Below are 144179 nucleotides of genomic sequence, written 5' to 3'. Positions count from 1 at the left end.
TTGAGCCATTTGGATGTAATAGAAACTTAAAACTAACCTGTTGTCAAAGAAGTTCTCCCGAGAGAGGAATAGTTGGACAGTGCTGCAGAAACAGACAATGGCTACATGATACATTAAAATCTCCAGAGGTTCCTATTAAAAGGAGGTATTTATTGCCATTTCTGGGTCAGTGCTTTTTCAGTTCTCTAAGGGCAAAAAAAACAAGAAAAGATGCTAAATAATCTTCTCCTCAATTGTGGGCCTACTGTGTTTGTCATTTTTAATACACCTACACTGTGAGCAGAACACAAGATGATTGGATTTAAAGAAAAATGACCTGGGAGTCTCCATATATGAATGTCTTCAGGCCATGTGCTATACAGTATAGCACATGCTATATAGTATACATGTTTGGAATGTAATCAGACACAAGATTTGTGTATCTTGTGTTTCTGAACTGGTTCAAAATACTCAGCTTGACTACTTTGTGTTTCACTTCAGTGATCAGACAGCGACAGGGAACCAAGCCACATGATCTCACAGGCTTCCTGATTTCCTTATCATGCCCATCCCCTCATTCACTTCAGAAGCCTCTCTCTCCCTCCCTCCCTCACCCCTGTCCCATTCATTTGTTTAGAGTGGCCAAGCACACAATTAGCCTCTGCTTTGGATGGGGTACAAGAACCTGCCATATAAGCCTCATTTGGTTTGCAAATGTCCAATTTCTTTCTGATTTTCGTGGCTAAAACAAATGGTGTCTCTTTGTTTATGGCAGAGGAGGGGGTTGGGGTGGAGAGAGGAGTGGGGAGGGAAAAGTGGCTGTTGTAGCTGCGTCCTGGTCATCCTGCCTGTAGAGGAGAGAAGAGGCTCTCCCAGATAATGACTGAACAAGCAGCTTTGTGTGGGACGACAAATGAAGTGATCCCACTGTCATCCTACTTAACACAAGAAGAGCTTTGAATGGTGTGTCTGTGAGTCTTTCTGTGTGTGTGTGTGTATGTGTCTGTGTGTGATCTTATATGCAAACATTTGTGTTTTTTGGGCTGTATGCTATTTGAATGTGTGTATATGCACATTTGGTTAGTTGGTTAGTGTCTGTGCGTGTGTGTGTGTGTGGTTGTGCTTGTCTATGTCTGTCAGGAAAGGGTGTTAAAGAGTGTATTCATGGTCATGAGGTGGTGTGTGTGTCAACAGCAGATGATTTGCGTGAGGGTCCCCTGGAGCCTTTTTGTTTTGTTTTGACTCTTCTGTTTTTAATGGACAACCAAGGACATCATTTGAATACCATCCTGCCTGCGTCCCACTTTCTCTGAATTTGGACTCAGGGTGGTGGTGGTGGGGTTACTGGTGAGTAGAATTCAAGTCCTGCTGTGCCAAATCCAGTCTTCTTATGCAAAATTTAGGCCGAGGCTCTGCCTAAAGAAGTGAAAGGGATTTAAAATTTTTATAAAAGTGGTTAGAGGGCAAAGTTATTCAGCTGATGTAGATCTGAATGTGACTAGAGGAGCTCAGTTCCCTTTTCAATATTTGTCAAGATCAGCTGAAAGCACATGCAGGAGACAAATACTCTAATCTGTACTGTCAACATGAAGTGTTGCCAGTGAAGACAAAAACAAGCTGAAGTTTATTTATTTTATGTTATTTGTGTTGCTATTTCAGCTGACATGTCCTTGAGCCAAGCTCATGAAGTACATATTTAGTCTTTATTGTTTTCTTATGCTCAAATGTATCAAATAAAACCTTTTTACTTTAAATCTTAATTCAGGGCATGCACGCACAAACAAGACTTGTGATGTTGTGACTTGATTTGAAGCTCATTCTAGGACAATGTGCAACCTGTGCAAGTTCAATGAGGAAATCTGACACTATAATTACGCGTACAAATTCAGGAACATGTTCTTGGTTTTTATAGAGAAGAAGAAGAAAGAGAAGCATTGATATTGGGACATTTTAACAAGATTATGTCATTTTTTTTAGTCAAAATAAGTTTTTTGTGTGTTTTGCAGTTTGTACATCAGAGATTTCAAACTCATTTTCATAACATAATTGAACTTTACACTGCAGGCGGGCATAATGGTTCTTATCTCTTATTTATTTATTTATTTCTCACATGGTCATACAAAAGGTAAACAAGACTTTACAAATGGTAAAACTGCTTTTCTTCCATTTTCCATGTCTTTTAAGTTATGTCTCATATTTGTCAGGTGCAAACATCTAGCTAAGCAGAGTGTCAGCCCTCACTGACAGAAATAACAGGAAAGTGAGATTAGTAAATGGCATATTTAACCAGTGTTTTTTTAAAGTAAGCTGTGATTCATTTATTTATTTAAACAAAATAAGCTGAGGCCTGATAATATACTGTTTGTGGTTTAGAGACATAATAAACCAGTTGATGTTCCTTCAGGTAATTCATCAAGACCAAAGATTTTATCAGTCCTGCTTTGCTGTGTCTTTACACATGTCCAGTCAATTTGTGGAAAAACTTAAGAGACAACAGTAATGTCAGAGTTGCAACTTCTGCAAAGCTAGTTCTATGTGTGCAAGTCCACAGCAACCTGTGCTGCACAACCGGTTTCATCTCCTTTGCTGCGGATCATCAAATGATCAATTTCAAACACCCCCCCCCCCCATCCACGTCTCCACGTCACTCTATCTGTGTCTTTTTGAATGACACATTGTGCAACAAAGGTTCATCAGTCCCAGTTTAAAGTATGTAAGAAAAGACCTGTAATTATTTATTCTTCCACTATGCTTTTTTAAAAGGATCCTCACATAATTCCAATTTCTTTTCAAAGATCCCTTATGTCTGTTTATTCGTTGCATCATGAACGGTAGCATTATTCCTATACGTTCTTACAAGTTCTAAATTACTTTTGTGACAGTTTCATGAGCTTAACTTGAACATCTTCTGTGCTCATGTGTGTAACAGTGAAACCTTTAAAGCAGAGGTGTCCAGCTCCGGTCCTCGAGGGCCAGAATCCTGCAGGTTTTCTATGTATCCCTGCTCAGACACACCTGATTCAAATGAATTAGTAGTAGAGCTTAATCAGTTGTGCATGTCATTGGCTGTTTGATCCATTTAGTGGAAGCTAGATGTGTTGGAACAGGAATACATGGGAAACCTGCAGGACAGCGGCCCTCGAGGACCGACTTTGGACACCCCTGCTTTAAAGCATCATTCCTATCCAGTCATCTATGCTTGTATTTTGACACACAACAAACTTTTCACCCCGTGGAAGTATGCATGTTGTTAAACTTAAGAAGCTGTGAACGCACTGCAACCTTTTAGGCATTTACTGCCCTGCCTACAGGTATGAAACCCTTACTACTAAATTTCCACCAAATGTAAATCACCACTGTCACTTGTTCCCAGCATCCCATACTCAGCTCTGCTCTTCAGATGACATCAGCCTGACAATCTCTGGTTTCAAGTCTTGAGAGAGTGATACTGTGATGTCTGACTGAAAACTGAGGCATCACAAAAGTTGATGACGATAACATGTGTGGCGATGAATGAAGGCCAGAAGAGCTCTCTAGTGTCAGATTATTCCCAATAAATATTTTCTGTGGATTTAAAAAAATAATTATTGTCACCAGTGAAAGTGTGCAAAACATTTCACCAGCAATTGGAAGACACTAAGTGATTGTTCACATGACAACTGACAAAACTATCAAACAGTACCATGTATCCAGCTCGTGTTAACCTCCTGTGGTGAAGCCAACTGTCTATGGTGAAGCGAAAACACCCAATGACAAAATGCTTTGAAATTGTCCCGTAGAGGCTTGTACAGTGACATGTATTCAACAAAAATAGATTAAAATAAAATTAAAGGGCATCCATGTAGAAAAAAATTACTAGCTGTACAAAGTGAACTTATAAAAATGCTTTTCCATCAATGGCAGAGAAGATTTGGCAAGTTTTTCATGAACCTATTCCACATACTCTGAAGCTCATCCCACATTTTCCATGCTGATGTGGTACCATTCAAAAGGGCAATAAACAGACTTTGGCACTAGAAAAAGATTTAATGCCAAAAGTAACTGTTAAATCATATACATAATTCACTAAACACAAATTTGCTTACTTAATGTAGTAAGTTAACATTTATTATACAGATGGGCCAAATTGTCTGAATGAAAAGAGGCAGTAAGGAAACACCTGTGTGCTATATCCAGCTGAAATCGACAGAAACTTGTTCTGCCGACTGTCATCGAGGTATTTCAAAGTTGCTTTTTATATCGTGCTTCTCGTTCTTTTGGTCAAACATGCACAGACCCTGAACTATTAAGATCATACTTTTGCAGTTTTGTTTGCATTGTCTATACAACCAGAACTTGAAATTTCTGTTTTTCCCTCATTTTTTCTTTTTTGGTTCAAAATCCAGTTCTTCTAAAAGCTAAAATCTGAAGGAATCAGTGTTTGATTATGGGTTATATCTAAAATGACCTTATTTTCATGTAAAAGAACAAAAGCTCTTGGAGACCAAATAATAGTGTTTGATTAGATGATGAAAGACATTTAATTGATTAAGATTTCATTTCTAAGCGTATTCTAAATTCAGACTTTGCGAGTGTTAATTTTACAGAGACCAAGAAATCAAAAGTTCTTGTGGAAAAGCAAATTTACTTTTGAATTAATTACAGTAAAATGATCGCCTATTGATGGCTAATTCAACAGGAAGTTATTTTAGCACATTATACATTTGATTTAATTCTAATTTAATTGTAAGTATGTGGATTTTCATTGCAGTCACCAAGAATCCTTTTGCTTTGTAGTTCAAGAGTTTCCTGGATTCAAGCAATGTGAAACAGGTTTTTTGGCACGTTGAAGCTGCAGTATGGTGTTCATTCCCAGTGTGCTGAGATCTTGTATAATTTACGACTTCACATTAAACAGCCTAGCACCAGGCAGCCTATCATGTAAACAGATCAGGGCTTTTACAGGCCACTTGCCGGCTGTTTAAACAGACGAAAGGAAAAGGAGAGAAGGAGGGAAATTAAAAACCTAAATGAAAAACATGTGCGACTGAGTGTGTATGTGTGTGTGTGTCTGCTTGAGGGAAGGGTTCACAGGAAGACAATGTGGAAGTTACACAGTGTGGGGCAAAAATGCATGCACTGAAACTTGCAAACACATATACACACACATACTGACAATAACACATGGGCTCAGATACACATTCACAATAAACTAAAAGTGCCACAAAACCTCCGGTTTTATTAAGTCCAGCTGTGAGCAGAGTCATATCAAAGGCAACATCAGGAGCAGAGCTGTGATGCTGCAGAGTGGATCAGGTACAGATGGGTTTCAGCCTGTCAGACAGACCTGCTCACTTCTGCTGGTTTATCTGGCTTTGTTACCTTATACATTACTCTTGTCTCTGAACTGATCTTTTCTCTTCTACTATGTCACTTTCTTTTAATTTATGTTTTTCCAGTTGTAGTTTACTTAAATGGGAACAACAGGGGTGATAAACAAAAGCAATGAGCCAGTTCAGACTCAGCATGTGTTGTGTACCTTGGCTTTGGGCCACTAGGACGTCCGTATGCGTCTCTGATCACAAAGATAACAAACCAAACTGGGACTAGATATTGTCATGAGAGAATAGAGTCTACAACTGTGTGGATCATGTGGATGTTTCTTTGAGAGGTTTCAGTGGTTTCTTTGTGAGTCCTAACATGTGTAGTGGCAGTCAGGGCCATGATCTACTGCAGATGGTTGAGCAAAAAGGCAGTGTGATCAAGACCCACATAAACATAAATGCATTCACAAGTTCAAAGAGGTGTGTGTGGAAAGTGTGGTTTATGTGCTCTATCACAATAGGTGAAATACAACTCACCAGTTTCAATGTTGAAAAATTATATTCAAGACATTGTGTATTTGTACAATGATTAGCTCAAACCATGCCTGGTCACACTGACAGTACTCTAGCAGTTTTTAGGATTCAGTAAAAGTAATCTCAGATCAAGACAAGACATGTTACACCATTAGATTTTTTATTTAATTAAAATAATTTAAAATGCAGAAATAGCCTGTGAGACACTAAACTGAACTTTGTGTTGTCACCTCCATTAACATTTTGGTTGCTGTGTCAAAAACACCTGAATCATTCAGATGTATTTTGACACAATGTCAAGAAGGAGAAGAGACCATGTGCTTCTCAGACTATACAAGCCTCCCTTAGTAAGTTAAATGTTGAAGTTCTTGACAGCACAACAAAAAAAAAAAAAAAAAAAAAATTCCAGTATGGCTTGTCATGATGGGTTGATAGAAGAAAACCTCTTCTCTCCGAAAAGAACACAACGACTCAGCTTAGATTTTTAAAGTTGCATCTGAAAAAAACCACAAGACTTTTGGAATATTTTCCTTTGGATCAACAATGCAGAAGTGAAGATGTTTGACTATAATACACAGCGAGACGTTTGGGGAAGACTAAACAAATACCTCATACCGACTGGAAAGCAAGGTGGAGAAGGGACTTTGCAAACATTGAGTCGTCGATGAACTGCTCTGTAAACCAACAAAAACAAGAGTCACATGTGTTGCCGTATGTACAATAGTTAAATGTTGGCTGACATCGGTTCATGTAATATCCAAAACACTGCAAAGAGGTCTGAAAAAAACTTAAGGGGTTTTAAGGGACAAGCTAAAGTCCAGACCTTACCAGATCTATGCATTGACAAATACCAGCAAACCTCAATGAACTGAAGCAACTATTTAAAGAAAATTAGGAAAAAAGTCTTTCCAAAACCTGAGAGGCTGGCAACATGTTCGAAAACTATTTCAAGCATCTGCTTAGTTTTTACACACTGGTTCCGCATTTCTGTTTATCATTCATTCATTAATTTTCTGAATTGTCTGTCAGTCATTTTCTTGACTGCTTAGGCGAATCACTGACTGATCACGGGAAGCTGGAAACTATCCCAGCAATTATTGGGCAAAAGGGAGGGTACACTCTGGACAGATAGTTCACCGCAGGGCCAACACAGAGAGACAAACTAATGTATAATATTGAAAAGTTTTGTTAAATGTTTAGTCTTTATTCTGAAGTTGAACTTACCTTATTACAAAACTTGGTGATAAACAGATTTTTTTTATATAACTATTTGTTATGGTGGCAGTGGAGATGTGGACCCAAACGCAGAGATGATGGAAGCAGGGATGTAGGTTCCTGAAGGTTTATTCCCAAAAACCACTCAAGGGACTAATTAGGTAAGGCAACAAAATGATCCAGCAACCAAGGAATCAAACTGAAGGGTATAAATACACAGAACAAAACAAGTTAACAAATTGACTAAATCAACCCAGGTGAACTAAATCAATAGAGAATCTAAGAAGCTAAACAAGAACCAAGGGAACTAAACAGGAAATACTACAAAATAAAACAGGAAACCTGAACCAAGGAAAGAAACACAACCACCACATCATAACACGATTACCAATATGTAAAAGCTTAGAAAACAAAGACAGTGTACTTTCTTATTTCCACACAGCTCATTTGTAAAAAAAAAAATTTTTAAAATAAAAAACATATATATATATATATATATATATATATATATATATGTATATATATATATATATATATATATATATATATATATATATATATATATATATATATATATATATATATATATATATATATATGTATATATATATATATATATATATATATATATATATATATATATATATATATATATATATATATATATATATATATGTTTTTTATTTTTAAAAAAATTTTTTTTACAAATGAGCTGTGTGGAAATAAGAAAGTACACTGTCTTTGTTTTCTAAGCTTTTACATATTGGTAATCGTGTTATGTTCATGTCACATTGTTCACTCGGTTCTGTGTTTACATTGAAGTAGACGTGCTTTGAATGAGAGGAAAGGTGGAGGAAAAAAAACTATTGCGGCTGTAATGTTACAAACTGGAGCAGAGTTGAGTGATGACAGTAGTACTACTTAACAGTCATTTACTACACCAGACTATGAAGGTCAGATGCTGCAAACTAAGTGTATGGCTGGTCAGTATTTTGACTTTTTGAAGATTATTTCTAGATTAAAGATAAGATAATATTGCTAAGTGGCATGGACCAGTCCTAATGCTGGGAAAAACATTAAAAAACATAACTTGTTAAGATGAGGTTGAACTTGATAAGGTACAAAAATAGACCAGAACTGAAGGGTACAGAAATGTCTCTCAAAAGAGTACACCCCCAGCGACAAGCATTTGTACCTTTTTAGGTACAAGCTGGTACCTCTATTTTTGAGTGTGCAGAGGATGGCGCAAAGTTCACCTCCAAGTTCTGAAGCCAGTTTCAGACAATGGGAAACACTGTGATAGTGGAGATTATGACAATATACCGTACATGAATTTAAACAATGAACTCTTCCACTTCCTTTTTTCCTCCCGATTGCACATCAGCTATGCTGATCATCACCACCCCAACGATTCTAATGGTGCTTTTACGTTTTCTGAAAATAATTAATGGAACTATTTACAGGCTATAGATAGTTCAGAGCAAAGCTTCAAGGTCATGAGAGTATTAGGTATCAAAGATGTCAATTTGCCATATTCAAGAATATAATGGAGTGTTTAGATAAATAATAACTGTTGTAATGGGACAGTACAAGACTTACCTTTTTGTCAGTCAACTATTATGTTTTTCATGGTGTTATTTAATTATGTTTGTTTTACGTGTAATGATCCATAAAGATGGTTTTATCATATTTTGCGTTTAAAATAGCTATAACTTACTCCCTGAATTTAAAACCTGTTGCACCATTAGTGTTGTTATTGTTTACTTCCTATTGTCATATTCACACAGGTTATTTCACATATTCATATATCAGAAACATTTACACGTCAACACATTGAGGTGGAAGAAAGTTGACCAAAAGTGACTGTTTACTGTCTCATTTTGTATTCACAGAGCCCTACTTACAGTAGCTTCATGTTGTTTATTAGTCTGCTTCACCTAATAGTAGCAACTCCTTTGAGGAGAGGTTAAAGTCGTAAATCTGATGGGAAGAGCCTATAATGACAGTGTCATGTCTAATCAAGTTAAATGTTGATGTTAAAGCTTGGTTCCGAGGTTCTTCTCGTCTTGAGTAGTCTTCTGGCTGCTTTGTAGGGGTTTGCACATATATGTTCGCACAATGATATCCAAGTGTAGTATCTCATGATTTTAGCCGCTATGGATGTTCAAAGTCTAAAGCAGACAGTCAAACCTGATACCAGTGAGGTGTTTCGATCTGTCTTTTTGATCTGTGTGTTTGATCTATCTATTCTTTTTGAAGTACTCTCTACTAGTTTTCCTCTACATTTTAACAAGGATAAAACAGAAAGCAGAATTGTAGCTGCCAAGTCATTCAGCCGCAAAAAAAAGTCTTTTATGTCGACTGCAGCATGAAAGATAAATTTGATCTACTTCTGCAGCTTCTGAATTTGAGGCAATATTGCAAGTTTAAATGTATTCTCTTTGTTGCTGTGCGCATGTTGAGTGTGTGTCTGCATTTTCATGTGTATACTCTTGCATGCATATTTTATTCATAATCTCAGTTGCACTTGCCCACTACATTTGGTTGTGTTGGTTGTAAGGTTACACTTGTGGGTGTGTGTCAGGAAGGACGTGTCAGGTGTGTTTTCTTACAAGGAATTATCAGTCAGTTGTCTGTGGATGTAAGTTATTCATGGTTGGTCCTTTGTGTGAAAAAAAGGAACAAAGATGCCTGTCTAGATACATCAACAACCAGTTTGTTTAACAGCCATGCAAACAGGCTTGGGGGAAGTACCCACCACGAGTGATAATCAAAGGCTTGTTATGGTCATGGGAATGCAAATAGGAGTTTGTGTGTGTGCGTGTGTGTGTGTGTGTGCTGCAAGTGTGCGATAAAGGTGTGTGTAATTTTTCATCAGTAGACACGTGTTTCTATAGATAGTTTGACGTTGAAATCTTGTTGAATAATTTGCACACAATTTGTATGACAATGATTTCTGTGTGTAAAGAAATGCAAATTGAAGATTGTGTGTGCATTGATGTGTGTGTGTTTGTATGTGCACAATGTTTTTGACTGCTACACGCACGCTCCCTTCAGCTGCTGAGCTAATCCAAGAGACAGGCTTAGACACTGAGACTCTTGCGACCCTTTAAGCAAGCACTAATACCGTTAAACCACAACTGAGCTCTTACACACACTGAGAGAGCAGATAAAGATAGAAGCCATGTGTGATCTCTCTCTGTCACAAACACACATACACATAAATGCGCAAACAAACAAATGCAAGTATACCTTATAAACTTCTGATCAAACTTTTGTGTGATTGGCAAACCAGCTGATTTTCAAATTGTGCACATTAACAAAGTTTTTGTCAAAGACCCATCAGGTGGTACAAAAAAGACAAAGAGGGTTTTAAATCTAATGATCGCAGGTCTGCTTATGTGTCCTTGAGCAATATAGGAAATCCCCACAGGTTTCACCAGAGTCTTTAGAGCTTGACTTTTTACAAAGAATAAGTAGTAACTCCAATTCAACTTATTACTCACATTCAATGTAGTTTGCTAAACATCAACACCAAGATAAATGAAAATCTTACTCTTTATCCAAGCTAAAATGCCATTCATGTTTAATGCTAACTAAAATGCTTTCATCCCCAATGAAGTTTTAATCCTTTGTTGGTGAAATTAAAACACAATTCTTCCTGCCTTATTCCAGCCCTTTATTGTGATCTCTAATAATATATTTCTAAATGCAAAAGTAAGATGTGGAAATATCAGGTGATGAAAGAGTGAGTGAAAGATAAAGTGATGAAAGGATACAGTGGTAAAAAGGGTGAGGGGGTGAGGGAGGAAAAGACATTCTGATGGGAGACTAAGAAGATTTACCGTAACTGAGTTATTCAACACTGATGTTAAAGAGGCTTATGATTCAACAATGCACCCAGTAAGACACAGACCAACACAACTGTATGAGGTGCACTGTCTGTCATCATCTGACTCTCCGCCTGTGGGCATGAACAACTTTGTGTTTGTGTGTGTTTGTGCATATGCCTCTCTTTGCCCCAGACTCATGAAATAAGTCCAGAGGCCAGTTCTTAGTTCAGTCTGTCCACACAAGTTCTATTATGAAAGCTTGGCTGAGACTAATGGGGATAGATACACACACACGCGCGCACACACACACACACACACACACACATAACTTTTATACTTTGCTTTTTAGGGATAGTTATTTTCAATAACTATCCCTAAAATCCCTATTTTCTTATTCAATAATAGGCTACCCATCTAGGTAAGTTTTGATAGCCTTTATCATCTCCTTAATTTTTCACATAAACAAAACAATGCTGCATTTTTGAGAAGGAAAAGAAAAAAGGGTTTTTGGTGCTTGAAGGTAAAAAAGAAAATAGGTGTGTAAAGTCCTCTCAAACTCAAACAGGAGAAAACAATGAAAAATCAAATAAAAAAAATAACTTGAAGCTGAGTGGAGTTCAGGATTAGGAGAATGTTTTTTGTTTTTTTTTTACCCTGAAATCTCCTACAAACATGAACTGCCAAATTAATTTGTATTAACAAGAAATTCTCATCAGCTGTAAAATTGTTTCCTTAACTTATAAAATACATGAGCTGACTATGCCTTACTAGTACTTTGATTCATTTGAATATAAATGGTTATAGTTATATGTCTGAATTCATTTGTGCACTTTCAAGAAGGGGGTCATGTTACGTCACATTTCCTCCAGTTTTTCACCAGTACTGCCAGTTATTGAGCAACATGTGCCATATATGGTTTCTACTATGCGTGAAAAACGTGAATAAATATATTAGTAATGGAAAACTAAGTCTTAAGGCAAAAAGTTTGAGAAAATGTGCACAGTCGGCGGGTAAAAGATGGTTTACGTAAATGTGTGTACAAATTAAAACTTGGACAGAACCTTGGTTCATGTCAATCTACTGCATAGTTATTGCTTTTCATCTACATTTCCTAAAAAGTTTATAATATCTGCTAAGTACACTACCTCTATAAGCATTACCCGTATAAGGATTATCAGATTTACTAGGGATCCATACAAATGTTTTCTGTCACTAAAATATTAAAATTGGGCACTGATAAAACACTGTTTAGTCAGCGAACTGTGTGCATAGAATCTAAACAGTGCAATGACTCTGATTTACTGAATATACAGAAATAGATATGTGAGTGGTTGTTTTCCTTATTTGGCTTTGTGTTGACACTGTGATCCACTGGCGACCTGTGAATCCTGAACTGGATTAAGTGGTTATGGAAAATAGATGAATGGATGCAGAAAGAGAGAGCGATCAGGGGTCACAATTAAATAAATGTAAATTTGCTTTAGTCATCCTATCCACTGACTGCTGAATAAAGAAGAGGAATAAAATACCACATAATATGACATAACATCAGAAAGAAATAACAGGTGGTGCCAAACAAATCCAGACAGACCAGTGGCTTCCACTTTGCTTACAGTGTACTTGACCTTTTGTGAGCCTTCCTGACTTCTTTACAGCCTCACAGATCAATGCTAAATCTATTAGTAGAGATTAGCATTACGGTAATGTGTAATGTCTATCCCCGTGTCTGTGGGGATCTCAGGTGTAAATACACACTTGTCCTAATGCCAGTTTTGGCATTAGACCAGCCATGGTCAGAGATAAAAGCCATTATAAAACCAAGGTAGGTCTAAGGTCAGCACTTGTGGGCCATTTATAAGACTCTGAGGTCACATTGCAAAGGCAGCAGATGGAAAGGTTCAAGGAGGGGAACATGACTGGTCAGAGGAGATGATTGCAAGAAAACATATATTTATATTTCACTAATCAGTTCAGACTTGTGACATACGCTCATTATGCTCTAAGTGGTCTTCTTCACACACAAACAGAATGTTGAGGATATGAAGAAGAAATCAAACCAATCAAAGAGGAAATCTCTTTCCAAATATCAGTTAACCTTTCATGTGAATGATTCAAAGGTGAACAATAAAGAAAAGACAAGGGAGGGAATAAGAGGATGAAGGGAAGGGTTGAGGAATTTCTGTATTTTTTGAATGGAAGACCATAAACTGTTTTTTTTTTTTTTTGTTTGTTTTTGTTAGTTTGTTTGTTTGTTTTTAACTAGTTAACTGACAGCACAGTTGCTTTTACAGTAACAGCTACAGAAAAGGCTTGGAGAGGAAAAAGAGGGTTTCTTAGAAGTTTATATATATCCAAAACATATCCTAAGAGTATTTTGGTGAGTTAATCCAAATGGGAAATTGGTCATTAAATTTAATTGGTCGTGTATTTATTTAAGCTTTGTAATTTTTGAATTTTTGAAACAATGCCTGCAACAATATTTACATTTTATTGGATTCAAATCAGTCCATGTAATCAGGTCTACATGCTGAGACTCATCTAAAAAAGACCAATAGGATTTCAACAATCTAATATTTTAACCAGCATTTTTGCTGCATTTGATTTGTACTCAGAGGTCAAAAGTCAGAAGTGGGAATTCAAGTTCAGACCATTTATGTTGACAAAGTCAGAAAACTTAGAAAACCAACATGGACGCTGCGAGAATCCCCTTTGTTTTGCTTGAGACTTCAGAGGCTAACATGTTAGCAACAGTTCCCACTGTTGGCAGAGAGACCATCCATCACTTCTATTTGTTTTGGACAAATACAGTTCACATTGTAAACGTAATCTATTTCCAGAAGTTACAAAGCAAATTTACAAAGCATTACCTTTTACTTTAATTTGTGTATGATAAAACAAGTACATTAAACATAAATGCATGTTTCCTATTAGTTCAAAATATTTAACAAATTGCATCTTCTCAACAACTTTACATTTAAACATTCATGCTTGATTAAACACTTACACTTAATAATCAGTCTACAAGCTTATTTATGTTCCGAGGTTTTCTGTATTAAATAGTCTTAATTAAAACGTACTTGTAGTTTTAGGTCTGCTTGCTGTAATTAAAAAATGGTGCAGAGCCAGTAAGATAGAACTATGGACAGGACTGATAGAAGATTAGCAGTGCGACTTTAAATGCTTAACATTAGTTACATTTGCATGGACAAATATTTAATCAATCCAGCTGAAATCAGTCTGATCAGAAATTCCAGCTAGCATGTTTACATGGATGTTAGGTGATCTATTCAGCTGTATCTATGGGCAAATTTAATAGAATCATAACACTTTTCACATGCACAATGCCTACCAGTTTGGAAGAAGAAAAGTTTTCTTTTTTAAATATATATCCTACTTTTGGCTGTCCGTATGCTCAACAATCCTTAACTCTTTCAGTTTGTAACAGAAATCTTGTCAGTCAGCCCTTTTTTTGTTTTGTTGGCAACATTTTTCAAGTTTTTCCTGAAACTCACACATCACATAACCCTCACATGGGTCAAGCTTTAGTGGAAACAATCAGAATGAGTGTATGCATGGTTAGTTTTTCCTGCTGATCAGATCATAAAATTGTTGACACCTCCCCACCAGATAGAATTGAAAATGCTTTCCAATCAAGTCTGATCAGATTGACTGACATGTCTACATGACACATTTTTATTCTGAATGGATGTTTGATCTCATCAAGGAGGTGCTTCATGTGCTTTTTCACACGATGTTATCAACATGTCATTAATGAACACATAGCATCGTGGTGTGTCTGCTGTTACTGATCAGTTCCTGATGACTATTTTTTTCTTTTTGCTTTTCTTTATTTCCTCTTTTGCTGACAGTTAAGTGTAAATATCCATTTCAAGGTTGTTGAGGTAGAAAAGCATCAGATGCTAGCGACAACAAATACAATCATTGTTCTTGCTGGCTGGAGGCAAATAGCAGTTAAATGGTGTGTTGAAGCAGTTTGGTTCTGTTCCCAGACTCAGTTCACAACTAAAAGCATAGCACAGGTTCAATATGTGAAAATAAGCATGAGGAACAAGTCTCTTGTACAGTGTAAAGACATGGCAGTGTGTTGAATGATGCATTTAAACAGCCCAGTAATGCTTCACAGTAAATTCAAGTTGAAAAGGTTCCTCTGTAATTCATTCATTCATTCTTTCTCTATATTCCTTTTTTCTAAATTAGGGTCACAGGGAAGCTGGAGCTTATATGCAGGTAAAAAATACACTGCACTGACACTTTTCTTTCGGTTATTACCAACTTAATTATCATGATGATCATGCAACATTGTCTTTTGAGAGATTGAAATGATTTACGTCTTGGTACTTTATTTCTCTTAAGCTACATTTAGGGATACAGAGCCGTAATCTTTTTGAGGCCAAAGTCTGAGTGATATTTATCTGAATGTATCCCTTTTATTTTCCACTATTGTTTTCCTCCACTTTGACTGTCTCTTTGGTTACATAAACATAAACCACCATGTTAGGTTCAGTCTTTAAACATGATGGTTGGGATTTGTGAAAGAAACAAAAAGAGAAAAAACAACATCCAGTTTGGATATTACCAAATCTGCAAAGTTGTGCTTGGTAGCATAAAGACATATATAATTTTTGCCCATACACAAACATATTATTTTGTTTATATTTCACATTTTATCATAAAAGGTGAGTTTAAAAAAATCATAAACAGTGTTATTTAACATTACAAAAACATATTTTATTACGGTTTTATTTAAAAAACAAATGTTATACTTTCATTACAGTGTTGCAAAATGTTTAGCAAATAATGCCGTCCTGATGGCAGAAGAGCCAGATAGATGAGAATCATTTTAGTTGATTCAATTGTGAAACTTGACAGTTGTGTTTTATGAATACTTGAAAGATTGTCGCTTGGTCATCAATCTTATCTTTTTCTATTGTAAAGTGGCATGTAATATAAGACAATGATCTCATGCTCCTTTCCACCCATGTGATATTCTAAGTTGATATATGACTTTGCATGGTAATGCATTAGTATGGATGGATGAATGAATATATTGATTGTTTGATTGAAATCTATGAAAAGCAAAAGGACCATGCACATCACATTGATGACTCTAAATACTATTTTCTCTGAATTCTGGAGCTCCTGAGACAGCTGCTAAAACATTGAACTTAATGTTTTCTTTTGCCTGTGAGGGTTGATGTTATGTGTGAAAATAGGCAGAAAAATCAACTAATCTTTTGACATTTTGGCTTTCACGAGAATTTTATCACAATCATGGCTCAGAGTTTTAGAAGCAAGTCTGTGCCGATCATAGAGATGAGTGATGAAACTTCATAGAAAAAATGAAAACGGAGTGAATGTAATTGTGAACTTGACATATTTTAAAACTTTATTTATTTGTGCTTTTCATATGTTCCTGTATTTGTTTGTGGGAGTGTAAAACTACTGCATTTGCAGTTTGTTGAGGAACATTTTCCATGTCTAGAACAAAGCAGCACAATGGCAGAGAGGATGGCAGCAAACTCAGCTGACGTACTAAGCAGGGCTATGTTTGTGTGTGTGTTTTAAACACCCCTGGGAGAATTAGGACCTTATAAAAGCCAGACAGATTACAGTCCCAGACAGGCTGTGTGTTAGCTTGACAATATGGGGAGGAAATTTGTTGAATTTCAGAACAAGAAAACGCTAAATGTAATCAGCATTAAGAAGAGGTGCCCAGTTGTCATGGTTACATATGGGTCTGCCACACACTACTGAAGTATTTGACAGAATAAAATTAATAGTTATATTGCTTGAACTTATTTCTGTAGGAGAGTGCAATTATTCACTCCACCAACTAACTTAAAAAAAGAGAGTTAATACTATAATACCTGTAGTGTAATTGTTCTTATTAAACGTTTGTGATTTGCTGTTGTGCGTGAGAGGTTATGTGGGATGCCGCACAAGTTAGTTCAGCGTGAGCTGTGGCTGAAACAGCAGCTCTTGTTCTGAAAAGCCTGTCAATAAAGCAACCCAAAGAGATCCAAGTGGGCTGGTTACTTACCTGTGAGTATGGGGCATTACAATACCAAGAGCAGGGGATTTTGGGAGGTCACCACCCTCACATTTAGTTGTCTATTGCTCATTCCACAGAAGCTCAAACTTTTAAACTACACCTTGCTGTAATGGTGACCAATCAGGCTTTCCGATGGTGTGTACTGCAATATAAATTAGTATTGAGGAAAAATAATCTACCAAACAAATGTCCTTATTTTTATGCTAAGTTTATCCCTGTGTATTACTGAGAAGCAGCATTTTGACAAACCAGCCGGAAAACTTTTCTGTCGTGACATCTGACTATATAACTCAACATGGCTTCACCTAAGCTGTACTATTGTCTAGACTGTCTTCCCAACTTATTCAAAGCACTATTGGAAAAATGTCTCTGTCTTGAGGTTGTCTGATCATGTGGTTTAAATGAGTTATTTCTTAAACGTTTAATTACAACAACAATTGTGGTTTAAAAATAACAAATACTGATCTGAGAGAGCAGAATAGTTTCCCCATGTAAATGAAGTCAAACTGCTGACTGCAACACTTTCTTAATGAGAGAGGGAAATGACTAAACCGATTAGATCAGAAGGAGAGGATAGCTGTGATATTATGTGAAGTTGTGTTTGGTGAAGAAAAAAACATGTGTGTCTTATTAAACACAGAAGCAAAGCTGCAAATCAAGAATATTCCAACTGAGACATATTAGCTTGTGTAAAACTAATCATATGTACTTTGTAAAACATCACCGAATGCATGTTATTTTAGGTTTATGTGTGTGGGTGTGTGTGCATGTGTGTGCGTGTAAAAGAGTATATGTTTCCTGGTTGTGGGTGGGCCCATTAGCCCACAACCTCTCGTAGCTTATGGGTCAGTGGTTTAGGAAAAAATGTTCCGAACCACAATCATACACACACACACACTCACACTAACCACAACACACATGACCACACAATCTTGCCAAACTATATATGCAGACACACACAGGGGCGGAAAAAAGAAATCCTGATAGTGTGACACACATCATAACAAACATTACTCACATAAACCAAACGCCCTGGTGTGGCGAGCATGTGTGTGTAGGTGTATGTGTGTTATTGAAGTTTTACGATGAAACATGAAGACCGAACTTAATTCAAACCATATGACGGCTCCAGCGTTTGATCTCAATGAGCTTTCTGAGACACCGAAAGACTCACGGTGTGTGTGGTCACACGTTTTCTTCACACATGTGATGGGTTAATGGTCTCACACACACACACACACACACACACACACACACACACACACACACACACACACACACACGGGAGACAAAAAAAGAAAAAAATTCAAGTGAAGTATGCTTGAACAAAGTGTTGCCAGTCCAGTAACATTAGCCTGCAGTTCTGTTGGTCACATAGAAACATAAAATGGACTCAAATAAATCTACTGAGGTTTTGGCATCTTTTAGCAATCAGAAGTATGAGTTGGAAAATGTTTTACCAAAATTTACCACATTGAAGTTTGAGCTGCTAAAAGGTTTAATGAAAAAAAATAAACAGATGCCGCAAAGTTAAGACAAAGTTAAGTTAACAGTATGATTTTAAAATCATGAAACAAATGAATACCATTCAAATGGTTCACGAAATCCGATTTTGGTTTTTAAAGTAGTTTGAATGGTTTCATTTCATCATTACCTTGTTCAGAAGTTTGGAAGCTTAATAAATTTGCTATATAGAAATGCAATATGAAAGAACAAACTTGACAATAAAATCATATATAGGGTAAATAAATGTGCAAGTAACTTTTGTTAATGAAACGCCTTTTTGCCACATAGTGATGCATTCAGAATGTGTGACTTTGCATGTCTTAAAAGAAATGTGATTTGATTATGACGTGGGATATAAACAGGCAGGAGGAGCACATACATACAATTGCTACAAGAATCTTTCACTTCTCAGTTTTTGTCATCAAACCAGCAGCTAATTATGTAGAATGAAGTATTCCAACCCTAATTACTGTGTAACCAAATATCTTGAAGTGACTAAATTAAATGAAAAATACGCTATTTATCCCTGAGGGACGTTATAATGTTTTAGTGGTTTTGTTTTTAATAAAACAACAATAATAATTAATTAGAAGAAGATATTGCTTTGATCCGGAGACCAATGTCTGCAGGCCAGAATTATCTCCAGTATCTTTCTGTCTTGCACTGTAGGTTTCTGAAGAGCTGAACTGAAGCTCATTGGGCGGTTGCCACTGTCGCCATATTGGCAGCGTCACATGGGCCGTCGCTCACAGAAAACAGAAAAATGGGCAAAGAGGTAGAACTAAGAGGGGGCCTGTGAACGTGGGAGTGGATGACTTCTGTCAGACTCCAGCGTGCCTTCAGCTAAGAGCTAACCGAGCTAACCCAGAGCTAACAGGAGCTAGCAGCTAATAAACCGCAGTTGTTCTACACTTTGCCTTCTTGCAGCCGAATACCAGGTACCTGTCAACAGGGCCATTTCTAGCTTTGTGGGGGCCGTAGGCAAGATGCTGTTTGGGTTCCTCAAGTTTGTCAAACTGTGATGAAGCAATCCCTAACCCTTTAGATGGTCTACTAAGATGCCACCATCTATTGCACTTCTTGAGCAAAACAGGCTGCAGATAAAAGTAAAGATCTTTAAGTTGAACCACTCAGCAAGTTAAACTGTTTAAAAAACATTATAATACAAGGGAAAGAATTGTCTATATATCAAGAAATAGAAAATATTAAGTCTTTAAAAAAATTGTTTAATTTGAATAAGAAAAACCAACAGACCGACACTTAAAGCAGTGTTTCTCAATTCCAGTCCGCGGGCCCCCCTGCCCTGCATGTTCCTCCTCCAAAGTACCTGAGTCAGATTATTGAACTTCCTTTTCAAGTTCTTAGTAGCCTGTTACCAAGCCCTTTACTTCATTTAGGTGTGTTAAGGTAAGGTTGCTTATAAAACATGCAGGGCGGGGGGTCCTGAGGACCGGAATTGACTTAAAGTAATGCTAAATTACCTTAGTCTTACACTCATCAGCATAACACATAATAAAAACACACATTATTCAGAGTAACAGTTACTGTTTATCATCCTCAAAATCTCTGCTTTCTGGCTTTTTTCTTTGCAAAGTCATCAATGATGTCCTCATAAAATGTCTTTATAATGGTATTTAACAGACATAAGGTAACAACAATATAAAATGTTTACATTTATTATTTTATCAATATAGCAATACAGTTGTACAAAGTCTGAAAATAAAGTATTGTATCAAAATTGTACAAATCAAAAGTTAACAATGGAATGTGAACAAAAACAGAAAGAAAAAAAAGAAATCAATATAAAACACTGAAACGCTAAAAGCAAAACATCACTCGTGAATTGGCAGTGTCGGGATCTGGTCACAAATCACCGACCATCAGGTCACAAGACAAGCAGCTCTACCACCTAAAAGAAAAAAAAAGAGCCATTGCTTACTATTACAGTTTATTTTATTTAGGCCAATGTTTATTTTTAAGCTTATAAGGGGAGTCAAACACACAGGATGGCTACAAGTAAAAACAGACATTTTAATTCTCCTCAGAAGCGGCTGAAGAGGCAGCTTTGTGGCCCCCTGGTGGCTCGGGGGCACTGGCATTTGCCTAGGTCACCTATAGCCTGTCAATCAAATGGACACGCCTCTAATCATGCTGAATTTCCAGAATAAATTACTTCTAAATGGATTAGTTATTGAAAAAAAAATGGGGGTGAATTGCAATTTTTGGTACTTCCACACAGGCTTTACTTCTATCTGCCGGAGGTTGCTGCTTGGTTTCCCCTCCTCGGTTCTGACAGGTTGCAGCATTCAAACAGGGTTTTAAGTATCTGACTAGTTCAACATTGGGTCTGTTGATAAAGAATCCATGGGGTACATGGTAACTTGTCTCATGGGCCGCTACTCAAGAAAGAAAGTTTTCTGCTGACTGGATGAATATTCAGGCATAGTAACAAGTGAAAGATTTGAGCTGTGCCAGTGTTGGTCTGTCAGGGTCGCTGATCTACCAACTTTTATGGATCTGTCAGACCAAAAACTAAATTGTGTCGTTCCACTGGGAAAATACCCAGTATGCAGATCGCCAGTCCAGATCTGGTCTAATGCCAAAGATGTTGATATATTATTGTTTCTCTTTAGTCAAGCTAACAGTCTCCAGGCTTCATGCGAAGATAAGCTTAATGTCCCTGTTTAGAGTAGAACAAAGACATTAGAGTGCTAGCTATCTCTTCTAACTTTCTGTACCTTGCTTCAGACTTCTCAAGTTAACTTTTCCATTTCTTCTGTTCATTCACATTCCTTTTTATCTCTTTCCTAACTATTTTTCTCTCCTTTACAATATACCGTGCATGCCCCTTGCTGCAGTTTTTCATATCCTTTCGCTGTGTCTCCTGAGACGTATCACTCAGTACCAGTTTCTTTTTCACTCCCCTCCTTCTCATGGTGCTTCTCTTGTCCTGATAGTCTTTTCTCAGGAGAAATCTCACAGAGAAGCAGTACAAAGCTCCAAACCTCCCATGGCTCTCCCCCTCTCTTATCCTGCTTTACAGGATTCACTGCACACAGAAAACACACACTCGTACACAGTAAACAACCAGGTAAATATCCAGTAGCCTAAATCCCACAAATGTGTCATAGTGTGCATGTGTAATAGGGTGAAACAGCACGAGCTATCTGTTTGCATTTATTCTATGTTGATTCCTTCCAGTAGTGTAATGATGCTTCTTGTGTTCCTGTGGGAAAAATGGGTTTACTCACACAAGCACACAATGATACTGCAGACTCCCATGACAGGCAAATACCTGGACTCCAGTACACAAATGTGGGAAATTGTATAATTCAATGAACACAAATGTTGGAGCTAACAATCAAACATACATATGCATCATGTGTGAAGCTCTTTCTGGTTGTAGCACAAAAGTAAATCTCATAGGCTTCAGACTTCATAATCTGGGGACAGATAGTTTCAGAGCTAAACACCTCTGCATTGACTGTCCTTAGAAGAGCATAGGATTTACTATAAAGATACTGGGTTTTTTTTATGTCCTTAAGAGACCATCTGGGGAATTGTGTGGGAAACTATGATTGTGCAGCCACAAATTAGTGATATATTGCCACTAAATCAATAACTGATGGCCATAAGTAAGTAAAGTGTGGGAATGACTTAACTCGTGACGACAAGTTAGTAATGCTTGGTCACAAGATAATAATTTATAAGAAAATTTATAAGAATATATTAGTGGCCCGTCTGCTGTCCATCTGTTAGACCAGGGGTGTCCAAAGTCGGTCCTCGAGGGCCGCTGTCCTGCAGGTTTCCCATGTATTCCTGTTCCAACACATCTAGCTTCCACTAAATGGATCAAACAGCCAATGACGTGCACAACTGATTAAGCTCTACTACTAATTAATTTGAATCAGGTGTGTCTGAGCAGGGATACATAGAAAACCTGCAGGATTCTGGCCCTCGAGGACCGGAGCTGGACACCTCTGTGTTAGACACATACCTCAAAAAGGAAATGGACTATACTTACATAGTGCTGTTCTATTCATGTAGCACTTTATAGGACATGCAATATTCAGCCATTTGCACACATAGCTGGATAGACAAACCATGGGGCAATGCAGAGTTCAATGTCAAGCTTAGTTGTCTTCCCCTAAATTTGAAAGTGAAGTTACCACATAACAAAATCTCTTAATACTGCGTCTATGCAACAACATTTTAGAAACTGTGTTTCTAAATATGATGCAATCAGTTGGTTTCTATTCTAGGCTATGTATGAATTTGCTTAAAATGATGTGTATGTAAAGTGCCCTGTGACAACATTGTTGTGAAGTGGCACTATACAAATAAAGCTGAACTGAATTGAATTGAATATCATTTCTCTGGATGGACTTTTCCAAATCTTTCTTGTCCAATATTGTTCACTGCGTTTGCACACAGATGATAGTTTTTCTTGTAAAATGTAAACAAAAAGTCCATTCAGAGAGCCGACATCTATCTAATGTCGGACTGCAAAGAGGAAGATCTTAATTTTCAATCATCTATAATAAAACAAGAAGTTAAAAAAAAACAGTGGGACTAATTAAGCAAGTAGAAGCAGGTGTGGCTGATTGAGAAACTGACAGCACACATTATCCTTTGTCCACGTAACCTGTTTTATTGCTACTCCTCTGATGTGCTTTTATCAGAATCAATACATGTAGTTTTGGAGCACACTGTGAACACTCAGGTGCTCTTAAAGCAGGTCAATAAATAGTAGTGGGGAACTCCGGTCCTCAGGGCCGCAATCCCGGATGTTTAGGTAATGTGTTATTGGTGTAGGATAGGAGGCACGTCTAAAACATGCAGGGTGAGAGCCAAGATTCCTTACTACACCTACAAAAGGTCATGACAGTGTTTGTGTAACAGTTAATCCACGTGGTGACAAACAAGTGTGAAATCTTCAAATAAAAGGAATGCCTTTATTTTGCTTTTTTTGCAGCTATTGGCTGCTACTAAAGTCATTCCTAATTAACCACTTTGCATTGCTCACACAATTTTTCCAACTTGTACATTATAATCAGTTTCAGTTTTACACTCAAAACTCATTAGCAGTGATATTAATTGTCTATTACTACATTTGAGTCATCTTTATCTGTTGGCTTTTATATTTAAGGCATAACATATCTGACACACAGGCATCTCAGAGCACAAACACATATGAAAGCATCACATTTGTTGTCAGTGCACTGCAAGAGTGTGTGTGCATATATGAGCATGAGTGTGTGGTTTGTGTGTCTAGCCATGGGCTGATGAGGGGAGGCGTGTGGTGGCCATTTAGAAGGATTAGAGCTGTCAGAGACATCAAGCGCGACTAATTATTCTGTTAGCACACTGCACTGCAGGGATACAAAGCATGCACGTCTGTGTGATTTTGTGTATGCGTTTGCTAGCAAAGAAGGCTTGTCAGGGAAAACTACAAAAGAGAGATTTTAAGGAAATGGAAGACAGATGGAAATTAATTGAGCCAGGGAAATGAGCACAGAGGAAAAGAAGAGGTGTTGTTGCCCAGAGAGAATATACTCTGCATGAAAGATGGATTGATAGGATGAGGGTAAAGGGCAGATTTGGAGGTGTGTTAGTTAAAAGCCCTGTGGGAAAATGTGAGGATGTATAGAGCCCGAATTAAAAAAGAAAGCAATAAAGAAAGAAGAAAAATGAGATGGGGGCATCTAAGGAAGGAAAGGTTCAGAGGTTGTTTTTAAAAAGGAGAGATGAGAGAGACAGAGAGAAGAGGGGTGACCTACCTCGTGACTTCATGGATGGCTGCGTTTGTATCCAAACATCCCAACATGCACCGCTCTGCCACTCGGGGTGAAATTGGCCTGCAGCACCCAATCAGCCGTGGCCTTTTACCACCTCGCTGTGGGGCAAAGTGTCCACAAGTGAATAAGTGAGTGTATTTGAGTTTGCATTTGTGTGAGTTCAAGCGTGATTACACACACACACACACATCTGTTTGTAAGTGTGTTTATAGACATATACATCCTCACCACTCTGCCTCCCTGATTTAACTTCAAACGGGCAGCTCACTCATCTCCTCTCCCACACCGTATTTTTTCCATCTATCCTTCCATTCCCTCTGTCTCTCTTATGTTCACCACTGATCCATCCATCTTCCAAATACCTTTCATCTCTCGGTCCAGCCCTTCTTCCTTAAACCCATCTCTCTTTGTCCTATTTAATTCATCCATCCTTCTCTATCTGTTTTCCTCCATCCATCCACATTTATGCCCTGCAAGGTGGACAATTTCCTGAATCCACTGAGGTGGAAATATTTCAGATTTCATACATCCTTCATTAATGTTAGGTTAGGACTTCAGGGGAAAGAAAGCAAGGTGAAGAAGGAACAATAAGTAGCTGTGAGGAACTTTTTAAGATGAATAAATGGGTGGATGAAAAGGTTACTGGGTTGCCATTTAATACTATCAAAAGCTACAGATTCTTGTTTAGCTATTCTTTATCTTCAGTATTTGTTTGCAACTCTCCAGAAGCATTCACAAGCATTTGTTTACTCTGCACACATATGTTCCTCATTAGCTAGCAAATAAGCCAACACTTGTAGGTTGAATAGGTGAAGGTGGAAACAATTAAGCAGACTTAGAATGTCTGTGTACCTGATACTACAAGTAAACAACAAGTGAGGTCAAACTGCACCTTTATACCGTCAGTTTTCTTACAGTCAAGCTGCTGTAACAATTCATTTTATCGTATGTCAAGTGCATTGCATTTCTAAAATTTAAGTGGTGTATCCGGGATGAGCAGAACTAATCAATTTCCCACACGTATAAGCTAATTGATCAGTCAGTATCATGAGGAACTTTGACTGGATTTTTAATCCAGAGGGTTTAATTTTACTTACTCCATACTGCCGATCACTGTTGTCCACTTTATCTGGAAATCCTGCCTTTAGGGTCTTCATCGTGCTGCTGTCTGCTGTGTGTTTGTGTAAAAGAAGTCACAGCTTGATCACAACCAAAAACACCATCGTCAAAATTCAGTGGTTTTGTTTTATAAACATTTGACATTTGATTTTGTGAAAGAATGCACCAGAATGCTGTACCAGTCAATGGCTGTAATAATTATGCAGTGGTTTGAGCATATGTAATCAAGATGTGCAACATTGTGAGCCACTGCTGTGTCTATGGCATAGTGTGTGTGTGTGTGTGTGTGTGTGTGTGTGTGTGTGTGTGTGTGTGTGTGTGTGTGTGTGTGTGTGTGTGTGTGTGTGTGTGTATGTGCAAGACATGGCAAATTACTGAAAAAGTATCAGTGTCCATCCAGTCACAAAGCTGTTAACTAGAAAGCAATGCATGTCTGACAGGGGATTTCGTTCTACTTTGGTTCCAGTCTTTTTTTAACCTATTTTTACTGGTGCATTGGTTAAGTTTAGACCTCAAAACTAATCAGTCAGTTCATGATTTTCTATTATGTGCAGTTTTAAATGCATTCATATTTATTAGAAACCAATATCTAATGAAAGACAACAAAAGTATCTTTGGTCAGGCAACAGAAAGAATATTTCATTCTGCAGTTTCTGGGAACTGAAAATTGTACATGATTAATGCTATTTAATATCATAACACTGTAAATCCATGCTTGCACTAGTCAGAAACTTCAACTTCAACCAACTCATGTACCTATGTGTACAATATATCCCCTATATATATATATATATATATATATATATATATATATATATATATATATATATATATATATATATATATATATATATATATATATATATATAGGGGATATATTGTTGTTATGTAATAGAATAAATGAATATGCATTGTTCCTGATTCATTGTTGAGCATGTAATAGAATTATCTTTTATTTTGTTTTTCTTTTTCTTATTTGATGATACATTTACTTTTATTTTTTGCTTGCTTATAATGTGAAATGTTCTGCTTTCTATGTGTCGGACCCCAGGAAGAATAGCTGCAGCTTTGCTGCAGCTAATGGGGATCCAAATAAAAAGAAAATTACACAAAAAGAGATGAGTCAATGAGAATCAGGCACAATAGCAAACAAGCTCAGTGGTTGACAGAGCTGAAAGTTAAATACTGAGGTGTGTATCTTAAGAGACGTAGTATTGCTGTGAGTAGGTTGCAAACAAAGCCCACTCATGCTGATGGAAAGTCCTTAATTCTGTTTTTCCCCACAGCAGGGACAGACAAGAGACGGTCACATCACATCACTTACTATTGCTTGTCAACTTTTTCTTACTTCTGTGACTGCTGGCAAATAAACATAAGACTCTCACACACACACACACACACACACACACACACACACACACACACACACACACACACACACACACACACACACACACACACACACATCAACAACAACTGTGTCTTGCCTCTGAGAGTCGGCTGTCAAAGGGACAGAATAGCAGTGAGATCAACTATGGTCTCAGTCTTCAGTACCTAAAGAAAATCAGCTTTAGCATCTCACTTGGGTGTATATTTATGTGTATATTTGTTTATATATAGACGCATCTTAGTTTTGTTCTGTTATGAACAAAACAGCAAATCAACCAACTGCTGAATAATTCAGTTTCACATAACAATGCTTTACTGTTTCTCTGTAAAGTGTAAATCTTAGTGGACTCTGGCAGCTCATTTCTGTGAGCTATGTCAGATGAACATCACTTTACAGGTACAATTACATTTGTGAGGTATGCTTAAATAAAAGGAATGAAGTATAATTTGCAAGATTTTCATATGAGACTGAAAACATTTGCTCTAGTTTTGCATTTTAAAGCTATAACTAGAATATCTTGATTTATTGGATATTAAGCTAATACAGACCTAACTGAGAAGGAAGTAGCAACATTTTGGTAACCACCTGTTAAGTTATATGACAAACGTTACAAATACTGGTATGTGCAAAAACTTATAAATCTCCTTTATCCTCAATTAAAATATAAAGCAGAAATTATGCTGAAAATGTCTCTGTGTATACAGAAAGAGTAAAACTTGCATTACTGCATTTGTGGAGTAAATGTTATTTTGAAAAAGTTAACTTTTAGATTCTTCTGGCTTTTTGGGATTTCTTTTTTCTTTTTTCTTTTTGCAATGAAAAATGAAAACGCACTTTAACGCACTTTAAGAAAACAACAGCATTGACCAAAGTGCCACATTGTGTGGAGTTAAAACTAAAAACAGAATAAATAACATACAAGAGGACAATTAAAATGTAAAGTACTACTTCTAAAAGAAAAAAATGACAGTCATCTAAAAACAATAAAAGCAATCAAAATAAAATGAGATTGAAAATGTCAAGTTATCATTGTGTAGCAAAAGCCAAATGGGTCATTTTTTTTCTTCAGCAAAGATTTAAAACAGGAGGCCTGTCTCATATATAAAGGAAGCTCATTCCACTGTAAAGGCCTGCTCCCCTCTGAGCTTCTGTTTGGGCAAGTAAGTAACTCTCAAACTATTGGAGATTTGTTGGTGGGCTTCAACTTGCTACATTCATTCATTTCCGCTTATTCCAATTCAGGGTCGTGGGGAAGCTGGAGCCTATCCCAGCCGGCTTTGGGTGACAGGCAGGGTACACCCTGGACAGCTTGCCAGTCCATCGCAGGGCCACACACAGAGTGATGTTCATCTGACATAGCTCACAGAGACAAACAACCACACTCACTCATGCTCACACTCACTCCTAGGGACAATTTAGAGTGACCAATTAACCTATCATTTTGGATGGTGGGAGGAAGCCGGAGTACCCAGAGAGAACCCACGCGTACACGGGGAGAACATGCAAACTCCACAGAGAAAGGCCACTGAGCAAACCAGCCAAGGATCGAACCAGCGACCTTCTTGCTGTGAGGCCACAGTGCTAACCACTGCGCCACCGTGCGACTTGCTACATCCTGTAAGATTTATCAGACACAAAGCAAACACTAAAACTTCCTTCTCGTTTAGTTTGATTCAAACTCCTATTTTTATCTAAGTCTGTTTTACATATGTAACTACCGGTAGCTTTTCTTGATAAATGCCTTCAGTTGAGATCGATCACACCGTCCCATCCACCAAAAAAAATTTTTAAGAATTTTCTTAGCATTTATTTTCTTATGGGACTTACTGTGTGAATTATTTGCTTGTTTGCTGTTGGGTTTTGTTTTTTGTTTACACACTTTAAAAGTGTGATTAATGCAAGTTGTAATTAATGTTTAACTATAGTGAGAGTGAGTTAGAGTGTGGCAGCTTACTTTGTACACTTTGTGCTTTTCATGGGTAATTTTTTGTTTTTGTTTTGTTTATTTTTGTTTTGTTTTTGCCTTTTTACAGGTCACATTTTGGTCAATTTTCATCAGTTCAAGAAATTAATTTATGGTAGAATCAGGTGTGGGCACTAAAGTCACGAGACGTTCTGCACGTTGTGAAGACATCAGTACAAAGTAAGATTCGTAGCCTGGGTCTTGCTGCTCTCTGCTGGACAGTATAAAGAATATTACAACATTCAAACACATGGGGTACTGACAGCAGTTATTACCAAACAGTGAGCAAAAGTGATGACAGGGAGAGTCAAGCTTGGCCAGATAAAAATATACTTTTTTTACTGATACCAAAAAGTGGAAAGATTGATGAAAGCACCAATGGACAAAAAAATGTGAATTAATGTTTATTTGGAACATGTTTCAGAGATCAAATCTAAAATAAAAGAATATATATACAATCATTCATTCATTTTCTAAACCACTTAATCCAATTCAGGGTTGTGGGGAAGCTGGAGCCTATCCAAGCTGGCTTTGGGCAACAGGCAGGGTACACCCTGGACAGCTCACCAGTCCATCGCAGGGCCACACAGAGAGATGAACAACCACTCATGCTCACATTCATTCCTAGGGGCAATTTAGAGTGACCAATTCACCTATCATGCATGTGTTTGGATGGTGGAAGGAAGCTGGAGTACACAGAGAGAACCCATGCATATGTGAGGAGAACATGCAAACTCCACACAGAAAGGCCACTGACCAAACCCCTCCCCAGCCAAGGATTGAACCAGTGACTTTCTTCCTGTGAGGCCACAGTGCTAACCACTGTGCCACCTTACATATATATACACCTTACATATATATATATTTTTTTTTTTTTTTTTTTTTTTTTGGGGGGGTAAAAAAAAAAAAATATATATATGGGTTTTTTTGGTTTTTTTTTTTTTTTTTTTTTTTAAACAAGTACCAGTTTAAACAGTAAATATCTTGTCTCTATAGCGTTTCCCATTGAATGTGGGTTGAAAAGGATTTGCGCATTGAGATTAATAAAGTAATCCTTAACATTCGGTTTATTTTTTTACGCCTAACTACCCAACCAGATTAATTTGTTTTATCTTGCGATATGTAAATTAAAATTCTCACTCAACATGTTGATGTGCATGCAGAAAAACAAGCACATGAATTTAGTCTTTTTAAGCAAGAACAATATGCAAATTTAGGAATTCAGAAGACAAAAAGACTGGAATACAATCATATATTAATATAGTTTCATGCTGTATTGAAAATAATTTATGTTTCAAAATAGACTAAATGTTACCCTCTGTCACAAACTAAGCTATCTTCAGGAAAAGATAAACTTTTAAAGTGCAACAGAAATCAAACCCATCAAGCAAAGTTTCTAAACTTTAGAGAAACCTTGAAAAACTGCACTAAAACATGAAGCAACCACCACTGTAATAAGACAATTAAGAATGTTTTTCTTTAATTAATTAAATAATTTGTCACAAGTATAAAAGTAAGAATAAGAAAACCTTTATCAGTCCTTCAATGAGGAAATTGCAATTTTGTAAAGGTACAATGAGCAGTAGCACACATGTGATGTCAAACAGGAACATACACACAAAAAAAATGTCTGGTAAAAGAGAATTAAGGTAACGATAGAAAAAAAATTAACAAGTTATCACGTCTGCCTGTGACAGAATAATAAAACATGGCTCACTCTAATCTGAAATTAATAATCTGGTTTGATAATAAGATACTTAAGACTTCAGCTCAATAATTTATGTAAACGGCTGGAGGGAAGTTGATTAAAAACCTATTATATCAAATAAAAGTGCAGGGTTTATAATTAAAATATACACATACATTTACCTCACAACTACAGACTATATAGGTATGGGGACTAAATTTTAATTTAATGCATACAATTTGTATGAGCTGAAGTAAAGAAAACACAAGTTAATCACCAAGATAGTATAGCAGTGGTGATATATTAAAGGCTATGTTAGCCGCTTTTATGTGAAGTTATAATAAAACCCCATAATATGTTAAGTTATCATAAAACCCTATAATTTAGCGGATCAAGGAGCACATCTGAACTCTGATAAATCCCTTGGCTCCGGTCACGCATGCGCAAAGCGTCGTTGGAGATGGTGCGTGAGGTGAGTGAAGTGGGAGTTGACAAAATCTGAGATTTGAGTTTTAACTGGATTTGTTTGTTTTTGTTTAGATGGTGTTAAACTAAAGCGTGTGCGGATTAGAGTTTACCTCCATGTTTTTGTAAACAGCTGATTAAATTTACACGGATATTCCAGGGGGAACAGGGGATCTGTGCGGCTCACCGCTGGCACGGTAACTTGGGACAGAGGCAGGGTTAGCCTGCTAGGCTAACCACAGGTAGCGTAACGTGCCAGCTATTATACACACCAAAGATAACTTTTAACTACACATCAACCACTTACCAACTGCTCTGATATCAGTTTTATAGAATTATTGCATCGCTAGCTACCAAGCAAACAAGTTAACAAAGTCCAGTCCTGTTGAACTAGCTATATTATACAAACATGTCTGCTAACCATTTAGTAGCATGCTACGTTAGCTATATCTGCTATCAACAATCAAATGTGCTAGGTGATGTTTTCGTAGCCAATTGCTATTAGTAAATCGCAAGTTAGAGTATTTAAGTAACACAGTCCTCCCGTTGCTGCTCGCCAAAGTAAAATAACACAATGACAGATAAATGTTTTTCTTCCGTTTATAAATAAGGTGAATTATGAAGTCACTTTCAGTGGACTTCATAAATGTCATTTAAGTATTTTATCTGGAGTTCGCGTCAACTTTGCCCCATTAGTTATGTGTTGCCCACGTTTATTTTGAATATAATGTGTCCTTCCTTCGAAGTTTTTTTTCCCCGGTTGCAGTAACTTCATGCACCTCCCCCCAACAAAAGGCAGCCAGACTGGCGCCGCTAGTTAGCTTGCGAGCTTGACAACTTCACTTGAATTTTTACGCCAGAAAAGTCAGTATTGGAGTTTCCAAACAAGATTTCTAATGCAAAGAATCCGGCTTCTTCGTGTGTTTTGATGGTTGGTGAGCAAGGTTTATCATTAAACAGCTAATAATTTAGACGTAATGGTATGCTTTATGTGTAATTTCTTCTGCCTGTCTCCCCTCAGACTCAAAAACATTATTTGTTTAGTTTTCACCATACAGCTGTTCTATCACTCTTATTTACTCTTAATTACAGCAGTGGAACATTTTTAACAAATCACTATGATGCATTTTCAATTAATTTTTATGCATGGAAGATTATCAGGTATATAGGATTAGGATAAAATTATTTTGAATATACAACAGTTTATTTACAATACACAGTGAAACAGTTTAAAGTTTAATTGACATGTTTCTGAAGCATTTTTTAAAACTTATTTAATCTCTATTTTTAGATCCTTTCATCTTTCCTTTTGAGGTGGAGAAGTTCAATGTCACACACCTCCACAGTTGCTGTTTGTTTCTTGAGGATTATGTGAAATTGTCAAACACATTCAGATAGAAACTGCGCAGAAACACAAATCAGAATGTCCATCACCAACACACCTACCAGCAATGATGCCTGTCTGAGCATCGTACACAGCCTGATGTGCCACAGACAAGGTGGCGAGAGCGAGACATTTGCTAAGCGAGCCATTGAGAGCTTGGTGAAGAAGCTAAAGGAGAAGAAAGACGAGCTTGATTCCCTCATCACAGCTATCACCACAAATGGAGCCCACCCCAGCAAGTGTGTGACCATTCAAAGGACACTTGATGGGCGGCTGCAGGTAGGACCTTTACGCTGTGCAAATGCATAGATATGAGAAATGCTTCTTCTCTTCACCGTCAAGAAATCTAGATTATCATGAACCCATATGAATGAAACACCTGTTTTAATGTTTGGAATTTTGTATTGACAAAATTATCAAAGCATTTGACTTCTTTACATATTAGTTATATTTGGTTCATGAAAACAGATTAAATGCAAAATTTTGCAAACGAAAAATGTCTTATTTCACAAAAAAAGCAAAATTTCCAGGTGATGATGGTGATATAAATTCTAATACATAAACTTCAAAGCATTCAGACGTTTTCAATGTGTATGATCTTTTTCACCAAACACACTCTGCAAGTTTTGTACCACCTTGGAATTTCTATATGCTGGTATGCAAGGATGGGCTAGATGCCAGCGTAGATACCAGCTCACAGATCATTCCCATCTACTTACCAACTGCACCAATTGCCCTTCATTTGCAAGGTTATGACAATTTGGAGTTTCACAAACAGGTGGAGTATTGCAGCGATGCACCAGGTAGCAGCTGTAGTGACTGTTTTTAAATAGGGGTCAGACTTGATTAAAAAATAATCTAATTAATTACAGGCTTTGTAATGAATTAATCTCGATCAATTGCATTTTAAACAGGTTACAATATTTGCCCCAAAAAGCAACATTTTTTGATTAAATTGATTTTAGGGGATAATTAAATCAAATAATTGACACAGATATTGTAAACTCAGGTTCTACAGCTGCTGCTGCATGTTCTTTTAGTGCACACAGCCTTTTTGATCCAAATCCTAGTCCATTTCCTTGGAAAATCCGCGTCGTTTGGGGAATTGTGAATGTGCCAAACGAATTCTGATTCGGATCAAAGAAGCAGACTCGGTCCGCCTACAAACGCAGGTCCCGGTCTGTATCAAGTGGACCAAATACAGAAAGTGGACCTCAAAAAAGTCCCTTCCTCCATTTGACATAGCATTTCCTTGTTGGTAAATACATAGCGATTGCATTAAGAGTCCTCTGCCTCGTCTGTTGTTCATACTGCAGTTATTATTGCATGTATTTCTGCAGTATACTTGCATAAAATAAAATAGAAAAGCCATAACGGCAATAGTTTTGAGCTCCATGTTTAGTTTGCAAGTGCAGGAAACAGTTTTCTTCCTCATGTGGGTCTTGTCTCTTTTGCTAAATACTTGTGCTACTTTGGTGAAAATGGGGATATATTATTTTAATAGTTTGGCTCGTTTGACCAAATTGCAATGTGAACACAATCTCGGTTCATATGAATACAACCCCCCTACAGCTGAGTCAAGTACCCAATGGGACAGAGTCCAACAGACTAGCCTGATGTGAATGCACCCTTAATGTTACCCCCCAATACCACCAGAAAAGTCGCTAGACTTGTTGATGGCTACTACTTCTTGAAATGGACTTGCTGATCGGGGTCTAAAAAATGACTAAAAATAGTGCCAATGTTACTAAGATAGTAGTGTAGGTACTGTGTGGAGTGCAATCGGTGTACCAGGAAATTGTACACTGGCAGAAGTTCCACCATTAAATGTCTTAATTTTTTTAACTCGTTAATTTTTTCTGTAAGTAATTAAGCCATTTAAAGTCCTATCCCTACTTTTGACATGTGTTATATTCATAAGAATGACAGTTGAGCCTTTTGATTACCAAATGATGATGGATTTATAATATATATATTGTTTCAGCACTTAACAAAATCCAGCGATTGAGGTGAGATACTCTCATTCTGAAACTCAACAAAAAGTTTGACTCTTCAGGAAAACACTCAGAAGTACGGTTATGTTGTGTCATCAAGTAGTTTGATGTGCTAGTAGAAAACAAGCTGTATTTTTTACTGTTACGAGCTGAACTGTATGTTTGACCTCATCTGTGATTTTGACTGCATCATGAAAATACTCTAAATTATTTTTGTGTTGCCCTCTTGTGTTATTCCAAGGTGGCTGGACGTAAAGGATTTCCTCATGTAATCTATGCCCGGCTGTGGCGATGGCCTGATCTGCACAAGAATGAACTGAAGCATGTGAAATACTGTCAGTTTGCCTTTGATCTGAAGTGTGACAGTGTGTGTGTAAATCCATATCACTACGAGAGAGTTGTGTCTCCTGGCATAGGTGAGTAACAAGGTTTTAGTTCACGTTGTTCATTTAAACTTACTTGAATGAAACAGAATATAAAGACAATAACATTTCAGTTCTCTTCAGAGACTTGAGACAGAAACCTCACTTTAAAGGAGGAAATGAATGTTGTTGCTTCTTATAAGCAACAAATGTTGCTTTAGAGCTGCTTCAGATAAAAATTGAAAGTCATTTGACATAAACCCGCGGTACTTTTATTTGAAGTTATCGTGGATTCTCTTTCTCCTATATGGTCAGTAACAGGCTCCATTTCTATCATTTTCTTTGCAGACTTGTCAGGACTGACCCTGACCAATTCTGGACCTAGCTCAGCACTGATTGTTAAAGATGAGTATGATTTTGATGGACAGCAGAGTCTGCCTTCTGTTGAGGGTGGACACTCTCTCCAGACCATTCAGCATCCCCCTTCCAGTAACCGCACAGCCCCATCTGAATCATTTCCAACCCCAAACCTGCTCCCACCCACTGAGGCCTCCACGTCCACCTCAACGTCATCCTTCACAGCTATTGCAGCCGGATCAAGCAGTAAGATCCAGTTGTAGTACATTTCTTTGAGTGTTTGCATGTCCATATGTATGTCTTGTAATGCTTCCAGCATTTGAAGTAATTTAGTCTATCTTTTCTATTTTTTTTTTTTTTTTTTTTATTTTTTAAAGGCTTAAATACTAAATTTGATACATAGAATAAAAACATTACCTTGGTGAGTTTATCATTTTTGGTAAGTTGTTCATTTTTATTTTTGACATATGTTAACTCCTCAGGTGCCAGCTCCAACTGGTCCAGGAATAGTAGTTTTACCCCCACCATACCCCACCACACAAATGGACATTTACAACACCACCCTCCGATGCCACATCCGACACACTACTGTAAGTGTACACCGCTACTGCAGCTCTGCCTTAATCCATGCTCAGAATGTCATATTTCTTTTCTCTGCACAGCGGAGCACCACTGATAATGTCCTCTTTTTCTCAGGGCCAGTGCATAATGAGCTTGCCTTTCAGCCTCCTATATCAAATCATCCAGGTGAGAACTTGGAACACACACACACACACACACACACACACACACACACACTGGAAGAAATCCTGTAAATAGCATTGAAAGCTTCTGCCAAAGCAAAGAATCCTGGACTTTCAAAGTATTTAAAAATAGTGAAAATTATGTCGGATCAAAAGGTCCTCTGAATGCAGTTTTAAATTGACATGTCCTATTTTTTTGGCTTTTAAGAGGTTAAAGTGTGGTTCAATCCTAATTGTAAGGTAGAGCAGGTTTGTCCAGCCCTGGACTATAGTCCTAGAGGTTTTAGAAGTCTCCTTGCTCCAACACCCCAACAGCTTGTTGTCAACTGCTGCCCATGTATGTTGACCCATCAGTCTGATTCAGGTGTGCTGCAGCAGGACGCATCCAAGACCTCCAGAACAGTGGCCCTTGAGGACTGACTTGACACCCCTGAGCTAGAGCCAATATGCTTACATTTATCATTTAAAACCACTGATATTTTTTGCCTTCTGTTTCAGCTCCTGACTACTGGTGTTCCATTGCCTATTTTGAGATGGATGTTCAAGTTGGGGAGACATTTAAAGTGCCCTCTTCTTGCCCCATTGTGACGGTAGACGGCTATGTTGACCCCTCAGGAGGAGACAGATTCTGTTTGGGTCAGCTCAGTAATGTACATCGTACTGAGGCTATTGAGAGAGCAAGGCAAGTGACCATAGTAGCATAAAAGAGTTTTGAATAAGAAATCAGTCGGAGAATATTTTGTCCAAATGTTCCCTTGATGATTTTTAGGCTATTCTTTTGAGTCGCAGTATCATAGCCATTTGTCTTCTGATTCTCTGGCTGTCTGTATTATTTCATAGTATCTTTATTTTACATGAGAACATATTCTCACATTCGCACCCTTTAATTAAAGACAAAGGCAAAAAAAGTTTGAATAGGCCGCTAATTTTTTTTCTTTTTTTAAAATCTTCATATTTCAGGGTGCTAATTTAAAAACGGTACTTGAGCTTTACAAGTATTTTTTTTTTTTTTTTTTTTTTTTTTTTAAGAAATCGTTTTACCAGAAACACCATTTCTTTCTCCTCATTGGTAGAGAGCTGAAATGTTTGTTTTCTTTACACTTGGTTCCTTTTATACTTGGTTTACTTAAATAGAAATTTTGGATTCTTTAAATTATAATCCTGATTTATTAAATCAGATTAATTAAAGCAAATATAATGATGGCTTGTGTTGATTGTGGACCACTGCTGATGCAAAAGGGGTATCTCAAAATGAATAATAGTGTTTTGGTAATAATTTCTAACTCCTGAAAGCAGACACAAAGTATATTCCTGAAACGGCTGTTTTGCTTAATTACACATGGATTTACAGAAGGTCTGTTTCAGATTATTATTATTATTATTTTAGACGTTCAGTTTGTAATAATCATGTGATTCAACTGCAACTGTTTGATATTAATCATGGAAAAATGTAAAGTTTGTTCTTCTATATGTTGTGAACTGCAGTCAGATATGTTCAGTGAATGTGACCAGCAGATTGTCAATGTCCACCTGCTACAAAAATATGCAGCGGAGAAGAGCTGAATGCCTGTTTAAACTGAGAAATGAATGATGTGCAATTATTACTCTAGTTTTTCTGTTTGTTTGGTTTTAAACTCCCTTATTGTGTTCTGTCAGGCTTCATATTGGTAAAGGGGTCCAACTGGAATGTAAAGGTGAAGGGGATGTGTGGGTGCGATGCCTCAGTGACCATGCAGTGTTTGTTCAGAGTTACTACCTGGACAGAGAGGCAGGCCGAGCTCCAGGAGATGCCGTTCACAAAATCTACCCCAGTGCTTATATCAAGGTAAGGCAACTCCGTGATGATTATATTTATGGGATAAATTCACTAGATTGTAAAAGTGCATTACTTAGGATTGAAATAAAAAAATGTTTCACAGGAAATTGTAGACAAAACTCAGCTTCAACTTTTTTTCTTTTCATTTCACATTGAAAAATACTGAAGGTTTCCTTTGTCCCTCTAGGTTTTTGACCTTCGTCAGTGTCACAGGCAGATGCAACAGCAGGCTGCTACGGCTCAAGCAGCAGCTGCCGCACAGGCAGCAGCTGTGGCTGGAAACATACCTGGACCGGGATCAGTCGGAGGGATTGCTCCAGCTATCAGTAAGATATGAGCACTAACACAGATGCATGTTTGCAGTGTGAATGTGGTGTCAGCTGACTAAATAACTTGACCTGAAACTTTGTCAAATTTAGTGTGATGAAACGGGAGTGTCAGCTTTGTGTTTTATGTTTATAAAAACAATAAATGAAAATGGTCAATAAAAATATGAATAATGGCTAATTTATTTAGGGTTTTTTAGCACTTGATACATTTGCAGAAAAAGCCAAGTTTAGGTTTTTTGCTCCGTGTGCAGCTTCTCACTAGATTATGACACAAGTCAGCGTGATCTGAGTGCCATTACCATGAACACCTGCACCTGGTGTAATTTATGCTAATTGTTATATAGATAATAGATAGATCATTTATATTGTTGTATAGATAATTTACTTTAAATAATGAAACTTATCTTCCAAAGAGATTATATTGAAAGAAGTATTATTTGTCCATGGTTGGCAGACCTCTTACTATGCTTTGGTCAGTATAGTTAACCATTAAATCCGTTTTCCTGTCCCCTTAGGTCTCTCAGCAGCTGCTGGTATTGGAGTAGATGACCTGCGGAGGCTGTGTATTCTTAGGATGAGCTTTGTTAAAGGCTGGGGCCCCGACTACCCCCGCCAGAGCATCAAGGAGACCCCTTGCTGGATAGAAATCCACCTGCACAGAGCTCTGCAGTTACTGGACGAGGTTCTTCATACTATGCCCATAGCAGACCCCCAACCTTTGGATTGAGATCAATTCAGCACTTCAGCATACAGTTGCATGGAAAGTCTTTCTCAGCAATCTTTTTGTGGAGAAGACTGTTAAACTCAAGCTCTCCTATGTGAGGGGAAAAAAAACCTTTCAGGTGTGTTTGAATCACCTTTGCTCGTGACCCTAACATAAGCCAAAGCTATTCATTAAAAATGCTTGTATTTTTAATAAATGGCTTTGATTTTTATGACTGGACTGGTTGTCACAGAGTGGTAGAACTATCAAGCATCATGTGCATAGATGACTCTGTAAAACTAAAGTGTACACCAACATAAAAACTACTGACAGTAAACTCAACACGAGCATCTGTGTGTGACACAGGGACCCTTATCTAGTGCCTGCTAAAGCACTCCTGGTTTTCCGTTGTCAGTTTTAACTTGAGACTGCTTCTCACCTGGAATTACAAGCAAGTTCAGTCGGCTGAAACAAAAAGCAACCCTCTAAAGTCCCTAGACAATGTGTTGCTGCTTCTCAGCCGATAAGGGAAGAGCACAGCTCGATCAGGGCATGCTAAATGTTCACACCATCCAAAAATGTCACAAAATGTTGGATAACATCATTTTTCCTCTCCTCTACTAAACAGAAGGAGTGGCAAAGAGCAGAACGGAACAAGTTTTTCCGTAGATATGCTCCTCTCTACATACCTGCGCTAAATCTGTTTAAATGTGTAGAAATGTACTGTATACCGTGGTGTTTAATTGTGATTGTAACTTGTTAATCAGGCATAGCTCTAACTGTGTGGTCATTCATTGTCACCCACCATCATGGTCCCCTATCATCTGCACTCTTCTTTATGCTGCTCTAAAGGATGAGTCATTTTTCTCACTCTAAGCTACAACAAAATTAACTCTGGATAGTTTTGGTTTCTACAAGAATGTTGTAGGAAAGCAAATAAAAGATTGAGTACAAAGATTAGGATTAATCAGTGTTTTTTAGTGAAATAGACTAGACCTTTTACACCATAAGAAAGAGTGCAAACATAAGACAAAAAAATTGACTTTCTCCCAAGTTTGTCCTCTGTTTTGCATTTTAAAAGGGTGATTTTTTTTTTTGTTTGTTTGTTTGTTTTTGTTTTACAGATTTTTTATGATCTATTGTTAGCCAGGTAGCATAATTGACTCAGTCACTTCAGCAATACTAGGAGAGTACAGTTGTATAGAGATCACAATTTAGCCTCAATGTGATTTAGGCAATTATGCTATGAGGCTAATGACATCTGGTTATTGTACCTAAATATCTGATGGCTTGCAGCCTACTTAATATACTACTTGATCCAGGTCTTTAATTTAGTGATAAATTTCTAGACACAACTCAATATTAACATATTGGGTTTTTTGTTTTTTTTTAATTCAGTAACCACAATGGCAAAGTTGTCCTGCAGTAGGACGAAAGGAGTGAAAAGGTTCATGTAAAATCAGTATAGGATTGTAGACGGATGCAACAATGTTATGAGAACATATTGTATTTAACACTGAGACACCTTTTTAAACTATATTTACCATTTCACTGCAGGCATTACTGACATCTTTAAGTTTCTGTTAGTTGGTCTGAATTTCTGATTTTTCTTTTTGATTTTCCTTCTGTGTAATCCATGTATATAACTTTTTTTCTTTTTTTGTTTTGTTTTTTTTAGATGCATGTCAATGTTTGCATGGATTTTTATGTCCAGGAGGCCCTTCTGTACTTTTCCTCCTTTACTTCCTCTGCACTGTGTTAAACAGGGAATTTATCTGAAGAAACCAGCACCTGCTGTATGCTGGTGTTTGCTTTCCTAGTTGAAAAGTATTAAAGGCACATAGAGGAAAACTACAGATTTGTTACTTATCCAGTCATACAAAATCCAATGTTTTATCAGCCAAGAGAGAGCAAAGTACCTGAAGTGTAGTTAAATACAAGAAAACTTGTTCATGTGTATTGTCTGTTCAAGAATATAATGAGATCAAGCAGGACATTTTTTGGGGAGATAAGTTTATTATAAACACAAGCTCTATACAGCATTGGATTCATACTTGCGGCTCTTTTTAAAGACATTCTTAAGTTGAACTTGTTTTATTTACCGTTTTCAATTAGACCTTCACAAACATTTGTTTGTTTATTTTCTCCCATTCTGGTGATTATCATTTTAAATGGATTGAAAGTTGCTGTTCAACAAATTAACCAGAGCAAGCAAGGATTGATCTATCAGTGCTGTCCCAGTTGTGATTTTTCTTTTAGTCAAGTTTGAGAGGTGGTTTCAAGAGCCTGTAGTATTTTAATTTTCAAATGTATTCACATTATGTATCCAACTGATCAAATGGCTGAAATGTGCTAAAATCAGTCTGAAGGGATAAAAGTGCTGTGCTCGATTATACTTTAAGGTGGACAGCTGTTTTTATATTGTTTGGTTTTATTGCAGGAGCCATAACAGCTCTGTTGAGTTCATATTGACTTTTATGAAAGATTGTGGATATATAGTTTACCTGTATATCTTATGTGAGAGTCTACAATTAAATATGACCAGATATTGTCTGAATGGTGTCCTGTTAATGTTTTCATAAAGTCAGTGTTTCAGAAGAAGTAGAACGTAAATGCCACTGTTTCACATTGCGTGCTGTGCAAAAGCCTGATAGTCAATTGTTTAATTACATATTTCATCATTTATTTTATTTTTGATTATGGCAAGTTTGGCCCTGCACATGTGGGCGAACATGTGCAGGGCCATGTTCATTGATTTTTTTCTTCAATGAACTTTAGTGAGTATATAAATGTTTCCTGACTCTTAATTAGAGGTTAAATTTGGCCAGCATCTGAAATCACCAAGGTATTTGAGTGCATTCTCAGTCTCACTTTAGTCTTTCACCAAAAACTTGTGTTCAAGTGGTGAGATCCAGCCATCCTCCAGTTTAAAAAATGTCACATGAAACTGGAAAAAAAAACAAAAAAAAAACTCCATTAGAATATGATGATAAAATACTCACTTATTTGATCTAGTGGACCACTTATAGTTGGGAAAATGACACGTCTGTACAACTTGTAATAAAGATTTATGTTGTCGGATACAAAAAATAAAAAAGGCATGTGAAATGTACATCGAAGCTCTAATTGAGGCATATTGGTGAATTTTCAAAACCTCTGCAGGACAAAATTCTCTGGTGTTGGTAATGTGTGAAAATCCAATGAATCATCGGTTTCTGAAATACTCGATAAATCCTATAAATCCCTTGTTCTCTATTCTGATGCTCAGTTTAAATGTCATGGATATCTGCATGCCTAAATGCACTGAGTTGCTGCATTGTAATTGACTGTTTAGCTATTTGTCTACCAAGCATTAGAACAAATGTACCTTGAGGCTTATCAAAAATAGGAATTACTGCAAGTATGATTGCTTATTTTGCCGTTTCTGCAATATCTAGAATCCCAAATCAGGTGATTAATAATGAAATCTTAGGTTGAAGTAGACACTGGTTGTTACAAGAAATCATACTTGTATATAATTCAAAATGTACCTTTTATGGCAATTTTTTTTTTTTACAGTCATTGTAGCTTGAATCTTTTAAAACGCTTTAAAAGTAGTCTGAGGCTGGAAATCTTTGTCATAGTTAAGGAAAATTATTAGGAGAGGTGTGGCTCTACAGGTTTGTCCATTACTTGTCAAGTATTCCTGAAAAACTGTTCCAAGTACAAATTCTCCTGAGCCAAGGTAACAATTGAGAGGAGTGGGTTGTTTTTTTTTTATTATTTTCTTTTTATATTCCAGGTGTCACATTTCATCTGTTATTCAGATGTATTTAAACACATTCACTGAGTGTGTTTACATTCACTATGATGTCCTGGTTCAGATTTTTGCCCTGGTTGATATGTGCATGGTCTTTTAGGTAGTCACATTTCTGACCATGTGTAAGTAATTTACACCTATCTCCTTAACAAAGGACTGTGCAAACAAAGGATCACTAAAAAGCTGAATGAGGCATTAATAAGCAACAAGATCATGGTTTTTATACTTTTAGATAGCATATTCAGCTTTTTGAGACAAGGATAAAATGTCATCCAAATTTCTGAAAGCAGAATAATCTGTTTACTTGGATGTATTTTTGGACACATTGACTTTTTTTTAAGAAACAGCATACATCATGTTCTCAAAACTTGTAAAACATGTGCCACCACATGTTTTAGCAAAACTTCAAAATGCCTGCAATGCAAGCAGAATCAATGAAAGGCTTTTTTTTCTAGGATTGTGTCACTAAAATTTTAGACATCTGTAAACCTCTAAAGTTGAAACAGCAAACACAAACCCACATGATCTTGTTGGCTCATTTTGTGAACTGTCTCAAACCAGGATTGGGGTTTCAGTCGGGTGGTGAGGTGTTGTGGAGTTATGTGGTTGGGTTGTAGATGAACAGACGCTCAGTTTACATGAGACCCCGTCATCACCAAATGTGTATTTCAGTTAAATAAAAATTTGAGTTTTAGTTTTTCTCTCCAAAACTCATGGTTTTTTTTCTGTCTATTAAGCTAAGGAATGGGAAATACTGGTTGTCTGCTGTTCTGCAGGTTTTAGGTGCTCTTCCTTTCAACACATTCATGTTAAATGGACCAAACAGTTCATCAGGTTCTGCAGTGACTTAATTTGAATCAGGAGTGTTGCAATAGGGAAACATCTGAAACTTGCAGGAATATGGCCCTCAAAAACCCAGGTTCCCCACCTATAATGCTAATGCATACGGTCTATGTCCCCACCTCTAGTTTATATTGCTAATAATCTTAGGTTTAATAATCAGTTTCCCAGGTAAGCTTATAGGGGAAACCACTTAACGAGGCACTTCACATTATGTGACTCAGTTTTCATGCAGTCTTGAGAAAAATGATTTTTGTCCAAATGAAAAGTAAAATAATGCAATGACTTGCAAAAGGAATGAAAATATTTGAAGTTTCATGAGAACTTGACAAGGCATTCAAGAACCATTTAATTTAAATCCATTATGTTGCAGCAGGGAGATATCTAAAAGCTGTAGGACAGTGGACCATGAGGTCGGGATGTTGGTAAACCCATTGGAGCCACAATTGACCTCTTTTTACAGAAACGCAGTGAACACAAGAAATGCATGAAGACTAATTTTCAAGCAACTTTAATCACTGGTGAATTCTGGGCTACATTGCATTGGTAGATGACCATCTTCCAACAAAGAAGCACCATCAGCAAGTATTGAGGGGAAATTTCCTCTGTAGTCAAGTCATTCATCCCCTGCATGCTTCAAAACACGCAACTACAGCTTTGGCTACTATAGGTGTAAAGAGAGTTTATCATATGGTTTAAACCCTACTGAGAACCTGTGGTACCACCTAAACAGAAAAACGGCAGCAGTATACCTTTTGGAGGAAATTCTGGCATCCTCAAATGAGATCCAGGCGGAAACTAACCACAGAGTCACAAGTTCAATGGATACAATTTGTTAAGGTTTATGAGGGCTTCATGCTGAAATGGAAACTGATCTGTAAAAATGTGTTTTTGTCATCTCCTACATAACACTACAAATAGAACAGCATATGCATAATATGGAACGCAGTAAAGACAGACTTCCAGCTCCAGTATGATCTCAGATTAAAAAAAAAAACAAAGGAAAGAGATGAGAAAACCTTTTGCATAATTCATAAATGACAGTAGTCAAAATGGCTTAAAATGAAACCGTCTTTATTAAGTAACTTTAATATCAGAAAAATAAAACTCTTAAAATTCTCTTTACAGCAAATATATAATATCAGTGCTTTGGCCGCAATAACTTAAAAGGCCGTTATAAAATATAGTCTGCTTTAAACTCCTGACTTAATTTGAAGAATTTATATGCCTTAAGACTCCTCCTACACATATACATAACAAAAGTGTAGTAAAATTAGCAAATACTTTGAACTGTTGGTACAGCTTTTAACAATATATGTATTTATATATATATATATATATATATATATATATAGATTATCTAAGATACATTTTAATAGTATACCGTTCTTAATTTGGTGGTGTACAGACAACAGGCAGCTTGAATCCTTGGCCTTTTTACAGTTGCAGTGATGTTTTACAATGGCGGTAAATTATGAAGACATGCTCGTGATGCACATTCTATTTTCAACTAGGTTTAACGGCAACTATCAATACTATTATCAATACTGTAAACTAATTACTAGACTACAAGCAGATAGCACTGACACTCTCCTGCAACATTTCTGGACTTTCAGCTCTTCATTCACTTAATCACTCAAAAAAAAAAACAAAAAAAAGGTAAAAAGAAAAATAAAATAAAAAAAAAATCTTACTGTAAACATTTTATTATAGATATATGTAAATATGAAATGTAACAAAATTAAAAATAAGTTCTGTATATTCATCAGTCATTAACAGTAATATTATAGAATACATACACAAAAATGTCAATAGATTCATGTCAAACTGAGGGCCAATCATGTATTGCATTCCCTCAGAGAGAAAGAGCAAAGAAAAAAAAAGTAGACCAATCCTTTGCCGAACTGAAAGAAGTAAAATAATGGGACGGATAGACCCAAGGAGACAGCTGATGGGTTTTTTGCACTTTTGGGACTCGTTTGGTTCCATTTTCTCCCGAAGATTCAACCCACGAGAAAAAAAAATATATATATATAAACTAAATTTGAGAAACATTTAAAACAACATAATGAATCCCCAAATACTGTTACCACAGCTGGAATGGTAGAGAGACTGCAGTCTAATGTCCACACAAGAAAAGCAACAGCATCGACCTTACGTAGTGTCAGCATAGTCCACGACGAAATCCTTCCAGCAGTTCCCCCTTCAAAATGTCAAAATTCATTCAGTCCTGGAAAAAGTCTAGAAACACTGGTGTTTAAAGCTAAGACTTGAGATGATTTTCACCACTTTGTACCTTTTCCACACTTTTCAGAAAGATAAACAAACAGACATAAGACAACAAAAAAAAAAAAAGATATGTGCTTGTCCTTACTACTCAATAGTGTGATAAGACGTAGGGAAGGCTGTGCTTAGTGGTGCACATAACAGCCAAAGAGCTGAAAAGCAAAGAAGCCATGTGTACCACTGAATAATGTCATGCATGGCTGAAATGGACTAAAAAGGATAGTGAGATCCATTTGTCTACAAATTTAAACCAGGGTTTGTTTTCAACAGGGCAACTAGTTTAAACAACCTCAAGGAGTTTCATTTATTATTTAACAAACCAAGTTGATTTTTGCATAGGCCTGGCAGACAAGATGTGGGATCAGAGTAAAGCGATGGCTGACCTTCATCTACTTTCTACATCTCAAAGGAATTAAAAGGACAGCCACAGGGCAGAGCAGCCCGAGTAAAAAAAAAACAAAAAACATTCAAGTGAGAGAAAAGAAAATATTTGAGACGGCTTTAAAAGAAATGTGAATAAGAGCCCAACTGCACCTGAACAGGGTTTTGTTCCAGATTACAGCTGTGAATGTCAACTGTTTTTAGATTAGCGTACTGAGCCATACCTATACCATCTACAAAAATGAAATCAAGAAAATGGAGAAGGAATGTTACAAAAGAATAAAATGTGCACAGCGTTAAAGCTTGAAAAGCACATGGTTTCCCATTCGAGGATGTAAACAAAAAAAAGGGAAACATTTAAGAATAAAGAAGGGGAAAAGTGTTCGGTGCTGAAAATGTAAAAAGGGATTGGTGCAAAAGGAAATATCCTCATGAAATAACCTTTGTTCCACCGAGATGCATTTTAAAGAGACTAAACTCTAAAAATGCATAACAACTTCTATCTGTCAGCTTGCGTTCTTTTGAGCCCAAGATCTAGATTTGTAGATAGTGTTGAGTTAATTATAGGCTTTCCCAAAAAGGCCACAAGTTTGTTTGAGGACAGAGCAACACTGTCTGTTGAACCAGTGGTTTCTTTTGTTTACTCAGAATTAGGCACAAGTTTACCGTAAACAGTTATAAGAATATAAATGGAAAGCAACGTGGCGATACTGGAGTGGTGCAACATCCTAGTGCTTTACAAAAAGGAGTTACACATGTGTTGGTTCAACTCTGGGGTTAAAGAGAAACCTGAGGCAACAAGAGGTTGCCAGTGGGAGTGTGGAAAATTTAAAGTTGCAGGTTTTGACCCGCTTAATTAAAAAAAAAAAAAAAACCCTCATTGGGGGTGTTTACATGCATATTAAGAAGCTGTTAACATTAGCAATGCAGAAAAAGCAAATAAAATCGGATTTGTGATCTGAACAGTGTTAACATATTCTAGCAAGTTCCCATCATCATGTAAATTATATGGGATAAACTGAAATGTGACAAAATTATGTTGGATGTGTTTGTTGTGGGTTTTTTCTTTTCTTTTTGTCAAGATTTCTGTTGCATTTAAATTTAGTAGTAGCTGAGAGAAATTATACAAAGTCAACTGTTGGACTTAAAGGTAAACATGCTTGCTTCCTGTTTTCCTCCAGTTCCTGCATGGTACATTTTTTTGAGATGTTGACAAAACAAGACCAAAAGAAAAAAAAAAAATTGACATAAAACTATACTTTTAAAGAGTCAACCTGAAAGCCAACAATGGGTTTCTAATATATATATATATCCATGTACATAAAAATAAAACTATAGGTAGGAAGAAACTGATAACTAAAAATTTCAAGGAAAGTATAAATGAAAAAAAAAAAATCATAATGAGCAAAAATAATATATGTATTCCAACCCTCCCAATGCTACATAGAGGGCATCCAACCCTCCCGTTGATCAATCAATCGAGGAAGAAGACTTCACAATAGCAGGCACATGAACGGGCTGAACACCCAAACCCATGCCCTAAATACACATAGTTCTTTACTTCACCTACGTTTCTGCACCTTTGTCAACCTAACACCAGCTTGATCAAAGCTGGGGTGAGGACATACCTAGACACTGATTCGGGGTCAGTTTTGTAAATCCCCTACACGATATGAGCAAGAAGTGTTGGGGAGGCTGATCCCTTATCAACTATCAAGGTAAATAGATTAAAATCACATATTGCGGAGCTGGATGGCCTGTGTGGCCGGGGACAGGCACACAGGGCACACAGCCTCTGGACCCTGGCAAATCTGGGTGGCACAATCTAGACAGAAGAGGTTATGGCCACAAGGAACCAAGGCAGCGATCACCTGGTTATCCATACACTGGATACATATCTCCTGACCTCTCCCAGCCGATCCAAGCCCCGGTCGATAGGAGAAAGAGGATTCAGGAGGAGAGGATGAGGAGGTGGTGCTTTCACTTGAGGAGGAGAAGGCCGAGCTGTAAGAAGGGAACCTGTGGGCATCGAGGTTTCCTGTTGACCCAAAAGGCCTTCGGTGAACACGCTGCGCCTGAGGGTGCTCCAAGGCTTCAGTCCCAGAGAAAGTTGGAGAGAGGCGGGGCGTGCCAGGCTGGCTGGTCTGAAGAAATACGCAAATACAAGATATAATATACATGACTGTAAACAACCCTGTTTAGAAGAGCTGGGTGTCACGTCTAATTACCTGAATCCATTTGATTTGATTCTCAACAGCCTGGTTCAATTTTCATTCAATCCAATCCAACATTGATTCATTTAGAGATATTTATATAACAAAACCAGTTTTTCTTATTATTGGAAAAAAAAAATCAGATAATGAAACAATTACCCCTTGACCATCAAAATCAGATAAATCTATGAGTAATCAGGTGATTATGATAATCTGATCCGATACGTCTACATGTACTTCTGAAATACAATACTCTAAAGATCGCTGTCTACATTTAACAGTCTAATTTTTTTTATGCATTTCGGAGTACATGTTGAGTGGTGACATTACGCCCCGTTATTTTCAAAACATCCAATGTTTGTCGAGCACAGCAGAGCCGATCATTTAAAGTGGAAAACAAACAAACTTTCAGTTATGTACCTGTGTGACCGAAGCCCGAGCTTAAAGTGGAACTATTATGTGCATTCCAGGCTAATTTATTTTTATTTCTGAGCCCAGAAGGGCTGGGATTGATCGAGTTATTGTAACAAATCGCTTTTTTCACTTCAGACCGAACCTCTCCGTAGGCTGTCAGATCAGCCTGTGAGCAAAACAAGTGGATTGAGACTCTTCCGCATTAAGCTCCGCCTCCCGCCACTGCACTGCATCGGGGGCGCACACCGCACCTGCTTTCACCGTCATTGTAACATCTCATAAACAGAAGGATTAGGCCAATATGAACTCAATAAAAAAACAAAATACAATGTCAACACATTGCATACAGCCCTACATGTTGGAACCTGAATCAGACCCTGAAAACGAAGTGGAAAACAGCAACGAATGCAGCAGGATGTCTCTCTTTGGTAAACTCACCAGCCATCGTTGGAAATAACTTTATCCGACGTTTTCCACCTGCCTGATGTATTTGTACATGTCCTTGTTAACCAGTAGAAGGTAACCAATCACCGAACATTTTCCCCCGGGACGTCACAAGGATTTCAAAGTAGAAAAAACTCTCTAAAACGACGTGTTTTTCGTCTTCATGGAAACCGAACGGAGAGAGTGCACATGCGTTTAGGTGATAAAAACAGTGCCGTTCACATGTCTGATAAGGGTTCAACACTGTAACACTGTAGAAAGCTCAGAAAACTTGAAATACCATAATAGCACCCCTTTAATAACTTAGCTGATAATTTAAGAGGTAATGAGTTGTTAATACACCTGTAGTCCAACAGGTTAAAAAAAAAAAAAAAAAAATCTGATTGTCACCTTGTCACAGCTGTGAACACAATCCACCGAAAATCATTTTAGAAGTTTCTGATAGTTCTCCAGCCTTATGTTTAGTTTTTATCGTTGGGTGTCTAGAGACAAAGCTGTTACTGGGACCATTTTAAAAATCCAGATTTGGTTTTGTCTCAGCGAGAAAAGCTGATTATGGACAGAAGTGACTCAGGCAACCTTTCAACTCTGTATATATGCTAAGATCTCACCACACATTAGTAAGTAATGTAAAAGTAGCAGCACTGTTGTCTCCGGAAAAGGAAACTTAAATAAAAAAAAATAATAATAAAAAAATAAAATTTCAGGAGTCTTATTAATCAAATTTGAAGGGATTCAAATGAAATTTTTAAATTATTTTTAACCCAGCTTTACAGCTGAGGGCTTTGAAATCAAATTGCACATTGATTCTTTCAAACTTACCTGCGACTGAAGGGCATCAAAGGCCTGTAGAGACTGGTGGTCCACAAAGGGGCTCCAGATGTGTGGCTGTGCAGCAGAGTGAGAGGTATGGGCAGTGGAAATGGTTAACGGGTCAAATCCCGAGGAAGAGGAGGAGCCCCCACCTCCCAGGCTGATGAGCTCCTCCGACCCCACACCGAGAAGGCTCTCACCAAACCAGAAACTTGTGCTGCCATTACTACTGTTGTTGTTGTTGTTGTTAGCATTGGCATTAAAAGGAAAAGTTGGACTGAAATCTGCCATCCGGTTGCCATTCCCGCCACTGTAGAAAGAATCAGCTGAGCTGGAGCCACTGCCCAAGGAACTGGAGCTGTCATTGCGGTAGGTGGAAGACATCCTGGCACCGCTGCTGATATTGCTATTGACTCGTTGAGTACCGTTGATGTTAACTGGCAGCAAGTTTCCACTGCCTGGTGATGACGCACCTGCGTGGAGCCATCCGGCCTCCCCCAAACCAGCAGGCGTTGTAGAAGCCTCAAAGCTGACATCTGTCCCATTGAATTGAAAATCACTGTTGTCCACACCCGGAGCCTCAATGCCTCCGCAGGTTCCGGTGCGAAGAGCAATATGTGCCTCTATCTCCTCCCTCGCTCGGTCCACATTCTCTGGCATCCCTGTAACCTCGAACACTGGCTCTTTGTCACGACTTGGTGTCACAATGTAGGTGTGTGTCTGCTGCTGAATCCTCTTTATAGTTGCCCCTGTGAGGAATTGGAAGTATTAAAGAGTGGTTTAATAGATGTCATGAACATTTTTGATGGGCAAAAATAAATAAATATATTGTATCTGACAATAGGATTTTTTAACCAAAAAAGAGAAAAGTAAAGAGGAAAAACATACTGCAAAGACATATTTGACATTGGGGGCAGTGACTTTGGTTTCTGTCTAATAATAAAACACGACAGAAGAAACTCAGTTGCGCAATAATTACACCCCTGAGCCGCAGGATGTTCTGGTGACTCACCTTGCTAAAGTGAACAACACTGGATTCTACTCTTATCTAGAAACACACTGAAATCTCAACATTTTATCAGTGAGGGGGGGGAAAAAAAAAAAAAGAAGAAATCTGGCACACATTTACAAAACTAAAATGCTGCACTGTCATAAAACTAATAAGGCAAAAAAGAGTTTTTAAATTTTATTAACTTCCCTTTGCAAGTTACTGGAGGACAGCTAAAAGATGCAACATTTCATTTTACAAAATCAATCACAGGGTTTTCTGATAATGTCACCAGAGTGAGGGGTTGAAGACTGGCAACATCCAAAAAACTAAAGGCGCACACACACACTAGGGTATCAATTAGACAACCAGCAATTTTCTTAACACATTGTCAGTAGGACAAAAGGTTGTTCGGTTTGTGGGCTTGGGAAAACTGTTTTCAACCAGATTATTTAAAATGCATTCCCTTGTAAATACTTCAGTATCAAAACCTAATAGTATTTACTGTGCAAAATAAGCCTAATTCTAACTTCTTAGGCCTAACGTAAAATTGAGTCTTTCAGACATTTTGAAAGAAAAACATTTGTCTACATATAGTTTGCTTATTGCTTATTACATATAGTTTATTTATTGAATGCATCTCTTTCCATGTTTTTAGTTTATGCTAAAATGTTTAAATAATTAAATAACATCTCTTAACAACATAATGAAAATGGCCTCTGGATCACAACATATTCATATGAATGAAAATGAATCAAATACTCACCTTTGGGACCCACAACTAATCCAACAACACGATATGGAACACGCACCTGTGGGATTGCAAAACACATAAAGAGCCTCTTAACAAGCTAATGTGCCTAGATGGCAATATTTACAGCACCTAGTTGCCATAACAACTGTCCTTATTGCAATTTACAGAGAAAAATAGCAATTAACAACATGAGTCATATTTGCATGCTTGCTGACCTGAATGGTTGTCTGCCCAGGTAGAGAGGGGGTCCCTAAACCGGTTACAGTGGAAAGAGGACCCGTTTTGTTACGGGAGGCTCTGATAAGGGAGAAGTGCTCAGCTGCTGAAAGGATCTCCCTCTTAGCCATGGCCACGTCTTCTTTGCGGCCCGTCACAACAAAAACAGGCTGCTCGCCCCTTACTGGTGTCTTTATGTAGGTGTTGGTCTTGGCTCGAAGGGCCTTGATCTTACAGCCTGCCAGGGAGGATTTGCAGGGTCGAGAAAGACATGGAAACGTTGGAAAATTAATGATTTAGTCTTACAATGTGCTAGATCTTATTCAACCATTCACCCATACTTATTTTGTTGTGGGGAAACCAGGTCTGCACGCTGCTTACAGGCATCTCTGTAAACAGTGTGTTTTAAGAATAAAGCTTAAAGCACAGAATAAAGCTACATGAGTGGCACAGTGTGAAGTGCACATTACATTGTTCAGTCTAAACATTATTCCTTACAGCCAAGGCTCAAAATTAACCCAAAGCAGAGCCTGCATGTGGGTACATTTTAGGTTAGTAGTGAGCAGCAGGTGGGTAAATAATTTAACATTAAAACATCATGCCTCTATCTGTACTGCTTGATTAATCTGACCCTTGTATCTAACATGAGGTCTGCAAATTAAGTTGGTGAAGTTCACATCTCCTTCTGCTCTTTTCCTATATTTTACCCCCAAACGCATGCCAAGGTTCTCTCTGGCTCCTTCTCACAGTTCAGACACATGCATGTTAGGCCAATTGGCACATCCAAGTTCTCCCTATGACCGACTGTGAGCATGAGTGGCTGTCTCTCTGTGTTGCCCCTGCCATGGATTGATGACATGTCCAGGGTGAACCTTGTCTGCTTGATAGCAGGTAGGAAGGACTCCCTATTTGTTTTAACAGATAAAGGGATGTCAAATCAAATAAAACCTACTTATAATTGTATCTTCAAAAGGGATGCCAACAATGAGTTTGAATAGTAGCAGTTTAGTGTAGTGACTTGCAGGTTTGCAGCCAGTACAAAACAATTTTTGGTTGGAAATATTCCTCAATTTGTCTCCCTTTGGCAAATGCCTCAAAAAAATGTAGTTTGCAAAGCTGCGTACATCCCAGGCTGGAAACAAACTACATGCATCTTGTGCTCGTAGTATTTAAAGTCAAATTTAAGGACACCAAATTTATCCTTCCAAAAACAACTTCAGGGACTCATCACTCATGTACTTCAAAATTGTTCAATTGAAACCCATTAAATACAGCCTTTGTTATAATTCTTAAATCATCCAATATAGCTACACTCCTTTGCAAAATCAATTCAGTCGTTTTGGTATTATCTCGTTTTTCTAACACAGATTAATTTAAGCAATTCTATATATTTACTGGCAAATTCTAAAAATACTGCCATATGAACAAGAGAAAGGTTTATAGCAATGTCTCCTCCCTTCAACCATCCGGCAGTCCCATTTCCTGTCATTAAATCCATTTAAAAGTTGCTCAGCTTATGAATTAAATATTCCTTTCAGCCGTGGCAGAGAGTCCTGCATCATTACCACAATCTTTTCCTGTTGTCAACACCACCGTGTGTCCACCCTCCCCCAACTAGTCGAACACAATTCATTATATTCTCCGTTTCCCATCAACAATCTGTGTAAAGTTTTCCCAAAACTCACATAAGCACGATGGATGTCTCCGAGAAGTGAAGACATATACTAATCACGAATGTTTCCACCATACAAAACGTACGGGACAAAGTATAGCTGATGTGGCAAAGCAATGGTGACCAACACAGTTCTTTATGTTCTGCTCCGAGACAAAGCCAAGCCCGGTTCAACAAAAACTCACGGCTGATGATCTGCTCATTGTCCATGAAGCACAGACAAAACATAAAAATAAACATGAGATGTCAAGAGATACAAGTGCTGTTTATTAAAGGGCGATCTGATGTTTCGGTATGTTTAAGATGCGAACTTTTTAAGGCTGTTAAGTGAGGGTGGTGTTGACCCAGTTAGGAGCGCGAAGCTAGCAGCTCCCAAGCTAACGCCAAACCTTGTGGCTGAATAAGATAAATAATTGGTAGTTTAAGGGGGAAAGGAAAATATTAATCTATTTTATAAACCGATTTGTTTTATTTGTTTGTTTTCCTATTTGACCCAGTTTTGTTCGTATTCTTTTCAGCAACTTGATGTTGGCTAACAAATTAACCAAATCCATTTGAAAAAGACCCTTACTTACCCTGCCTTCCCACAATCTCAGCGACGTGCTCGGAGCTCGGCACGGCCACGCACTCGGTGGTATTGACGCTCTTTCGCCGGGACAAAAGCGAAGGCTCGGCCTCGTACCCGGGCTCTCCATAGACGCCGGGAGGCAGCATCGCCATGCTGCCAGCCGGTGGTAAGACGCTGCCTCCAACCGTGTTATCATCCCGCTCGTCTCCGTTGTACAGGAGAACCGTCTCTACATGAGGCGTCTCCATTCCGGACGGCATCAAGGAGTTGTTTGGCCCTGGTGGGAGGTGCTGCTGGTGGCGGTGGGCCTGCGCTAGCAGCGAGCCACTGGTGCAGCCCGGAGGATCGGACGCTATACCTTCGGGCTCGTCGTCCTCCGAAGCTGTCGTTTTGTTGACTTCATCTCCCGAGGGCGGTCGATGCAGCGATAGGGGCTTCAAGTCAAGGACCGTACCAACGAGGCTAAAGTGAGAAACCGGGACGAGCTGGTGGTGGTGAAAGGAAATACTCTCATCCGCTTGTTCAGTCGTCTGGCTTTGGGTGCTGTGGTGCTCCTCAAGGCCCATACCGGTGAAGGCGTGCAGTAGCGGCGGTGGTACCTCGGACTCTCCCTCATCGGCCTCCAGCAAAGACGTGCTACTAGGCATCATGCAAAATGTGTAGAATATTGCCTCTAAATCGAAATCTGTATAAATAATTATTGAAATTTGTTTTGGTTTACAAAGAAAAAAAATAATAAAAGAGCGACCAGCGCCAGTTCGGTAAATCGTGTGGTTTTTGTTATGCCTTTTGAGCTCTCCATGCAGCCCTCCCTTGACGTTATTTCTGGTTCACGCGAGACTTCGATTCTGGGTCAGCCGACAGGAAGACCCACTCAGCACACACTACGCCAGGGTTTGCATATCACTTTACATGTTATGCATTATTAGTTTTATGACAAAAGAACATATAAATAACCAAGAATAAAATCAGTCAGAGACATTTACAAATAAAATTTAAAATGGTGCAAAAAATACCAAAAGCTTGAACAGACACAAATTCCAAACGTTTTACATGAATGACAAAAATGAAAAATAAAACTACTATAGTAAGAGATAGATGCAGAACCTCTACGAGACACACAGTTATAGACACATAGCCTTTGCAAACTGAGTTTGTATGAGTTGTGGTTGTTTGTGCCAGAAACTGTCTATGGTATTAAACGAGGGAACTTTTAAATGTCTGTACCAGCCAACTGTTCTCGTTTTTTCCATGTATGTGTGCTTGTGTTTCCACTTCTGTACATTGATGCAGTGGTGGAGAATATTCCTGAGAGATTCTAGATTTTAATGTATCTCATATGACACTGACTGTCTTAATAGCAATGTTAGGAGAAAATAAATTAAAACAGAGAGGGGTACATTTTCCTCTATATTCCATTGAATCTTTACAAGATAGGTGATATCATTGGAGAAGGAGGTTGTTGATCAATAAGAGGTCAGGCCATGAAACATTTCTGTGATTAGAAGCTAGTTTGTTTTGTCGGCTGTGTACAGTAGTTTTTAAAGGACAGAATGTACCTCAACCTGCTTGTGGAGAAACAGTAAGCTTCCAGGAACTTGAAACAGATAACTTAGTAATACAAATGTGAGCTTGTCAGTCCAGTTGTGAAAATTTAAATTAATCCTAGAGGGAAATTACAATATTGTAGTATTATAATTTTTAAAGAATCATGAAAACAATAATAGTAATTCATTAGTAGAAGATACTGCTTTGTTACAGAGGTCATGGCTGCTGGCATGGATAATCTCCAGACCAGTCTCTTTAAGTCTCTCAATCTGATGCTGCTGCCCCAACAGATGGCTGTAAAGCTGATTGCACTTTCCACAACATCTTGGTGCAGGCATTGAATGATCTTAGTTTCCTTAATGAGCTGAGTCTGCTTTGTCCATTCTTGCAGATGGCTATGCGTTGCATTTCCAGTCTAGTCTGTTGTCTAGCTTAACTCCAGGGTATCTGTATTCTTCCACCACCTTCACCTCTTTGCCCAGTAGGTAAAAAGTGTTTTGTTTACTCCTGTTCCTCTTGAAGTTAGCAGTCATGTCTTTTGTTTCTTCTGCAAAATAGAGGAGGTAGAAGTTATGTTTTTGCCAACGTTTATCTGTTTATTTGTTTGTCTCTGTTAGAAAATGAACACAAAAACTGATCCAGATTAGCATCTGGATCCATGAACTTTTTGAAGGATTCTTTGTCACTGCAAGAAAGGGCAATTTTCAGTGCATACCGTATATTTTTCAGTGTATACCGTGTGTGTGTATATATATATATATATATATATATATATATATATATATATATATATATATTTAGACCCAGTCTTGACTTGTTCCCGATCACTTTCTACTGTTGCTTCTTTACCTGACTGCAGGAGACAAACAGGTTAGAGGTAGTGACAGTCAGAGGAGGTCTCTGATATGGTGGGAAATGGAGCTGTGTTAAAATCCATTGCTTAGTTGCAGAGTGACCAAGAGGTAAAGCTATGGTAAGAGTGTGTGGTGTTTTGAGCTGGAGGGACTGGGGCAAGGTGGGGGTTAAAATTCTTTAAAGTTGTTCAGAACTTAGCCTTCCTTTCATTGAATATCGTTAAGAAAATCAAATAACCATTTATTGGTGCGTTATGTTTCTTTTTTTTTTTAAAAAAAAAAAGAAAGCTGATTGTTGCTTGCTTGTTAGCTAGCAATTTCAGGATATCCATTAGAGCAGCTGGAAGAAATTGTTTTTGTTTCTGCCTCACTCCTGCCCTGCATCTACTTAGGTTCCTCTTTCACTCCTTTTGGGCTTTAATTGATTATTTCACAGTTTATCTTGATTTTAGAGAGTTGATCTCGCTGGTAAATAACACTGACTCTTCCATTGCCGTGGAAACTCTTCACAACAAGTCTTGAAACAGTCCAAAGTTCTTGGAGAAATCATTTGACAAGCACAGCCTCTGAACCAGCCCTAAAAAGTCTTCGTCAATAATAAACACAATGGTAATTGTCTCAAAAATGGGAGTGGGAAAAATGGGAGGAAACAAAATGGAAAAAATAAAAAACAAAATGATATGAAACTTAAAAAGAAATCAAAATAGATAAAGAAATATAGCTTTTTAACAACAGATACCCACACAACAACAGTCTTGTATGCATATTTCACTGATCATACAGCACATAAATGAAGGTAAGATCATTAGGTCCCTGCTATACTACCAGTAGGGGTTAAGAATACAGAATATTCCTCTTACTCCCCTAAAATATTGGTCCACGATTCAAAATCATTGTTTTTCACCCTATAACATTACCCTGTAAGTGACATCCTTGTTCATTTTTCAACCTCTATAATGGGATTGTTGCATTGTGGAAATAGGAAACATACTTCTGTTACATTCACAATTGAGTTATTTTTGACATCCTAAAGTATTTGTTTAGTATACGTTTAAGTAAATATACGACCATGAATCTTCACCTTAACATAGCATAGTGTCTATACAAGACTGTCAACACACTGCCGCCACGTTGGAGTAAGAATAATGTGAAAAGGAAGGTACGTTTCTGTGGACGTGGCCCACGTGATTCTCTAAGTACTCCTCCTTTTCTTTTTCTGTCCAACCAGAGAGACTAGGAGGCGGGTCTTCACCAATCACAGCCAATAGTGTGTCAGGTTTGTGTTACGTTTCATAGCATTTGTCGCATCCGGGTGAGGACTTTGGGGTGAGAAGGTAATTCAGTCTCAGGCAAAATTAGAGATTAATAAATGTCATTGTTTGCATTCACTTTAAATAAAACGATTACATATACACTAAATATTCATGAGTAAACTTACCATAGAAAAATAGTTAAAATCCTAAGCCATGTCTGCCTCTAACAAGCAAAGGCCAGCTAGTTAGCTTCTAGCTAACTATTTGTCGTTGATATTAATGTCCGGGTTTGCCGGGTTTGCTTTGTCGCCAATGTGATCTTTTACCAGCACCTGTACTGATCTTAGTCTTATGTCTCCTTGTGTTTATTTCGTCAGGTTTTCATTCGCAGCTGGTGGCTCTTAGTCTTGAAGATGTTCGGATCGTTTCGGGTGCTTTTGCAGGTGCTGTGGGCCCAGCTGCTTTGTGGGTGGGTGCTCGGCTCTGAGCTAACTTTTGAGCTGCCAGACAACGCTAAACAGTGTTTCTACGAAGATATCATTATCGGCACTAAATGTACACTGGAGTTTCAGGTAGGCACGCATCATCAGCACCATGATTACTTTATACATCATAATAAAAAAATCTGTTTTTTAGTGATCAGTTTTTAGTACAACCAAATTATGCGTTTGTATAAACTTTTTTAATAAAACAAATAAAGCTCAAATAATTTAAATATTATCATAATGTTTCTATAAATAATAGTCATCCTCCTGTCCTGTGATTTCTCAGGTAGTAACCGGTGGTCACTATGATGTGGACTGCCGTTTGGAGGATCCAGATGGCACTACTCTGTACAAAGAGATGAAGAAGCAGTATGATAGTTTTACCTTCACAGCAGCCAAGAACGGCACCTACAAGTTCTGCTTCAGCAATGAGTTCTCCACCTTCACGCACAAGACGGTTTACTTTGATTTTCAGGTTGGCGATGACCCTCCACTTTTCCCCAATGAGAACAGGGTCACTGCTCTCACTCAGGTGAGTTGTATGTGTGATGCTGATGTTCACTAGTACAGAAAACAATATAATGTTTGCATTGCATGGAACTAAAATAAGCCAAAATCTATTATGTTTTGTGTAATGGAGTAGCTTTATTCATTCTTAATTTAAAAAAAAAAAACATGGTAAGAAAAAAAAACAAGGAAATTATGCACTTCCCCACCTCTGCCATGCTGTTCTTGATATAGTACGTGTACTACAGTATAGTGCACTAAATACATGCATGCCATCGGTAATACCCTTATCATTTCAAGTGCAGGGTTTGATTTCAGTTGCTTAGTGGGAAAAACTAAAGACAAAAAACTAAATATTAAAATGCTAACTTAAACCATTGGCTGTTTTACTAGAAGACTTACAATAAAGAGGTGATGAGATTCATTTAGTTTGGAAGGATAACTCAAAAAATTATTGTTTGGAAATGAAAACAATAGTAAACACAGTTACTTACAGAATTTCTTCAGCAATGAAAGTGTAACATAAAATTAGTGTTATTGGTACACATGTAAGTATTTTCTTAATTTTTTCACCTCATCATATGATCTTATATGACCAGTATTTATTATTTGCTTACTGATTTAAAAGTCTCCGTTTGGAAAAGGAATGTCCCCTATTAATAAATGTAGAATTTCATAGCTGTAAACTAAATTAAAAAAAAAAAAAAGATTTTTCTTTTTGTCTTTATATTCTATTTTTTGCTTGAAACTTGTGTCTAACTTGTCTGGTATAGTGGCCAGATATGACATTTGTCTTTGTTAACCATTTCCAGATGGAATCAGCTTGCGTCTCTATCCATGAGGCCCTGAAGTCAGTCGTTGATTACCAGACACACTTCCGCCTCCGTGAAGCCCAGGGACGTAGTCGGGCTGAAGATCTCAACACTCGTGTTGCATTCTGGTCCATTGGTGAAGCCATTATTCTGCTGGTGGTCAGCATCAGCCAAGTGCTCCTGCTGAGAAGCTTCTTCTCTGACAAAAAGACCACTATGACACGAGTTGGATCATAACAGTCTCTGAGCTCCAGGATATGATGCATTACATTTTGTCTGTATCTTGATTCATGCACATAGAGTGAGTAAGAACAGCAGTGTTGGTTTGTAATTGGGTCATATCAACTGCCAGGTGGTATAATCTGACACTTCATCTTCTTTTATCACTGCTGTTCTTGAAACTTTTATGTAAGTTGGTCTTGAGGAAAAAGTTGGGTTTAAGGTATTTTTGAGAGGTAATGTTAAAATAAAAATAAAAGAAAGCTTGATTGTTTGGCTTGTAGCTATCTGTATTTTAGATACTTCAAGCTGGTCATATAGTTAAAACAAACCTTAAGTAATTTGATTATTTGTACATGTGTTTTTGTTTAAATTTTTGTTTTTCTGCTCCATCTTTAGATCTGATAAGTTTTGACGCATTAACTGCACTCTAAAATAAGCAAAAAAGGTGGAAGATTAGGTAAAATGCTCTTATAAAATGAGGGTGCTGTTGACATATTTATCTGTAGCGAACTGTTTCTGAAACTGCTCTCCCATTTGTTTTTATCAGCTTCGTTATTTACATGACTTATTAGAGGGAATATGTTGTACAAAGAGAAATATCCTTTAATCTGATTTGACACTGTTGTACAAAATCTTGGATTTGGTTTGATGGTTTGAAGTTATAAATGCTGATGATCTCCATTAAGTGACACAATTCCTTTTAAATAAAAGTCAGTTGGTAGATTTCCATTTGCTGTGTTATACATTGGAGTACAGGTATTGTTTGATTTGACTGCACCAAGGTGAATTAAAAGGTATTTAATTCCAAGTTAGGGGGCTCTTTATTAATCTGTGTGATGGGGACAACAGAATGATGTAATATTTTCTGTGTTAAAGTGGCAATGCCAACAGTTCTAAATACACAAACTTCCACAGTCTTGTTCTATTAGTAATTTAGCATTTTCCGTTTTTAAGTGTAACAGTGTATTTATGTGGAATGATTCTGCCATTTTTGTGTTATACAGAACTATTACAAGTTTGTACAATGCTTCAATATCAAGCAATTCCTCTATCTTGTGGTTATGTTTAATTTCTGTACTGATTGGTAAGGGACAGAAAGAAAAATTTAGACCATAAAAATATATTTTTACCCCAGTTATTTTTTATTATGTTTCATTATAATATATGCACATATAATTGAAGGCAAAATAGAAGTGGGGAATGTATCTACAACCAGCAGTCACAGGGGTTGTACAATGTTTGATTTTCAAACATTTCACTGTCAGTTTATCCCTCTTTACAAGATACAAAATACTTTTGAATTATTGATATTGCACAAATTTTACTTTACACATGAATGACTGTATGAGATCAGATTAGAAAACACCTTGCAGTTAACAAAATATGGTCTATATTTCTCACTTATTTTTTCAGCACTGAAAAAGACCAAAAACTTAACTTCAGATTGGAAGTTTGTTGCATCTTTGGGAAATGGAAGGAACTTATTTTAAAGAGTGGATTAGATAATTAAACTAAAGGCTTTATTACAGCTTTTTTTAAAAAACTGACATTGTCTTAGTTTTGCTTCATTTCTTTTTCATCACCCACTGTGTTAGTTTTTTTTGTGGTACAATGTTGTCATAAGGTTGTGCACTGATAGGTCATTTTTATTTGGACAGGTCTGAGGTATTGTTGGAACTTGTTTTCAGGATGGCTGAATAAACTTTGTTTAATGTTATGATAAAGTTTTCATTTTCTTGTTTTCAATATCACACTATTTATCTCTATTTATCTTGTGGGTGGATAAGGGAATTGAGGTATGAAGCTTTTGGATGCACCATGTGGTCGTGCCTCTTGCATCCTGTAGGGAGTGATATATTCAAGGCAGAGTTAATTCTGCCATAATATAGTATTTTCGATTACCTCCAAAGCCAGCACATATAGATGTTGTGAATTACTCTTTCCGGGGAAGTGGTTCTGCTTTCTATTTTTTCCATGATGGTTGCTTTTCGTATGAGGCAAAGTTCCTGGAGGTTAAGATGTTTCACCCATCACCACATCGCTCCTCCATAAGGGGCCACGTCACAGGAATCCCGCTCTGTGATTGGCTGGTGACACGTCAATCATTTGCTCCCGTAGAGAAAAAAGACTGCGTTGGGTTTGTGATTTGACAGAAACCGAGTCGTGATCATCCGATGGAGCCGTGGGTGGTTTAGCCTCCCTTATTTACCTTCTCCTTTACTAAGATTATCTTCGTGACAGCTTGCTGAGTGGCTACATGGACAACTATAACGCGCCGTTTGGGGGAAGGTAACACCTGTCGTTAGCCTGTGTACGTGTGAGAGAAAGAAACGCGGCTTGGATATCGGGGATATCCCCTGCCTGTTTGGGCGAGCGTCGTTTTTTCCAGGCTAAGCTAGCAGCACGGCAGTACGGGTAGGGGTGGATTTCCACATCTCGGCCCTCAGAGAGCGAATATAAATAACGCCTCGGGAGTAACACTATGCTGTGGAACTATGACAAGCGAAGGAAACAGATCTGATGAAGAAGAGTTTTTTTGGGGGGGAGAAGAAATGTCAACGGAAGAGTCAAAGAGGTGAAAAGTAGTTCAGTTTAGAGAAGCTAGTCCGTTAGCTAAACTGATCAAGGAAGTTGACTAGCTAGCTGCTATCTCGGCGTCAAATGTATCATTGGATCAAGGGTCGTTTCAAACGTCTTAGTTATTTATAGAGTTACAGATTTACATTGCTGACTTGCTGTGTTTAAAGTTGAAAGCTGGATGTTTTAAAGTGACACCGCTGTGACGTTTTAGACAATTGACTACCAGCTAATTGTTGAAAGTCGAAGGTTGTTGTAAACAAAGGAGTCCCAGCTCCAGCTGTCTACCCCGCCGTCATACCTCAAGTGAACGTGTTCCCGTTGCTTCACAGCCATCTTCACCCTTTTTCTTTCAAACATGGATTTAAAGACCGCGGTATTTAACGCAGCCAGAGACGGGAAGCTCCGTTTGCTTCAAAAACTCTTAGAAAACAAAGATGGACACGAGGTGACCAAGTTGATGGGCGAGAAGACAAACGGGGCCACACCGCTGCTGATGGCCGCCCGCTACGGACACCTGGACCTGGTGGAGTATCTGCTGGAGTGCTGCAGTGCTCCTGTTGAGGTTGGGGGGTCCGTGAACTTTGATGGGGAGACCATAGAAGGAGCGCCCCCTCTGTGGGCTGCTTCGGCGGCGGGTCACCTGAAAGTGGTCCAGTCCTTACTGGGTCACGGAGCCTCTGTTAACAGTACGACCCTCACAAACTCAACACCACTTAGGGCAGCATGCTTTGACGGCCACCTAGACATTGTGAAATATCTGGTGGAGCACAGTGCTGACTTGGAGGTTGCCAATAGACATGGCCACACGTGTCTCATGATTTCCTGCTACAAGGGGCACAAAGAGATAGCGCAGTACCTGCTGGAGAAAGGTGCAGATGTTAACAGGAAAAGTGTAAAAGGTGAGTCTGTAAGAACCAAATGATGTACACTGCATACGCTTAAGTTTGACGTTGGTTTAGTTGCCTGTTTTTCAGCCACCATCATTTATTTTTATATTAAAATAAATTATGTCTATTCTTTAGCTGATTCAACTGAAAATCTCAGATTTTACAAGATAATTTCTGTAAATTAGGAGAGTGAGCTCATAATGAGGTGCTTGACTTGTAGCAAACAATGTCACATGTCATAGTTGATGCATTTGCATATTTCTATCTGAGATGACTCAACACACTAACGTGAACTTCTGGTTTCACATAGAAAGGACAAACTTTTGTCTGCCTGGGTGTACCTAAAGGACTTTTCTTTTCCTTACATCAGTTATTTGGAAGTACTGAAAAACGGCATCCATCTACATTTAAATAACTATGATTTGATAACAGAATTGCTGAAAAAATACATAGCTTGAGTTTGCATCTCATCTTAAAGATGATTATGTTTTCAAAATACGATTCCATTTTTTCAGCATCCTGAAAAATCTTAATAGATAACCCTTAATAAAATGGCAAGCATGTTTATATGAATTGGGTTGCTGGTTTTAGTTCCCACCGCCCACACTTTGTTTGTAGCTTATCATTAGCTTGCTTAATGAACTGATCAACTGCTTTTTTGTGGTTGATGCCTAATTCATGCATTCAAATTTGGGATTTTTTCTTTCTTCTTGATCAGCAAGAGACCAGAACTTCTGGTCTCTTGCTTATTCTGCTTATTTATGCAATTCACTCAGTGCACCCAGTGCTGGTCAGGTCCCTTCCTTGTTTTAGCATAAGGTACCCTGATGTCTTGTGGGAGGCTTTTAAACACTGTTCAGAATAATCTCTGTATTTGGGAAGGATTTATAGAATCTGGGCTATTTGCATTTGGTTTGTTGAAATGAGTTTTCCATCAGGACAAACAGACCTGAGCACATTTGCTAGCAGACCCTGTATCCAGTGTCATCACAGCAGGTTTTGTAAAAGGCCCAGAAGATGCTAAACATATTATCTTGCTCATAAGGAAAGAATGTTCCTTAACAGATAAAGAATAAAACATTTGATATAATTTAAGGCTATGCAATCCCATAAAACAACTGTTAAATGTTATGAAACTTGATCATGGCTTTAAATATCAAGAGCTAGCTTCTAATCTAATTTAATATAGTTTCAGAAGAACTAAAATGTATTATTAATTATGCTCCAACTTGTGCATGTATGTCTGTGCCTGCTCCGACATAGATTTTCTCGTTCAGAGAGATGATGCAAGCAAATGACACAAAAACCAACTTGATTTGATAAAAGAGTAAGATTCTGTGGATATTGTCCGTAGTATGTGTGTTAAGTCATGTTTAAGGAATATTTTTTCAACTATGACATAAGTTAATCATTGAATTGGTGGTGTACAGCTGCCTGTTTGGCTTTCCAGAAGATTAAACTGTCATAAGTATCCTCACAGATAAATCAACTCATTTTTTTTGTTATTCTTTTGATTGATCATGTAGGGAGTACTGTAGTGATAAATTTATGATGCTATAGCTCAAAAGTAATCCAGAACATTAGTCTTGAAATAATACTTATAAAAAAAATAAACAAATAAAAATAAAGATGTCACAGAATAAAAATAAATGTTTTGCTGCCCCTGCAGGGCCTTTACCCTTTATATAGTCAGGATTGTAGATAAGTATGACTTCTTATCTTAAATATTATGGTGTTGGTAAACTACATGGAAAGACAGTCTGAACCTGTCACATTTTCCATGAATTTAGTCATTGTACAGTTGGCTGGCTTCCTTTTTGAGTACATTTTAAGCGTAGCAGAAATGGTTCCAGGTTTGTCAGGAGTGACTCTAAAATATTAAAGATGTTCTTAATGAAATAATGTTTTACAGATATATTTTAAAATAGATGTATATGATGTGTGGTAACATTTGGCCCTGGATTTTCTGCTGAGCTTCTGTGGCTTGAAACCCTTTTGTGTTGTGATTGGATTTAAATAACACAACCCGCACTTCCTTTTGTAAGGCATTTGTCATCTTCATTTACAGGCAACACAGCGCTTCATGATTGCGCAGAGTCAGGCAGCCTGGAGATCATGCGAATGTTGCTGCAGTACGGCGCAACCATGGAGCAGGATGGCTATGGCATGACGCCTCTACTTTCTGCCAGTGTTACAGGCCACACTAACATTGTAGACTACCTGACAATGCACCAACAGGTCAGGCTTTCTTTCACTTGCAGTTTTGAGCTTGTCAGCATTAATTCTGCAAGGCTATAGTTTTTTGAAACAAGCTAATCTTTAAAAAGAGATATTTCTTTCCTTTGCAGACGAGCCACATGGAACGTATTGATGCCTTGGAGCTCCTAGGAGCGACTTTTGTAGACAAGAAAAGAGATTTGCTTGGGGCTTTAAAATACTGGAAAAGAGCAATGGATCTGAGACACATGGACAGTAACAACATTGTGCACAAGCCAGAACCGAAGCAGCTGATCATGGCATACGACTATGCAAGAGAGGTAAGTTGCTCTTTTCACCCAGCACCAAAATGGATCTGCTTTGGAAATGTATGTGTTTATAGAAGTTTTGGTCATGCAGACATTGCCATATTTTATGAAAAGAACTTCAGGTGTCATCAATGTGACTGCTTTTACTGGAAATTCGTGGTGCAGGAAAGTTGTTAAAGTTGTTAAACAAATATATAAAAAAAGAAAAGGGTTTTTGGACCTTTAGAAATCAGATGGGATTAACCACAGCGCTCGGGCCATACTGAAGACATCACCAATTTATCAATCTTCTCCTCAGGTCACAAATGGAGAAGAACTAGATGGGCTGATATCTGACCCAGATGAGATGCGCATGCAGGCTCTGCTCATCCGCGAGCGAATCCTTGGGCCACAACATCCAGACACTTCCTACTACATCCGCTACCGAGGTGCTGTCTATGCTGACTCTGGAAACTTTGAACGCTGCATCAATCTATGGAAGTACGCTCTGGACATGCAGCAGAACAATCTAGACCCCCTCAGCCCCATGACGGCTTCCAGCCTGCTGTCATTCGCTGAACTATTCTCCTTCATGCTACAAGACAGAGCTAAGGGGCTCTTGGGAACATCTGTCTCATTTGAGGACTTGATGGGGATATTGTCTAAGAGTGTGTTGGAGATCGAGCGAGCAGTTAAACAAAGTGGACCAATGCCTCCTGACCCAGCTCAGCTCAGCAAAGCCCTCTCAATTATCCTGCACCTCATTTGTCTTTTAGAGAAGGTGTCATGTACTGCAGAGCAGGACCACTTCAAGAAGGAAACCATCTATAGGTATGCACCTGTGTAAATTATTTGTAATAATATTTTAAAATATTATTACGTTATTTAAAATATTGAGAAGCTGGAGGAAAAAAAAACTTGAGTGATGTATTGTGACCTAATTTCTGAAATCGGCTTTGTCATCCACGACGCTAGTTCTGCCTTTTTAACATGAATCTGTAGCAGTCGGAGTCATCCATTATAAAGAACAGTATCTCTTGGATTATTCTGTTGGAATAGTGTGTGTGTGTGTGTGTGTGTGTGTGTGTGTGTGTGTGTGTGTGTGTAGACACACACAAAGTGCTTTATTCTTCCTATGCATGCATATATATATATATATATATATATATATATATATATATAAATATAATTTTTTTTTTTTTTTTAATTCTTTGACTCTCTTGCGCCTTAAGATTCCTGAAGCTTCAGCCATGTGGTAAGAACGGCTACAGCCCACTGCACCTGGCTGTTGACCGCAACACTACCTGTGTGGGACGCTATCCTGTTTGCAAGTTCCCTTCCTTGACAGTGGCTTCTATCCTCCTCGAGTGTGGGGCAGATGTTAACAGCCGAGATGAAGATGACAACAGGTTTGTTTTATTTATTTATTTTATTTTATTTTTTTTAAGTCATGCTTGGGTTTACTTTGTATCTTTTAAACATGACTTGTATGCCATGCAGTATAATCACTTAACAGATCTGTTATCTATGTTCCCACCAGCCCCCTCCACATAGCTGCATCCAACGGCCATCCTGACATCATGAACCTGCTGATTTCCTGCGGCACTCACTTTGACAGTACCAACGCCTTCCAACAAACGGCCTGTGACCTCTTGGATGAGAAGGAGCTGGCCAGGAATGTCATCCAGCCCATTAACCACACCACACTGCAGTGCCTAGCTGCCAGGGCTATCATCAAACACAGTCTCGATTACCAGGGAAATATTCCTGAGAAGCTAGAGGCCTTTGTCTTACTCCACAGATAATGACTGAAGGAGTAAAGGGGATGGATTAAAAGAAAGGTGGGAGTGAAACTACATTGAATTGACTGGACATGTTGAGTTTTACAGAACCAGACAGTGTTTAAGAAGCAAGGACTGTTGTGTGGGTTAAGTTTGCAAATTGTCACTATTGGAGAAAATGAAATTTAAAGAATCATGTCATCATTTAATCAGCATGGACTGAAAATTGATGAGTCTCTTTGGAGGAGTTAGTGACCACCTTTGTTGACAGTCACTGCTTTGTCTGGCCATATCTGTGACGTATTAGGAGCAACATGGACAAACACATTTGCATCACTGGATAAACTGACTTGGACGGGTTCACACACTTTTGCTTGAGGGGAAGAAAAACTTTTTTTTTTTTCTTTGTCAAATTCCACAATGCTATTTATTGACTAGGACTTGAGAGATTTTTCTCCATGCTGGCTCCAACCCAGTCTCAACATTGCTTGCATTTTTTTTTTTTTTTTTTTTTTGCATATGCTGGGGCTTCAGGTTTTTTTTTTTTTCCCTTTGGTTGTCCAGTCACTGTTGCCAACACTCATGGACCCTTCCTCAGTCATCTTTAGGTTTGTTTTTGTACCTTTACAACACATGTAGATTTATTCATACAAATCCATATATCTGCCATGTGATCTAAACTATAGATTGCTTTGTTGTTCCCACTTTGGTTGTTAACAAAGCTTTACAAGAAAGGGTTAATGTGTGCGACCACCATAAGTGCTTTATTCTTCCTATGCACAGGCTGGGCTGTTGGAGAGAAAGAGACTGTTGCATTCTGTGCTGGCACTTGTGTGTGCAATATCTCATGAGTTTTTGTGTTTACCTCATTGCTGCCGCTTCCTTTAGTATCCACCTGCTTCACTCAAGGGGGAGGGGGGTTAGAACCATTGTATTAATTGTTATAAGAAGAGTGAATGAATATGAATGACTATGTCGAGTGAGGGGAAATGTTCCTCGTATACAGAGTGCTTTCATGAGCTTACACGAATGATGGACTGGAGTTTAGTGAAGTGGTGCTCATGAAGATTCCACCTTGCACACAACTGCCACTAAAAAAAAATAAAAATAAAAAAATAAAAAAACTCCTACTGCGGCCAAAATGTCTGCAGCCGCTGTAGAGTGCAGACTTGTACACAGAAGTGACCTCTTACCGTTAAAACATGGCTGACCTTTTTAAACACTGTCGCTCTTTAATCGTGATTGAAAAAGAAGTAGTTTGGGTAGCTTGCTAACCTTTTGCCCACTGCATGTGCAGCCACGTATCTACGAGCAATCACTGCAGAAGATCATACGCGACAACTCCTAGACGTCCAGTTGCAGCTAGAAAAGCTGTGATCATTTTGTTCGCCCCGTCGTCCAGTTGTATGAGAAATAAAAGCGAGTGAGTGGGGAGGCGCGTCAAGGTACAGAGTGGTAAAGCTTTGTCGATTATCTTGTTTGCACATTAGCTTTAGATGTGTGGGTTGAAGAAGAAGAAAAAAAAGGGCTTTTCATAATTTTTAAGATTTCATATTGCAGTTCAAAACCAGACATAGAAAATGTACGAGGATACCCAGGGCAACTTGATTTGAATCTGCACTTTACTACAGTGGAGTTTAAGATTTGATATGGCATTAATCAAGTTCATGTCTTAATTAACAGTTTGACAATAAAACCATGTTGCACTTGTCTCATTCTTCAAGTGTGTTTTGTTTTTTTCCATTTTTCTTTTGGTAAATGCTGAGACTGCTGAGGGTGTGATCCTTTTTGGCAGTGAATGCCATTTCACATAGCTTTAATACATCTACCTTTCTCGCTAGATGTACTCCCTCAAAGGAACATATACTAAGTAATTCATGGGATTTAACAGGTTCATGGTTATTCATTACTGGTTATGCTGGGGTTAAAGACATGCCCAGTACAGTTCTGAAAGGGTTTTAGCATGTAAGGCTTTATATACTTTAATAGATTTCAACAGGAGGTTCTTCTGAATAGCCCCCTGATGTTCTAAAGGGATTTAGTTTACCCCAGTTTCACACCACCCAGTAAGGTAAGGTTAAAACTGTGATAAGTGCACTTTACAGAGTTTTGGTTTGGTTTAAAAGAAAAAGATGAAAAGTGATGGTGCCTATAGTTTGTCTATGTTTCTATGACTTTATATATTCACGTGCTTTCAGAGTTTTGTCCAAAATACTTATAAAAACCGTCCAAAGACATGCATGTTAGGTTGATTGGTTACTCAAAATTGCCCCTAGGAGTGAGCGTGAGTGGTTGTTTGTCTCTGAGTGGCCCTGCAATAGACTGGTGAGGTGTCCAGGGTGTACCCTGCCTTTCACCCTAAGACTGCTGGGATAGGCTCCAGCTTCCCCGCGACCCGGAATTGGATTAAGCAGTTAGGAAAATGAATGAATGAATGTTTCCATGTTTGAAACATATATTAAATATCTTTAACAACTTAAAAGGAAACTTGGTGACCTAAATGAAATTATCTTCTTGCACAACCGTGCGGCACTTATTTTTGGTTTTAGACAAAATGTCTAAAAACCATAGCTACTGATTTATTTACCAGTGAAGAGCTAGATTGCCCTTAGTTTAACTTGCAGGCCTTAAACTGATCCTAGATGGTGTTTAAATTGGTAAAAGTGTGACACAGTTGATGCAATACAGCTTCCTCATGTGCCAACAGAAACCGTTTAGGACACGAGTATTAAATACAATTGTGTCTTTATTGTTAACAAATTCCCATCCAATAATGAAATGGGTTTTATTTTCCCTCAGTGGCAGTGAAGATCTCACCACCTGCTTCCTCCACACGTACAGCAGCAGCGAGTCCCAGAATGTCACACCTATGCTTGATGTGCTGTGATGACTCACTGCCAGAACCGCTAACAAAGCAGAGAGTGGGAATTTCTTATGTGTCATGAAGGTATGATTGTGTGTCTGCACGCAGGGCTGCTGAGGTATTCAAGAGGTAGTTTGGTTGCGGTAACTTGCATCTATTTTGTGATGTAATACCAACTTGGATTGTCCAAAGCTCTTTTCCTAAGAGACTTTTTCCAGTAAGTAATTACAACAGCCTTTTGAAAGCCTGCTACCAGTCTTAACAGAAACGTGTCATTTTATTTTGGCTGTTGACCAAGAGCTTAGTTTACCTGACAAAACTAGTTAGAAGGAAAGGAAATAAAAGTGTAAACAAGTTGTTTTGGATACACTTTGAAGTTCATATTTAATGGCCGGGTCACTTAAAGAAGTATACTATTAATACTATTAACACACAGCATGAACACACCCAGCATTAGTTACAAAGAAATAACACAGGTAAAAGAGAACACATTTATTTATCTTCTGTCTAGTGAGAAGGGGGATTCCTGGGGAATACAATAGCTGGAAAATGAATGATTCATGCACATCTCCATATTCCTTTATTTCTGGTAAACCTGCTCCCTCAGTTGAGTAAAGCCGCAGTTGACCTACATCCCATCTCGGAGGAATGTATGCTTGCCTCTTTGATGCTAATTGTGAAGTGTATGGTGTAGGTGTTTCTGGGTTTCTGTGCTTGGAACAAGTAGAGGCTTGTCAGCAATATGTGAACGTCCATGCTGCTCTGCCCCACTTAGTATAAACACTGGCGCCGGAGGTTGCGGTTGTGTCAGCTTTGAGTCCAGCTAGATGTCGACACAATCGAGGAGAGATTAAAATGGCTGCAAAGAGTCAAGGGAATGCAGCCTAAATGAGCAAGATGGGTTTGTTCAAAGACTGTGCGCATAAAAGCCAAATTTCTAGAAAATCACTTGTCAGCTCTGCAGGGAGTGGGTGTACTGAGCCAGAGGGTTGCCCGTGAAGTCCTAGGAAAGAAGCGGATGAGAATCTACCAATGGTGAATTGTCTAGAGACAGATTCCCTACCAGCAGCAAAATGAGAATCTCTTCCTTTTATAATATGTAAAGAGGCCACACATTAAATAAGTATATTTAATGGGTGCATGATAATACTAAGAAAGTACCATTGAAAGTTGACAGGGCAGACATTCAAATGAAACGGAGGGGCAGCAATAGGCTTGAGGTTATCTAGAGTCACTAAAATAATATTATCCCAGAATAGAGGGAGACAACCTATAATTAAGTAGAGTTTTTTGTTTTGTTTTTTTAAAAAAGCTTTGCGTCCACATTCCCTCTTTTCTTAAATTCTTTTTAGTTTGTTCCGCATGTCCTACACTTAAATAGCCATGGTACAAAATATTTCTGGTATAGATACTGAGCATATGTACACAATGCTCTAAAATCTATTTTTCACATGAGATAAATTTAAATATTTAAATAGATTTATGTAAAAAGACTGGAAATTAGTAATATGTTTGAAGGAATTCTAGTTCAATTCATTCTGACCTTAGCTGACATTTTACACAACACCTTGAAATGACCTGCATCTGGAATTGGTCTTTAAAGTGTCTTTTAATACAACGTTGCAACTTCAAAGTATGTTTACAAGAAATCTGATTAATTATCCCAACTGATTATCCCAAAGTTTTCAGCCAGTGTTCAATATAAAAGATTTCATAATGACACAACAAAAATATTTAAAGGATCTTAAATAATGAGTAAATGATTTTGACAAAATACTGTAAGTATGTCAAACCTTACTGTTACTCCTTACTGTACAAAAGGCCACACATTATGGCTTCCTTTTTCAGGCTTTTTGACAGTGTTGTCAGCTCAGCCTACTTCTGTTCTGTCTATATTTAGGGTGAATAATGCCCTGTTGGAAAGCTGCCCTACATAAACTGTGCTCCTTCATCTCTGAATACCTGCAGGTGAACTCGCCTCAGTCATCAGTCACCTTTTTGTTCCCCATGTCTCAGCCTGTCTCCATGTGCCTCTCAGTGCACTTTCAGCTGAAAGAAGTTTGACTGGCATAACGTAAAACTTAATATAGCACAACAAACAAGCTAAAACTATTTTTTTTTAAAAACTTGTGATAAAGTGAGTTTACTAATCTGATTGAAGTTTTCCCTTCTTGTGGGTGGATGTTATGTCATTTTCTTCTGACTTCTTCTCTCTGTCCTTGGTCGCTGTGGCAGCAAGAAGACCTGATGTCTGTGAATTCATAGATCATGACTCACAGTGCCTTTGACTTTTAGATGTTAACATGATAAAAACATTTTATACGTGTATTACTGGACCAGGTGGCTTGTCAGTAGCACACAGACTCCTCGAAGTAACTGCCACAGGACAGTTCATGATAAGATCATTTATGCTCACAATGCAGAAGACAAGCAGGAGCAAAGCATTTTCAGGTCATTGTTATAACCGTTCATAATGTAATTTAGAAATAGAGGTTAACAGGATGCAAGGAAGTCAGGAAAATATCATCTATTGACCACTTACCAACATATTGCCAGGAAAGCAAAACAACTCCCACTCTGACTGAAGACCCTCAGGAAGATTTAACAGATCCACCATCGAATCTGCATCTTTCATAAAAGAAAACCCATCCATCCATCCATGGCCAGCTGAGAGATGTAATCCCTCCAGCGTTCAAGTGGTTATACGTTTTTACAATAAAACATATCACGTTATAACGTGATACGTTTCACGTTTTTACAATAAAACTATCACGTTATAACGTATTAAGGCCCAATTTTTTTTTTTTAATGAGGGTGACAGCTCTACGCTTCCGTAGTAAATGAATAGTTGGAGAAAATTAAATAAAAAATTTCCTGCTATGGATTATAAGCGACTTGCAGTGCAGCAAGCAGCATCATGAACATTTCACTGATGACAAGGAGACTGGATATAATAAAATAGCAGCAATATTTGAAAGCAAGCAGAACATCATTTGTAAAAACCTAAAAATGAAAAGTCAAAGCCTTTAAAACAGCACACTCAAAAATAGAGGTACCAGCTTGTACTTAAAAAGGTACAAATGCTTGTCGCTGGGGGTGTACTCTTTTGAGAGACATTTCTGTACCCTTCAGTTCTGGTCTATTTTTGTACCTTATCAAGTTCAACCTCACCTTAACAAGTTATGTTTTTTAATGTTTTTCCCAGCATTAGGACTGGTCCATGCCACTTAGCAATATTATCTTATCTTTAATATAGAAATAATCTTCAAAAACTCAAAATACTGACCAGCCATACACTTAGTTTGCAGCATCAGACCTTCATTGTCTGGTGTAGTAAATGACTGTTAAGTAGTACTACTGTCATCACTCAACTCTGCTCCAGTTTGTAACATTACAGCCGCAATAGTTTTTTTTCTCCACCTTTACTCTCATTCAAAGCACGTCCACTTCAATGTAAACACAGAAGCGAGTGAACAACGTGACATGCGACGTGATGTTATGGGCTACAGCAAGCGTTGTGCGTCTAAACCGCTCTTAACAATACATTTCTTTTGAGGCAACTTTTTACAACTTTTTTTAAAAAATCAAAATAATAGCACTGCTGCTAACAATAGTTTTTGTCACGACAAACATTTTCCAATACAGCAGGTACCCTTATGGTTAAAATGGTACAGATTTGTACTTTATGTCACTTTGAACCCTTTTTCGTACTCTGAAGGTGTGCTTCTGGTCTCTTAAAGACCAGTATTGTACTTTTGAGAGAACATTTCTTTAAAATGTACCTATAGGTACAGAAATGTCCTTATCTTGTACCTCTAATTTTGAGAGTGAGGAGAATGCTCCTAAATGTACACTTTTTTGTACTTTTTAAAAAATATTAAACATGTAAACTAATAAAACAAGATAAAAAAAAATTTAAAAAAAGAAAACATTTTATTTTGAACCTCCTCTCTTTTAGAAATCAGGTAATTTTCTGCTCAATTATGGACAGTAATGGAAACTTTGACTGAATCTTTCACTGAGGATTTTCAAGTCGGACAATCTGTCACTTCAAAATGGGTAAAAGTACGAAGAGCAGAAACATTCAGGACTAGATTCATTCAACAATTAGTCTATGCATCAAATGGATTAATTTCCTGTAAACATGTGTAGACAGTAACTCAGCTGCTCTGAGTCTTACAGGAGCTTGTTGACCTGTTTTACACAAGGTTTTATATAATTTAACAGAATATACTGGATTAATTGTTGGGTAAACAATCTTAGACTCTTTTTATGGCATTTTACAAAGTTAACAATTAAATATTTGAGCTGAACTGATCTATAATTGAATTGTTGGCTACTGAATTAATTATACCAGTGGTTCCTTTTTTATTTTAACGTAGCAGGACTGTCATGATGAGAAAACATCAGAAAACACCTCAAATTCACTTCATACTGAAAGAGTACTCCAACCCACATTCACCAGCTTTCGTGTCACTGTGTTCACTTGCTTTCCTATAATAATACTGAACATTTCAAACACATTTTATCACTTCCTCTGTTTGAATACGTGCTGAACCTTTCTGTGGAACATCATATCTATTTATTATCATCATCTCTGTTTCTCTGAAACGAAGTATAAATGGAAGTAAATGTGTCCGCAACACTGATCCACAGGAGTATTCTTTATTTTTGTCTTTTAATTTGATGCTCTGATGTCACATTGCTTTGGTTGAAGAGGGGAGCCGGGTGGTAAAACTAGACTGGTACAATGGTGTTGCGAAAACGGGACAGATTACATAAGAGACCCTGCAGCCAAAACAGATAGGCCGGGCATTAACATGGGGATCACTGGTCTGAACCTGATACCGGTATGCACCAGACACCCTGTCTCTGTCTCTTTCTCTTTTTGTCCCACAAACAAGCACATGTTCTGATTGGACTGGGGGGAGCTCTGCTAATTGTGTGTGCATATGTGTGTGCGTGTGTGCAAAAGTCAAAGATGTGTGAGTATGTGCAGTGTGTGAGGTCTGTTGCTGGTCTCCCAGCACACTCGCACCAAGAGTTTCCACTTTGTGTCAGCTGTCAAAACAGCACTCACATAAATAGAGGGAGAATTAGCTGGCATAGCAGTGACTATAACAACATATACACAAATTCAACACACTTGTAAACAACATATACACAAAGGCTGATCCTCTGTTGACTGAGGACTTCACAGTACCTGATGCTAATTAATGCACAATGTATCCAGGAATATTATTAGACCCTTGAGGAATCATTTATAGGTTTTTTTTTTTTTTTAAAAGACGCACACACAAGCACTTACATGCGCACTATTCCCAAAGACACACACACATACACTTACTTTGTCCAGCTGGCACACTTCTTTGTTCCTTCACTGGCAGATTTATCTTTATCTGAGCTAAAAATAAATGTAGAGCAAGAATGATATCTGTCAAATATCACACCAGTGATTTTGCATCACAGCCGCAAGAACATCTCAGGTTGATTAGCAACAGGTCAGTAACACGGTACAAGACTTCTGAGAGGCTGTGTGTGTATTCAGAAGTAAAGTTGAGAAGATGTTTATCACTCTGATAAACCATAGTTAGATAACTGAAGATATTTCTTAGTGTGAAATTGCAAATAATTTATAGATTTGATCATCAATAGCATGTCATATTAAAAGATGAAGAGAATTCATTCAGATTTCCATATACTAGCAAAAAACAACAAAAAACATAATAACTGGAAGTGATCTTAGCGCCGCTGTCATCTTTGTTTTAAAAACAGTAGTTTTGTTATTTCAAATATTTCATAGGATCAGAAAAACTTTTTTGAGAAAATGGTAAGTTAACACATCCTCAAACACCATTTAAATGTAAAGAAAACAGATTTGAAAAGAGATCCAGAGATCCTGTCGCCTTCTGTTGGAGCATTGAAGATGCAGTGAGGTTAAGCATTAAACTGTGACTTGGTCTGATGATTCAATGACTGAAATCTTTTTTCAAAAATCATTAATGTGTCATTTTCCGGTGTGAAGATATGAGGAGACATCTGACTTGTTAACAGCACACAGACTGGAAGCTGCATCCATGCTGGTATGGGAGTGAGCTACCACACACGACAAGGGTTAACTTGCACATACGTGAAGGCATTATAAAAACTGAACAACAAAGTTAAGAAATGTTAAACTTTGCATGTATGATAAAAGTACTTCTCCATGGTAAATAACTTAGGTGCTAAATTGGCCTGATTGCAGTTCAAACCTTTGCTCTCTTTGTATTATATATCATTTTTAGTAATAATCTTGCTGGTCAGTATGTATGTAGATTGTAGAACAAATGTCTTTGCTTTGATTAAGAAGCAATTTGTTTGCCACTCTGTGGTCTGACTCAGAAAACCTAGGAGCTAATTGCACTCTTGAGCTTTAAAAGCTTGATTTCTGCAGAGACGATGATTTTTAAACATTAGGGTGCCAAGTCCTGTAGGCAGAAGATATTTTTTTCCTTACTAACCCAATTCCCATCTTACTGAAACCCCCAGATGCCAAAACTAAAAATGAAAATAATTTCAAAAGATGCAGCAAAATCTCAGAAACAATACGACTAAAGAAAAATAATGGACCGAAAATAGTTTTGGTTCAGATCTGTGTGAGAGCTTAAGGCATATTTTAACCAAAATCGGAAATCCACAAACTACACCTGTAAAAGTCAGAACTGCCCCTGCTGGAGTTTGTAGCAATGCACACATCCATGCTGAAGTATATCAGACTGCTTGTTTAGAAACACAATGCACAGACACATAATCTCTATACGTTATGCTGAATGGGTTTAGGTATTTTTGTATTGTTGTTTATTTTTAAACTCTTTGTGTTCTGTTATCATCTATGCAGGTTACCTTTGGCTTTATTATGGATTTAGCTCTTGTCGTACACCCTTCTCCACTCAGTTTTTCCATTTTCCTAGTTCTGTGCTAGACCTTTGAATTTCCTGCTCCCACAGCATTTTTGTCCTAATAAAACCAATCCAGTTCTTTCATCTGGTCACCTACCAGACTGCTCTCAACTCAGTCTGAACTGTTGTAGGGCACGTCATGAGCTCTCAAAACTGGAAGACTGGAAACTTTTAAATGAAAATGTCCAAACAACTTTCTGACATTCTACATTGTAGGAGTTTAGTTTTATCATCTTAAATATTTACCATTTAAAATGCATTAACGAAAACCTTTATTGTTTTGCTTTTATTTTTATTTTCAATGAAAGTGGTGCTTTTACAGCAACAATTTCCTGTGATAGGTTTAAAGTTTGGCTGTGCCCACATTTGTTGCCGTGACCAAACCATCTGCTATAAAGCCTTACTGACTCATCAGGCATGCCTACGCTCTTTTGAGGATCCATAATTTTCACAAGGTACCTTCTTTTCTATCTAATAACTAGTTCTGTACCTTCCCTAGTGTTTCACTGTGGCTCTGTGGTGCTGATTCAAACACAGATGAGAGTATGTGGGTGGCAAGTGTTGCAGATTTAAAGAAAAAAAAGCTGTCATCACCAGAACCTCATTCATGTGTGATAACAGATTTTTTTAATAGTCATGTACATTTGTTAATGAGATTTTCGTAATTTTATTCTACATCAATTGTCTTATTTGACTGCTGGACATGTCCAGAACAGTACTTAGACAGGCAAGATCTCCTTGTGAGAAAATGCACTCACACAAACATTGTCTTCCTGTCTCTCTGTCCTGGCACCTATTAGGAGTTCATAACTGGCACAAAGAGCTATAACAGTGTTTGCTCTGGTTCTGAGCTGCCAAGAAAAGCCAGCGACAGATCCAATGTGCACAGGGTGAACTACATGCTCCAGCTTCCTACTGTCTATAACTCATCATTACAATGGTTCCACTAATTCAGTCCTTTAATTCTTTGTCTGCTTCTTTTTTGGTTGCATACATCTTTTTGTACAAATAGACTTAGAGACTTATACTTTGGTTTGAATTAGAGGAACCAACAGGTATTAGGTTTTAGCCTCTAAAATGTTAAGTTTTCTTGCAGTCGTCATAATAATCCAGCTAACCGCAGTGTTGATGGGTTTTGCTTTGAATGCACAGCATTTTTGCTCAAGCTTGTTTTTGTTACTTACTTGTAGGAGATAAAGAGTCTGGTAGAAAGCCTGGGGAGGCAAAGGGATTGGATTAAAAAGAGTTGCTTTGGCCACACCCAGATATAAAATTTGAAGTCCTATTATTTCCATCTATGAAAGTGTTCTTTTCTGTGTGACCATCTCACATATCTGTTGGGGCTCAACTTTCCAAAGCCACTTAAATAACAGAATATAGCCAAACTCTTATGCTCGGGGTTCAGAGAAGTTTTTTTTTTTTTCTTTTTCAGTCAAAATGAAACTTAAAACCAGTTCTCTTTGCCACTGACAATCCCCTTAATGAAGTGAACTTCTTCTCTTTAAAAGTGACACTTGGCCTGACTACATTGTCAGTAAAGCACCAGAACTAGTTTGACACCAGCAGCCATGGACTTAAGAGCAGTCAGACTGCTCATTAAATCACACACACAGACACACACTATGAACTCTGAACATCTGCAGTAAATTCTTCTCAGCCCTGCAGGTCATCTCTGTAAATGTAACACTTGTCTCTCTCTTGCTCTGCAACACACACTCAGAAAAACAATAGCACAGATTTAACTTCTCTGTGAAACAGCATTCAGGCTCCATACAAGCCTTCATTCAAAGGTTTCCTGCTAATGCTCAATTGACTGGATGGAAACCCACAGACAAGGGTCCAGACCACAACTGCACCTCATTATTTATCATGTCTGGAATATTTTCTAGAAATATGACTTTCTACAACAATAACAGTCAGTGCAGATTAGGTACTTTACCTACAGTGGGGATACTTTGGGATAAGAAACTCTCACATGACATTACTTTGCAGTCTGAATTTGTTCAGGGTGAAATGAGGCCGTTTTACGATTAACAGCAAGTGATCACTAATTTAGTGTAGACTCAAAAGGATTCACAAAGCCCAATTGATTTCAAGATATAGCTGTTGTGATGGAATATTAAAAGCTGGTTTTCTCAGTGCACATCTATTTAGATTAAACAAACAAGATAATATGTGTAAATTATTGAGCTGTACAGGTGTCAGTATACAGATTTTGTCACCTTTTGGACACAGCAGCCTCCTCCCCATATTACCACTTGTTAAGCTCAGTTCAGCTAACACATTCAAAACTCAATAAATGATAATCTTTCTCTTGGCAATCATTAATACTAACATTGTTGCTTTAATGCTGAGGGTACTCAGTCTGAATGGAGTGATTTAATTTGAGTTTTAACATGATAATTTCCTACCCTGCATGGTGCAGTTGGCAGAGAGCAGCAGCAAAACAGAGAACATGTGACTGTCAAGCTGTCAAGCTCCTTTCCTTAGTTTGCTATTTGTGTTGGTTCAACATCTGCAGATTCTCTGAACCCAAAATTGTTGGCAAACGTTCAGAAACCTCCTCACAAGTATGTGAAGTGTACTTGGAAAATTCAAGCCTTGCTGTCCACATGGCTGCTGGTAATCAGATTGTGTGTATCCCATGACAGTAAATGATGCGCCAAGGGAAGAATCCCTTTAGTCAGAGCCGGAGCAGACACACATCTTGGATGGGAGGGGTGACCCACTTTCAGTATTTTTTTTTTTCATGTGTTTATCTCCATAAATTGAATATTGAAATTTGTTTTACACTGCCAAATTCAAATCATGGGACTTAAGATCTAATGTGTAATATTAAAAAATTTAGTTAATGTACACATTTAAATTATGTTTGCTCATTTTTTAAAAATTAATACTTTTAGCTGCTGAAAGTGCTTGTGTAAAAGTGAGCAGTGTTTATTTTTTATTATTGTTTATTTATCTACACTTGAAAATGAAATGAAAATATTCTAAATTTTCTTTAAAGGTGCGACTTGAGAAATGAGTACATTGTGTTTTATATTTGTATTATGCAACATTTAGCAACATGCCACTGTATTTAAAGCAGTAAATTAAAAAAGCTTCTCAGCATGTCATTTGAGGATAGCAGTGTACATCAGAGTGAGATAAAGCTTTTTGACACAGTATTTATCAGAGAGGTTTTCTTGATGCGAGCATGGCTTTTAAAATTGATAATCCAAGTGAAGCAATGAGTAAAAGAGCGCTGCTGCAACTCTTCTCAGGTAGGCAGAATATCAAACTTAGATGTGCAGTCTTCCGTGTTCTTCAAGACTCACATTTAGGGTTTGTGCAAGACTTGCTGGGTAGATGGATATGGGACAGTTCAGTTTTATGACCTCACAATAATTTTTTCTAGGTGGTAAACGTTTCCGCAATGGTGGCAGCTTGCTTATTGATGGTAAAATAAGCTAAAAAGACACTAACACAGAATTAAAAAACTGTGTAATGCTGTTCTGAAAGCTTAAATTCATACAACCAGTAGTAGAATAATAACACATGTTGCTGCAAATCATCTGCTGGGAGCAAAAATTGTTCAATAAGTGCAAAAGGTGGTAATTTTCTTCCAGACTATCAGCTACTTTTTCAAAGATGGACTAAAAATCTGCTTCCAAACCTGCTGGAAGACACTGGTGCATGAATACATGGGTTTCAATAAGACCATGATGTCTGCGCTGGGAAAAGCTCCACCACATGAATCACAGTCCCACCAAAGCACTGCACGACTTTACAAACCAGCAGAGGTCTCAAAGATTAATGAAAAACCCGAACTTATCTATTTTTGTTTTTTATTAATTCATTCATTCATTCATTTTCATCTCTTCCAAGCAGCCTTTGCAAGACCCACTGCTATCTTGATTGAGGATGGTCGACTACACTGGTCTGCATGGGAGACGTGTCAAAGTAGCTTCCATGTGAAAACTCAGATGCAGTTTTTTCCCTGTCCCCGGCAGAACACAGATTGTGATGAGATGTGCAGAGTCCTTCGCTTTGACTGTCAGTTTTCATAATATTGATCTCAAAGCATCTTTTAAAATGTCAGAAACGTTATTTGGTTAATGTTTTGTGTTGCTTGTTTGTCACATTTGCCTCTGGTTAGCTTTACTGTAAAAAGATTTCATCTTCAGTTTATACATCGTACCTCTTAATGTAAGTCTCATTTAGTTTTCTAGTCATTGATGGTAGTGAGCTTTTATGAATTCAGTCAATGTAAAAATTACGCTTTGTTCTTTTCAGTAGATTTTATTCCTTTTTTGTTTTTTTTGGATTTTTGTTGTGAAGTGAAGTCAGTCATTTCAGCTGGTTGTTAAAACTAAAGCATGGACTTACAACCCTGCTGGAAAGTAAATGGCCAAGCACACTCAGAAAAATACCAAAATAGGTCATGAAAAGATAAAAGTATCCTGTACATAAATGCAGCAGCTCTGAAAACCTCCATACTACCTTGTCTGAGCCGAAGTGATGGCTACATGGAAACTTTGGCCTGCCAGTGGTGTTGAATGAAAGGTCAAAGGGATGAAACACTGACGTTACAAGGATTCAAATAACTCTTTCTAATCAGGCAAAGTCCGTTTTCAATTCAAAGATATGTGTCTATAATTTCATAAGGATATATTAAATGCAACAATGAGAGAAAACTTAGGGAAAATGGTTATTTCATTCAGTGTCTCATCACCCTAAAGATCTAAACATGATGACAGACATCGGGTTAGGAATCTTCACTCTGGAAACTCTAACATATACCAGTAGTAAAAGCTAATATGAAGCTTGGGTGCAGAAGGAAAATTAGGTCATGTGTGGGCCTGCAGTAAAAGAAAACCAGCCAGTACACATGCAGGAAATTCATTAACTTAGACATTAACATCAGCTCACATGTTAAATTAAAAAAGTATATAAATTATGGGAGACATGTTTGATGCAAATTTGCAGAAATATTGTTGTGTTGATGCTAATAGCAATAAGTGAAAGACTGAAAAGCAGCCGGAGAAGCTATTAAACTGCTTACTATCCCTTGCCTTCATAACCAAACTTCTTTACTGACTAAAGTTTACTAAAATGTACACACACTGCCACAAATGCATGTGTCCCCACTGGCGAGCAGCCTGTTAGAGTCTAACATGCTCAAAAAGTTGCGCAGGAGGCAGCCAGATCATGTTGCCTTGTAACACCTGACACGATTACAGCAGGTGTCAGAAAAAAACTGTGTGTATTTGTGTGTGTATGCATGCATTAACCTGGCAATGAGCCACTGGCTAAAATTCTCACTGACCCCACTGACTTGTTCTGATATATGGCTTGCTGTATAGTCAGGTCAGATCTGAATATTATTATAAAACATATTTGAACTATTTGCTAATGTGGAGCAGGCAGGGATTTTCTTGTCACTCTAGCGGTGCAAATAAATAATCAAACAGTCTAACTACTGGTGTTTGTTCATTTGAGGGGCCCATATAAACTCAGAGCCTCATAGCACTTGATGATTCTTAAGATTTTGCGTGGGTGTGTTTATGCTATAAGTGTTTGTCGGTGCATGCCTTTAATGTGTTTGTGCACATTAAAGCAGGCATGCTGACTGAAAACACCATTTAGTAAACGGCCGACAGCCAACCGTGCTAAAGGTGTACACAAGTAAACGCAGTTGACAGTGGTATAAGAGGGATACAACACATGCTTCTAGTGAACACACATATACACACACGCAAATAAACATGTTGGCAGATGACATAAATAACCGTGCACCTTCTTCTACCTCCACCCTCCGTGATCTCTCAGTTTGCAGGATCATGTCTCATAATATTTCCAAATAGCCTATTAGCTTTTTAAGAGACCAAAGGTCACTTTTTCATTTTCTTTCTTTCACCCCATTCCCCTTTTTTTAATCTCTTCTCTGACCTCCTCAGCATACATTGTTGGAGACAAGTTTTTTGTATTTGAGTATAGTGGAAGTGAGTTTGAGGTATCCTCTGAAATAATCACTTGCCAGTTAAAAAAAAAAAAGTCTTTTGTTAGAGAGGTGGATTTATGAGGTAAAAAGCCTCACACCTGTTATGCAACAAGTTAAAATTAGCCTAATAAGATAATAGTTAGATTTTTTGTATTTTGTTTTCAAAAGACAGGAAATTATAGAAGTTTTACTTGTAACAGGTTGCCACTGATACAAGAGAAAGACAGCTAAGTACTTCTTTCCTAGCAGTGGATGTGTGACAGAAGTCATGCAAGCACCTGTTGATTTAAGTCAACTGATGGCAACTGAGTAAACTGAGTCTGACTGGTGACGAAGTCACGGTGAGGTGAAGTCTGGTAGTAGATGGCCTTCTGCCAACCTAGACCCAGAGGTCACAAACTTTGCTCTTTTTTAAAAAATTATCTGAATAATGAATCATTGTAATTTGTGTTTTTCAGCACAAATGTACCCTCATCTGGTCTGGAAATCCCCTACTTTGTACCCTTATGTTTGTTTGATTTGTTTTACCAAAACTGTTGAAAGTCTAATTATCTCAAGTCAAATTAATTGAGTGCCTTGGCTGAGGATGAGACAGGAAATTGTAACACCCTCAATTAAGAAGAGCAAAAGCTATTTATGTTGCGATGACAACTCTGCACCCATGGGAGAGACCATCCCCAATATCTGCACTCAATAATGGATTCAGGTTGCTATTTATACTCCCTCCACTCTTTCTTTCTCTCAACCCTTTTTCTCTGACTGTCACTTTGCCAGCTCTCATAATAATTATAGCTGTTGGCCATCATAAAAAAGCTGTTACAGAAATAACCAAGGCCTCTCAAGAATGCAAAAGCAGTTATCAGAGAGAGTGAGATGCGCAGGTAATGCGCCTTTAGATGCATTGAAGCACAGTCAGATTTTTCTTTAGCTTTGCTTGGGAACTGGCTTACAGAAAGAATATTAAAATTCAGTGATGTAAAAGCCCTTTCGAACCAATTATGAGGCTATAGCAGAGGACACTGAAGTCATGACTTACAGTAGAAGATTATACAAAGCAAATAAAGGCTGGCATGCGATGGAATGTGATGAAATAACTTAGTTTGATCCGTTTGAAAAAATGTGTCTATCCAATATAAATAAATAAATCTGTACATTTAAGTGCTGTGAAATCGTACTAAGTATAAAAAGGAAAGGGAAAACAGCTTTTTACTGCTGACAATTAAACAGAGAGCTGGTAAGCCAAGCACGCGTTTCTCTACCCCAGGGAAACATCCACTAGCATTTACTCTCGGGGCCATTAGCTGTGTTGAGCAGCTGGTACAGTCTTCCTTTTCAGTTCAGCCTTCTCAGTGCACTATCTGATAATACTGAAAGCAATTTAGAATATAACTCAAATAGGTTGAGCCAAACCAGTCTTTTCTTGATTAACTTATCATCTTGCACAAATCTTTTTGTTTTTTAAATCAACTTTTCAGATGCATATCCAAAGAAAATGTGTGGGCTTCAAAGTTGTGATGCATTACAATTTAATCAAGTAAATGTTTTGAATAAAAACTAAATTAAAGGTTAAAAAGAGGATTAGATATAATCTCTCCATTTTAAAATAGATTCAGTAGTTGATGCAACCAAATCAGTCTGTTGTCATGGTTACTGTATCTTGGTTACATTAGGTTTGTCTCTCCAGGATTGGACCCATCAACCAATGTTCTAGTCGTCTTGTTTGAGGGGCTCCCTTTGTAAAAATCTATTTATGACGAGCAGCGCCATCTGCTGATAAAGATTAGAAACTACCAAAGCATTGGCCAAGGTGTTTCTGTTAAATCTAGCTTTGTTTACAGACACACTGAAACATGGCCGCCCTAGCAACCACTCGATGCGATTATGAGCTGTGCTCGGTACTGATCTCATACCTGTTTACAGCTGATCTTCTTATGTTTTTTATTTTTCAAATGTGACAATTGTAAAGTAGTTTGCAATAGTCTCGTTATATTCTTTGTATCAAGAGACAGAGGTGAAGGAAAATGCGGCTAACGAGCAAAACTTCAATAGTCAACGGAGGGAAGCGAGTTACACTAGTACCTTTTGGCTTTTGTGACATACACTAGTAACTGGAATACTGCAATCTGATATTCAGTCATTATTTATTGTAACTTTTAAATTGTTTACTAATCTTTTTGGAAGTTATATTAGGTTTTTCCTGTTTGTCCGATATGTGATGCTTCGCCAAAGGCTTGGTTACCCATTCTAGACTGACGAGGGGTGTAGAGCTGTATTATCAGACGGAACATAGATTAAGTTTTAAACATAGTTTAATGCTTTGGTAGAAGTGAACTCTTGTGCTTTACCGTCTAATAATTGGCTTTATCAGGGGGAAGGAGAGATCCAAGTTCAGCAGACCAGTTCATCACCTCCTGTCAACAGAGACCATGTGGATCACCGCCTGGACAGACAAAGAGTGCTGCATTTTCTCCGGGACGCAGAGAAGAACAAGAGACAGTAGTTGCAAAAAATCATGTTTTAATCTAAATCTTGATGTAGTAATTTACTTTATTTACATATTCCCCTTGTTGGTGCTTGTAATGCTTTTTATGGGTGTCCATCTGAATTTATTTCTATTCTATTCTATTCTATTCTAAAGTAATTTATCAGTTGCTTTTATCCAAAGCAACTTACAATATTTAAGACATGGGAGCCCAAAGTCAGCCTTGAGGGCCAATGTCCTGCAGGTTTTCAGTGTATCCCTGTTCCAACACACCTGGATCCAACAGCCAATGAAGTTCTGCACAATGACTGATCTGTTGGAGTCAGGTGTGTTGGAACAAGGATACATACAAAAACCTGCAGGATTGTGGCCCTCAAGGACCGGAGCTGAGCATGTCTGATTTAAGAATATTTTATTTCAGTGGCATTTTAATTTACTTTTTTATTTCAATAATAACCAACAATATTTTAAGTACAGTAACTTTCTTTCTTTAAAAAAAAAACAAACAAAAAAACAATCAGATTGTTGGTTGCAATGTAATAATCTTAATTTGATTGCATGTTTTTGCAAGCCTAAATTAAATCAGCTTCAAATGAAGTGGCGTACTAATGTATAATAAGTGTGTTGATAGCAGTGGAAAATTTTTATATATATTTTTCTAATGTGTTACTGAGATTTTTGAAGATAACATTATTTTAAAGTTCTTGAAAGACTGATAGAACTAAAAGAAATTTGGAAAAAAAAAAACCTAAGAGAAATTGAAAGGCTAAGTCCTCAAAATTTACATTTAGAGTCAATATTGCACTTGCTTTGTTTTGTTCAGCCTTATTTTATTTCATTTTATTTTATACATCTAACACTCTTTCGTCCATTATTAATTTTTGAAAAGAATTAAATATGGAAAATTATAGAGCACATTTCCTATGTTTGCTTAATGAAGTAGTCCATCAAATGTATTCTTTAACTTTGTTTATTGTAGGATTGAAAAGCTGGAGAAGGAGAGGGCACTGATCACTCAGTGCAAAAAGAATGGCTGGAAAGATGTGTCTGGAGAACTGGAGGAGTACGAGAAAATATTAGAGGGAAAAAGAAATACTGAAAGTGAGTCCTCTTTTGCCAAATATATTCTCTTTGCATTTTCAGGGTCTCTATCTTGATATGGGATCTTAAAGATTTTATAGTTTATCTAGTTCTTCTCAGCTTTGAGAATGTTTTCTGAAATGTCTGTAAAATAAATAAATAAAAAACCTATCTGCAGCAATTTACCTTGTAATTTACAAGCCTTTCACAATTTTCTTTTTTTTTCAGAGATGAATCATCAAAAGCAGCTAATGAAGATTCGTAACGCTGTGAGAAAATTTCAGAGGCATCTAACAGATGTAAAACCATCGCCAGACTGTAAGTTAGATGAAAAACATACAACAGGACAAAAAAAGTAATTTTACCAGTGACTTTGTGAGAAGTTCACTACTTTCTCGTCATTGTTAATATCTATAATTGTATCACCTTGTTGAGTCAATAGGATATATACTGATGTAGGTTAAAATATGGCAACTGTTGCATTGTATAAATAAGAGTAAGAACAGTTTTTTTTGGGTAGTTTGTCGATCAAGTTTCTGCATTTCCTTTGGGATTTTTAGTGATTGAAAAACTGAAGGAAATAATGTCAGAAGTGGAAATATCCATAAATACCTTCAAGGAGGAGCAGCGGTCATGGTACGTTAAGTTAAAATGTAAGTTAAAAAAATAGATGGATGAAATGCCAAATAAAATGTACTTTAACTCATTAAGTATCTTACATATGCTACTTTCTACTTCTTATGGTAAATCTACAATATTAAACACGTAATATAATATAGAATAATACATGAAAAAGGCAATATATTTACTTTTATTCCTGTGTGAAACCTGCAGCCGTTTGTTCTATACTGGGGATTAATACTGCCAGTGACATAAGGATTCCTACTTTTTATCTCTTTGTGCTGCTTAGCTTTGAGGAATATTTGAAAGAGGAGAGGATATGCAGACAGGAAGTCATTGCTTATGAGCAGAAGATTGAAAACTGGAGCCTTGCTCTCAAGCCAAACTCCAAACAACCCCTAGTTCCTACTCTTAAGGTTTGCAAGCTTTCTGTTTCTCCATCTGCATTTTCCTTGCTATCCATCAGGTATGTAGTGATTTATTCCTTGCCTTATCTTTTCTATAAGACCAGGCCCCATGACAAAGACCTTCCTGTTGAGGTCAGAGCTTTGGAGATGTTCCTGCAGAGGAGAGGAGGTCCTAATGGAGGGTGGGACCAATTTGACCACCAAACATTCCTACGAGTAAATATTACTATCATTCATTGTCTGTATCGTGTTTATTTGACCACCTTCTACAAGACCTAGGACATTTGTGTACTCATTCACCATCACTTTTTAAATTCACACTCCCTTTTTCTCATAGCACAAGCTTATGATTGTGGTCTGACTTGCATGTTGGCTTTACAGTTCTGGATGAAGCACAGTGGGCAATCATCCTACAAGAAAGATGCCAAACTGTACCTGCCGGGTAAAACACTGGAGGAGATAGAGCAACATGAGGACTGGTATCAGGAGCTGCTGTATCTACAGGACAGAAAGAGAGAGGTAGAGAACCGTGATCTTGTTTTGAAGGGGAGTGAGTGGCTGGAATGACCTCCTGTACTTTTCTGTGTTGCGGTGGACTTGAAAAAGGTTTTCACTGAACGCACTGATGTTTCCTCACTGTGATATCTAGAGGGTGTGTCTAATTATCCATTTTGTTCAGCAGGTTTTGCAGCTTTCTTTTTGAAACACTTATCTCCAAACACCTTCCTGGTCATCTTAATCTATTTTGTCTCAATATGACCTATCAAGTCCAGGATGACACTATCTGTAGTCAAACACTTGAATACCTCAGCCTTTGCTTTTACTGCTGGTTTTGATGTTTTAATCTGCTTGTACTGCCTTATAGCAGTCCACTGGAACATTACAGTCTGAGATGTGTTGGTGAAATGCATGACATTACATCTTCTGTATTCATTCTGGGCACTTTAAGCTCGTCTTTTTTGCTAGTTAGCGACCTCATATTTCCCTTCAGAGCAGTTGGAAAAAATTGTTTAAAATTTACGTGTCTTCTTTATTTCCTCTTTAACTTGCGTGGGATTTGGAATGTTATTTTACTCATGGATTTGGTTTTGGAGAGGGTAGTTAGTTCATCCTACTGATTAACAACTATTAATTTACTGTGCATACTCATAATAATAGTCCCATGTACAAGTAGAAAACACTTGAGCAGCACAACCTCCAAACCAGCATAAAAAACTCTTAGAAGATCAGCATGACAATGGATTATCTCAGAAAAAGTCATTCATATGTTCAATATAATAGTGAGACATCATGATATTATATTTTAAAAATGTATATAATTTCATTCATGTTTAACATTTACTTGTCAAGACTATGTTGTTTATTTCTTAACTGAGTGGTAAATTAGTCCGGGTCCAGTCTGTATTTTTATATATATGAAGTGTAACTTTTCATGTTAACATTTTTTCAATTAATTGTTGCTGATGTTGAATATGAGTTTCAATGTCCTACTGTTCTTACAACAAAATCTAGCTTCAGTCTGTCTAATTGTCTAATAGTCCATGTCTCATCCACTAGTTTACATGTTACAGCTGTTTGCTGCTTCAGCACCATGACAGTCTCAGTAAAAGCACACAGACATCTTTTATCCTGTATACAGCACAAACCCATGGTTTTAAATAGTTTTTTTTTCAACTAATGTCCCAAATTTCTTTTGATCCTTAACTATATATATTGCAAACCAGAAGTCAAAAAATACTTTTATTTCCTTTTACATCTTCTCCTTTTTTTTAAGTGAAGTACTGTTTCCTTAATATTTTGTTTCGTCCGATCTCTTACACTCCACCTAGGCTATTCAGAACTGGAAAGCCAGGAAACATCAAGAACGTCAGACCAGAATACAAAGTCAGGAAGAAACAGCAGAGGCTCAAAGGAGAGAGAAGAAGGCTAAGAGCCAGGCTGAACAGCACAGGTGAGCCAATCGTGGAAAATGAAAATAATAAAAATAAAAAATACTCAGTCCTACCACTTCTGATGTGTTCACACACTATGGTTTAATTTATCACTCTGTTTATTTACTGTCTTTTTCTGTTTTAGGAATGAAGAGCAGAGGAGGGAGGCGGCACGGCAACTGGAAGAGTGGAAAGAAGCGAAGAAGAAAAAAGAAGAACTAGAAGAGGAGCAAAGGGTGACTGACGAAATTCTAAAGAGGAAACGAGAGATGGTAATATTTTATTGTCACTTTGCTGCGTTTGTGTCATTATTATGAACACTGGAAAGCACTTTGTTAAATAATGTATTTTTCTCATTAAATATTAATAGAGATTTCTAACAGAGAAAAACTTGATGTGAAAAGGAGGTTGATGCCCTCAACAACTTTTAAGTAGTTCAAATAATTTCTGTTAATAAGGAAGAGCGCCGCCGCCAGCTGGAAGTTAAGTTGGCCCTAGAGGAGCATCTCCGGCTGAAGAGAGAGGAAGAGGAGGAAGAGAAGAGAATAAGGAGAGAGGAGGAACAGAGAGAAATGGAAGAGAAGCAAAAGGAGGCAAGAAAGGTCATCAAACACTTCAGTGAAAGGGTGCGTAGTGTGTAAATACCAGATATTTCCGCTCCAACTATTAAAGGCCAGACTTCATTTGAGTGAGAGCAGATTTTATAGGTGACATTGTTGATATTCCTCATCCTGTGCAAAATACAAAGCTGGGCTGTACCTTTGCAGGATCTTCACAAGGTGGAGGCAAAGCTTCATGAAAAACAGTTCAGGGAAAAAGAGGAAAAGGAAAGGCAGAGGAGAATTGCAGCCAAACTGAAGGAGAAGGTGTGTGTTTTACAGCAAAAATGAATGAAAAAGAAAAGATCACAGCCCTGAAATTATTTGAAACATGGATGTTTGTCATACAGGCAGATGGTCATGTCAGCAAAGACCCCTCCAGGCTCATCCGTCCCACTAAAGGATGGCAGGAGCGGATGAAGTACATTGGACCTTCAGGAGGAGGACCAGTGCTTCAAATTTTTCACAGGTCGGATGCAAGATTTATTTATTCATATACTAGTTTCTGTTTAAAACTGGCTTGTGTTAACAAAAGTTCTTGTTTGTGTGGCAGAGCTGTTCCCACTTGGAGACAAGGCCTGTGATGAAACCAGAAGCCCTGAACTGTTCAGTGTATTTCCCTTATAAATAAAAATTAAAGAAAACATTTACAAAGTAAAGCTTTAAAAAACTTTCTGCTGTCAACGTATGAACTTATGCGTTTGCATTGCAAACTGTTAAACTGTCATTTTTCAATAAAACATGTTAAAACACGACAGTACTGTTTGTACATGTTGACCTTTGTACATGTTGTGATCTGTTTTGACTCTTATAATGATCTTTGTTTCACAAGCCATGCCCCACAACTCTTGTTTGCCATGTACTAGATTTGTGCTTGTACTGGAAACAAACAAAATATCTAACAGCAATTAAGCTGATTAAGCATTAAATTACTGCTTCAGTCCCATGCAAATCTGAAGACTGAGTTTCAATCAAATCAGTGCATGGATGTGGCACCATTTCTTCAGCAAAATAAAGACCAAACTGAAATCATTGTACCTGAAAAGAAAATTGAGCACCCAAAGGTTAGTGGCCAGCTTCAGTCAGCAATGTTAAAATCTACAGAATAAGATGTCTGTTTCATGCGCTGCCTACTGTATTGTGTTGTCTACTTCTTTCTATTATAGCTTCTTCTGCTTCTGTTTAATAGTTTTTTCTTAGTTTTAATCCTTATATTTTAATGTGCCTTTAAATGTTTCTTTTGCACCTTTTAAATGTTTTAAAGTAAATGTTAAATCCTGACGCTTTTATACTGAAAAATAAACGCACCGGAAGAGGTTCCTCATAGGTGCGGATCCAAAGATGGCGGAAGAGGAGAACCAGTTTGAAGAATTTGAACAAATAGACTTTTTAAAAGATCGACATGTGCGATTTTTCCAGAGAACGCTTCAGGTGTTACCGGAGAGATACGCATCGCTGGAAACCACCAGGTGAGCACACTGGGATGAGGATTTGTTTTCTTTTTGCTCCGGTTTATTTGTTTTGTTGAACAACTTCACTAGCATCCGAGCTAGCCGTGGCTAATCAGCAGATTGAATGGAGGCTCGTGCTTCTCATCTCAGCATACCTTCTAACAAAATAGATAGGAAGTTATGACAGACTGAAATGCTTTAAGTTTAGCTCATATCAACAGTTAGATAAAATGTTTGTAAAATCAGAATTTAAGGTGATTTATAGTCGGAAGTGAGGCTAATGAAATGTCCATTAAGTTCTGATGCTCTTTCATTTGTTGTATTATCATGTTCATGATTAATCTTTACATAACACGCAAAATTGTTACTCAGTATAAGGGTTATTAAATGAATTAATGAATTATATAAAATCATTTAAATGAGTAAACTTCCCCTCTCTCCAGGTTAACTGTCATATTTTTCGCCCTGTCTGGTCTTGATGTGCTGGACGCCCTTGATGTGATTGATAGAAACAGCATGATTGAGTGGATTTACTCCTTACAAGTTCTGCCCACAGAGGATAGTAAGTCTGAAATTGTATGACCTTTTGTCTCCACACGTCACTGTAAACACAACGGGTTTCTAAGTGAGATTATATGATACTGTATTATTTCGTAATGCCTCTCCCAGCTAAAGAAGCTGACATTTCACGTGTGCTTGCTAAGAAATGTAGATGACTTTTAGAATCAGTATTTGATTTAGATTACACCGAATAAGTAATGACCAGCTTTATTGAAAGCTTTCAGCAGCCCAGACTCACTGACTCACACAAGATGTCTATTTTTCATAGCTGGACAGTGGAATGGACAGCCACATTAAGAAAAACATCACTTTTTGTAAGCAAGTGATGAGGCCTGAACATAATTTTTCACATTTCCACTGGAGTGGAGAGAGATAGCTGGAGGACTGACAGATGGGGACTTTGGGGGAGTTTGATCTACGACCACCATCCTCAAGCAGACATTTTAGTAAATATTGTTGCTGATTTCTGATTTGTCAAACTGGAAATTGACAAAATCTCATAGTTTATGTATGTTAAATCAGATAGTGGCTTCCAAGTGTCCTTACGTAAATTACTGCGACCTTACATCTGTTCATCTAGAGAATTTAGCTTTTAAGTCATTAAAAGCTTTCAGCTTTTAATGACTTGCTGTTAGAAGGTTTTCCCTCATTCTTTTCCACCTGTTTAGAAGTCTCTGTAATTAATTATTCAAGACGTCAACAAAAAATGATGGAGAGATGGCCGTGCTTGATTGAGCTTGATTTTGCTCCATATGTTTGGAGTCTGACAGGAAAGAAAATTCAGCTTTGGAGCCACCTGTGCTTCCCTAATGTGTCATTAGCATGCTAATGAAGTTTCTTTTTAAACTGTGAAGACTTTCAGCTGCTGTTGATGGACATGTTGTTGATGTCCAATAGAGCGCAGGTGTGTTTACTGGATTAATTGCTATGTACATGACGTACATCTGTAATAAGTGTGTTTTCATTTTTGGAAGAAAAAAGCTGAAAATTCATGAATGAATGTATTGGTACAGATGGTAAATGGCAGCGCTATCAGCTCAAACTAAAGAATACTTTGTAGAGCAACATGATCAGTGGCAGCAAGGCTGCTCGTCAGTGTGGGACACAAATGTATCGATCTACATATGACTTGTTTACGAATTTTGTCCACCCATGATATTTTGTCCTTTAGTTCTGTATTGTAGGCATTTTGATATTGGCCAGCAGGTGGCAGCAATGTATGCTTTGTTTTTTAACTTTTCTTTTAACAGGAGATCTGCAGAAACAGAAAACTTCTTTTCTGTTTTCCCCCAGAATCCAACTTAAGTCGTTGTGGTTTTCGAGGATCTTCACATATTGGAATTCCATATAGCACTAAGGTACTTTTTTAACTTTATCGTCCTCATAAAGAACATAGAGATCATTTCAGGATACAGTGCGTGTTCCTTTTGCAATAGTTTAATATGTTATTTTGATTGACTGGGAACCAGTTCAATCTCTGTACTGATTTTTTATTTTCTTTTGCTCTCACACTATGGTGTTTGGGTTATTCATGGATCATCCAGACTGTAGAAGAATTCCTTTCCTATAGCCAACAGATGATTATTTTTATTATTATTATTATTATTATTATTATTATTATTAATAATAATAATCTTTTCCTCAGCTATGTCCAATGTCTGATAATTTCCTTAGGGTCCTGGTGTGCTCCATCCTTATGACAGTGGCCATGTAGCAATGACTTACACTGGGCTGTGCTCTCTGCTGATACTGGGAGATGACCTGAGTCGGGTTAACAAACAGGCTTGTCTTGCTGGTCTCAGAGCACTGCAACTAGAAGACGGCAGGTCAGTATGCACGCACACACACACATGCTTTTTCACTAACAGTTTTATTTACTCTGGCACTTTTACTCTGACTCAGATACACCTGAGGTCTTATAACAACTAGTAGTCTTAATGTGTTCTGACATTTACTCACATTTAAATGTGAGATCCAGACTGCAGCCATTTACCTCGTACCTCGTTTATTGCAGCGGTTACGTTCTGAAAACACCTCGCAAAAAATAAAATCCATGAAATGACGACTTTTCTCTCAATTCAAACGCATGTTACTACCTATCTATCTCTCCTCGCAGTGTTTATAGGCCTTTCCCAATCTGTAGTAAACATTTTCAACATTCTCATACACTTTATACACTCTCAAAAACCTACATATTTAACTATGTGAATTTCTAGATAATTATTCATAACATAAAATATATTACAGCTTCTCTGCTGGCACTGCGTCCCCATCCTCATCTGTAATGTCGTTTTTCACAGAAGGCCCAGGTGCTGCTGTCTTTTTCAGAGTGAAGAGCATGGTTATAGGAAGTTGCTGGCGCTCCTTTTCTTTTTCTGGACGAGAATGTTCTTAAACACCGACATATCACTTTTGATAATATTTGAGAACTGTATTGAGCAGAAGGAGAACATCAAACACTGCATACTTAAATATGCAGTGCTGCATACAAAAAACATCTGGGAAACAGCAAGACAGCAGAAGATGAACCGCAATATGGCGAGGAGCTAATGTAGTTGCATCACAACCATATTTTTTTTAACAAAGCAACTGAACCTTATCACCAGAGCGATGTATGGTTTTTTTTTTTTTTTTTTTAGTAGCTATTGTTTTTACAAAATTAGTTCATCTTTGAAAATTAAATAATTTAAAATTATCTTATGATTCAGTCCCACTTTTTTGTGATAAGGAAATACATTATACCAGGGATACCCAATCCTGGTCCTCGTGTGCTGGTGTCCTGCAGGTTTTCCAAGTGTCCCAGCTGGAACACACCTGACTCAGAATTGGACAAGCTTTGCACATATCTGCTAAATACACACTGAGTTGAATCAGGTGTGTTGCAGTAGAGACACTTGGAAAGCCTTTAGGACTTGGATTGAGGATCCCTGCATAAGACTAAGTAAATCTAACTATAAACACAAAATCAGCATTAAGTATGATGTTTTGAGGAGCAGATGCGCTCATGGAAGTGCAGCCTGTCATACAGCAGCATCATGGAGGCAAGAATCGTTTTGCTTCACAGAGAAAGAAATTCAGTTCGGTTTTCAGCATGGTGAAGTAAGAGCTGCCATTTACTAAATTCAAGAGAGGAAAAGAGTTTATATAACACATTGCTCCTTAGGTTCTTAGCAATTATCAGTGATTAAGTTAAGAGAAAAAAGAAAAAAACAGCTTATTGCATTTAATGTAGATTTAAGTGGTATTTCTGAAGCCCTGTCATGGGTTCTTTGTCCATGTTTGCACACACACACACACACATATTTGCTTAAACTCTACCAAATCTGGAGCACGTAACAGACTCTTAAAGCATAAATATAATTTCAGTTGACAGACTTTTTATAGTATTTGACATGGCATGATGCATATCTTGAATGCACACAGTAAGATAATCTTCAGTGTGTTTGTGTTGCTCTCCTGTCTGTCTGTCTGTCTGTCTGTGTCTTGCTTTCAGTTTCTATGCTGTGCCAGAAGGAAGTGAAAATGACATACGGTTTATCTACTGTGCAGCCAGTATCTGTTACATGCTGGATGACTGGTCAGGCATGGACATCCAGAAGGCCATTGAGTACATCAGAGGAAGTTTGGTAAGTAGATGTGAATGATGGAATAAACTGATAATCCTCCAGTGAGTAAATACAATAAGACGTGGACAACAGGGCTGCTTCTGCACCATTCAGTGGGGCAGACCACCCACCTTCAGCAGGAGGCACTGTGCCTAGAAATACTTCATTTATAATAAATGAGGGGACTGAGCAATGCATCATCGTCATCGTCTTAAAGCTGTAGCAGAGGTTCATCTGCCCTACCTTTTGAAGAACACAAGGTTTTTAACTTCTGTTTGCTGGTCTGGGAGTTTGGCACATAAATGCACTCTGGTCCCAGTGAAGCCTCAGCTTATGTTCACATTTAGCACAAGGTGTGTTTTTATTACAGAGAATGTTTCATTGTTTTAATGGGTGTGTATGTATCAAACCTATTAGGGTAAAGATGTATTTTAACAATGATTTCTCCACAAGTTGAATTCCAATGGTGTTTTTTTCCAAGACAGTTAGATTCAGGTATCTTTCTATTTAAAAAGTACCTGCTAGTGTGTTGTATTGTGTTGAGACAAGTTTATCAGGCATGCTAAAAGTTTGGTTGACGCCAGATATCTATTTACAAGCTTTTTGCTGTTCCTTTAGGACCTTTAGGTCTGATCAGGATAGACGGACCAAAGAAAGCTCGAAACATTCAGCCTTTCCCAAGTGACTGCCATCTGTTGTTATGCTTGTGTTAGTTTTTGTCTAAGCTGCTACTTGTAGGCAGTTGTTCTTTGTAACATGCTTCAAAATACTGTGTTCTACAGTTTCAAAGTAACACTATCCTCGTTTGTAGTTTCAAAATAAGGTCAGAAAAGTTATTTTTAGCTGTGGTGTTCCATTTAAAAAGCTGAAATGGCAGGTATCGCCTATCTGGACTTTTTACACGTTTATGATTGTATTTCTAGTTGAATAAAAGGTACTTAATGAAAAGTACTTAATGCAAAATTGGAGATCGCAGGTATATTATTGGAATATAAAACCACACATAATCTAATTTAAAAATCTTTTCTTTACTTTTCCCAGTAAAGATTGTGTAAAATTTCACTGCTGACACTGATTGCAACACAGTTGAATGCCAGACAAAAGAAGTGACCATTGGATGTCTGTAGTCAAGACCAGTGAAAACAATCAGGAAGAGGTTTTCTGACAAGAGCCAATCACGGCTGAGCAGTTCTGTAGTTCACAATGCCATTTAAAACAGCCAGGCGCTGTTTGTTAATGGTGACATTTTGTAAAATAGTGCTTGTTAGATGGATATGTAGTTTCTAAGATTGGTCTGTCGGTTTATATGTGGTTTATATGTCTTCATTCTTCAGGTGTTTTGTGTGGTCAACAGCATTTTTATTTTATAAATGAAACTATTTACTTTTCTTTCTCTACAGTCATACGACAACGGGTTCGGTCAGGGAGCTGGGAGGGAATCCCATGGTGAGTTTGTCCTCAGTCACAATTCATAATTTAAAGGTTATTGTGCACTTATGAGGCAGGCTTATACTCTTATTATTAAGAGATAAAAAAAAAATTCTTGGCACCACAAGTATACGAACTTAGAAGAGATTTAATACTATTAGGGAATTCAAATTTCTGATTCAATTAGACTTTCAAGTCAAAGGATTTATATTGCAGCAAAAGATTTGTGTGGAAGTGGAAAGCATGGAAGTGGCTGATGGGAATAACTGCTTTTAAAGGATTAGCCACTGAAATCCATCTCTATAGATACAGTACATTGTTCTTACTAATCCCTCCCTTGCTCAAATTAAACCTTGTTATTCTGGCACCAAAACCTTCATCCTACACACACTCGTATACTTCAAAGCATTGCTTCGGGACATGTCCTTATTAACCTTTTTTGGTGTGCTGAAAGACATATATCCTCACAGTGTTGTGATGCGAAGACGTGAATGAAATCTATGAAGTAAAAAAAGAAAACACCATGTTAGGACAGATTCTGTTGCATCTTGGTTGTTTGTTCTACATTTCTGCAAGCCAGCCACCTCTCTGAGGATTGATCATAGTCAACATCAATATAGATGCTTAGTTGAGGCCCATTACCCATTTACCCTTGAGGTGTGTGCTTAGTGTGAAGACCTCCCACACTGTGTGCACAGGCTCTTGCATTGTGTTGCTTAGTGCATAAAACATAGAATTACAGAAACATAAGTACCTGGGCAAGAAATGTGATTTTTCTGTCCAGTGCTTCATGCATTACATTAAATACTCCATATTTAACATTTGACTCCTCTTCCGGCTGTGTACTTTCCCCCGTCTAAGTTTTCTATAAATGACATGCTGTGGCTCATGAGGAAGAATTGTTGCATTTACAAGTGATTTTTTTTCCCTTGTATCTAAGCTCTTGGTGTGTGTTACTACCTTTCTTGCGCTCTTTCATCAAGTTAATTGTCCTCAACCAACTGTTAGGAGTGAAAGGTTTTGAATTTCCAGTTCATACTTGCGTTTATCCCCTCTTATTTCCTCTTCCTGTGCTACCAGCAGATGGGTCTGCTTGATTAGAGGCAACTGTAACAAGATGGCAGATTTACATCTCTTCACCCAACCTTTTCCTTCATTTCCCTTGCCCGTACATGCCCACGCAGACACCATTAAAAGGCAGGCCCTGGCCATCTACAGTCTGGTTTTTTTTCCCTCTGTCTGGAAGACACTGTTCATCCCAAGTCTTAAACTTGATATTCCAGGGGAATTGCACACTATATTAAATTGCTGATATGTGGAAAAACAAAGCCTAAAACACATTTATTTGAATGAAAAAGACTTTAGTTTTTGTCAAATCTTCTTATGAAATGCAAAGTATCTCCTCTTTCCTATAATTTCCATGTAAAGATGAAAGTTAAAGTAGCAGCATGCTATTAATTATTTAGCAGTATGTGTGTGATCATCCGTGATCATCTGGTTCCCTGTTACCCACAATTATCAGAGATTTTCTTTTTCATTCATATAATGTCAGAAATCAGAAATCTAATATAAGCAGAATAATTTGTTTACACTTCTATGACTTCATAAAAATTGAATCAATTCACAGAATTGCAAACTGCTTCACAAATGGGAAAAAGCAAACTTACACATGCGTACTTGCATAAATATATGCTTCTGAATACACAAGTTCACATTTAATTGAAATAATCACCATTGACATCAAGTCAAGGTTAAGAGCACATGAGAAAATAGAGCAAAATACTAGATTACAGCAGTTATTTTATAATAGAGTGCTCCATGCATGTCCATGTCTGTGCAGGCGGCTGGACGTACTGCGCCATTGCCTCTCTTTGCCTGATGGGCCGACTGGAGGAGGCGTTGAGTCAGCGAGAGCTGGACAGGATCCGGCGCTGGTGCATCATGAGGCAGCAAAGTGGTTTCCACGGGCGACCTAACAAACCTGTAGACACATGTTACTCCTTCTGGGTGGGAGCAACACTCGAGGTCAGGACAGATGTAACGAACACTTGCACGCATTCAAACGCACCCGTCGGCATGCTTTGACAAGTTTAACTCGTTTAATGACGTTTGAACCCTTTCTTCCTGCATTTTTATAGCTGTGTAAATTATACACTCAAGATCTGAAATGCAGATAACGTGCAGCATGTTTGTAAAAACATTGCATGTAATCACATCATACAAAACCACTAGTTCTTCCTCATTTCAGGAAAACTATGAATTTTGGGGCTATGGCTGTGCCACAGGAGCAAAGGGGTATTTGTCTGTGGAAACAGCACAGTTTGCCAAATGTGATGTTTATATCACTGCTATTCTTCTTTTTCAAGTGTTAGTTTTGATTACATTCTTCATCTACACCTACATACTGATACATTTTACTATTTATTAAGCAGATTTCATGGAAAAACATTGTTTTGGTTTTTTTTTGTTGTTGTTGTTTTCATCATCTTGCTGTTCTTTCCTCCCTCTTGTGCTAGTTGTTAGATGTATTCCAGTACACACACTTTGAAAAGAACAGGAGCTTCATCCTGTCCACGCAAGATCGCTTGGTTGGGGGCTTCGCCAAATGGCCAGACAGCCATCCAGGTAAATATTTTGACCTTGAGGTGGCTTTTACAGGAACATATTGTCATTACTTAAAAACAAAGGAAAAGGTAAAGGAGGAATATGGCAACAGTTGTTTATCTTGCATCAGTGTTGTTCTTTTTCTGTATCTGCAGAGACATTTAAAACATTTTTGTGCTATAATGCTTATACAGCCACATGAAAGGGGAAACATTGCGAGCTAAATATCTCAGGTTGATATCCCCCTTTTGTCAAACTTCAAAGATCTCACATTAAGGACAAAAAGGTGGTGGATCTAAGCAGTTTCAGTTTATTTTCCTTCCTCTCCTTTTCAGCTGAATAGTTTCTGCCTTGCCCTCCACAGGTGCAGCGAGGTCAGGGTGGAGTTGCGGTTGCCAGTTTTACTTGAGATCAATGGAAAAAAAGCTCTTGTAACCCTAAACCTCAATGGTCTATTTGTGAGCTGTGTTTGTGTTCTTGCCTGCCCTTGTAATGTGTAATTGATGAGGCGATTGTTCATTGGCGGCCCGAGGACACAGGAGAACGAGCTCCTCATTTTACAAGAATAAGACAAGTAGAAGAGACGGGGAGGAAAAATGACGGACGACAGGGCCTTGTGAACATAACTGTGTAATGGAGAGTTTTAGAGACGGCTTTATCAGTGGATATTTGTGTTGTGCAGATTTACTACCATGCAGGAAAGGCCAAGGTTTGTCCACTGATGCAAAGCTGGCTAAAATTTTAAGTTGTAATGAGTCAAGCTGTTGGTAAATTTACATTTAAGGGTAGAAATTACACAATTTTCATCATTCATGCACATGCCTTTTTATATACAGTATGTTCCCTGATTTGTCTCAACTGGTGGTTAAATCCAGATTTCTGACGTTAAACCTGAGTAAGAACTGTGTGGTTCATTTCTGAGTCAAACTCAAACCACAACACTGCTCCCTGTTCTGCAGTCTTGTCTACGTTTCGTTGTTCCAGGCGAGCAATGTTCAGAAAAATGAATTCAACAATTCACTGCAAATGTCCCGGTTAATCAAATCACACATTACACTGCGACGTCTCCTCCGTACAACCTTGAATGTGAGCCCTGATTGATGCAGCTAATGGTACTTTGATTGATTCTGATGTCTTTGTTCAATCATCTGTCATTTTATTATAATACGATTACTGCTCCATTTGCTGGCCCATGCAGCTTTTAACCTCCTCCCAGGGGAATGATGCGGTCAAGGGGCAACCCAGAATGCATTATTTATTTATATATATATATATATATATATATATATATATATATATATATATGTGTGTATGTGTATACCTAAAGGTGCATGACAACAAAAGACAATGCTGAAGGTTTTTAGGTGGAATCCGGTTATGGTTGTTATTTGGAATATTTTAAAGGACTTGGGGTCTACCATCTTTTATCTCGTAAAAATATTGTGAAGACTTAGCAGATCTGTCACATGCAGGTGCATCTGCCATGACACGCCACCATCTCTGACCTAATTTCTTCCTTTTTTTTTTCTACTTTCTTCCCATGTTGTTTCTCTGCCAGACCCGCTCCATGCCTATCTGGGGTTGTGTGGTCTGTCTTTGATTGGAGAGCCAGATCTGAGGAAGGTCCACCCAGCTCTTAACATCACCCAGAGAGCCTTTGAGCACCTCCAGCAGCTGCAGCAGACATGGAGGGACAGCACTGGCAGCTGTGGCAGACCGCACTGACAGCAGGATGATTCACAGCGCTGCCTCGTAACAGGTTTAGTAGTCAGGAACAGCTTTTGTTCGTCGGTCAAAGGCAACCAGACTTTTGCAGTGTGTCTCAAAATTGTTTAGCTATTCAAAAAATCTTTTCATTAAGATTCAGGTTACAAAGTTGAAAACTTTGGGGACCTAATTTTTGAGCAACTTTTCTTTTAAGCAATATTTGCCACTCCTCATCGCTGCCTTTGTTTCTCTTTTGTACATCGTTGTCAATAACGGTGTGCAATGTGGTTTGTAAGAATACAATAATGTGCCAGAAAGTCAAATCAGAGTCACTGGAGACTTGAAGAAATACCAGATGCCTCAGATGAGTTTTTCATATTTTTGTTGTTTATTTTTAGATAATGGCCTTTGGATATTTCTTGCTCAATATCCTCATAGTCATAGTCAACACCTCAGCCAATCAACACTGTGGAACTGTTTCACTTGGACTTAGTCATCAAATTGAACTTCTTAAAATCAATTATAACCCACAATCATTTGGGGATACCTGAGATGCAAGAACATCATGTTTTAAAATCGCACTGGAGGTATCTCACAATCTGGCTTGCTATGTTGTTTCTTTTCATATGCTAATTTTCTTGAGAAGTTTTCCTTATTTTTGCCTCCCTCCCAACGCAGCCCCCCCTTGAACTTTTAAAATATTGTCCCAGAAGATAGTTTAACCTAGCGTCACTGTCCGTAGATTGTCACTTCACTATTTGTTCAGCATATAAGAGGTTTAAAGATTTAAACTTAAATGAAAATGTATTAAAATGGGCTGGTAATATTCAGGGGTAAATATATTAAACTGGAAAAAGCTTCCCTAAATGTATATTTAATAAGGGGTTTATCATTCCTGATGATAGAAAATACATGTTTTTGTTCGCCAAAATCTAAGGCAATGAAACAAATAAATTGGGTCCAGTCAGAGGAATTGATCTAAACTGCATTTGTTTGCTTCCTTACTGCCCGCAAGGCAGTGTCCAGCTGCAAACCAAAGGAAGAAAGATGAGACAATGGCTTCATAACTGCAGGAAATGTATTCCTTTGAACTGTCCTGAAAATTGACATGCTATTTTGGTTATTGAGAGGATGCAGGGCAAAACAGAGAACAATGGCCATGAGCATACCACCAAGTGTCAGGAAAAAGAAACAGCTGTTGTTCAGTGCGATGCTCCATAAATGTGATTCACCCCCAGGACTTGAGCAGTTCTTTCATACAGCTCTGGATATTCCATCGCTGAGGCAGGACTCATTTGGTTGTCTGCTAAGATGCTTGCAAGCATTACAATCCACCTGCACATGATCATTCACAACACTTCTCCTCGCTGTAAAATGGGGGGGAAAGGTTAAGATTTCAAATGGATATGATCTAAACTTGACCTGGAACTACCCCTCCCATCAGCTCTGACTCTCAGAAAGCAACATCTCCAGTTTTAGGGATTCCTCCTGCTGTAGCCAAGCCTTTTTTTTTTCCTTTGTGTGACCACTAGCTGAACAATCGCCTTGTGATGAAAAGTGTCGAGGAGACAGTTTCACAGTTGGTCAGAAACAAAAGTCACCTGTTTGCCTTCATGTTACCTGCCAGAGTTTATCAATACACTTGCGACTGGGTATGGCTGCTGTCTTAAAGCTGGTCTTGTTTCTCTTCCTTCCAAGCCTCCCTCCTCTAGGTTTAGCAGGCAGACCAGTCAGACAGATGAAAGTAGAGAAGATGGGAGGAAAGGTGGATAAATAAATAATCTGAAGCATTAATTATTAAAGGTAAACTGTCGGAGCCTGGATTCTCCTTTCTGAACCCAGCCTTGTTTTTGGCCCAAAAGCTATTTTCTTATTTGGTGATATACTGTTTTGATGCTTTTTTTTTTTGGTTTCTCAAACCGAGACATAAGGTGATGAGACTGTTACTCAAGTGACATTTTGTCAAATATTCTGTTGATAAAGAATAATTTGCCTAATGTATGAAATTACTTGTCAGCTTTTTGTGTGACTAAAATATAACTTCAGACTGATAATGTGATTATTATAATTCAGGCTCTGTGTGCGTTTCCATTTTTGGCATAGAAAAATGTAACATTTTACAATATTTTTGAGGGATCATTTGGGCAGTCCTGAGTTTTATTGCCATTTCAAATTCAGGCAAAAATGCACTGAATGGTATTTGCTTATTGCAGCACCGCTTCATAAGCCAGATCAGTTTAGATGACATGATATTGTCTCCTATGGATCCTCTGATATGAAGTTTACTTCAAATTTAAATCCCTCAGGCTGTTTCTCTTCTGTATACTATATGTGGACTAAGTCACATGGCATAAGCCATTCTCTCCAACTTGCTGCTGTAATGTGCCTCATGTGGCATTGTTCTGGGTCACTGAATGGCTTCTTCTGATTTGGCTACTCATAAAGCTTCCTTTCAACTTAAATCCATCAAATTACAAAGCAGTGAATATCAGTATTGCCTAGAGAGGGGAAGATGTGTATCCCAAATACATGTTCAGATATAGGAAGAGCAGCGTGTACTCTGTTTTTTATCAGCCCTCCCCTCGTCTGCTATGCATAGTTTAACTGGAAGAAGTTATCTGATTTGTTCATGTCTGATATTTTCCAGAAAAAGGAAAGAATTCACTGAAACAGAAACTACTGAGTACTTATAATTAAAAAAGAAACAAAAGATTAGGATGGCTAGATCTGACGCTTACTGCAGATGAAAGCGGCCTCAGTTGGTTTTTTTTATTCCATGTTTTGCTTATTAATGGGTCTTTTTGTTGTTGTATTTACCACATCTCTCTGCAGTCAGTGGTCTAAGTCCCACAACACAGAAACAGACCTAAGCTTCGCACTTTCACAAAAAAAATGTAAGAAAAATAAACTGATGTTGCTAAACTGTGAAAAAGATGCAGCCAAAACCCAACGTTGTCAAATCCTGAGACCTTTCTCTATAATCAAGTACTGCTTATACATACTGTAATGATAAATGATGTAACAATAAATGTAATGGAATTTATTTTTTCTATGCTTTATAGGACTCCCGAGTGTAGATAACTGTAAATGTCTATAAATATGTGACTTTTATTGTGCAAGTGCTCAAGATCAGAAAGTGTTTACATCAGTGAGACGTAAAGATGAACCGGACATGGAGATTTCCATGTTATGTGATTCATTGCATATTTCAGCTTTGGATTTGGACACAGTGTTGGTCTCTGGTTTGATTTGCTAACTGTATTTATGCTGAATAAAATGGTTACTAACTTTGACAACCTTTTGTGGTTTTGGAGTGTTTTCGGTGTAATTTTAGCAATTTTCACAACAATTTTCCCCAAAAAATTGGATTCAGTGGCAGCAGCTGGCCAGAAAATATCTGTAACCTATTTTTGTCATGTTATTTAGTAAATTATTTATTTTAAATAACTTTGGTTGATGAGATGTGCCTAAAAATGTGTAACTGTTCTATTATAAGACCTCAGCACTTCTAGCTTGGAGCTTCCCATGACCTGGGAATATGAGAAATGTGACATAAATGTGTTTGGTTCTTTCCTTTCTCAGTTGTATCTTGCAAACTGGGAAGGATCAGATGGATGTCACAGAAAAATCCCGTCTTTAATCTGCAGTAGGTCATTTAAAGGCGACAGAGCAAACTCTAGACTGAAACATTGCTGTAAACTGACAGTAATTAGTTGGTTGTGCAATCTTTGGCTGCCCATTAAAAACAGTTCACTGGTAATTTCTGTCTTGGTAAACCCACAGTGGGTGCGCCGCAGATCATATAATCTGTTTAATTTAAGCTGTGCTGCATTAACACTGGTCTTATAAACAGTCTTCATCTTTCTTTGCTCTGCTCAATAGAAATGAGCAAATCTTGCAGTACAAGTAAAAGTTTGTTTCCAATAATTTCACTGTACATTTTAAAAATCCTCACTACTCCTCAGCACAGCCTTGTGAGAAGGCGTCACATTGACTGTTTGACATGAATGCAGATGACGTAAAGTTGCCTTTCTGTTGCAGCTACATTGCTCTGCACTGGCTTCAGACAGACAGACCTGCAGCAGTTTTTTCACACTAATGGATTAATTTACAAAGGCCATATAGGACTTCCGGCCTCATTTGAAATACATTACAGCAATATGAAAGAGCTGTGAAGTTTTATTGATGAAGATTTGTTGGCTACATTTGGTGGCAAAACTTGAGAATGCAGATAGGCTAGAGATGATATGAACGATTGAATTAGATTCAACATCCAGGGTGAACGGACCAACTTAATTTGAATTGCTCATGTATCTCTTCATATAGGTTCCTCCTAAAGTGAGAACAAAAACAACTAGAATTACTGAACCCTTCAAAACTGAGATTTGATCCTCTGCTGGGTCAAACATTGCAGTTTTATTTGTATCAGAATACATTATGCACCTAAGTTGTTATTACTCAGAATTAATTTCCCATCATGTATGTTGGCATCTAATGGAAAATATCTTTTCTTTTTGGAAAAGGAAAAGGAAACTAGGCAAACCATGACATCACTCATTTGGTTGTTAAAAATATCTACTAGCCACAACAGCTGAATCTTCTAAATGTGAGACTGTGGGCATCAGTGACTCAACTGTTGTTTATCTATTTTTATATTCAGAGATGACAGCTGGTTAGCATTTTCCCTAATTTGCTTCAGTTGCCTCCTATTTTTTCTGTAACATGCATGGATAGAGCTCTCAGAAACACTGACTGGTGAGGTTGTTTTTTTTTTGTGTGTCTTTCTTTACTAGGTCAGTGACTAAGACCCAATTAAAAGCTGTGGAGGAGGGGAAGTTTCACACGATAGAGTTCACATATGGATGAACATCTAGTTCCCACCTGGGGAAGTAGCACAGCCAAAGTGACCTGGTGGATATCCAGTCTGGATGTAGCAACCCTAAAAACCCCTCACAGCACTGAATCGGACATTTAGTGGCTGAAAATTTTTGAGAAAATGATTCAGTTTGAAACACTTTTTTTTTTCTTCACGTAATTTAAATCCATTCAAAATCGGTGTATGTGATGCTCCTTTGACATGAAGTTACAGCTGCGGTTAGGTTGGGCTTTGCCAGCACACTACTTACACCTCTCTGTCTCCCATGAATTATACTTTACATTCACATAGACATCCTGGAAATATGACATTAAAGCAATACAAAATTTCTTTTTTTAACCTTTGACAGTTTCTACCAGGCTGTTTGTGCCTTTTGAAAAATGCTACAATAATTGTTGTATTTATCAGACAAACACATGTAAAGCCATAAAATACAAGATATTCTTATTATCCAATGTATTGATTTGTTTTTTTTCTAATGACGGGGATAGAAATGCTGTTTACGTTTTTTGCATCATACGTGACAAATGTTTAGTCATCTAGCTATACTGCTTCTGCATTTGCGTTATTTAACTGAAGTTGTACTAAGATGCCATGTGTTATATTGATTTTCCATTCATCTGAAGAGGACTGTGGTTCATTTGGCTTTTTATGGGGCAGTTAAGTGTCGTCTCCACAGAAATTTACACATCAGCACTAGCACTCAATACGACTTCATGAACTGCTGTTACATCTGTAACAGAGGATAATGGTTCCCATACATTGATGAGGTTGCTTTTTTTCTGAAGTGGCTGAAGTGTTTGCTACCTACAGGCCTACATTATCAAGACTACTTGGCAATAGAGTCCAAAAGAGAAAAGAGTTTTAAATAACCCATAAATATCAACAAGCATAATATACTTTTAAGATGTTTAAGAAATATTGATCTATTTACAATTAAATGTCAAGCAAAATACTTTTGAAAAAAAAAAAAAGATCAATTAAATGCTTATTATTTTCCAATATCACCAGAGTGGAGGAGAGCCTTGGACATTCCCAAACCTGCAAGCATTTTCTGGAAGAGTCACGACATTACATGATGACATGCAAGACAATGCTTCATAATAGTCTATGTTACTATGTCGCTTGCTATCAAAGGCCTCAAAATGAATGACCTGGCCCCTTTCTGACCAAATGAGGACTTGCAATGCTTTTATCAAACTTAAATTTATTACTGACACAAAACAGCACTTGTTCTTGAAGAGTGCTTGGAAGTTTTTGGTCACTGTTACATTAAAAGCTGGTACAAGTCATGTGTTTAATGGCACTGAAAAGTAAAATGTAAAAGACTTAACATTTTCATGTAGTTACCTTTTGGTTTTACCTCGACAACTGTGAAAATTACATTTGCTTCCACTGAGAGATCCAATTCCCCCCCCCTTTTCTTTTTTTAAAATTTTTTTTTAAAAATGTTGCAATGAAAACAAGCTGATTGCAGTTCGGGGAAATCACGCACATCCACTGATGCCATTCAGTGATCATTTCAGTGTCTGGGACCATTTGGCGACCGAGTCATTCATTTTGTCATGCTCCGTTTGCTCTGCCCGTTTGTACCCAACCCTCCACATGCTCAACAGGGTGGAGGGAGTATGTCTGTGTGAAGCCATGAGGCCATCTGCTGACGCGGAACAAGTGGCATTGCCAGAAAAATTATATATATATATATAAAAAAAAAAAAAGGAACAATACGACTTCACATTTCCCCGCTTTGGTCATGAAACGACTTGAATTAGTCACGTTCATCCCAAAGAAGAAATCATCAGACACCTTCTGTCACAAAGATATCAATGCAAAGAGATATTTTCATATTTAGGTTGTGGTCAGAACAAGAAGAGATCAGCTTGTAAAAACCTGACTTGACTTGATGGGATCAACAGATTTATGAGCCCTTCCTCTCCCCTCCCATCTTTTATAAGAATAGGGTTATCGTGGTTATAGTTGATAGATTAAACAGGAATATTTCACTGCGGGTTGGTAGATGCAGGTCGGATGGATACAAAGAGCTCTGTGAGCCGAGACATCGCCGCTGAGGGGTGATGCAGGAGGAGGAGGGAGAGGAGAAGGAGGGAGATGGTACAGTACCGAGGGCGGGGTTTTCCCTCCAAGAAGACGCTAACTACAAAAAACAAAAACAAAAACGTAGCCTGCCTATACTGTAGATTCTCCTGAGCAAGAGCCTAACACACAGAGAGGCAGGGACAGAGAGGATGGTGATGGGGATGTTGTCTGGGGAGCTGCTCCTCTCTCTTGATGTCACCTCCCCTGTGAAGCTGTCGAGCCACCTCCTTTGAGCAGCAGATGTTTCATGCTTTTCCACCTACATCTTAACAATCCCGCGCTCCTCGACCGGCTCCTTTACTGTGCGTCTATCACCATCTGTAGCCATGTCGGACTCCGAGGACTTGACAGAGTTCGCCAGCATCGTGGAGCGGATCGAGCGGGGCGAGGTGAGTCTCATCCGGATGATTTACGGTCCTTCTGACAGGAGCGGTCTGCCTGTCAACACGCGCGGGAGGCAGCAGCGCCGGGCCGGCCTGCAGGGCTGTCAGAGCACGGAGAGGGATATACACACAGAATACTCTATTCTATTCTATTCTATTCTATTCTATAATTTATTCCAAGTTATTAATAGTCAGTATCCACTGTTAGAGCAGCATCTCTTCTATTTCTGGAATATAACTGCATGCTTCTTCTTTTCCACTTTCTTCCAGTACAATATGTCCATTTTTGTTCAGTGCATTTTTAAAGGTGTTGATTATATTCCCATTACTCTATTCTAACATTATGAGGTGGGTACAAGAGTTATAATTATAAAGATTGGCACATTTCTCTAAAGCTTTGTAGCTTAAAACAAAAGGTCCCTGTCTCTCTTCATCTTTCTCTCGTTTTTAGGATTATGATAAGAATAACATAGCAGGTTTAATTAACGGTTTTGCTGGGTGTGTTAGTAGTTCATGCTGCAGGGAGATGACAGACTTCTGTCAAATGTAGGCCACTTGGAAGCAGCTGTGTGGTTAGATCAGGCAGTGGGTTAGTAAGGTGTGTGTATGTGGGAGATGTTTTCTTAAACATTTTAGCCTAACAGAATGAGTTGATTTGATTCTTTATGCTGTTTCTGCAATGTCAGGCATTATTTCATGCATGCATTAAATTGCGTTTGATGACAACAGAGCTGACTAGGAGTCTATAATGTACTTATTGCATTTGCAATTGCTGAGTTTGGCCTATACAAAGGTACATTCTGCATGTGTCGGCAAGTAACACTATTAATTTATAGCAGCTAAAGTACATATAAAATTTACATATCCAGTCTGTCTGAGTCAGAAATGCATTTTTGTGGAAATGTGGAATTGTTTGTTTTTTTTTTCTTTTTCAAAAATACCCTTTGATTTACCATATTCTCCATATTCTCCCTATCTGCAGAGAATCTGGTAAATTAGAGAGAGTAAGAGAATTGAAAAAGGGTTTGGCCAAGCCCAGAAAGGACAGGCAGGACAGGTCAGCAGTTTTTTGCTGGCTGGATGACAACAAGCAACATAGCTGTCAATCAATGTAACCTGTGCATCTTTAGTTCGTAGTAAGATACTGCAGCACCTGCACAGGGAGAGCACACTCTGCACAACCAGTCTGAACTCTGAGCCCTCCTTAGTGAGGTGACAGCAAGGTGATACCGTTCACAGCATCAGAGTATCACTGCAGCCCTGTTTGCTGCTGAAAAATAAATGGCTGAAATGTGCTGTAAAGATGTCTACAGCTTATTTAGAGAATGTATGCAATATCTGGTTTATTAGAAACACTCATCCACTTTCATTTGAGCTGCTGCACAGACATGTCAGTGCAACTCTAATATTTCCAAAACTTCCCACAAGTTTTTAAACTGTTTCTATTGTTTTCTAACTGAGACATCGTTGGATTGATTTGCAATGTCGTCTCGGTACATGATTAAATTAACTGCAAAATAGAAGTATATTAAGTGCAAAAAGCAAATATACAGATATTAAATCCCCTGTAATACAAGGGCAAATAAAAAGAAGAGAATGCAATGTGAACAGAGTTAAGGCTGCTAAAAATGGGAGCATAATGTTTCTGTTTAATGTCCTGCACAACCTCAGTGTCAGAGATCAGAAATCTGATGGTGTTATGTTGTACAAATGGTCAAAGATTCTAACTCTGAATAAAAGTTAAGAACTTAAAAAATTCCATGCAATTTCACTCGTTGGTTATTAGTTAAAATCTCACAAAATGTTGCAAATTATAATAAAAATGGCATCAACTGGCTTGTAATGTTTTTCACAGATGTGTTTGTTCCAAATGAATTTCTTCTAGTTGATTTAGGTGATCCCTGACTTTTCATCTTGTACCACCTTTAGTGAATAAGTTTAATATCTGAACTTATACTAGATACACTGGTACATTGTTACAATAACATTTGTTAACATATTTTCTGCCTGGACTAAACACACATCCACATTCACATACAGATCTGCTGCTTTTTATGATAAAGAATTTATCTGACACATATATCTTTGCAAACAACTGTACTAAGATAATTACAGCATGAATAATATACGACTTAAAATTCAGCTTGGAAATCAAAAGATATTTAGAAAAAATACAAAATACTTTTCTTCAGTGTTGCTCAGAATTATTGGTTTCATTGAATCATTAAAACAGATGTTAGCTTATTTTCAGAGATAAATGCAAACAAACTCGTCTTGTATGAACTGTATATGTCATAAAAGTTAAACTGATTGAACAAGATTAAGTGTTTCTAGTTAAATTAGAAATGCTAAAACAAAAAGAACAGTTATGGCACCCTGCACAAAATCTTGGATGCTTTGCTTTGATACATTTATACCTACAGCTAGTAGCCAACCAAACACAAAAAAGCAGCTACACAGGAAAGTAGAACCTTAACTACTTGAATTTAGTAGAAGTGCTTTTTTCTTTATGCCAATAATCAAATATAAACATACTTTCTCAAAGATAATAAAGATTTAAAAAACCTTGAAGCTTGTTTATCAAGTGTGGCATCCTCTTTGGTCATGAAGTGTTCTTGGTTAAGTGTTTCGTGTGGGATGAAACCATCAGTCCAGAATGCTCCAGGTCACCCTGAAGCACTCTCACTGTCTAGCAGCATTCTTGACAGGATGGTTGTCAAGAAACCATTTTAAAGAAGGAAAACAGGGGGGGAAAGGGTGGGGTATGCCAAATGACACCAGAAATGTACTGAAAATGAAAGGAAACAATTTTATGGAGAGGTGAATCGTCTGCAGAGTCGGACCCCAACATCGCTGAAGCAGTGTGGAAATGGACAATGGAGTGAAAGGCAGCAGCATTTAAACAGCTTGCAAATGACCTTTGAAAAGTCTGGAGAACTATTTGTGATGACTTGATAAAACAAGTAGGCCACATGAATACTTATCTGAGAGGATTCAGGTTGTGTTGAAAATAAAGACAATCATACAAAATAATGACTCAATATTTTTAAAAGCTTTTTTATTTAGCTTTAATTTCTTTTTGTGATAGCATTTTTTTCTTTTTATTATTATTAATATATATATATATATATATATATATATATATATTTTTTTTTTTTTTTTTTTTTTTTTAAATTTATTTATTTATTTATTTTTTATAGCCAGTCATCTTTACTGTTTTTCTGGCAGCATGTAAGGAAAGTAGGTGTGACTCCAGACAAGTTGACACATTTATTTGTGCCTGACAAAAGCAAATGGAAGGGTGTAAAGTGTGAAGGAAGACTTTAATAAAGTTTACGTGGAGCCCATGAAAGCAGCAGCAGCAGTCCTCAGGAGGTCCACCACCCTCCCTCCTGTGTGTCTCCCCACCCCCCTGTCTGTCTCTCTCATACAGCAGCAGAGTGGCTGCTGATTCACCCCGGACGGCCATTGGACGCAGCCTCCCACTGCTGCGTCACTATTTAAATTCACGCTGCCGTCGTTGTGTGTGTCTTCTGCTCGCGTCCGACAAGTTAGGTCCACAAACGCCGGATACGGAGTTTGTTTTTCTTTTAAATTTATTTCACTCTCACACACACTCAGGCTGCATTTCTCTCCCTCGCCATGACTGCAGAGATGCGTCGTAGCAGCATAATCGCGGTAAGTGGGAGGAAAGTGGGGCTGTGGAGATGATGGGACGTGTTTTTGATTCGCTTTTCAGCAGCCTGTGGCTCCTCTGTCCAGCGTGGGAAGAGAGCGGTCATTGTGAAAACTTTCCCATTCATTCCTGATTCGAGTTTTCCCTTATATTTTTCTGGATAAGTGAAAGCGGAGCAGGCTTTTCCACAACCTAGTTTGCTGTATTTAGTTTATACTTCCCTTTATCTCTCAGGGAATTGTCTTTTTAACACGTGCAGTCGCGTTTTGATGAGTGTTAAAGCTGCAGGATCGATTGTTCTGGAGACATTTTCATCACGCCACCTGAAGTAAATGAGCAATCAGCTGCTTCTTGTGGGGAGATGTTGTTCACCAGCTCGTAGAAATGTTTCCTCACGATTTTATTTGGAATTCTTTACATAAATTATTGGAGTCGAGCGTTTTTCTTAATCTATATATAGCCAGGGATAATCCTGTTTTATGTAATGCAATGAGAAACTCGATAAGGACGTGAAGAATCACGTTCAGTGACTTTAATTGTGGATTTTTTTCATGTGAAGTTGAGTTTATGTTTATGTACAATAAAAACTTTACCCCCTCAATTTGCTTTCTATAAAGGGAGTTTTTTTTTCCACGCCAGTGACACAGCAAAACTGTGTTCTGCTCTGTTTTATAGCTGCATTTTGCTTTTATTTCTTTATTGCCATGGGAATCAAAGCAAACTTTTTGATTTTAGCGTCCTTCAAAGTTATCTGGTTCTATTTTTGTCTATCTGCAATTCCTCTGTGTTTGTGTATGCTGGGAAAGACTGAAAACTTTTTTGGTTGTTCCCAATCAAATAAATCCTGCATTATGGGAGACACAATTGGGGATTTAAAAAAACAATTGTATCTCCATCATTAGGTCCCGATCAAGAACATCGAGAGGGAGCTGATCTGTCCCATCTGCAAAGAGCTCTTCACTCACCCGCTGATCCTGCCCTGTCAGCACAGCATCTGCCACAAGTGTGTCAGAGAGCTGCTCATGCTGAACCATGAAGACTCCTTTGATGCTGGTTCTGAGTGCTCCTTGCCTGGCAGCCCCAGGTCCAGGGTGCCCTCCCCCTCTACGGAGAGGCTAGACAGGCTTGTGAGATCAGGTGGGTCTTGGGGTAAGGAACCACAGATATACACTTTTTTATTCTTTTTTTTTTTTCTCCCTGTAGATATAATAATGTTCTTTATGGGAAGGATTGTTATGAGCAGATTAGAGTTGGAAAGTGGATCTCACATTTCTCTCTCTGTGTGTGTGTGTGTGTGTGTGTGTGTGTGAGAGTGTGAGAGTGTGAGAGTGAGAGAGAGAGAGAGAACTGGTTTCAAGATATTGTGGGCCAGCCTGATTTATGAGTTATGTGAGCTGATGGACGCTAATAGTCAGGCCACGGACAATGCTATTAAGTGCATGTTGGGCCACTTTTTGAATGCTTTCAAGATGCTTTTTGTTTCTTAATTCCAACGTCCTGTTACATCTTCTTCATTGAAATTCCCAGTTCAGGTTTTGGTTCTGCAGCTCTGGTAAGTTGCAGCATTCAACAGGTTTAAAATACGAGAGAGACTCCTTTTTATCTCTGTAAAAATGGACCAAATGCTTAATCATGGAGAAAAAACTGAGTGATATGACTGATTGCTTACACATAATGTAATGTGACTGAAGGGGATTAAATGAACTAGTTAACAAATTTTAAGTAGACACAAATGACTGATTTAGCTTGAATAGGCTTAAAAGAGAGTAAGCATAGCAGAAATTAGGCCAAGTATTGTATATGTGGGTTTAATATGGCTCACATTGCCCCCCCTCCTTTTTGTTGTCCTAGATAGACTTGAGCAAACCTCAGTATAACTTTCATAATTTTATCACCCGGCCATAACGCTCTGTCAGCACATCTTCTGATCTTCAGATGCGTGACAAAGGGACCTGAGGAGGTGTAGTTTTCTTAGCCAAATGAAAAGGAGTGGGGGGAAAAAAACTGACAGGATCTTTCAAGCCCTAATTGTCTTTGCTGTCTGCTTTTAATGGCTTTTGGGTGTTGAATGTCTCCCTTTTAATCATGCAAGGTTTTATGCATTCATTTTAAAATGTTTTCTGAACAGGAACTTAACTATCATTTTCACTCCAATTTAGTCTGATTTTACAGTGTTATGTACACACAACAATGTAGCACATCTGTAAACTCCTTTTTGTGGAGGGGGGTGTTCGAGGTAGTTGGATTAACTATCACAATGTTTAAGTTTTCAGCTCAACACAAGTTCCTGCTGCAGGTCGGCTTGGACAGGTCAATGTCTAAGCCTTGAAAACGGCATGGTGGGACACAAGGCTGCCTTTCAGCCTCCTAAAAGCTCTGGGCTGCTGGCGACTCATACCGATGTCTCATTTGTACACCTAACCATGCTTCTTGACAAGATCAGAGTTGTGTGTCTGACTTCCACGCATTTTAATCCTAAACTGAGATTTGGGGGTTAACTTTTGTCCCAGAATGCAAGCAAAGCAACTGCAAAATGAACTTTTCCTCCAATATAACATTTAAGTTTTAGTGTGGGTATGTGCTACTGCACATATTTGAACAAACTTTCATTAGATACAGGGGATCTGTATGACATGTTAAGGGAATTTGGGACTAAACTCTGGGCCAGCCACAAAAAACCCCATGTGTTTAGGGTTTTGAAGGTATAGATTTCTGAAAACTGTTCGCTGTGCTGCACACTCTAAGGCAGGGGTGTCCAAAGTCGGTCCTCGAGGGCCGCTGTCCTGCAGGTTTCCCATGTATTCCTGTTCCAACACATCTAGCTTCCACTAAATGGATCAAACAGCCAGTGACGTGCACAACTGATTAAGCTATACTACTAATTAATTTGAATCAGGTGTGTCTGAGCAGGGATACATAGAAAACCTGCAGGATTTTGGCCCTCGAGGACCGGAGCTGGACACCTCTGCTTTAAGGGATGTGGTGTAACTTTAGGTCATTAGGGGGGGCTAAACCTGTAACTTCCCACAGGCCACACAACACTGTTGCAAAATTAAGCATAATCTACTATAATTTATAGTTTTCAGAATAAAATGAAGCACTAAGTTAAGCCCAACTCATGTCAATAACTTGTTATGGAAGCATTAGCCTTTAGCTTATGGGACATAAGCTAGTAGTACTGTAGTACTACATGCAGTAGTACTGGCTGCTGCTGAGCAGTGTCTGAAAACCATAAAGCGAAACCAGGCCAGTTGCTACCCTAATTTCAGAGCTGTCAGCTGCAACTTTTTCACACTATCTGAATCCTGCAGCTTAAACAATCATGCAACTAATGTATGGATTTTTACAGGCTGTTATTTGCACTTCATGCACACACCATCATGGAAAATGCACAAACAAATGCATATGATGCAGTCTTCAAGATGAAGGCAATAGATGTGGCTGAAGAAGGAAAAGTTGCTGCATGCTCGGTGAAGGTGCAGCTTATATTCAGGTGCACTCAATAGCCTGGAAATTGCGCTAATTGCTCTTTTACTACTTTAATATTTACATGAATTATAGGAAATGCATTTACATAATGTAAACCAGGAAGTCTTAACTTTCATCTGTAGCTGATTAGCTTCAACTAGCTACGTTTAGCTTCTACTAAATGGCAACATAAGACATACATACTGCAATGTTCTGCATATCATCCAGCACTTACTGCTATTGTTTTGAATAAACACTGGCTGAAGGATGTGACAGTGCATCGCATTTTGGTATGTTTGCACAACAGGTAAAGGGCTAACTTACTATATTAATACTGAAACGGAGGGATTTGCATCCATGCTGTTCTTTTGTCAAACTCCTAACGAACAAATTATTTGCCAAGGTTAACTCTGATCCAGAGATCATCCATGATTACTCACATTATGCTAATGTTTGGGTCAAAAGTTACACAGTATACCTCATTTTTTTTTGTCAAAACTGGCAGACCAAGAACTACATAGATTGCAATAATGACCTTGGATAAAATGAACCATTAAATAACTTTCTCAGTTTAACAGAAGTACTTAAAATACTTTCTTTTTTTTTCTTTTTTTTTAAAAAAAATTCTAAACTTGCTGGCTGTTAAACTTTATGGAGTCTAGATGCAGTCGTGTCAGACGCCTTAAGAAAAAAAAAATTGCACTTTATTTTGATGTGCAATAACAAGGAGCTGGTGTTGACTGTTTGGTGTAAATACAATTTTGTGATATAAAACTTTTCATGCATGGAGTTTTTATTTTTTCCCTTCTGCAATACAGACCTGGCACAATTGAGTTCCTTGTGTCAAAGCAACGTCTCCGTTACTCGTATATTTGTGAGACCTGGCATTACATGGTATTTTACAAAGACGCCAAATCGTCTCAGAATAACATTGACAATCTACACTGGAAGGTCGGCGCAAAGAAAGAGGGGGGGCGGAAATCCCTCGAGTACAGTGAGGTGAACAGCCTTTTGTTAGCTATGCAGCCTTGGTTGTAAACCACTGAGTCTGGGCTCAAACACAGCCAACCTCATTCAGAGTGTGCTGCTTCAGCCTGAATGAGTTCATTCTTCACCGACAGGGCTGCATCTGTTGACGCAGGAAGTAATCAAATCCTGCTTTTGAGTAAACAAATGTCCCATCTTGCTGAAAGAAGGGTTGTTGTCTCAGTGTAATTCCTATATCATCAGTTTACTTGGTTAAGAGCTCCAAGTCACATAAACTGCATTTAATGTCTTGTTCTAGTCAACTTGTGCTACTCAAGGATGTTTCTGGAATTTTCTTGGGTGAATTTGATCTTGAACAGCATTTAATCTGCAGATTATGAATCGCAAATTCGCAAAGAATTTTTTGGAAACTTGAAGTATATAAAGACAGGAGCTCTCAAAGAACAGACTTTGTAATTGCTCTGACTGCCTCCACGACTGGGAGATCACTGGTAGCCATGGTGATGCAGTTTGCCAGTAGGGGAATGAGTGAGGGATTAGATGAAGGAAAAGAAAGGAAGACTTAGAGCTATATTTATCAACTTGGAGAAGCTTTGCTATGCTGGGAAAGAAGGTGGCTCTTAAAACTTCATGGACATTTTTCAGCTCCATTGTTGGTTTACTGTCACTTATTCAATTTTTATTTTTTTTTGTAAAGTTTTTGTTTGTTGCTTGAGGCTCAAACTATGTGTAAAACTAACTTTTGAGAAATGCAGTTTAAACTGGATTCAGCCAAGTCATTCCTGCAACAAAGTGGCAGGAATGAGTAAACACAAAACCAGAAAAATGCATTAATCAAGAGTTAATTGTTCTTGAACTGTTCACACCATGACCATATATTTTAAATTGCCATTTCTTTAACTTGTTGCTTTTATTTAAGTTGTTTTATTTTTCAAATGTCATGTTTAATTCTAGATTTTCTCATGTATTTCATTGTTCTTGTTGTTCTCACCTCACCTCTTTGTTCATTGCTTGCAGCCACATTTCGAAGGTCGTTTGGAAGTCGAGGTAGACGTGGGCTCCGTGTTATGAGTAGCTATAGTAGTGAGTACAGTGTTACTAAAGAAACCCTAGTTTGGTTCTACCCTCTCTGCTTAGTCGACTTTATCCCTCTCCACACAACCATAGAAACTCAACAAACCAGTTTCAAAGAAATGTGTGTCTCTGAGGAGAATTACTTAACCTAATATCAAGAATTAAAGTTATTGGGGTTACAGTCTTTTACTAATAACTGAATTTAAAATAGGCTTTAAAATGTACACTGTGCTTAAGTCTGTTCTCATTAAGGATGTAGAGTCCTGGATGGGATGTTAAAAAAAAAAAATAAATAAAAAAAAAAAAATAAAAATTTAAAGGATAGAAACTTTGCGAAGCTTTGAATTAAATTTTCTGACTCACTGTTGCAAGTATAACAGTTTTAGTGAGACTGAGAACGGTAGCTTCCTGGTATTTCAAAGTGGAAAAAGGCGCACACAAATAAAAAAGCTGATGTGTTTGGACTCGCCACAATTTTTTTTTCCAAAATGATTTTACACACTGAAACATGTTTGCCCTGAGGTTACTCTTCATGCCTTATTCGGCAGTCACTGGAGTTTGGATAATCATTTAAGATACGCAGACATGTTTTAGCCTACTTGTAATTATTTTGGGCATGATGATTTAAGAAGGATCAAACTGCCAGCCAAGTAAAACAAGACCATTAGCTAACTTTGTTGGCTGACTTGAGCAGTTGCCTGAAAAGCTGTACTCGGTGGATGGTTTTAGGAAGTGATGCTGTTCTAGTTAATGTTTTTGCTTTAAATAAAATGCCTGACTTTTTATTTAAATGAAAGTTTTTATCAGAATTTATTCATAAACATCCCCAGGCTTTAATGAAATGTGAATTTAGAAATCATAACTGACATTTTAGTTATTAGTGACTTATGTCAGGATTTAATCTGTGTTTAAAGAAACATACTTCGCTGTTCTTTTGGATGCTACATTTCAACTATTTGTAGTAGAACGTGGCAATTAATTGAATAAAAAATCAAAACCAACACTGAGAATAAATCGGTGCAATATTGCTGTTGTCAATGATTTAAAATCTTTGGAAATAGCGATTTCTCCTTTTTAATGGCAAAATAGTAAATGAGCATGTGATTAATTTAACTTATTTCACAATATCTGCTTGTCTGTTATGAAAATATTTGAAACAAAAGAGATTAATTTAGCCATGATTACCAATAAAATACTGTTCAGTTAATCGTGATTTGTGGTTTTCAAGTGTGTTTGCAAAATTTTGTTAATGTGACCATATTTGCAGCAGAATTAAACGACATCTGCTCAAGCATCACATTGAGCTTAATTTGTGCAGGGAAAAGAATGGGGGGGGGGTGTAGTCCATTTCATATCCACAGTGACTTGTCAGTTTCATCCTTCCGCTCTGCTTCTTTCTGCAGATTCACAAATCAGCACAAACACACTCACTCACTATGCTACAGGCTTTTCCTGTCTGCATCGTGTTTGTTCACACTTTCTGACCAGAGAACCTGAGTCAGTTTGCAGAGTCCAAACACATCGTGCACGAGTTAAAGCCATGCACCCATTCGCCGCCTTGGCAGGATCGAAAAAAATGTTTTTTTAATTCTTTGCTTTAAATCAGTTTTTCAAACTTCTCCATCCATCCACTTGTCTTAATAGGTTAATATTGCCTGCTTACCAATTACAGACTAATTTTTAGTAAGTTATCATCACACCACAAGGTTGAACCAGCCTTTGGTCAAATTAGTTCTGGTTGAAGGATGACTTGAAAGGCTATTATTTTACCTACTTTAACACCATGTGGCACTTTCAGTATCCAGCAGCATTTGACATATCACTCTCATATCTGTTAGTTCTACTGCTCTGTCACTGCTTCTCCCTCAGCTTTACATGTCTTTTATTTATCTTTTAATTTCAATTTTTTATTTATTTTTTATTTTTTGACACAAGTGCTGTTTAATGTAGCTTCTATATTTTGCTTACCTGAGGAGTGTTTGATTTAATTTTCAGGTCCTCGGAAACGAAGTGGAAATACTGGCTTGCAAACTGAGATAAATCCAGCACTCCTCTCTTCCCCTCTCCCCCAAAAACGTGAAGCAATATTTTCATTTTTCAACATACTGACTTTATTTCGTTGGCTTTGTGTGAACATGTTGTCTTACAGACCTTGCTTGTGTCTGATGTGACCTTGTGCAATAGTTTTCATTCCCCCACCTTGTGTTGGTATGGCTGTCTTGTTATGATGCCAATGCATCGGTAACAAGATCACCGCTGTGAGAACCTCTTAAGCATTATTGCTTCCAGAGAAATGTTGTATTTGTGTAAAGTGATTCATTGAACTGGACATTTCATGTTGCTTGACAGTTTATTTAAAACTTTTGCTTGATTTATGCACCATAGTGTATTTCAGTGACATCTTTAATTTTCTCTATCACTCATTTCAGGGAAATTAGATTATTTCCTATGTCCAGGTCATTGTTTGCACTTAGAATAGTATTCATTCCTGTTTATAAATGTTGAATGATGTGGATTTCTTAAGACTGTTCGTCTGTTCTGAGCTCCAAGGGTGCTATCCTCCATGACTGTCCTGTAATACTTCTCAGTACTGACCCAGTACACTTTGATGGTTTCTCCTCCTGGACTTTTTTTCCCTTGAATGACACTGCTCCATGCATTCCCTGTTCTGGTGTTTTGCTCCCTCCAATCATTGCCTCTATTGAGTAGTTGTCATCATGGAAATAAAGCACAAAGGGAACTATGCTGAGGCCCTATTTGTGTAGGCAGTTCAGACATTTTTGCCTTAAGATCATACTTGGCAAGTCAGTGCTGATGATGTAACTTGGCCCAGAATCTGAACACAAAAAGGGGGGTTTGATAATTTTCAAAGCCTGCATTTGACTCTCAGAGGCTATTCCCTCTGGGTAGGTTTTAGGTTATTGCCTACATTTCCAAATAGGGCCTCAGACACGACTGAAAACTGGGTGGTGTAAGGCTCTGAACACATAATGGTTCACTCATGGCTTTTTTTTTTTTTTTTTTCTCCTCTCTCCTCCAGGTTCCATCTCGTCCCCTGGCTGGCGTAGAGGGTCTGTTACTCCCCGAGTCACCACCATCCCATGCCCAGGCTGCCAGCATGACATTGACCTGGGCGAGCGTGGCATCAGTATGCTGTTCCGCAACTTCACCCTAGAGAGCATCGTTGAGCGCTACCGGCAGGCTGCCCGCGCAGCCGTTGCAATTATGTGTAACATTTGTAAACCTCCACAGCAGGAGGCTACAAAGAGCTGCATGGACTGCAAGGCTAGCTACTGTAACGAGTGCTTCAAGCTGCACCACCCTTGGGGAACACCCAAAGCCCAGCATGAGTATGTTGGTCCCACCACAAATTTTAGACCCAAGGTAAGAAGCATCACCGCCTTTTTTGAGCTTAACTTTTCTTTTCCTGCATCAGTCGTTCTGTAGTCAGTACAGTATTGTGATTGGTTAGTCTGGAAATCATAACAGGGGGAGTGCTATAGGAGGTTAGAGGGATGGAGTTGAACCTGAGTCTTCTGGGCCAAAATTCCCCCAGATTAGCAACAGCGGGGAACCACTGTGGCACCCTGAGCAAGGCCTCCAACTCCACAATTGCCATGGGCACAGAAACATGGCAACACACTCCTCTAGTTCATCTAGAGATTGATAATATGCACTTCCCAAAGGGGATTGATCAGTGTTTATCATTTCTGATCAGGAATAGTGGTTTTTCCTGAACTTTAAAAGGATGAAATATTGCTGTAGTAATCAGAACAAACTGGAATATAGAGTAAATATCTTGCTGCTTAATGTAAATTCAGCATTCTGGCTTGGTTATCATCTTTGGATATACACTACCAGTCAAAAGTTTGGACACAATTTCCTATTAAATCCAATGGGAAAGTGTGTCCATACTTTTGACTGGTAGTGTAATTCCAGCAAGACTTGGATTATCGTTTGTCCTTTTTCTAAGCTTTTTTCCCCCCCATTATTTCTCTGTTTCCACGGCGAAGTGTAGGCATGTCTAAACTCTGATGGGGATTTTTGACATTAAAGTGCTGATTTAACTTCTATTTTAGGACTTATTGGGAAATGGTTTACAGAACTGTCTGCTGTTTAAGGTTCAGGTCCTCTTCCTGTTTCACTTCAGTTTTGAGTCAGTGTTTAAGCCAACATCCAATAAGTGCATGCTGTCTAACACCGCAGCTGAAAGTATGCATGCATTCCTCGGTCTAATTTTATCTCCTTGTTCTGTAGATAATGTCGTTTATGTAACTGTAGTTTGATTCTGTGTGCAGCACTTGTGCCACAAATTTTTCTGTGGGGATGACATTAATGTAATGTTATCTGAAATGTCTCTCAGGTTCTCATGTGTCCAGAACATGAGATGGAGAAGGTTAACATGTACTGTGAGGTCTGCAGGCGACCGGTGTGTCACTTGTGCAAGCTGGGAGGATCCCATGCCAACCATAAAGTGACATCAATGAGCAGTGCCTACAAGATCCTGAAGGTAATGAAGTCAGACTTCAAACCTCTAAGAAAAGATAAGTTGGTCACATGTGTCACCTGAATACACTGGATTTAGATTTTATCTGATGTGGTTGAGTGAACTGGAATGTAAAACAATACAGATTTATGATAACGGCGATTAATGGAAGTTTGTCTTCAGTGCCCCTCTTAACAGGGGCCCTAAAGTCGTCATGGTCGAGCTGCTGTTGAACTAGGATTTATTTATTTATTTATTTTTTCCCCACAGATTTTTTCGCTAATTTTGAACTAATTTCTTGAGGGTTTATTGTCTGAACAGGGTTTAATTTTCTGAATTATCTTTAACTCCAGCTTCTTGTCCTTGTGATATTTTTTGAGATGCCTAAAACAGGTTATTTAAGAGCAGCAATTTTGTTAGGTTGTATTACTGACTGAAGTGCCTGGATCTCTTTTCTCCTATTGCAATGTTAATGCCTGACCTTCACTTGCACACCGGACCGTTGTCAGTTTTAGGAAAATGAAACCTAGGTTGACTAAAACTGGGCTATCAACTCACCAGACGTGAATTCAGCTTTGTTTAGCTTGCACAGATAAGAAAAAAAACAAAACAAAAAAGCTTTTTTAGGCTTTTGTTTAAAACTGTTTGGTTACTATGACGACACTGTGGATACACAAAAGATTTGAAACAAAATATGCTAGGATTTAACAGAAGTGAAAAGCAGATTAATCTTCTTTTTATGAGCCTCATCCAGCCAAAACAGCTTAAAGCTGCAGTAGGTGGCTCAGCAAGTCGAGGCTGTCTGAAATTCAGTATGCTTGTTTGTGTGGATCCAAACAATGTGATGTTTTAATATTTAATGAGACCATTTGTTCACTATCATTATCTGTGCATTGCAACTTCAAATTGGAGGAATACGTATCGGATGTCCCGATCAGTCCCGGAAACCTTTTGTTGGCCAGGAAATGGTTTTGGTTTCAGTCACTTTGAACACTGATGTGTAGAAGTTTTCATCAATCACAAACTACTTACAGCTGCAGGAGTGAGAGGGATATATTGATTTGATCTGTCATAAGATGTGAATTAGAATGTGTACATGAGTGCGTGCTACTCTTTCTTGAAAATTGCATGTGTCTGAACTAACAATTGACAGCAGTGTTTAGGGAAAGAATTCCACAAGTTATTTTGTTGGTACTGTGCATGTTTGAGAGTTTAAGGTCTTAAGAAACTGAGTGTAAATGCTGCTGATCTGTTCGCTCCCCAGGAGAAGTTGGCCAAGAGTATCCATTACCTCATCAGCAAAGAGGACCAGGTCAGGACTCAGATTACTGAGCTTGACGTTCTCATCAATCAGACTGAGGTGAGGCAGCTGACTCGTTCAACGTCAGCATCCTTAGGCCACTCTGTTTTCCATCCATTTCTTCATTATTTACTTTTTATTTTCCCTAATTGACTTTTAAGATCTAAGAATGGCACTGCTTATATTTTTTTCTATATTTTACTCTATGGGGAAATAAAACTTATGTAATTCACATATCGCCTCTAAATCATGAATCTGCAAATCGGCTTGACTATTTGAGCTAGTTTCTGTAAGGCCATGAATATTAAAGCTTTATTAAAACCAGTCAGTTCTAAGGAACAGTAAAGCATTGTGTATAAATGAGGAAGGTCACTAAACAAATGGTATGCAAACAAGGAAACAGGATTTAGCTTGCCTCACACGCCTGTGTTTCAGTACTAAAGCATGTCTCCCCCCCCCCCCCCCCCCCCTTTTTTTTTTTTTTTTTTTTTTTTTCCCTTCTTTCTAAATTTTACTCTGATGTTGGACCTGATAGAGCCATGTGCATCTAACCTTATATATTATATGGATGTCGCATGTCTTTGAATAAAATTGGTTGGGTCTAGGCCAAATATTTCAAACAACTCGTGCTACCTGAAGCGCTTAAAAACTAAAATACAATAAGTAAATGCATGACAGCCATTCAAAAAAGAATTGTAGTGCACTGTAATGGTACCATAACTCTTAGCAGACATTTATATCTATATTTATATCTATTTTGATTAAAAGCTTTATTTTATCTTATAGAATATCAAATATGAAGTGGCCTTAAGAATTACTGTAATTGCAAATTCCTCGATCATTTTTACCAGGGGTAAAGGAGTGAATTTTTAAGTAACAATATCGTTGGAAGTTTTAATAGAACTGCAACTAACTTGTCCCAAATAGATGTATGAAAATAAGTGTATTTGCTTGATAACTGTCATCTTTAAGGAAAATGGACAGCTGGCAGAGCGTCGAGCTAATGAGCACTTTGAGCGTCTGTTTGAGACTCTACAAGAAAGAAGATCAGAGATGCTGAGGTCCATCGAACAGTCCCGTAACAGACGTCTGGATCAACTGAGAGGCCAGGTATAAAATGCAAGACTGTTAAAATCTACTTTCCATACTCTTGCTATTCTACAGTAACAGTACATTTTAAGACCTGCCTGGGAAGGGATGAAAACAATGTAATATGTTTGTCATTTTATGAGTAAAGAAAAACAATTCTCATTTTCACTCTATCATTTCTCAGGTAGAGGAGTACCAGGGTATGCTGGAGAACAGTGGTCTCGTGGGCTATGCCCAGGAGGTTCTTAAGGAGACTGATCAGTCCTGCTTTGTGCAAACTGCAAAGCAGCTGCATGTCAGGTACATGGAGGAGCAGTTATTGACCAGATACTGCATTTCTGAATTGATGCATTTATTAATATTATCCATATTTTGGTTATTTAGATGGTATCTAAATGCAAGACATTCTTTACTGTAATAACTCTGAGTCCTGAATATTTTTGAGGTCAGTGTTTACTGTGTCCATAGAAGTATGTAGCTAAAATCTGAAGATAATATTACAGTTTAGATATTACAAAAACAAAACATTAATAAATGTAGAAAAAGGTTTGCTCTGTTTATTTTAGTGTTGAGCTTGTCAAGTAATTGTGTTAGTGACTGGTGTGTGTGTGTGTCAGGAACTCACAACGCCACGTGCTCAGAGGTTACCACACTCATGGGCAGTTAAAAAGGGACTTGTGCGTCAGTGTCATGTCAGTGCTGTGTGTTGCTGTATCCTCTGCTTTAAGCTGACTAGTTGATCTGCATTAACAGCTTTGGATAAGCTGGGAAACTTTTCACTCATGAGAATCATACTGTGCTTGCTTTATACTTGTCAATAAGGATTTGGTTTGAGTCAAGACTAAAAAAAAAAAAAACCAAAACAAATGTGTTGCGGCGTTCCTGACAGTCTCTCATCCATTAAAAGCAGTTCTGTTTTAGGTTCTTTTTTTGCTTGATAAGTGTTTTATACTTTTCAGATTAAGTGGTGTGTTTTTGTTTTTTTTTGTTTTGTTTTTTCCCCGGTTTTTACTTTTTAGGATCCAGAAAGCCACAGTGTCTCTGAGGACCTTCCACCCTGCAGCTGACCCCTGCTTTGACGAGTTTGTACTGGACACATCCAGAGAAGAAACTTTGCTGAAAGAGATGTGCTTTGGTGGAGGTAGAGCTGGTTTTCTTCATGTGGCTTTAGCTCCTTTTATGTTTGCATAAGACAATATCTGGATTAAAATTGGACCAAACAAGTTTTAAGACTTGAAAACTACAATACCCATTTCATCTTCTACTCATTGGTATTTATAAAGCAGCACTTTGATCATGCATCCTCCATATTACCATCTACAAAAAACGTCTCATCTCGAGCTCTTCTGCTTTTCACAAATGTTTTTAAAAACTTGGAGGACTGGCTAATCTATCACCTGCACATCACATGCACTGCCTGGTGAATTGTGTTGGGCTAAGAGGCCAGAGATCATCCATGAGCAACTTAATAGGATAAGCAGGTCAAGCCAAGGATGCACTGGATACATTTGTTGTGGGTTTTCCTGCTCCATAAAGTCCTGCATTGGTCTTCTGAGAAAGAAGTCTTTCATCTTTTGCTATGAGGCTGTGAGGTGGAGGCAGAACAGCCAAAGTTGTCATAGATTATATTGACACAACAAAATGCCAAACTTCCCAGGGCAATCTTCTTAGACTCTGAACTCCTTGGCATGCTCTTTGAATAATATTGGAGATAATAAAATTTTAATTAAACGGATTACATCACAAGCACTGATGCTGCGCTGCTTGGATTTTAAGAAAGTTTGTGAAATTTTGCTGCATCTGGCAGAGGTTTCTCTCTGAACAAGTAACTTCCTACGCCGGTGACTAAGACAGGAGGCAGTACGGCCAGTACTTTGCTGCAACTCACATAATCATGTGAAACAGTTACTTCAGTCCCTCCTGACAGCTGAGTAAGGTTTATGACCATCATGAAAATTGATTTTAGAGCAGAACTTTGACAAGGCAGTCTGGAGCGCTTTTCACATCGAATGTGTTCAAACAAAAACAGTCATAGTTCAGGAAAAAATAGTTTTCATCTTTAAGTTGTAAAACTTAAGTCAGTTTTTTTTTTTTTTTTTTTTTTTTTTTTTTTTTTTTTTAAATTAAAGAAGTGGGTGCTCCATGGAAAATGGCCCAACCTGTAAGATGGATTTAATGACCACTGCTGGGTTGTTAGTCCAAAAAAACTAATTGTTCATTGATACTTTAGTGAATTGTAATGAGTTCACTGGTTACTTCCTTTGAAAGAAACATCGCTCTCCCTGCTGCTTTCCAGTTTTTTTAATTTACTGTGGGGCATACACCATGTAGATGCGTACTGTCTGCTGGAAGAAGTATGCCTCACTGTAAAATGCACAAACGGGATAAAAGAAGCTATGATGAGGCCCCGCTATGCTGATGCATGCTACCAGAACTTCTAAAACATTTATAAAGCTGAGGTCTCCCATGGCTCATCAACACAACTGTTATCACATAAATTAGAGCTATTAAAGCTTTTCTGAAAGAACCGCATCCCTCTTCAATCTAATCTTCAGCTCGGGTCTCCATAGAGTTTTACTGAGTGCACTAAAGGAAATATCATGAAATATAATCTTGTATGCCATCAGCATTTTCAGATCTTTGCTAGTGGAATGATTTTACACTTGGAGCCGATTTATCAGACAGATCGGCTGATGACCGACAGTTTTCTTCCACTGATCTGTAAAGTAAAAAAGGTATCAGAAGGGAAAAACTCCAAAGAACAAGAACATCTTGGCTCAACTATTAATTTACACTGACGCCCTTGTTCCACTGGGCAGTGGGCTCTGAGGTTCAGGATTGAGAAATATCAACATAGATGGAACCGAATGTGCCTTTGTTCAGTGTCTGTTGGTCTATTTGTCCACTTTGTCCAGACGCAGCTAAATTAAATAACTAAATCAGGCTGAGTTAAATTGATTTGGGAGATTAGTGGTGATACTCAGCCCTAGTTGTAAGAATTGTTTGGAAAAACTATTCCCCCACTAATAACACTAAATATATATATCCTTTTAAAAAATTGTATACATTTTTCTTTTAAAATATACTCTCAACTAATCGCTGATGCATCCATGTCTGGGGAAACTGCTGTAAGCAGAGGCTGGGTGGAAGTCATATTGATGTCTTTAATCTATATGGGCTGCAGGAAAAGTCCGCAGTGACACTGACTGAACTCTGAGGGGAAAGCTGCTGTGAAGGCATTTTATATGCTGCAGTAATTTAGCTAATGTCATGTCGGATAATGCAGCTGTAAACAAATAGCATCTGAACAAGCACCACTAAGTATAGAATAGTTTCAGTGATGTTTAAAGATTTGGAGCCTAAAATGTATGTATACTATAAAATCTTTTTCTAATGTTGCCATTTGAGTGTACCTTTTAATCTGTGCATTAGTTGTATTTGTGTTGAAGATATTAGTTTGGCCATATTTTCTTGCTGGAACTTCTTGCATTAAATAACCACAGTTTTTATGCTGTTCAGAGTTTTGACCTCCACCTTCTTCTCCTTGAGGGCCTGAAAGACTGTTTTGTTGGCTGTAAATGGCCATTTGTGTTAAATCCCAAAATGACGTTTCTTGTAAATGTCAGCCTGAGATCAGTCTCTTCTAACAGTTTCCACTTGGGGTTAAATGTCTAAAACTCATCTCTCCCCCCCCCCCTTTTTCTTTTTTTTTTTTTTTTTTTTTTTTTTTTTTTTTAATTTTGCAAGTCCTGCCCTGCAGAAAACCAACACAAAGTAATAGAAATGAGGGAATTTGAATCAGCTTGGTTTTGGTTAGTCAGTTGTGAAGAGATGAGAACAAAAAACGAGACTGCCAGCTCTGTGTAGCTTTCATCCTTTCTTTCCAGTGAAATGAGATCTATTAAGGGTTTTTTTTTTTTTCCCTGTTTTCAATTGCACCATGCATAACTGCTTAGTTCTTCGAGGAGGGCAGCTGGTTTGGAGAAAGGACCTTGGAGATGGATTAACAAAGTGACTTTTGAGGCTCAGAAAGCTCAGCTGTGCTGGGGAGACTGGTCAATCATGGAAAATTGTCTATTTAAAAAAAAAAAAAAAAAAAAATTAGGATGATAATAGAAACATGAGGGATAATCAGTGATTGAACTGTAGAGAACAGTATCTCTGTTTGAAGAGACTGGTAACCTATGTGGTTACAGAGAAGCCTTATTTAATCCATGAAATGAATATTTGGTCTGACATCAGTGAGGATGGAGTACAAGCTGTAGCTACATAAAAAGTAAATGCGCTAACAGAGTAGAGGAAAGGGAAAGTGGAAGAGAGGAGAGGTGGCAGAGCGATTTTTACAAAGAGCTTTTCCAGGCAGCAAGTCTATGAAAACCTCTTAAGCTCCATTATGCAAGGTGATCTCGTCCATGTTTGAGTGGAAAGTCCTGATCTTAAATCTAATCTTTGCCACGCTTGCGTTGCTTCATCTGCTAAAACCCAGGTTGAAAGCTTAAGTACAGTATTTAGCATAATTAGGACTGTAGTGAGTTTCCTCTAACTGCCTTTTGTTGTCTCATGTCCCCTGACCCATCACCCCAGTCTTGTTTGTTTTTTTTTGTTTTGTTTTCATTTAACAACAAAATAACAATTATCCACTTCCTGTTTTGGCAGTGTTTTCATATTCTACCTGATCTCAAACACACAGAGGTTTGACAACATGTTTTTGGTCTGCATGTAGTAATTGGTTGCTTTCATACTTCTTCTGCAGTTCCAGACCCTCCCCTGATTGACTTGTCCCACAGCAGAGTCTATAATGAGGCATCAATCTGCTGGAGGTTGTCTGATGACCATCTGCCTACAGATCATCATATGCTTGAGTATCGCAGGTTAGTTCAGACACAAAGACTGCAGAACGAAGAGTCACAGGCAGGTAATTTCATATGGGGACTGAATCAATGAGAAGGCAGTAATTATCTTTTTATTTCTTTTCTTTCCTCTCTCAGGCTCAGAGGCCCGAGCCAGTCCCCATCTCAGGAGGATGGCGAGGACAGCGGTATCTGGAGGGCTACGGACAGGGTGTATGGAGTCAACACTGTGGTGCATGACCTGGAGCCTGACAGCCTGTACTCTTTCAGAGTTCGAAGCTGCAGGAACTCCATGTTCAGCCCGTACAGCCCTGAGGTCACCTTCCACACACCACCTGCACCAGGTAAAAGCTTAAACCTGATGGTTTTCTGACCATGTGCTATTTTTTTTATTTTTTATTTTTTATTCACTTGCTATGACTGCACAGCACTTTGGTCAGCTGTTTGTTTTTAAAGTGCTTTAGAAATAAAACTGGTATGGTATAGTTTTAATTAGCGGTAGGGGGGGTGGACTGTATCCCCTCTTACTGGCATGATTTAACCTTTGTCCTTTGAGAAATAGAAACAGGAATAGGTAGGAAAGCAGAATAAAGATGTTTGGAGATGAAATGGAAACAACAAATAATTTCACTACTATTCAAGATGTTTTTTGTGTGCTGATTTAATTGCATAAATTAACAGGCAAACCAGCTATTGGGAAAGCAGACTGTTGTTGGGCCTATTTTTGGCCAAAGCAGCACCTAAGCTTCTTTTTGTCTTTAATTCTCAGCACATCTGATATACTTTTTTTTTTTTTTTTTTTTTTTTTTGTGTAGGAAGATCACAGCATTACATATGCTTGTCTTTATTGAATGATTTCTCTTGTAGCTTTGACAACAGGGATAATGAAGCAGAAGACCATTTTTATTTTATCACCATGGTTATGGCTTGTGTTTTCAATGGCTACAACCAGCGTAGCTTTTCTTTGTTCATATAGGTGCTTAGAGCCACAGCTTAGAAAAGACACCTGCAGTCATATCTGTTGCTGGCAATGTGATGCATGGGAGAGGCAAGGGGGAATTGATTTAAAAGGGATCATCATCCCCAACCATCTGCTGGACTGAAATCCAAATTTGACCTTTTTAAGAGACTGTTGGTTTGCCTGCTCAGCAATGGTTGCATATCCCCAATCATTTTAATATAACTTTGCTCAGTGTAGATATAAAAGTGTAAAAGATTGCAATATACTGATGTATTAAATATAGTTTCTTGACAGAAGTTTGCATCAAACTACACATCACATCATCCTTTAATCTGTTGCAACTATGCTTCCTTTTGTCTTGGATAAGCTTTGTAATTTAGATGAAAGTTACCCAGTTGTGTTCTGTCTGGTCTGTGTATACGAATGAATGTGTGACTGACTAGTTTATTCAGTGTGTGTCTGTAATTAGGTGGAATTTTAAGGTGGTAGAAAATGCAGAGGACAAAGCATGCGCAGAGATTTTAACTGCAATGACATTATTCTTTTTCATACAGCCACAGAGAGACAACATAAAAATACAAGCTAAAGAAAGCACATGGTTACATATTTCTTAATGTGTAGAAATAAGATCTACTTACCAAATAAAGACCTACAACTTTATAGAAAAATAAAGTCTCTTACACAGAATGAACAGTTTGTTCCACTTGGCCAGATAATGCAGACAGTATTTAATGTAGCTCAACAGAATATATTGGTATAAAGTATATCTTATAAAGAATCCAAAGTGGAACGATTTGGTAGCGGAGACTACAATTACATCCTTGCTATTTACAGTGACAACATAGAAACTGCTGCATAGCTGTCTGTTCACCCTTTAGGGAGGTTTATACTATTATCATGCCTTACTTGTTATACAGACTTCCCCAGATGCATACAAATGAACTGGGTTCCCCAGTGTGCACTTTGGATGGGATGGGATGGTTGAGTGAGCAAGCATAATCATATGTGTCCTGAGTGTGTCCTGGATTATGGTAATCATGACCTTTGACCCTCTGGACTATTTATAGAATGCATTACACACAGGAGATATTTAAACCCTGAGCTACATATGACAAACAAGGGCTGAACCCCTCGAGGAGGTCTTTTAGACTAAGGATTGGGCCTTAGTGCCCTCTTGTGGCAGCTTTTTCCACAAATAGATTTTTTTTTTTCTTTTGTGTGCACAAAAAAAGGAAGAGAATTTTTTTTAATTTTTTTTATTTGCCCTCATGTTTTTATTTACTCATGCATAGCTCTTAATAATCTTACCAATTCTCTTTCTCTTTACTTGCAGCTTTTGGCTTCCTGTTTAGTGACAAGTGTGGATTCAGTACCGAACGGCTGACTTTAAATAAGCGGCGAGATACTGTTGAGAGTGTGGCAGGCATGACCTTCCTCCTTGCTGCTGAACGTGTGCAGACAGGCAGCTACATCAGCCTAGATTACATAATTGGTGACACCGGCATCTCTCAGGGAAGGTATGCAAAGTGGTTGCTTTGAGGAACATTTTGTTTTTCCAATGTTAATTCTTGTAAATGATCCTTTTTAATGCATTAACTCTTTTGAAAATGAGTGTGCAGGGAAATGATTCTGTCAAAGTTTTAAATATTTAAGAAGGTGGGTGGGTTGGTGTGGGAGGGTAGAGGGAACATGATCTTAACTGTGCCAATGTACAACTGATCCCCTTTGCAATGGAAAGTTATTTTGTAAATGACACCCAAAATAAATGAGGGGGAAAAAAAAAAAGTTGATCACAAAAAATTAAGATGTTACAGAACTTCTAGCAACAGTGTTATCTTGGAAATCAGAAAATCTGTCATGAGTTAAGCAGTCAAAATGTTTTGCCTTTGCTTTGCAGACATTATTGGGCCTTTAAAGTGGAGCCATACTCCTACATGGTTAAAGTAGGCGTGGCCTCTGACACCAAGCTGCTTGAATGGTTTCACAATCCAAGAGATACCAGCAGCCCAAGGTAACCTGCTACACTTAGTTTCTTATGATTGGTCTATAATCGGTTAAACACGGTTGGAAGGATTTCTTTTTAATATTTAGAACAGACACAAGTAATCTCAGTATAATGCTACGTGTGTGAGTCGTACTTAATCCTGTGATGTAAGAGAACCAGTATAAACTCATAAAGAGCTTATTCACGCACAAAGCCCACCTGTCTCACTGGATGACTTCATGGAAAAGCATGTAAAGGAGCGCATTATTTACCCAAATAAAATTAATTCTGCTCTTACTACATAAGGCGATAAGCAGCATGCAGCACTCAGCCAGTAATTAGAGAGCTGAATGTTGTTCGTTTCACCTCCACTTGAAAGATATTGTCCAGAAAATTATGTGTGAGGGGAATAATTAAGTAGAAACAATATGTCTGGCTCATGGGGCTTTTTAAAATCTTTGTCAAATGTCACACACATCCCAATTTTTTTTGTTTCTACCACCATAAAATTTATAGCCCCTAATGATCAACAGTGTTTAAGTTTGAACAAATAAATTGGTGAGGAAGGCAAATTGGTTTAGGATTAGTTATCAATAACTGGAGCCCTGCTTTACATTGTCCTTCTGGTCCCACTTTTTTTTTTTTTTTTCCCCTTTTTACCAGGTATGACCATGACAGTGGGCATGACAGCGGGAGTGAAGACGCATGTTATGAGGTCTCCCAGCCCTTCACCCTTCTCACCCTGGGCATGGGCAAAGTCTTCATTCCCAAGGCCTCTTCATCCTCCTCTGTTTCCACAGCAAATGTACCATCCGGGGACCCCGGCAATCGCATGCTTCCCATGCCACAACGCTTGGGCGTATGCTTGGATTACGATGCGTGCCGGGTGTACTTTTATGACGCTGACACCATGAGGTGCCTTTATGAGAGGCAGGTGGATTGTTCAGGAACAATGTATCCAGCTTTTGGCTTCATGGGCAGTGGAAAAGTTCAGCTGGAGGAGTTCATCACTGTTAAAAAACTGACCTTCTGAGGAGGGTTAGATGCTGAGTTCTGATGTGAATTTTCTGATGTTCAGCATGTTTTGTGAGGAATGTGTTTTGTTGACAGGGTGACAAAGTTCAATCCAAATAGGGTTTTTTTTTTTTTTTTTTTTAAATCTGATGGCGCAGTTGTTGCCAGGACCTTTTTTTTTGTCCTTAATGTGAGGTTAGGACACTTGACCTATTGGTTGCTGGTCCACAAACATAGGTGTTGAGAGTTTGGTATAAATATGTTTGGTAAGTCTCTGTATATAAACTGGTTTTAATTGCTAGCTGGAATCAGCTGTTGAAATTGGCTGCAGTCTGCAGTCACTTTAAATCTTGGTTTTTAACATGGAACAGCTTAGAGCTTACACTTCCTCTCTGCCAGGTTTATCATTATAGATTCTCTTGTGTAAATTGTGGGTTTTGTTTGCCGTTTCCTCTTAACATAGCAGCACAAGTTTAGATGTAATCTTAGTGGATGTGAGAGCCTTGTAGCTACTTTTGACACTAGTGCCTTTGTGCCTTTTTTTTTCTTTTTTTTCTTCTCCATTTTAAAAAAAAAAAGGATCAAGTTTGCTCACGTAAGCAGATGTTGGTATCACTGCACAAAGTGGATTTATTATAGATGTAGTTTGATCAGACACTGGCATCAAATATTGACATTCATAGTGACTTTTATTTATACATATATAAACATACCTATTTACTATTCACTTTATCACTGAAAACACTACTTTCCTTCTTTCCACAGTTAGTTGGTTTTGCACAATATGAGGAATCAATGCACATGATAAATGTCACAAGTTTCAACACTTCCTAATTCACTTCTGCTTGGCGATGTCAATGCACAACATTTTTCACATTGTCATCCATCTTTGCTTAAAAATGTGAATGCTGGATTAAAAAGTCTCACCTTTTCTGTTGTGCAGCACAGGGCAACTTTCAGATCACAAACATACCCAAGAACTGGAAGAGCATCCCCTTTCGAGCTGCTACATCTTTAATAGCCTAAACTTATTGGCTGTGGTGCTGAATTTAGTGCAACTTGCAGCTTTGTGGATTCTTAACCTTTTTTTTTTTTTTTTTTCTTTGTTTTGAAATAATTCATTCAGGTTCTTACAAAAAAGTGCTATCTCATGAACAGTACCTTTTTTTTTTTTTTTTTTTTTTTCTTTTTTTTTTTTTTTTTCTTTTAAAACAACCATTAAATTGCACTGCACTCACATTAAGTGTAGCATGCTGGCATCTTACTGTTGAGGTTGGCTGTCAGGCACTCACATGATCTGATGTGACTGGATCAGCTGTGATATTGAGGTCTAAAGGGGCACACTGGACTGTCAGCTGGAAAAACACACTTGTTTTTCTATTGATACATATTATATATGTGCCTGCACATGGGTTTGTTTGTACATTTTATGTATATGTAGATTTCTGGAGGGTTAGGTTAGTCAGTTTGTGTGTGTTTTCTCAGGTTTCTGGCCCTGGTTTGGGCCTAGTTCTACCTACCTACCTCTACCAGTCAGGCCTGGAAAACCTTAACTACTGTACCTTTCCTGACAGAAGTGGTTTGGTTTGATTTTCAGTTTCCATTGTAACAATTTAGTATCTTAGGCTTTTAAATGCTGATTTCTCCTCATGTTTGATTTTAAATGACTTTCTCACATTTATCCAGAATATATTTTCAGTGAAATAAAGTGTATAAACATTTATGTATCAGTTGTTTTACTTGTACATCACTATTAGTAGAAATGACTGTAGACTAATATCCTATTCAGTTGCCTTTGGTTGAGGGACTTTATCAAATGGAACCATATTATTTTCCTCCTGGTATTTTTCAAATGCTATAGGTTTAGGATAAGATTTTGTTTCCTATTGGATTTAAATGTTTTAATTGACTTATATATTTAACTGTAGGATAATATCCAGCTTCAAGGTGGGAAAATTAAGTTTGTCACATTCAGTGCTTCAGTTGTCCTAGAAGTGTTTTTGTCTTTAAACTCCAGTTCTCACAAACCTGGATCTTGTTTGTTTTTTAAAAAAAACAAAAAAAAACAAACAAAATTCTTCTTTTTATGCATTTAATTCAAACTTGAATTGTATTCCATGCAGAATGTGTTCTAAATCACAAAAACTGCTGAATTTCCTTTTGATAGTAATTTTTTTCTCAGCTTTTTTTTTTTTTTTTTTTTTTTTTTTTTTTTTTTTTTTTTTGGTTACAACACACTTGTAGGTTATTATAGATATGTATTGAAAGATTTATAATGTTGGGTGCAAATCACTAAAATGCCTCTTGTATTTCATGAATTTGGCACTCAATATTGTGCAGGCTGTTTCTCAATCTTACAAGCTAGCAATTTAAAAATCTGTAGCATGTCTGCAAATTTTTGGCTTTGCAGGTGTGTATACTACATGTTTTGTATGCATGTGCAATATGATTGAAGGGGCTGTAGATCGGAAGAATACGCACGCCTTTCGAGGACGATTTGCACTGTTAATGATTTGCAAGTAATTTTGTGGGTTTAAGTGGGTTTTTCCCGGATTTATTTAAAAATGTTTAAACACTGTAGTAAATGTTATTTCCCCTTCAGATTTTTCTGAACTCTAATCACAGTGCATTTGTCCCCATGTGTGTTCTGCTGAGGGTTATGTGGTGTGAAGCAGTGGATTTCTGTGCATATATATATATGCTCTGTTCAGATGTGGAAATATTGTTCTCTTTAGATTTCTGGAACGGCTACACTTTCTGCTTTGCTTATTTAGGGGTTTCAATGAATAAAACTTTTTAAATTGATCTGTATCATTTGCCTAGTGGGTGGGGTGCAACTATCTGATTCATGAAATTGATGTCATTACTTAACCCAAATTATGTTCTTGCATCAGGATTCTCCAACAATATTTGTGTGCAAAAACTGCTCATGGTTTATTTGCTACTTTGCAATCAATGCATGTATGGAATAAACCAGAGATTAGCATCTGGGATACTTGGGATTAAGTCCCTTGACAAGTTCTTGTTAACATGCACTATATGATAAAAATTGACTTGCGCTGATGACCAACCCAAGGTGTAGACCAGGGATCCTCAATCCTGGTCCTCGAGGCCCAGTGTCCTGCAACTTTACTTTGTGTTCCCGTTGGACCACACCAGACTCACCCAGAAAAACTCTGCATACGTCTAAATACAAACTGATTTGAATCAGGTGTGTTGCAGCTTGAACACTGGTTCTCGAATACATCGTGTAGACTGCATCAGCTGGAATATGTTCTCTGAGACCTTGATCTTAGTGAAATGGGCATGGAGAATAGGATGGATGGAAAAAAAGTTACTGATATACTCAAATGCTCTCTCCCCCCCCCTCAAATCAGTGATGAAATATGTTCAAGATCTTGCAAGGTCTTGCTTGCTCACTGGACCCGATTCCAGTGGTGAATGAGGCTGGCCTGGCTTAGTCTGGCAAGCGTTTAATCTTGTTTTATTAATTAACTTCTAACTTCTATTTATAAACCCCAAAAAAATATTGAAAAAATATTGTTTTATTTTCTCCCAACCTTATGTTTTGACTTGGAGTCACAAGACATTTCTAGCTTATTAGATATGTAATGAACGTTTTATATACATTCCTTAGTGTGAGAATTTTTCTTTACCATTAGATTATATTCTCTCTCTCTCTCTCTATATATATATATTAGTATAGAATATACTATATAGAATATAAAGTTAAAAGTTTCATATTTAATATTACTCGTGTACCATAATGCTAAAATTATCCCCCCCGCCCCCCCCTTTTAAAAAAAAATTTTTTTTTTTTTTTTTTAAATTTTTTTTTTTATTTAGCCAGTCAAATCGTAACAAATCCATCCGGGATATCTTTGGAATCCTGACGTCAGTATTAACCTGGATCATATGTGATATTCGCCAGAGAACCTCGTGATTTTTCTAGCCATCCACCTGCCTGAGGATGCTGAAGTGTAACAGTGAGGAGGAGAAGGCGTAAGGACGTAACGCCATGCACGCTCGCGGCCTGCCGATGCAACGCGGAAGGAGGAAAGAGGCTCCACGTCACTAAGGTGTAATATTGGCGTCAGTGCCACACAAGGTGCTACCTCAGTACGATTTCAGTACCACTTGCATGACCTCAGACATCCTCGTGTTGGTTATAGTAACTCCCACCAGCACAAACAGAAGATAAATCCAAGCTTTTCTGCACAGAGGAGCTTCCGCAGAGATTCCGGGGATTTGCTGAAGGTAACGTAACGTGCATGAAGAGACGTTTTAGTGGTTTTCTGCTACCTGCTAGCCTGACCGCCTGAACTACCGGACGGTGCCTTGTTACACAGTATTTCCTGGGGATACTCCTGACCTTTACAGCTTGATGGAAAAACAGATTATCTTATTGATGTAATGTCGCATGGACTATTAGCGCCCGAGTGTCAGTGAAGCGAGCCAGCTAGCTAGTCGGGATTTGAGGTCGGTAGGCTTCAAAGCGTTGTTGACGTTTTCGGTTTGACAGCTGTGGTATCCCTCAGGGCTGCTGCTGGTTGTATGCATCTATATCTGTGCAGGTTATCGTGTGCACCTAGTTTATTAAACTGATTACTCATTGTTAATTTGGAGGAAAACAAATAAAAGAGCCGACATCGCTAAACGGTTGTAAGTACTGCTGATGAAGCTGTAAGTACACAATAACGACACGTTTAGGCCCAGTCATTGCTTAGACTTTGATGCTGTTGATGAAATTAAACAAGATCGGTTACCTACTCACAAATCATAAGGTGTAGAAGCATGTGCAGCTAAACCTTTAAGGAAGATGGATTAGTTATAACTTGCAGTGTGTAAAAACACTTGTGAAATGCCTTGTGTGGCCTGTGTGATGACACTTGTGAAGTCTGACAGTTGTTTTGTCAAACATCATGCACGAGCTTGTTTGGCCTGATACATCTGATTTGTAAATAAAGATGCTAATATTTTAGCATGCTCCATAACACTTCGTGTTCTTTCCTTTTGTTTCGTATTTATCTCTTGAAAGTATGGAAGCATTGTTGATATCTCAGCAATATCTCATTTGAATGAGACACATAGAGTAAAATTATGACTATGTCTTCAATTTTTGTCTCACTAGTCAGTCAAAATATTTCTATGGTAAAGCTTTTTTCTCAAGCAAGTTCATCTGTTTTAGTCATGAATGGCCTTTCAAATTACTACAGTATGCTTTTTTCAGATTAATACATATATATTATTATATATGCATATGTGTATATATATGTATATGTATGTGTATATATATATATGTATATATATATATATATATATATATATATAAATTATTACTAAGCACATCAGTATGAGAGAACCTTACATAAAACCCTCGATCATATGTAACATAAGATTATGGTTTAAGTGAACTGTGGTTACTGATGTGAAATAGATCCCATTAAGAACCTGTTTTATTGGAAACACCCAGTTATTTACACCACCCACACACACCACACGCACACACACACACACACACCTCATATTCCTTCAGACTTACTGATCATCATGGATCAGTGTATATTTGTCCTGATATGAGAAAGTTGGCAGTCTGCAGTTTACAGGCTAATGTATGGAACATTATCCTCTAGATAATCAGCTAACATGACAGCAAGCTGTAAGGTAAATCAAACCATACATTTGCACAAATATTATAATAATAAATTCCCTCATGCTAATCTAACTTATATAATATATTATTTGGATTTGAGGGGTGTGGTAGACACAAAATGTTCAGAACACAAAGCAGTCTAAAAGCCTCTATGTGTTTACATCTCACAAATATAAATAAGTCTGTGCAAATCTCATCCTCTATATATAATCTTAACTTACTCCAATCATTTGCATACACAATACAATGGCAGTCACGGAAACTATAACAAGATAAATATGTATTTAGAATTCATCACAGCAGCACTGAAAAGAAAAGGGGAACTGAGATGAATTTAAATTAGTTTATTTATCGCATGTAGTCTCACTTGTTGCATTGACTGAACTGCACAGAAGCCTGCAAAGCTTCAATGTAACACTATTTCTCTTTGAACTCTTTGTAAGCTTTAAATGGGATCAAATCCTTGATTGTATGTTCGGGAAATATAGCCTTCACTTCAATTTTCTCCTTTTATTTAGATTGTTGAGTAATGTCCCAGTGCATAGCTACAGAGTGTGAAAATACAAACTAAGATTGAGATTACTGTATGACCATTAACAGATATCATGGTGAGCATATGCCTGATATTTTATTCTGGGTAAATCATGAGTTATGTTATAACTGGAACACCTAAAATGTTTATCTTCCACTTGTTGGTGCTTGTTGTTGCTAGACAGGAGCGGTGCTCTCAATCTATTCTAATCTCTGAAGATGTTAAGCTTGTTGGAATGAACCAGGTCAGAGAGCCATGACCTGGTCAAATGGCTCTTCTGTTCTGAAGTCCCTCCTTCTGTCAGAGGAGATCATAGCCTTTCCAGGGAGGGGCGTTTGGTGACATGGGAGGTAGACGAGCTAGCCCATTTGTTTACTGTACTATGTCTCATAAACCCCTATTTAAACACCTTCAGCCGCCCCATGATACATTTAATACATGTCCATCAACTTTCCATGCATAATTGTTGTCTTGATTAAAGTAAATCTGTTATGTGGACCTACTTGCCACTTTCTTTGAGTGGGTTGTAAAAGCAGTGTTTATACATGGCCATTAATTTTAGTATTATGGATCTTGCGTTGAGTAAACTTGTAATAAAAATTACAAGTATGGATACTTCAGTTAATTAAATTTACTGTCAAGAAGGTGACACTCAAATAAGCCACTTCAGTGAAGGGTGTTAATGTAAACTTATTACACAGATGCAGCTTCTTCAATGCTACAAGGACTACATTGTAAGTTAGCTTTATTATGGGAAAATAAAAAAGTGGGAGTATCTACTAAAACAAACACTTCCTTCTAATCTGCAAGTCAAAAAGGGGAACTTTGCTCAGTTCCAACTACGTGTGACACATTAACTCTGCTTGTAATATATTTACAAAGAGACTTGTGAATTGTGTAACCGGTGTTCTTTTAGAAATTAATCTTATTAAAGAATAATCTTCATTGTTATAGGTGACGTATACATGCACATAAATGGATGACAGTCCTTTACATATCTAATCAAATTAAAAGTGAATGAAAGTATAAGGGACACACTATAATGCCACTTTTAAAAAAAATTTTTTTTAATCTTAGTTCAGATATATAATGGCTGAATGATGAATTCTTCCTCTCATTCTGTGACATTTCCCATCTCTGTCAAAAGCTTTGACCTGTCTTTGATCTTATCATGTATGCTAGAGACGGATATACAGCACAGTGAGGCATGTTCACTATGCTGGGTATGTTTAGAGATAATTACGTCACACACATGGAAAATAAAAGGATTTTTCAGGTAGTTGCGTTTTAAAAGGTTTTCATTACAGTAACTTCAAAGTAAGAGTCCAGCAGCAGCTGCATGTGCATTACTGTTGTATGCACATGCATTACCAGTGGTTAAACAGTAAAACTCTCTTGTAAATGTAACACAACCCACTGCATGGTAAAGATGGTTTTAGGAATTTGTTTAACTCATTCAGTGTGGGAAGTGTGAGTTCTCACTGTGAAATATCTCACTTCAAACAGTGCATCGAAGCTTGTGGCATTTATTGTTTTAAAAAGTTGTAAAGTACTTTTTCCCATTTTGTCATGTGTGGTTTCAAGATTTGATTAGGAAGTTAACTTTTTGGGAACTACATTATATGAGATTTTTTTACCTTTCAAAATTGTGTCAAACTGCACAACAAGACAATCAGTGAAGGACAGAGCAGTGTCTACACAACCTGTTTTATTAAATTGTGTATATATATTTAAATGTAATTGTGTTTTTTGCTTCCTCAGACTGCCTCACTGTCTCAGCTTATAGATGGGTGAGTCAGGCTCACGTCGTTCCACTCTTGTGTCCCGCCTGCCAATCTTCCGCCGCAGCAGCAGTAAGCGGCAGGAGTCTCTTCCCTCCTCTCCATCCTCAGGAGGAGTGGGGAATGGCGTCCACACCTCCTCGCCTTCCAGCACAAACTCTAGTTCTGGTAGCACTGGGAAACGCCGGAGCCTTTTCCGCACTCCATCTCTCAGTTTTACAGCTAAGCGGAACAGTGATCCGCGGGTCCAGCCTATTAACTTGAACCTCACACCTCCCCTGACACAGAGCACTGATGCAAATGGAAATAACCAGCAGGCATTAACAACTTCAGTGTCAACAGGGTTCAGCGAGGGTGGTGGGCGTCCCAAGTCACGCCATTCATTCGGGTTTGGCAGTCACAGGCAAAAGAAAATCCCACGCTCTCAGACGGAAGATTTTGACAAGGCTTCCTCATCCTCCTCCACAGCCAATCGTAATGTGTTTATCAACTGTATCAGCAGCTCAGGGGCCAATGAAGGGGACGACTCTGGGTTTCTTGATGACTATAGTGGGACCAGCAATAACAACAAACGTTCATCACGACAGAAGAAACAGCTGTTGCCTAAGTCTTTCTCAGCTCACCATCGCTTCTCTCGCACATCTGATCATCACAGACCTCCAGAAGTCAATTTGGAGCCTCCGAGCTCCACCACCATCACTCCAGGGGCAGGAGGGCTCACCCCAGGGTCATGGCCAGGTGAACTGATTGGCGCGGGTGGTGAGAGCTCACTCCAGTCTCCTATAATATCAGAAGATCGAACCACAGCCATTACCCCTTCAGAGTTTATTCCCATCACAGAGGACTCTGTATCTGAGGTGGATGCGCTTCCAGCTCCCAGTCCTGGATCAGGTTTAACCCCAGGCAGTGCCTGTGTGCCTGGTCTGGTTACTGATGCTGACACACCTGCCCTCACAACTGCGCCAGACAACTTCAACGTGATAGTCTCCACCTCCCAGGTACTACAATACTTCAAGCAGTATGTTTTATGTATAAAAGGTTGCACATAAGCCTCATGCTTTGGTTTAATGACAAAGATGCATCCACCTGAAATGCTTAGTTATTTGAAGAATACGCCTGTCTGCTTCTAAGTAAATAAACTTGGTAATAAAAAAAGTATTACAAAATATAAGTATTACAAACAGAAGTTTTTTTATTTCAAGAGCAACAGCTGTTAGATTCCCCCATGGCTCATTGGGTTAAGTGTAAAATCCATAATGGGTCTTTGCTATAGCTGGTCAGGATCCAGTCCAGTTAAGATCCATTGCTAACATCAGCAATGGATCAAGTGTTTTTTGGAATTTTAGATGCGACATCTAAAATATCACATCTCTGTTACTAAAAAGAATCCTTTTAGTAAAAGACATAAGGCATTGAATAAAAGAGACATACCTGTCATAACTGGTTGTCCAATTTGACACCTCTGATCCTTCAAATACTTAAGGAAATAGTTTTTTCTTGTCAAAAGAAGTTTAAAAATGCAAACATTAACACAGTAAAATGGCTACAAAACCAGAGAGCCTTTCCTGACTATTTTTTGCCACAAAATAGTACAAATGATATGACATGCTCTCTGAATATGCCAAAACATTTTTGCTTTAAGCCCTCTAGGTAACAAGGAAAATAATTTCAACATGCACTCTGTAAACTGTCCTCTTTTTCAGGTTTTTTTCACTCCAGCCCAATCCAGTGCCGAGAAGCCCTTACTTCCTGACACCAGCACAGCCAACAACACAGACTATGAAACTGCTGTTTCCCTCTCAGAGCCTGAGACGGCGGTTCCCTGCCTTCCTGTACAAGATCAATCTCCAGAGGAGAGGAAGGAGAGAGAGGAGGAGAGACAGGAGGCAAAGAAAGAGGAATCAGCAGAGAAAAGCAAGGAGTTGGTGCAGGAAAGAAAGACAGGATATCACACAGAGACCACGAGTGAGAGTGAAGCATGTGTGGTACGCAGTGAGGGTTGCCACTCTAACCCTGAGCAATCGGAAAGGAGGGCAAGAACCACGCTCTCTTTTCAAGAAAGAGGAAGCTTCTGTGGCTGCCATGAACCGAGATCTTCTCACCTCAGGAAACCACATGCAGGTGCAATGCAATGTCACTGATTTAGTTTCACAACTAGGTTGATGCCTTGTCATGAAAGTTGTACACAGAAAGTATTTTTATAACTCGGTCTATGTCTATTTCTAGAATTGGGACTGATCCAATATTGGTGTTTGCTCCAATACTGATGTAATTGACATAAATTCCCCAACACACCTCCCTGATCCACAGAAGGACCACTTGTGGTCTTTACAA

General features: G+C 38.0%; 8 protein-coding genes across 8 annotated transcripts in view; 7 read left to right on the top strand and 1 right to left on the bottom strand.

The window, feature by feature from the left end:
• The first annotated feature begins 32172 nt into the window (after positions 1-32172).
• On the top strand, positions 32173-40943 carry LOC306763954 (mothers against decapentaplegic homolog 4-like). Its single transcript, XM_079250924.1, has 9 exons — positions 32173-32528; positions 34485-34659; positions 34954-35208; positions 35445-35552; positions 35659-35709; positions 36204-36387; positions 37362-37530; positions 37709-37847; positions 38366-40943. The coding sequence occupies exons 1-9, from the start codon at positions 32289-32291 to the stop codon at positions 38575-38577; spliced, it is 1533 nt and encodes a 510-aa protein (XP_079107050.1). The 5' UTR covers positions 32173-32288; the 3' UTR covers positions 38578-40943.
• Positions 40944-47592: 6649 nt separating this feature from the next.
• Positions 47593-54591, bottom strand: LOC306763910 (RNA-binding protein MEX3B-like; the record flags this gene model as incomplete). The annotated part of the gene is made up of 5 exons (XM_079250872.1): positions 47593-48003; positions 49753-50492; positions 51498-51543; positions 51701-51939; positions 53949-54591. The coding sequence occupies 5 exons, from the start codon at positions 54589-54591 to the stop codon at positions 47593-47595; spliced, it is 2079 nt and encodes a 692-aa protein (XP_079106998.1).
• Positions 54592-57637: 3046 nt separating this feature from the next.
• tmed7 (transmembrane p24 trafficking protein 7) lies at positions 57638-61333 on the top strand. Its single transcript, XM_079251123.1, has 4 exons — positions 57638-57677; positions 57974-58168; positions 58368-58613; positions 59401-61333. The coding sequence occupies exons 2-4, from the start codon at positions 58010-58012 to the stop codon at positions 59635-59637; spliced, it is 642 nt and encodes a 213-aa protein (XP_079107249.1). The 5' UTR covers positions 57638-57677; positions 57974-58009; the 3' UTR covers positions 59638-61333.
• Positions 61334-61790: 457 nt separating this feature from the next.
• On the top strand, positions 61791-69085 carry fem1c (fem-1 homolog c). Its single transcript, XM_079251261.1, has 6 exons — positions 61791-63101; positions 65158-65327; positions 65438-65626; positions 65913-66424; positions 66826-67002; positions 67134-69085. Exons 1-6 carry the CDS (start codon positions 62558-62560, stop codon positions 67396-67398), a joined length of 1857 nt encoding a protein of 618 aa, XP_079107387.1. The 5' UTR covers positions 61791-62557; the 3' UTR covers positions 67399-69085.
• Positions 69086-85008: 15923 nt separating this feature from the next.
• Positions 85009-90862, top strand: ccdc112 (coiled-coil domain containing 112; the record flags this gene model as incomplete). The annotated part of the gene is made up of 13 exons (XM_079251641.1): positions 85009-85053; positions 85527-85654; positions 86620-86741; positions 86949-87038; positions 87281-87356; positions 87631-87964; positions 88130-88267; positions 89578-89699; positions 89825-89951; positions 90138-90305; positions 90447-90545; positions 90629-90747; positions 90832-90862. The coding sequence occupies 13 exons, from the start codon at positions 85009-85011 to the stop codon at positions 90860-90862; spliced, it is 1599 nt and encodes a 532-aa protein (XP_079107767.1).
• Positions 90863-91619: 757 nt separating this feature from the next.
• Positions 91620-104858, top strand: pggt1b (protein geranylgeranyltransferase type I, beta subunit; the record flags this gene model as incomplete). The annotated part of the gene is made up of 9 exons (XM_079251568.1): positions 91620-91747; positions 92173-92291; positions 93584-93648; positions 93965-94116; positions 95784-95916; positions 97296-97341; positions 99164-99348; positions 99840-99948; positions 101486-104858. 9 exons carry the CDS (start codon positions 91620-91622, stop codon positions 101650-101652), a joined length of 1104 nt encoding a protein of 367 aa, XP_079107694.1. The 3' UTR covers positions 101653-104858.
• A 4075-nt stretch (positions 104859-108933) lies between these two features.
• Positions 108934-133898, top strand: trim36 (tripartite motif containing 36; the record flags this gene model as incomplete). Its single annotated transcript, XM_079251566.1, has 13 exons — positions 108934-108996; positions 113569-113803; positions 121236-121579; positions 122559-122705; positions 123946-124041; positions 124954-125091; positions 125255-125370; positions 126090-126211; positions 129824-129941; positions 130059-130264; positions 132215-132398; positions 132779-132892; positions 133529-133898. 13 exons carry the CDS (start codon positions 108934-108936, stop codon positions 133896-133898), a joined length of 2253 nt encoding a protein of 750 aa, XP_079107692.1.
• A 7952-nt stretch (positions 133899-141850) lies between these two features.
• The window catches only part of ccser1 (coiled-coil serine-rich protein 1), a gene marked incomplete at both ends in the record, with an annotated part of 117543 nt that continues 115214 nt past the window's right edge, over positions 141851-144179 (top strand). Inside the window, 2 exons of the mRNA XM_079250883.1 lie at positions 141851-142843; positions 143549-143966. Of these exons, the coding sequence (XP_079107009.1) occupies positions 141851-142843; positions 143549-143966 (1411 nt within the window). The remainder of the gene's footprint in view (positions 142844-143548; positions 143967-144179) is intronic.

The sequence above is a fragment of the Telmatherina bonti genome (assembly GCF_933228915.1).
Source record: "Telmatherina bonti genome assembly, chromosome: 13".
NCBI classification, from domain to species: domain Eukaryota; kingdom Metazoa; phylum Chordata; class Actinopteri; order Atheriniformes; family Telmatherinidae; genus Telmatherina; species Telmatherina bonti.
This window is presented reverse-complemented; position numbering and strand designations above follow the sequence as displayed.

Bases quoted from the DNA above. Each gene is read 5' to 3' on its own strand.
- LOC306763954 (XM_079250924.1), top strand. From the start codon at position 32,289: ATGTCCATCACCAACACACCTACCAGCAATGATGCCTGTCTGAGCATC. The intron at 35,209-35,444 runs GTAAGATCCAGT...TTAACTCCTCAG, and splicing joins TATTGCAGCCGGATCAAGCA to GTGCCAGCTCCAACTGGTCC. The intron at 35,710-36,203 runs GTGAGAACTTGG...CTTCTGTTTCAG, and splicing joins TCCTATATCAAATCATCCAG to CTCCTGACTACTGGTGTTCC.
- tmed7 (XM_079251123.1), top strand. From the start codon at position 58,010: ATGTTCGGATCGTTTCGGGTGCTTTTGCAGGTGCTGTGGGCCCAGCTG. The intron at 58,169-58,367 runs GTAGGCACGCAT...GTGATTTCTCAG, and splicing joins AATGTACACTGGAGTTTCAG to GTAGTAACCGGTGGTCACTA. The intron at 58,614-59,400 runs GTGAGTTGTATG...AACCATTTCCAG, and splicing joins GGGTCACTGCTCTCACTCAG to ATGGAATCAGCTTGCGTCTC.
- fem1c (XM_079251261.1), top strand. From the start codon at position 62,558: ATGGATTTAAAGACCGCGGTATTTAACGCAGCCAGAGACGGGAAGCTC. The intron at 65,328-65,437 runs GTCAGGCTTTCT...TTTCCTTTGCAG, and splicing joins ACCTGACAATGCACCAACAG to ACGAGCCACATGGAACGTAT. The intron at 65,627-65,912 runs GTAAGTTGCTCT...TCTTCTCCTCAG, and splicing joins CATACGACTATGCAAGAGAG to GTCACAAATGGAGAAGAACT.